Genomic DNA, 144,179 nt, shown 5'->3' on the forward strand with positions numbered 1-144,179 from the left:
CATACCAGCCAGATATATTCTCAGATATCTTTTGTGTGTATGGGGGGGTGGGGTGGAGAGGAGCACTGTACCATTCCGAGCCTTTGAGAAAATAATTTGCCCTAGCCACTTCCTGTGTTTAAAGAATTGTCATGTATTAATATCTGACAAGAGCCCATTTGAGATCAAGACATGAGGACAACAGGATGTACTTTTTTTTTTTTTTTTTTTTTTTTGTCAAGGTAGCACTCTCATGCCTGGCTAATCAACTAGAAAGTTTGGTTTTTGCACAGGAAGAAACGGTCCTGGGTGGTTAGGGGGGTTGCATTCTCTAGTGTTTACTTACCCAGGCTGGGTCCCTACCTGCAAATTGAAGTACCTCTGCTGGGTGCTTTGGCTTTCAACCACCTTCACTGTCATGTTTATCAAAATTAGATGAAAACTTGAAGCCATATGTGTGTTTTGGTTACCGCTGCAGCTCATATACTCAGTGACATGAAAGACTGCCAGGTTTGTGTGGGGCTTCATGCTGGAAAGTGCTCTGCAGCAGGTCCAGGCTGAGGTATGAGCAGCTGTCACTTGGGCTATATGATCCTGCAGACCCCATGGTGTTGGGGGTATCAGCAGTAGAAAAAGATGCTGTGTGGATTTTGTGGCAAGCCGCAGTGGGAGAATCACTATTCAGGGCCTTGGGAAATGGGAGTAAGGCCATGCTATCTGCAGTAGAGAATCACATGCCTTTGAAAAACCACCCCTGCCATGCTATAAGTCTCTGGTAGAGACAGAAAGCCTATCAGTGTCACAAGTGACCATGCAGTGAAACATCTCATCATGAGCTGGGGCATATCCACCAAGTCATAAGATAACAGGAATCAGCAGCAATCCATCATAAAACGAAGGTGCTACATACAGGCTTGAGCATAAGCAAGACCAGAGGGCACAAGTAAGCTGTATGAGCACTAGCCCAGAGCCCCTCCACCCCCACCATGGTACCTACCACTGTTGCCCTAGTGCCCCTCCTCAGCTCACACCCATGGCTGTATGGGGGATTCTGTGTGACCAACTGAAGGAGGAGAAAAGAGTATGAGTTTGCTCTGAGATGGGTCCACCCTGTATGTGAAAGCAAGCTGGAAATGGACAGTAGCTTCTCTACAGTCCCCTCAGAAGTGGCCTCGAAAGACAATGGTAAGAGAAAATCTTCCCAGTGGGTAGAGCTTTGAGTGGTGCACTGGTCATCCATTTTGTGTGGAAAGAGAAGTAGCCTGAGGTTAGAATATATACAAACTCATGGGCAGTGGCAAATGGCCTGGCCAGTTGGCCAGGGCCCTGGAAAGAAAAGATTAGAAGGTTACAGACAAGAAGGTCTGGGGTAGGGGCATGTGGATGGACATAGAGCAGTGGGCATGAGTGATTCAAATGTTAACTTCTACAGAAATGGCACTAAACAACCAAGCAGACAAAATGACCTGGCCAGTTGACTGACAGCGGGCCCCTGTCATCAGCCACCCCAGTGCTGGCATGATAGACACATGAATCAAGTGGCCATAGTAGTGGTGGTGGAGACATGCAGGGAACAAACATATTGATTCCCACTTACCAAGACAAATGTCCAATTGCCAGCAACAGAAACTAGGGAAGAAGTTGACAATACTGGGTCTCTTTTATCCTGGAAGGGCCAGCAGTTCATTCTCAGGAATAGAACATGTTCTGAGTACGGGTTTGCCTTTTCCTGCCTTCTGAGCCTCAGCCAGAACCACTCTCTGAGGGCTTACACAATGTTTAATTCAGGGGCCGGCCCAGTGGCGTAGTGGTTAAATTCACACACTCCGCTTCAGTGACCCAGGGTTCGCGGGGTGGGATCCCAGGCGCGGACCTACACACCGCTCATCAAGCCATGCTGTGGCAGCATCCCACATACAAAAATAGAGGAAGACTGGCATAGATCTTAGCTCAGCAACAATCTTCCTCAAGTAAAAAGAGGAAGATTGGCAACACCTGTTATCTCCGGGCCAATCTTCCTCACCAAAAAAAAAAATAAATAAAGTGTTTAATTCACTGGTTTGGAATCCTACATAACTTTATATCAGATCAGGGACTCACTTTACAGCAAAGGATATCTGGGAGTGGGTCCATGACCTTCGTTCTGTCACATACTGTGCCATCGAGAAGCTGCCATGCTGAGGGAGTGTTTGAACTGCCAGCTGAAGGCAGAGCTTGAGGACAAGCTCAGAGTCAATACTCTGAGAGGATAGCCTACGCTAGGATTCTCCCTGGGACTTGCTGTAAACTCTACAGCATATCTCTGACACCACAGAGTCTGACAGATCACACAGCTTGGTGGCAGGGCTGCTAGCACCACAACTTGGATTCGATGCAGAGCTTTTTCCTGCTCTGGGCCTCACTCAAGGCTGGCGGCCTTTTGTGTCACCCAGTATGTGGGCCAAAGCCATACCTCTGGGTGTGGAATGTGTTGCCTTCAGAACCCAAAGAGGCCCAGCAAGAATTGTGCTTCCTTCTTCATGGTAGGACATGCAAAAATGCAATAATTAATCTTTTACTTTGGAAGGATATCCTTGCATCCCCCTTACTACTGGACCCTTTGAAATTGTATAGATATGGCAAGCCTTGAATATTCACAAGGTTTCTCTCTCCCCCTCTGGAGCACATGTATCTTACCAAGGCCTCCAATGTGCTCACCATTTCTTGCTCACCCATTCCAGCCAACACAATGTCACCAGTGTAATGGATCACTGTGGTGTTCTGTGGGTCGTCCAGATGGTACAGATCTTTTTGGATTATATTGTGACAGAAGGAAAGAAAGTTAATATACCCTGGGGGAGAATTGCAAATGTATATTGTTGTCTATTACATGTGAATTCAAACTGTTTCTGGTCCTTCTTTTCTGATTGGGATAGAAAAGAACACATTTGCAAAATTAATTGAGATAGAAAAGAACATACTTACAAAATCAAAATCAATTTCTGAATTGCCATTCTCCCAGCCATCGAAAAAGTTTACAGTAATTTATATAGAAATATTTTCAAAGTGCCTAAGAATAGTGATTGTCCTCTGGGACATGTACAGATGGCCTATACAATGTATGTACAGGTGCTATACAGTATAGCACAAGTTTCATTGCTGGAGTATAGCTTTCTAGGAAAAGTACATGTTTGGCCAGGAGTGGCAATGCTGTCCAAAGTTCAAGGGGTACAGAATCTTCGTAACCACATCCAAAGCTAAAGCAGAACGTGGACAGAAATATTTACAAAAGTAGTATAAAAATGGTCAAGTACACAAGCGAGACCCATGCAAAGATATCTTGAAATTTTTCCAAACTAGAGGAAGAAAGACTTCAGCTGCTGGTTTGGTTACCATTCTGAATTGGGGTATTATCGGTTTAGACCTCAAAGGTCGAGACTTGTCTCAGAAGTCAAGCTAGATCATTGTCTGTGCTTACAACTGATAGCTGGGTACACGTGTCCACCAGAAGCACTGTGTCTACTAATGTCTATTGACAGGTCCTCTTCAGTCTGTAGGCCTGAGGCCATATTAATCTCCTCTATCGAAGATACCACATCTGGCCTGGCAGCTGTGATTAGGCTACAACTTGGTTGAGTTTCCAGTAGTCTACAATCATCCTACCAGATCCATAACACAGGTTCCAGACTGGTGAGTTAATGGAGATAGATGGGGACCACAATCTGCAAATTCTTTAGACTCGAGGATACAATATTGTTTGTTTCTTAATGAGGAGGTATGGGCTACATCTGCAGCCTCAGAAGGTTCAAAGAAATCTAGGAAATCAAAATCTTTGCGGGTGTCTGCCCAGATGTCCCATCCTATATGTCATAATCCCTAGTTCCCCAAACAGGGCCCCAACTTTAGCATAACAGAGCTTCCTTGGTTAGGCTTTTAATCATCTTTGAAGTTCAACCATTCTATTAAGACCATGCAGGAGATGAGAACTTCTTTGTATGCAACCAAAGAGGCCCTCTGCCTTTCATACCTGGCTTTCAATTCCCTGTTTCTTACCCTCAGCTATTCTTCATCTTTCTGTTGTACATCAGTGGTACTTAGCAATAGACATCTAATACTATTATACTTATAGCTACTATTTCCTCCATAGGTCTTAGATGTCTGATTCATCACACCTGCTGGTGCATTCCCTTCAGGTCCACCTTCTCAATTCACCACCAGTGAAAGTTTATGACAGAGATTGTCTGTGCTTCAGTGATGGAGTCCTTATCACCAATCTGGGAAGTGAGTGAGTGATCCAGCTCCAAACCCTATCTTATCAGCTGCTCTCTCAGACCACTCTTGGTATAGTCCAGATTCTCCAGAAGCAGATGCTGAGACAGAGTTTGGGTTGCAAGATATGTGTTAGGGGTCAACACTTTTGTAATGAAGGGGAAGCCGAGAGAGAAGACTGAAGGGATTCAGAATAGGCCTCCCCAAGATATACCACTTTGGCATGTGGAATATTTTGAGCTAAAAGCAATCAAGACTCTGCAGGCTCAAGAGAATCTTTAACCTCTCCCTTAAAAAATTTAAATCAGAGGTCTTGCCCATAATAAGAGTTATTACCAGGAATAAATTTTTATGACTTATGTGTTTGACAGGGCAAACCTCTAATTACTGAAGATCTGCTCTTCTTATTATCCTGTGAATTACCCTCCTCCCCTCTGAAGCCTTAGGGACGTATCCCATTCCTTAGCTCAGGATGGCATATATACCTCATTTTACCTTTTTTGTCTCTGAAACTTTCACGTACGTGGGAATCTCTGACCCTCTCATGTATGTGGGGTTCCCATACATATGAAATTAAGTTTGATTTTCTCCCGTTAATCTATCTCATGCCAATTTAATTCTTAGATCAGCCAAAAGAACCTAAAAGGTAAATGAAAGTCTTTTCCTCCTCCATAAGTCGATCTATGATGCAGGCCTGACGAAGTTTTCACCAACTTGGCTGGCAGCATTAGAGTGAATTTGTCTGTCATAGTTCTCCATCATTGGGCCACAATGGCTAGGCCTTTATATCTGTCTTCTATCAGTCACCAGATGCAAGCTCCCCTGAGAGCCATCTTAGATGAGGTGACTCTGCAGCTAAGGGAGACCATGAAAGAACTGAAAGTTGGAGGATGTCTGCTGATTGCAAGCCTTGAAGGAAGATGTGGACAGTACATCTCGGTCTGCTACACACACTTACCTTTCTTCATGCACTGCCGCAAACCCCCTAAAGTATTCAGGCTCCCACCCCCTCTCTCCCATTTACCTGTTCTCTTTTCTTCTCTGTTCATCCCCACTCTGCAACTTCCTAGCCCCCAACCAATCCTGCCCTCCAACCAACCATTTCCAGGGCTGAGTGCAAGAGATTAATGGTAGAACCATTTCTTCGTTCTGTCATCTCCCTTCTTTTAGTGACTGCCAGGTCTGAGCTGGGTTAAGATTGAACTGGAAGAAACAAGGCTTTAATAATAATTAATTATATTTGCATATGGTTCACAAAACTCTTTCAAATACATTTTTGAATTTTAATTTTCATAACTGCTCTGTGAAGAAGCTAACGCTATTTTTCATCTTACAAATGAAGAATCTGAGGTCTAGAGTGGTTACATGACTTACCCAATCTGTATAGGTCATGAGTGTCAGACTCAGGACTTGACCCAGGTCTTCTGATCCTAAGTCCAGGACTTTGGCTGCTATGTCCTAGCTACTGCACCAACCTTGCAATGGGAAGACTGAGGAAAAGACAAGCAATTGTGTGCATAAAGAAGATAAGAGTTAATAATATTCTGGTAATAATTCTGATGTGGCAGCGGGGGGTCCCATACACCACCAAGCAAATCTTGGACACCAGCTGGGTGTCCTACAATTCAACTCAATTCTGACACTATCTACCTGGAGATAGCATCAGATTCCACAGGTTAAAGGCTCAGTCCTACAAGACTGCTCCCTCTCCCCCACTTCAGTCACAAGCCCATGTTGTCACCTGTGCTTCCAAAAACCTCCTCCTTGGGTTGGATTAATTTGCTAGAGTGGCTCAAAGAACTCAGAGAAACATTTTATTTACTAGGTTACTGGTTTATTATAACACGGGAATGGCCAGATAGAAGAAATGCATAGGGCAAGGTATGGGGAAAGCGTGAGGAGCTTCCATCACTCTCTGAACGCCATCCTTGTGGGTTTTCATGGAGGCTTAAATATATAGGCATGATTGATTAAATCAATGACCACTGAGAACTGATTCAACCCCTAATCCCTCTCCCCTCCCTGAGGTCATGGAGTGGACTGAAAATTCCAACTCTCTAATCACATGGTTGGTTCTCCTGGCAACCAGCCCTATCCTTAGGTGCTTTCCACAAGTCACCTCATTGATACAACAAAAGACACCTTTGTTGCTCTCACCACTTGGAAAATTCCGAGGGTTTTAGGAGTTCTGTGCCAGGAACATTGGAGGAAGACCAAATATATATTTCTTATCATGTATCACAATATCACAGCTAACATTTGCTGACTGGTTTCCAGGACCCACCATCTAGATGCTGGTGACACATTGGGTTGAATGGATGGGTCTAAAGGATGCAGTTTGATCCTGATAATTTTTGATCTATGTTCTCTTTCCAGAGCCACCAAAAATCACTGTTTACCATGTAGAAATGGAAAATAAGCATTCTCTGTCCTCTTTTCTGCTTTCACTCTCATCCTTCTCCTGTCGCTTTTCCACATAGCAGCTGGAGTGACCTAAAATATAAGTCAGATCATGATACTGCCCTCCTGAAAACCTTCCAGTGGCTTCTCACAACTCTTAGAAGACAATTCAAGTCCCTCCCACGGCCTCTAAACCTCTACAAGGTTTGACTCCAGGATACCTCCCAGACTGCCCACCATTCTCTCCCTTGCCCAGCTCCCTCCAACCACAGTGGCCTCCTAGCTGTTTCTCAAACACATGGAACACATTCCCTCTTCGGGGCCTTTGCATTTTCTGTTCTGTTTTCCTGGAAAACTCTTTCCCCAGATACTTGCATGGCTCGCTCTTTCACTCCATTCTGGCATCTGCTCAAGTGTCTCTCAGCCAGGCCTTCCCTAACTGCCCTCTGTCATACAACTCCCCATTGCTCTCGTTCTTTCCCCTGCTGTATTTTTCTTTCTGGCACTGATTAAAATGTGACTTTGTATCATATAATTGTTTGTTTACTTGTTTATTGTCTCCCTCCCCCACCTCAACAAGAAAGCGAGTTCCACGTGGCAGGCACTTCATCTATTTTGTTCTTTGTTATGTCTCCAGCTCCTGGAACAAGGCCTGCCATATAGTGGGAATTCAATATAGATGTGTTGAATAAATAAATGCATTCTCAGTTTTCTTTCTTTCTTTTTTTGTAAGGGATCATGGACTCTTGTCCTTAATTCACCACTTAGGACTGTGGTGAGTTACTTATGCTGAAAGGCACCGTTTTAACTCAAAGTATTTACCAGAAAAATATATTATCTTCCAGCTTCCTCCTTCCTAATTTTAAGTGCCCAGTTGCTTCAGCTACATTCAAGGTAGCCAAGATCGCCTATGTCAATTAGAAATGCCTGGGTTTGACCTGCAAAATGTCTATGGTCAATTCCGCCTGTCGTTACCAGCTCCACTCATCTCCTGCTACAACTTAGCTCAGGAATTCTCAACGTGGCGTTGGTGAATCTCAATGAAATTAATGGATGGGATTCTGGAGGCTCAAGAATCTCTTGAAGTTGAGCCAAAATTCTGTGTGCATTTTTCTGGATTTTAAAGGGGACACAATACCTCCTATAGAAGTTGATAACTCCTGAAACAGTGGTGGTCGTCACCATTCACCATGTCTTCATCCACTCTTTGTTGCCAAGATAGGACTACTGATTGGGCAGAGGTTTGAGGAATAGCAGTGGCCTGAAGTTCTCCCTTCTCTTCCTTAAGATGGTGTAATAGCACGAAAAAAATATGGTTACTATGAAAATTGGCTGTTAATACTAAAAGATGAGAACTAGGATCAATCTAGCTGTTTATCTCCCGTTCAAGCCACCTCGAGTTCTGTATGGAATGATATGCCATGCACATTTATACATATTTAAGCCCATCCATGTACGCATTCTTCTGCTCATCCATCCAAAAAACTCCCTACAGCATGCCATTTTCAAATGAGTGAGACACATTCTTTTTTCTTTTCAGACTCTAACTCCAGTGACATAATTCCATTTTCAAATACACTGTTGGTATGGCTTTCTTCCCTGTGATCTTTAATGCAATTTTGAACTTGGACATTAAGAATAATTCTTCTAGTAACAATTTCATAACGTTGTTCAACACACTTTTGGGGGTGGTTAATATTCACCAGTGAAAGTGGAAATGAAAAAAAGATACTCGCTTCTTCTTGCAATGAAAATAACTTTTTCTTGTTTAATGAAGTGATAGTTGATATAAAAATTCACACTTTACTAGAGATAAAAAAAGTCAGTTGAAATCAATTCTAGTCTTGCCTAAAGGCCATCACTAGTGATATTTTGATGTATTTATTTCCAGACTTTTTTCATCTCCCACACATATCTCTACACATATACCTTTACAAAAATGGGATTATACTATACATGATATTTTAGTCTTTGCTTTTCCCTTTCATATATGATGGGCATCTTTCATTAAATATACACTTGCATTATTATTTAATGGCTACAAAGAATCTAATGTAGTGACAAAACAATTTTTAAAAACAACCTACCATTGATGTATATTGAGATCATTTCCTTTTTCCCGATTAGTATAAACAGTGCTGGGTGAACATCCTTGTATAAACACCCATGTGTACTTGTCTGATTATTTCTGTAGGAGATGGTCTGGGTCTTGGTCTCTTTTTCTTTAAAACAAGTAGTTGAACTGAATGCTCTCTAAGGTTCCTTCTAAGAATCCAATTTCTGGAAGATATCTTAAGTTATAATTTGATTTTCTTGCTTTTGCATAAACATATCTTACACATCCCAGATAGGGAAATATTTATGCTACTTTAAAAAGTAAAAAAAATAAAAATTAAATTAAAAGAAAAAAACCCCAAAGTTTTAGAGATCGCTGGAGATTCCCTTAGTAATATGTTTTAGTGCTAAATTATTATAGTCGCCAGTTATCTTTTTGCCTAGTTTAAACCTAATATTGTCATGTAAATTTACTCAACAATTTCATTCACCAGTGGAGCCTCTCTCAACCTTCTCTCGGAGAATAACGCTCTTTATATATACTTTCAAAGTTTAACAGTTAAATTTTTCTATTCTTCTATAAATGTAATTCTAACCTTTCTTGGAGAAGAGAGAGGTTGAATTGATAAATCCTTGGAATTATAGTTAAAGAGAGTTATTAGTTTTTCTACCTAAATTAAGGGAGATTATGCAAAACAACTGGCATGTACTCTTCATTGTTGAAGTCGTGAAAGACAGAGAAAAGTTAAGGGACTGTTCTAGATTAAGAGAGAGTAAAGAGACATGACAACAAAATGCAATGCACAATCCTGGGTTGGATCCTGAATTCCTGATTTGGGGGGACATTCTATAAACGACATTGTTGAGCCAATTAGCAAAGTCTGAAAATGGACTGTGTATGCTAAAATTTCTGAATTTGATAATTATGCTGTTGTTATTTTTAAAAAGTACCTGTTTGGGATGGCCCAGTGGTGCAGCGGTTAAGTGCTCGAACTCCGCTTCCCTAGGTGGCCCCGGGTTCGCATGTTGGGATCCCCTACTCGCCCCTACGTACCACTTGTCAAGCCATGCTGTGGTGGCGTCCTGTATAAAGTAGAAGAAGATGGGCACGGATGTTAGCCCAGGTCCAGTCTTCCTCAGCAAAAAAGATGAGGATTGGCATTGGATGTTAGCTCAGGGCTGATCTTTCTCACAAAAAAAAAAAAAGAAAAGCAAAAAACAAACCAAAAGCGTCTTAGACCATCATTTTCTTTTCTTTTCTGAGAAATATTTTCACATTCTACGCATTGGGGTCCCATTAGTAATCTGGAGTGGTGTGGGGTGAGATGTGATCAAAGACAATTACAGCTGTAAAATTTCAGTCAAATGTGAGATCAGGTCTTGTCCATTTACATCTCACACCAAATTTTCTTTATGCCAAAACAGAGTCAAGGAAAAGATAAAAATACAAAAAGTAAAAAAGACAAAGACATTCAAGTGTGAAAGGAAGAATGAGTCACTGTTTTCCTCAGTAGTTTTTCTATAACTTTTTATTAGGAAAAATTTAAACCTACGGAAAAATAGAATAGTACAATAAACACTGATATATCCATAACCTAGAGTTAACAATTGTCAACATATTGTCACATATGCATTTATTATTTTTTGCTAACGTATTTTAAAGTAAAAATGTCATGACATTTCACCCCTAATACGTCAGTAGGAAGCTCTAAAAATAAGAAAATTTTTCTTTATAACTACAACACCATTACCACACCCAATAAGATTAACAATAATTCCTCAATGTCATCTATTTCCTACCCCATATTCAGATTTTCCCATTTGATGCCAAATATGTTTTTTACTGATTGGTTCAAATCAGAATCCAGTCAAGGCTCACACACTGCAGCTGGTTATTGTGTATTTTAAGTTCCTTTTAATCTCATACTGTCCTTGCTTTAATCTAAATCTCCTTGCTCTGGGCTGTAACTTTTCCTATTGTGACCAGCAAGTAATCTGTGGGGCAGGTGAATAGGGAGTTTGAATAAGGCTGACTCTATACATAACATGGGCTAATCATGCACAAGCATTCAACTTAAAAACCGGGAGTGTTTTTATTTCTTAGAGACAAACTATTTGAATACTGTTTTGAGTATTTACAATCTCCTGGAATCTCACTTTGCCAACTGTATAACGGGCATAACCATCACTGTCCTCTCTACTCCACAGATGTGTTATGAGGTTTGACACTCAGAGTTTGTGAAAGCGTCCTGTTCACTGATATGCACATGTAAGTCAGCATTATTTTATTATTTTTTTCCAGTAGAATGACTTTTGTGTGTGTGTGTGTGTGAGGAGGTCAGCCCTGTGCTAACATCTGCCAATCCTCCTCTTTTTTTGCTGAGGAAGACTGGCCCTGGGCTAACATCCGTGCCCATCTGCCTCCACTTTATATGGGACGCCGCTACAGCATGGCCTGACAAGCCCTGCGTCTGTGCGCGCCCGGGGTCCCAAACCCGGGAACCCGGGGCTGCCACAGCGGAGCGCGCGCAGCGACCGGACGGCCCCTCCAGCAGAATGACTTTTAATTTAATAGTTAGCTTGAGACGTTAAATCTAAATGCTGCTAATAGCAGAGGGGAACAATGGAAGAAAAGTCCTGTTATGACCTATGAATCTTCTTGTTCCCCTCTTTCCCCAAAAAATCCAAACCCTAAACTTAAATCCACAGTCATAACTTTTAAAACCAAAGTTTCAAATATGTCATGTGGGTTCCCAGAGCTCCCCTCCAAACACCCTGAGCCTTGGATAAGCAGCTGCCAGACGTGGCCCAGGGCAGAGAGGTGAGAGATGCAGCGGGCAGAGCTTCAGGACCAGCTGGAACGTGCTGGAGCAAACAGCCCTGCTCTCCCACCCACGCCCTTTCCGCCCTCCGTGCGTCAGCGCCCCCAGCAAACGCGAAGCCCCGGTGCTGCTGAGTGTGTTATTTCCTGTGTGAATGAAGGTGCAAAAGGATGGACGGATGACTGGTCGTCCTGTCACACTGGTGACACCTAGGGTCTGGCTTTAGGAAGCGTCTCTGGTTGGCCGTCCTGCTTGGTAAGGCCAGGGTTTTGAGTGGTGCGTTCCCGGCGCGCGGGAGATGCAGGTGTGGGCATCTATTGCTTCCGTGCTTCCCGTTTTAAACGTGTCTTTTCTGTCTGTCATTGTTGAATCTCTTTAGCTCGTCACACCATACTGAGATTATGGGCCCATGGGATCTCTGTGCTGGAGGGAATGTCCAGGTCATCAGCACCAGCACGCTGCCAATAATAGTCAAATGTCCTTCACACTATTGCTTATATGCAGTTAGTGAAGTGGCTAAGAGCAAAACGCCCTGGGTTCAAATTTCTGGCACCTACTAGCTGTGTAATCTCACACTGATTACTTAGCTGCTCTGTCTTAGTTCCCTCAACTGTAAAATGTGGATAATAGTAGTATTTACCTTATGGGGTTGTGGTGAGGATCAGTAGAATTAATCTGTATCTATATCTGTAGCTATATCTATATCTATATCTATATCTATATCTGTATCTGTATCTGTATCTATATCTATATCTATATCTATATCTATATCTGTATCTGTATCTGTATCTATATCTGTATCTGTATCTGTATCTGTATCTGTATCTATATCTATATCTATATCTATATCTATCTATATCTATATCTGTATCTGTATCTGTATCTGTATCTGTATCTGTATCTGTATCTGTATCTATATCTATATCTATCTATATCTATATCTGTATCTGTATCTGTATCTGTATCTGTATCTGTATCTGTATCTGTATCTATATCTATATCTGTATCTGTATCTGTATCTGTATCTATAGCTATATCTGTATCTGTATCTGTATCTGTATCTGTATCTATATCTATCTATATCTATATCTATATCTATATCTGTATCTGTATCTGTATCTGTATCTGTATCTGTATCTGTATCTATATCTATATCTATATCTATCTGTATCTGTATCTGTATCTGTATCTGTATCTGTATCTGTATCTATATCTGTATCTGTATCTGTATCTGTATCTGTATCTGTATCTGTATCTATATCTATATCTGTATCTGTATCTGTATCTGTATCTGTATCTGTATCTGTATCTGTATCTGTATCTGTATCTATATCTGTATCTGTATCTATATCTGTATCTATATCTATATCTGTATCTGTATCTATATCTGTATCTATATCTATATCTATATCTGTATCTGTATCTATATCTATATCTATATCTGTATCTGTATCTGTATCTATATCTATATCTGTATCTATATCTATATCTGTATCTATATCTGTATCTATATCTATATCTGTATCTGTATCTATATCTGTATCTGTATCTATATCTGTATCTGTATCTATATCTATATCTGTATCTGTATCTATATCTATATCTGTATCTATATCTATATCTGTATCTATATCTATATCTGTATCTGTATCTATATCTGTATCTATATCTATTTCTCTGTAAAACACGAAGCAGTTCCTGGCTCATAGTAAGCATTATATAAGAGTTGTTATTTGCATGTAGTTGTCCAGCGTCTGCATACACACCTCCACGATGGAGAACTCCCTAGCCTGTGCAGCAAGCCATTTAATCTTTGGTCATTCCCACTATCATATGCAGCTCCTTATATTGTGCGGACTCGGGGGAGGAAGGGAAAGGTAGTGCCAAAAATATACTGGGTCCTGTGGTAGATTTTTCTCATGTAGTGGGTTGTAAACCTGTGGAATTATTTGTCCTCATTTTATTGATTTACATGTGACAAAACTGAAGCACCGAGGATTTGGGAAACTTGCTAGAGTCAAACAATGGTTAAATGGTCCAGTTGGAACTTGAACTTGGGCCTCTTAGGCTCCAATATCTTCAATTGAGATGTTGGTTTCTCACAGTGGTTGGCACGTAGTAAATTCTCAAATGATAGGGATTATTGTCAATTTCTATTAATACTTTATATGTTGCCAATGCCCTTTCGAACCATCCTTTCCCTCTTTCTTTTTTCCCGCTGCTGAGGCGGGCTGCTTACAATATTCTTCTTTACTTGATTTAAACTGTATAAAATATCAGAAGAGTGGTCTTGCCTCTGGACACCTGTGTCCCACCGAAACAATGACTCACCAGATAGAGAGCATTTGACAAGAGTCCCTTTTGAAGTTATATTCTCCGGTAGTACAGAAAGTTTTAAAGTCAGTATTCAGCCCCTTAGTGGTTCTGAAAGGAACTTCTCTTACTGCTTTTACTAGGATCATTTTTCTTCTTGAAGACTCAGAATAATTAAATGTCGATAGGCACCTATTCTAACCCTCCATCAGATACTTAGCTGTAGCCTCATCTTACATGTGGCTGGGGTGGAGTGCTCCTGAGGTAGCCTGTTCCATTTTGGAAAGCTCTTAGTATTTACTTACTTATTCAACAAATATTTATTGAGAGCTGTTGCCAAACACTGAGCCAGGGACTGGGGATACAATGGAAAGTAAAAACAACAAGCTCTTCAGAAGACTGAACTGAAGTCTGTGTCCCTTGGTTTTCTAAGTGTTGGTATCACTTCTGCTGTCTGGAGCAACAGAGCGAAGTTAATTTCTAGCTCTCACAATAACCCTTCATATACTGGAAGATGGTTTTCCAGTTGCCTGTGTAACTAAAATTTTTTTTCTCCAAGCTTTCCTTGTAAAGATATTACTTTCTTTAATACTGACAGATGACCTAAGGGTGATGAAAAAAGTGGGTCCTATTTACTTTCTCTGAGCCTCTACTTACTTATCTGTGAAATGAAGATAATTATACACAATAAATGACTGAAAATTTGAGACATTGTTACTTTCTGAAATAGAGTATGAGTGTCTATTAATAACATTAAATAACTTTAACTGTATGTATATATGTACCAGGTACTCTTCTAAATGCTTCACATTTATTAACTCATTTACTGTCTATAACAGCTCTGTGGGGTGGGTGCTACGATTATTCTCATTTTACGTATAAGGAAACAGAGGCACAGAGAATTTTAAGTAACTTGTTCAAAGTCACACAGCTGGAAGTGGTATTGCTGACTTGATCTGAAACAGTGTGGCTCCAGAGCCCTTGCTTATGCATGGCTAGTTGGTAGCCATTAGTATATTAGGAGGGGCTGGGAAAGGGAGGGGAGTCCAATGGTTGAGAAGGTAGAGGGGAGCTTAGAGGCTGAACTTAGAGCCTGATCTTTGACCTTTGGTATCATCCACTGTTGTAAATAATTGCCTACAGTTTGAAATTCAGTATCTCGGGTTCACAGTCTGGCCCCAAAGGGCGCTTCCTGCTGCCCTGACTGCAGTACCCAGTCCCTTCAGCCTCCTGCTCACGTGTGCTGGTTTTCTGTATACCTCATTGTGCGGTTCTTGGCAGCAAATACTAGTTTTCTTTCCTCAACACATCATTTGTTAGTTTCCTACACTGGTTCAAGTTGCAACTTACAAACATATTTTTTCACTTAAGTGTGCTTTTCTTGGTATAGTTTGATTTCTAGCTATTTACCACTCTAAATCAGTCTGCTAAACTCAATCATAGTTTCAACTCAAATCACAAACAAAGGAATAATTTCCTTAATACATATAGAGCTTTCATAAATCAATGAGAATAAGAACAACAGACCAGTAGAAAAATGGGCAAAGGCTATGAACAGACAAGTCACAGAAAAGAAAATGGTTTTCGTATATGTGAAAAGACACTCATCCTTGATTATTCTTAGAGAAATATGTGTTAGAGTTATGATATTTTTTCCTATGGCAAAGATAGTTGCATATCCATATCTATGTCTATATTTGTATCTACATATCTATGTATCTGGTGATGAGTGCTGCTGGTGAGGTGATAGGTATTCTTGTATATTGCTCTTGGGAAAGTACATTGGCATAGCCTCTACGGAATACCGTTCGACAATTACCTATCAAAATATTAAATATGTCAGAGTTTCACAAGCTGGGCACTGTTGACATTTTGGGTCAGATTATTTTTTGTCCTGTGCATTGCAGGATGTTTAGTAGCACGACTGGCATCTATCCACTTGATGCCAGTAGTCCCCATACCCACAGTATGACAACCCAAATGGCTTCTAGACATTGCCAAATATCCCTTGGGGGACAAAATCGCCTCCAGTGAAGAACCACTGGTTGAGGTTATATTGCTGCATAACATCCACCCCAAACTTAGTGGCTTGAATAAACAACTATTTCATTTGCTCATGATTCTGGAATCTGGATTGGGCTCAGCTGGGCAGTTCCTCTGCTGTTCTTGCTAGTGGTCACTCATATGCCTGCATTTATTGGGTGAGGGAGGTGGGACTGAACTCAGCTGGGATACTGAGATGGCTGGGTCTTCTCTCTCTCTACAATGTCTCCAGTCCTCTTTCCTGAACACGGTCTCTCAGTATAATGAGAAAATAAGGCACAACCCTCTCTCCGTGTGGTTCCTCCAGCTGGGTAGCCGGATTGTTACATGGCAACTCAGGGCTTCCAAGAACACAAAAGTGAAAGCTGCCTGGCCTTCTTGAAACTGTTGCTGATTTTCAGCAAAGCAATTTTTCCACATTTCTATGTAAAGCGAGGAATCTGTCCAGAAAATTCTTAAACCTGTATGACTTCTTCTTTTGATTTATTTGGTATCTGGATAAGGCCAGTCCAAGCAGAAATTATGCAAAGAGTTTGCCAGTGGCCTTTCCTGGGTTCACAATATTCAAAGCACGGATTCCCTTGTCCTCAGGGCTTAATCTGCTCTGGTCCTTCTTTTTCACGATCATAACATAGAGGATGGTCTCAGGGTTAACATCCTTTAGAGCTTAGCTTAACTGTCACTTCCTTGGAGTTGTACTTCCTGGCCACATTATCTTAAATATCCCTTCTCTCACCCACCCTCGATTCTTTGTGCAAGAGTTTTTGAAGTCTCTGCTTACATCACTTTCCCTTTGTTGCATTGGTCAAAGCAAGTCACAGGGCCAAGTCCAGAGTCAGTGTGGGACAGGACTTTATAAGAACATGAACATTGGGAGGTGTGGTTCATTGAGCGCCATCGATGTAACTTCTATCCCACTCATTGTTTTATTTTTTATACTATATATTAAAGTTACTATATTTAATATATTAAAATTATTATATTATTTTATAACTTTGTTTCCTTTGAAGAGTTATTCACAATCTGATTATCATTTGTTTATTGGTTTCCTTGTCAGTTTCCTTCTGCTAGAGAGAGGACCCCCTACTGAAGTGCACTGCCTTTGTTACTGCCCAAGGGTGGCGAGTGGGTGGTGGTGTCGTCTGCCCACCGCAAGACATGCCGATAGTCAAGAGGCAAGGAGGTAGGAGAGAAAGGACTTTATCACAGCTTCCTAGCAAGGGGGAAGATGGCCAACTAATGTCCGAAAGAACCATCTTACAGAAGAAAGACTACAGGCCAGTTATATAGGGGGCTGGTCTCTTGGTAGGGGAGGCATCTGCTGTCTGGGTGGGGGCATCCATCTGATCTCCGGGTGAGGGCAGACATCTGGTCTTAGTTCCTGATAATCTTTTGTTTTACTGGATATGCGTCAGGGATCGGAGCAACGTCCTATACCCTGATCTTTCAGTTGTCATTGATGATGGCTATCAGTACGGACTCTCGGCCCAAGGGTCACCACTTCCTAGGGAAATCAAAAGAACAAAGTTATTGACTTATCGCAGCTGAAAGGGGCCATAAAATCTACAGAGCATATATATCTCCTGGAGGGTGCATATCCAGCTAGGCAGTTAATCAGGTCATTCAAAGTTACAGTATAGTTCCTTTTCTACAATATGGCTTCCCTTATGTCAACCTTGAGTTGAGCTGGTATCACCTTTGCTGTTTTATTCGCCCTCCAGAATCTATCAGTGTTTGACACACAGGCCAGCAATAAGTATTTGTTAAATAAATAACTAAGCTGTGAGTTTTCTAAATTGTGTTCAGCTCATCTACAAAAGACCTTGTGTTGATGTGACCATGGAGTTAATTGAAATTCTTCCTCCGTTCCTAAGCACCTTGTACGTTTTAACAAGGTGGTTTTCTGAAAACAATGCCTCAGTTTAAAGGTAATTTCTTATATCCAAATGGAATATAAAATTAGGTTTTTCTTTACTTTTGACACTTTTTCATTGTATTCTAAGAAACTTGGGAAATATTTGATGACTTTTGTTAGTTTGTTTATACTAGGTCAAGGAATCTTGATGATCTTTCAAAATAGACTCATTTTCATTTCTTTAGAGAAAAATGTAGAAGTGTTACAAAAGGGATTTGTGGAATTGAGCTAGACCGATGTTAACTTCTGGCAAGTTGTTAACTGTGGATTTTCAAATCAATGGACCTAAAGCTTCCTGGAGAGCTCTTTTGTCATCTAGATGGGCCTGAGATGGTAGGGATTTATTTTTTCTTTTGCTTTACTTAGTTTTTAATAATAACTATGGAAAGTGCAGGGAGCTTTTATGCTTTGAGTATGCTTTGAGGAATTTGATGGCTATGAATTTATGCAGGTAAGGTGCCCCTAATCTTGTGTTTCCTTTCTAATTATGCTTCTTTGAAGAGTACACAGGATTCTTAATCTTTTGAAATAGAGTGGGTTTATGCTTCTTTGCTGGTTGCCTGGAAGGGAGGAACAGGAAGGAAGGGATAAAACCCAGGAGATAATGCATGATTTCAGGATATTAGTACTATTTCAAATTAAAATCTATATACATAACCAACTTTCTCAATTCTTATACGAATTTACTGTTTAAAATCTTTCAGTATACATCTATATGTGAATATAATGAAAAGATGCTACATTTCTCATGTGTGTCTCCTCAGTTTACATATATCATGCAGTCTTCAATACCTCAAACATAAGATAGTGGTGGCAATACTGCATATATCTTAGGCATCATGTAAGAAAATCTTAATGCAAAATAAGTTACAGTAGCAACTTTGTTCTAGCTAAATGGCCTCAGGCTACTCATTTCCCTCCTCCAGCATAGTGTCCTCAACTGTGAAATGAGATGATTGGGGAAATGTCCCTTCTAGTTCTTGGGTGTGGGTGCCAGCATCAGAGCAAAACCACTTATATAAAGATGCCTGTATAGGCTCTTAAAATAGAAAAATACTAAGAGCATATAACCTAAGAGGGTTTTGTGCTAACTTTGAAGGTGTTAGATAAGAATCAAGATGGGATATTACTGTTTTCAGGGTAAAAGGTCATGTTTTTGAATGTGAAAAAGAAAAGGGCTTTGATTCCTACTTACCTAACAGAGTTTAGAGGCTTAAAATAAAATAAATTTTTCCTTTCTCTGAAATGACTGTGTCAGAATTTTAGCTGTATCAGAATTGCTTACATCATAATTTAAGTGAGTATCCAGAGTTTAACTGGAAATATAGTCTTCATAACAAGCCGATGCAGTGTGAGAATGAGGTTAGTTGGATGGAAGCACATAAAGAGAGAAAAGATGGTTTTGTAGACAGTCAACCGTACCACAGCAGAGAAAGGTCACACTAACATTCCGTAATGTTATTGCACCAGGTCAATGGGGGAAAAATTCTTCTCCAACTTTTAATTGAGATGAGGATTGCAAACAGCACATCAACACCTTCCTAGTAAGGCATTAGTCACCTGGAGAATCATTTCCACACCCATACACCATGTAACAGGGAACAAGTGTGAACAGAAAAACATGATTTAAAAACGATCTGTTCAGACCCTCATAGAATGAAACACTGTTTGTAGGAATTAGTTTCTGCAGCCTGGGGGAAAACAGAAAGGAGAAGAGTAAGTGACAGTCAAGTGAGGTTCTGTCTTAAAAGAGTCTGGAGCTGGAAAATGCAAAACAAGCAGAGACACTAAAGTGCTAAATGCAGGCACACAAACTCTTTCCAATCTTGGTATTTGGTCCTCTCTCCTCTCCCAGAGAGCTCTGCAAATTCCTTTGTCATCCACTCAGTAAGCAGTGTTGCTCTGCAAACACTGTGTGAAGCCCTATGGATTTATAAATGAATGAGATTTCATGTTGAGTCTCTGAGTCTTCAGGGGTCCAGTCTACCAGCTGTGAGAGAGTGGGCAGGATGGGACTGGCTAGGGGGTAAGACCCATTTAATAATCATGGCACAGTGTTGTAGCATTGTAGCAGATGTGTGTACAGAACCATCAGAGCTGAGGGGAGGCCCTGACTGACCCTAGAATGTTCACAGAGAGGGTGACATTTAATATAGTTCTCAGGAGATGAAAAAGACAGTGGCAAGTGTGGGAAAGGGTTGGGACAATCAGGGTACAGAATGGGGGAACTGGTGTAGGGAAAGAAGAAATACTCCTCTACCCTCTAGGTTCTTCTGGCTGGTCTAAGAATTAAATTGACATGAGACCAAATAACAGGAGAAAAATCAAACAAAGTTTAATAACATGTGTAGGTGGACAAAACCCAGGAAAACTGAGTATCTCACCAAAATGGCCGAAGCCACCACATTAAATACCATCTTTAGTTAAAGACAAAGGAGGATGTTGGGCAGGGGGGTGGGGGGGAGGTTGGTTTGGGACTTCAAAGGGGAGGAAGGCAATTTACATGGAAATGGAAAAGCAAATGTTTGGTAAACAAATGTTTGCTGGGCCATCTGTAGACAATGAGACCTGAGAGAGAACTTGGATAAAAATAGGCTTAGCAAGGATCCTCCCAGCTTATGTAACCCAGAGTTATCTATGGTGATAGACTGTCCTAGGACAGGCCTTCTGTCTTAAATTCTTCTAGGCAGTTAGGGAGAAAGTCAAAGTTTCTTTCAGAGTCTTTTGTACTTAAAAATAATCAAGCCAAAGAGACACATTTTGGGTTGACAAATTCTGATCCCCCACACTGGCATTCCAGAGTGATGGGAAAGGGAAGCATATACAGAGCCCGAGAGGTTTTAAGGAATAAGCCATGTTTGGAGTGTGGCTGCTATTTCTCAGCATTAAAAAGAAAGTTCCAGCTTCTGTAAGGTGATGCTCATTATGTGATTCTTATGGCCTTCACCTCTGACCTGGATCCCAAGAGCACTCCGTTTCCTATCTCCACCAAAAAAGTTATTGGAGTGTAACCTGACATAGATTCCAATTTAGCCAATCACGGAGGGCCAAAGAAGGGGTGACCAGATGCACCAATAACACAATTTGCTGAGTACTTGTGAGGTGTGAGCTAAGCCCCTTACAGTGATACCATGTTTAATTCTCATAACGACTCCATGAGCTAGGTACTATTATTGTTTCCATTTTTAAATGAAGAAACTTGAGGCACAGGGAGGCTGGGCATCTTGTCCAAAGTTATACAGCTAGTAGGTTCTAATCCAGGCAATCTGACCAAAGGGCCTCAACCCTCAGCCAGTGTGCTATCCTGCCTCAAAACTGAGCACTGCCACCAGCAGAAAAAAACAAAAACAAAAACCCCACATCGTAAGAGCATCCCATTCATCCTGGGGCTTCTCTCCTCATCTAGAAAGGATGGCATAATGGTGAGGGTGTCACATACTGTATGAGTGGGTGACCTGGAGATGGTCGGACCAGATCGGCCCTCAAAGGAGGACACGCTGGGAGCTCAGAGTGCTGTCAACAGCTGGCCTTCTCGGGGACTGCCTGAGCTGCTGAGTCACGTTCCCCAAGGTCATTCCACTTCCCATCATAGACTACATCCAGTGACTGATTCAGGAAGCTATATAAAGGTCTAGCCATCTATACCTAGTAATCCTAAAGGGCCATGCCAGCTCCAGGGCCTCGGGTCGGTGGCGGAGGGGAGGGCCGGCTACGCCTGTTGTTGGGTCTGCATTGAAACTCAGCTTCTCCTTCTGCCCCACCCTGCTTCCTCTGTCTCCCTCCACAGGTGTCAACCCCCTGGGCATTCCTTAATGAACATCCTGCCACTCTGTGTCAGAGCCTACTTCCCTGGGAACCCAATTGTTGACAACATCAATTCCATTGACAAGAGAGGTTTGTGGCTTCTCATTCTGTTCTGTCCCTTTGTAACTTCCTTTCACATTAGTTTCCTTTCATTTTTCATGTTCCAGATAAATATCTAAGAACAAGAGTTTATAAAATTCTCAAAGGTAGACTACACAAAGATTCAATCCCCCCACTTTTTTGTTAATACACTTTATTTAGAGCGGTTTTAGGTTCATAGCAAAATGAAACAGAAGGTGCAGAGAGTTCCCCCAAATCCCTGCCCCCACACGTGCACAGTCTCCCCCCACTATCAACATCCGTTTCCCTTGGTTTTGGCAATAGATATAGTTTATGGAGGTAAGACCTCTTTTAAACCAGAACTTTCATTAAAATAGTTTACGGTTATGTGTCACTTAACAATGGGGATACATTCTGAGAAATTTGTTGTTAGGTGATTTCATCATTGTGTGAACGTCACAGAGCGTACCGAAGGGGAGCAAAATCTGCCACTCCAAAATGTGTCTCTTTAAGATGAGGATTATCTTAGAGTGATTATTTTTAAGAAACAAAAGACTCAGAAAGTTTTTCTTGTTACCTCCCTCTTAACTGCCTAAAAGAATCCAGATAAAAAAATCCTGTTTCAGGAAGGGAGCTATCACCTTAGCATAACATGAACTAGGTGGTAGACAGGGAAGAACCTAGAAAAGCCTATTTGTTGGGCTCCCCTCTGTGTTCTTCTGTTTCTGTGTGGCCAAACACTTGTTTTCTAAACATTTGCTCCTTTCCACCTACCTGTGAATTGCCTTCCTTCCCTTTGAAGTCCTTGACTCTCCCCTCCCCCAATATCTTCCTTTGTCTTTAGCTGACAATGGTATTTAAGGTGAGGGCTTTGGTCATTTTGGCAACTTACTTGATTTTCCTGGGTTCCTTCCATGTACCCATGTTATTAAACTTTTGTTTGTTTTTCTCCTGTTAATCTGTCTCATGTTGATTTCTTAGATGAGCCAAAGAATCTAGAAGGGTAGAGGAAAATTATTTCCTCCTCTACAGTGCTTACACAAACCTAGATGGTATTTTTACTACACATTTAGGCTATATGTTACTACTCTTATGGTCTCTACTATATGTTACTACTCTTATGGTCATCATTGCCTGAGATGTAGTTATGTGGCACATGACTGCATATGAATTTTTAATTGTTATTTTTAATGTTTGAGTGGTTGGCAGACTTGATTCCTCTGCTGTGTGACCTTGGACAGGCTCCTTAAACTTTCCTAGTCTCACTGTCCTCATCTCTAAAGTTGGAGTAATAATTATTGAGAGGATTAAATTAGATAATATATTCTAACTCCAAGCAAAGTTTCTGGAACTTAATAAAAATTCAGAAAATGGGCATTTTTGTGTAAAGTTGGCTCTGCACAGGCCACGGAGTATATTTGTTTCCCATGGCTTCTGTAACACATTACCAGAAACTTGGGGGCTGAAAACAACAGAAAGTTATTCTCTCACACTCTTGGAGGTCAGAAGTCCAAAATCAGTTTCAGTGAGTGGAATCAAGGTGTGGGCAGGACTGCTTGCCCTCTGGATGCTCTAGGGGACAATCCTTCCTTGCTCTTCCAGCTTCTAGTGGCTGCTGGCATTCCTTGACTTGTGGCTGCATCACTCCAATCTCTGCATCCATGGTTACACTGCCTTTTCTTCATCTGTGTGTGTCAGATATCCTCTCTGCATTCCTCTTATAAGGATACACATGATTGCAGCTGAGCCCACCCTGATAATCCAGGATAATCTCCACAACTCAAGATCCTTAATTTTATCTGTAAAGGCTTTGTTTCCACATAAGGGAACATTTCCAGGTTCTAGTAATTAGGATCTGATATCTTTGAGGGGCTATTTTTCAGCCTATCACACAGGGTGACACAGTTCCTGCCCTGTCTTTATAAGGCATGGTCCTAAACATTTCACCTTTACACCACTAAAATAATCCTTTTTCTCTTCAGTTTGTCATTCAAAACCATCTGCCTTACAAAGCAAGCCTCAATGAATTTAAGAAGATTGAAATCGTATCAAGCATCTTTTCCAATCACAATGGTGTGAAACTAGAAACCAACTATAAGAGAAAAGCTGGAGGAGTCACAAATCTATGGAGACTAAACAACACACTACTGAACAACCACTGGATCAATGAAGAAATCAAAGGAGAAATCAAAAAATACCTGGAGACAAATAAAAATGAAAATACAACATACCAATGCTTATGGGATGCAGCAAAAGCAGTACTAAGAGGGAAATTTGTAGCAAAACAGGCCTACCTCAACAAACAAGAAAAATCTCAAATAAGCAATCTTACATGATACCTAAAAGTACTAGAAAAAGAGGAACAAACAAAGCCTAAAGTCAGTAGAAGGAAGGAAACAATAAAAATCAGAGCAGAAATAAACAAAATAGAGACTGAGAAAACAATAGAAAGGATCAATGAAAGTAAGAGCTGGTTCTTTGAGAAGATAAACAAAATTGACAAACCCTTAGCCAGACTCACTAAGGAAAAGGGAGAAAAGACTCAAATAAATAAAATCAGAAATGAAAGAAGAGAAATTACAATGGACACCACAGAAATACAAAGGATTATAAGAGAATACTATGCAAAGCTATATGCCAACAAATTGGATAACCTAGATGAAGTGCATAAATTCTTAGAATCATACAATCTCCCAAAACTGAATCAAAAAGAAACAGAGAATCTGAACAGACCAATCATAAGCAAAGAGATTGAAACAGTAATCAAAATCCTCCCAAAAAACAAAAGTCCGGAACCAGATGGCTTCTCTCATGAATTCTACCAAACATTCAAAGAAGGTTTAATACCTATCCTTCTCAAACTATCCCAAAATATTGAAAAGAATGGGACACTTCTCACTCATTTTATGAGCCAACGTTACCCTGATACCAAGGACAACACAAAAAAGGAAAATTACAGGCCAGTATAGCTGATGAACATAGATACAAAAATCCTCAACAAAATATTAGCAAATTGGATACAACACTACATTAAAAGGATCATACACCATGATCAAGTGGGATTTATTCCAGAAATGCAAGGATGGTTCAACATACAAAAATCAATCAATGTGATATACCACATTAACAAAACGAAGAAGAAAAATCACATGATCATCTGAATAGATGCAGAGAAAGCATTTGACAAGATCCAACATCCATGTATGAGAAAAACTCAATAAAATGGGTATAGAAGGAAAGTACCTCAACATAATAAAGGCCATCTATGACAAACCTATAGCCAACATCATACTCAATCTTGAAAAACTGAAAGTTATTCCTCGGAGAACAAGAACAAGACAAGGATGCCCACTCTCACCAGTCTTATTCAACGTAGTATTGGAAGTTTTGGCCAGAGCAATTAGGCAAGAAAAAGAAATGAAACGGATACAAATTGGAAAAGAAGAAGTAAAACTCTCACTATGTGCAGATGACATGATTCTACGTATAGAAAACCCTAAATAATCCACCGAAAAACTATTAGAAATAATCAACAAATACAGCAAAGTTGCAGGGTACAAAATCAACTTACAAAAATCAGTTGCATTTCTATACACTAACAATGAAATAGTGGAAAGAGAAATCAAGACTACAATCCCATTTACAATCACGATAAAAAGAATAAAATACTGAGGAATGAATTTAACCAAGGAGGTGAAAGACCTATACACTGAAAACTACAAGACATTATTTAAAGAGACTGAAAAAAACATAAAGAAATGGAAAGATATTCCATGCTCATGGATTGGAAGAATAAACATAGTTAAAATGTCCATACCACCTAAAGCAATCTACAGATTCGATGCAATCCCAATCAGAATCCCAATGACATTCTTCACAGAAATAGAACAAAGAATCCTAAAATTTATATGGAACAACAAAAGACTCCAAATAACCAAAGCAATCCTGAGAAAAAAGAACAAAGCTGGAGGTATCACACTCCGTGATTTCAAAATATACTGTAAAGCTGTAGTAATCAAAACAGCCTGGTACTGGCCCAAAAACAGACACACAGATCATTGAAACAGAATTGAAAGCCCAGAAATAAAAGCACACATCTACGGACAGCTAATCTTCAACAAAGGAGCCAAGAACATACAATGGAGAAAAGAAAGTCCCTTCAATAAGTGGTGTTGGGGAAACTGGACAGCCATGTGTAAAAGAATGAAAGTAGACCATTATCTTACACCATACACAAAAATTAAGACAAAATGATTAAAGACTTGAATGTAAGACCTGAAACCATAATATTGCTGGAAGAAAACATGGGCAGTACATTCTTCGATATCAGTCTTAGCAGCATCTTTTTGAATACCATGTCTACTCAGGGAAGGGAAACAAAAGAAAAAACAAACAAATGGGACTACATCAAACTAAAAATCTTCTGCACAGTAAAGGAAACCATGAACAAAATGAAAAGACAATCCACCAACTGGGAGAAAATATTTGCAAATCACATATCCGAGAAGCGGTTAATCTCCAAAATATATAAAGAATTCATACAACTCAACAACAAAAAAACAAACAACCCGATCAAAAAATGGGCAGAGGATATGAACAGACATTTTCCCAAAGAAGATACACAGATGGCCAACAGGCACATGAAAAGATGTTCAACATCACTAATTATTAGTGAAATGCAAATCAAAACTACAATGAGATATTACCTTGCACTTGTCAGAATGGCTATTATTAACAAGACAAGAAATAAGTGTTGGAGAGGTTGTGGAAAAAAGGGAACCCTCATACACTGCTGGTGGGAATGCAAACTGGTGCAGCCACCATGTAAAACAGTATGTAGATTTCTCAGAAAATTAATAACAGAAATTCCATATGATCCAGCTATTCCACTACTGGGTATTTACCCAAAGAACATGAAATCAATAATTCAAAAAGATATATGCACTCCTATGGTCTTTGCAGCATATTCACAATAGCCAAGATGTAAGAAGACGTGTGTATATATATACACACACACACACACACACACACACACACACAATGGAATACTACTCAGCCATAAAAAAGATAAAATTGTGCCATTTGTGACAACATGGATGGACCTTGAGGATATTATGCTGAGGGAAGTAAGTCAAAGACAAATACCATATGATTTCACTTATATGTGGAAAAGAAACAAGCACACAGATAAGGAGAATAGATTAGTGGTTACCAGAGGAGAGGGGGTGGGGGGGAGGGAGAAAGGGGTAAAGGGGGACGTATGTACCCTGAGAAATAAAAACCAGACTGGTGATGGTGCATGAACATGATGCAGTTCATACAGAAACTGAACTATAGTGATGTACATCTGAAATTTACACAATGTTGTAAGCCAATATGACCCAATAAAATAATTTTTTTAAAAAAACACCATCTGCCTTATTTTAAGAACCTTCCTCCCTCTCCCAGAGGGATGGTGGCTCCCAAAGCTGTGTAAGGTTTTTTAAGTTCTCAGCACTTAGACCGTGTTTCTATTTTGGAGGCATCTTTTCAAGGTTTTAATTAATTCGAGGATGCACTCTCGCCCTGTTTCGCAAACTTATATATTCCTGGCACCTCTAATTCAGTGGGTTGTGCGAGGTCTGGCAATCCAAGTTTTTTCAAAGTGCCCCAGGGGATTCTTATCATCACCAAGACTTGGAAACATTAAATTTTACAAAACCCTGAACCAAAACCCTCGAAACAGGGAATTCCCCTTCTCGCCTGCTGGGTGTGTCATGGTTACAGGACTGAGTTTTTATTAAAAGGGTGGGGAAAAAAAAGCAACCCTGAAAACTGAACAATCCTATCTGTACAGTATTCACTGAAAGAGTTCCCTAGCGGGAAAACTTCCAACTCCGAATTAAATAGAGGATGATGACGACCAGGATTTGGCAGTCCTGCTGCTGTCACTAGCTCGGGACCTCGTGGGTCTGACTGATCAAGCGCGGGTCGCGCCTTCAGCCGGAGCCAAAACTTTTCCAGGGTGAGAGCAGTTCCAGCGAGGGGGCGGCGACCGGGCTACTCCAGCCCAGTTGCGGACATCCATAGAGAGGTACTTCGCCTTTGGGGTGGGCGGGGGAGTGGCTTTGAGCGCCACTCCTGCAAGCGGCAGCCACTCCAGAGTGGCGTGGGCAGGGGGCGTGGGGAGCCGTGGGTATATTTATTCTGGCATGAGAGCGGAGTGTTGGGGCCGCTCAGAGCTGCCAGAGGAGCTGTCCTGAGTCCGAAAGCAGGCTGGTTCTTCGGAAAGGGCGAAGAACCCAGCGCCCGTGGTTGGCCAGGTGGGGGCGGCCGTGGTGCGGCGGTCGGGAGTTGTGGAAGTCCCTTTGGGGATGGTGGGGCGCAGAGTCAGGCTCAGCCGGGAGCGATGAAGGTCCAGTGTCCAGCTCAGCCGTGGGGTGAAGGGGCCGCAGTGTCAGATTCTGCTGGGGGTGATGAGGACACCAGAGTCCAGCTCAGCCGGAGGTAGTGTGGGCGCAGAGTCAGGCTCAGCTGCGGGGGGCTGGGGTACAGTCAGGCTTGGCCAGGGGGTGGTGGTGGGGCGCAGGCTCAGATTCAGCCCGGAGGTGATGGGGCGCAGGCTCAGGTTCAGCCCGGAGGTGATGGGGGCGCAGGCTCAGGTTCAGCCCGGAGGTGACGGTGGGGCGCAGCCTCAGGGTGCATCTAGGCCGGATGCGCGCGGCGCGCACGGGTAGCACTTGGCAGCCGCAGCTGGGGGCGCTGGTGGGGGGCCCTGCCCCAGCCGCGGTGCGCTCGGGCGCTGTTCCCGGGCGCCGCAGCGAGAGGCGCTGAGTGCCGGCGGCCGCAGCTCGCGCGCAGCGGGGCGGCGGGAGGAGCCCTGCGCGGCCGCCGCCTCCGCCGGCCGCAGGCTCCTCCTCTCCCTCCGCCTCCTTCGTCTCGCCCGCCCGCCCAATCCGCAGCCCTCGGCCCAGCAGAGCCGGGCAGCTTGTCTGGCCGGCGGAGGCTGAGCGCGACACTAGCGAGCCGCGGCGCCCGCCGACCAGGGACAAGCGCGACTCCCGGGACCCCGCTCTGCCGCCTCCTCTCCATTGTCGCGGGGACGCTCCGGCCCGCGCCCTCCTCCTCCTTTTCCTCCTCCTCTTCCTTCTGGAGGGGAAGGAGCGGAGAAAGCCGAGCGTCTGCTCCGGGAGAGAGCGAGCCGAGGCCCCTGTTCCCGAGGCTCGGGGCTGGAGGAGGCGGAGGCGGAGGCGGAGGGAAGTGCGCGTCACTCCCGGGAGGAGAGTGTTTCACCTCCAGGCAGAGGCTGCGGCTGCCACTTGCGTAAAAGCAGCGGCGGCGGCGGCGGGCGCCGGGGCTCGAGGGGCTCCTGGGCCATGGAGGGACGATCCGGACCCGGGGACGCCAGGAGCTCGGCTCCGTCTCTTTGGACCGCTGTGTAGGCACCTGAATTAGCCGACGCTAAGCGGGGGAGGGGAAGGTAAGAAGCGACGGGGCCACCCGCCTTCCGCCCTGCCTCTCTTGTTGCCCGTTCGGGGCCACTGCGAGGACGCGGACAGCGGTCCCCCCGCACTTACCCGGCTCCTGGTGGCCTAGCATTTGGGCATTTTTGCCGAAACGGAAAACATCCTCCCGCCCCCCGCAGCACCCTCTGCCCTCCCCCCGCGCGCCGCCTTTCTCTCTTTGGATTAGGAGTAACGAGACTCCCCCGGAGTTAAGTCCTCTCCGTAAGAAAGGGTCTTTGGGAACCACGTCTTGATTTCTCTCTCCCTCTCTCTTTTCATTACGTTTACGGGGAAGGAAACAATGGACCTTTGAAAGTCGGTGTGAACAGCCTTAAACTTTCTGGAGAGGGCTGGGGTGGGGGAATAAACCCCACAGGAAGCCGACTACAGTGAAAGGTTGATGGAATGTGCATTGCAGAGTCTGGACTTCACTGCGCGCGCGCATACGCGTTCTGGGTGATCTTTGTCTCTTTACTATTCCCCTGGGTTGGGGGGCCCTTCGCCCCCCCAACCCGGCTTTCTGTTAAGGAAAGGCGAGGCTTTAACATCGCGTGCAGCTTTGTTGAAAGCTGGGGAAAGCATTAGCACTGGACCCCACTCCCAGCTTTCCTGTGCAGAGTTGGGAGGTCTTGGCGAAGTGCTGCAATTAATGCTAGTTGCTACATCCCTTGCGATAAAACCAAGGTCCTGACGTCCCTGGATGCTCTCTGCTGAGGGTTGATGTGACATGTCACCAGACCACGCCATGGAGCGGAAACTACTCAAATTCTTCGCATAAAGTTAGGAAAACAGACTTTGATATATGTCTGCTTTCATCAGCAGTAGGGGTTAAGGAGAGAGTGCTTAATTTTAAGAACTTTCCTTCCGCACAGGAGCCTCTCATTGGCTTGTGTTCACTCTCCTTGTTTCAGTGTGACAGTGTGATGCGATCTTGCATAATTGCACGTGTGGAGGGTGTGCAGATGTCTCCGTGAGAAGAAGGTACGAAGTGAGAAGAATTTAGAGGAAGGGGGATGGAGAGAGGTTTCACCTGATCTGAGGGAGGCCCCTGTGCCTTTGGTTAGCTATGCAAAGGGCTCTTTTGAGTTTGCATTTCTGGGCAAAGCAGAAGAAAGTGCAGTAGGCACTTCCTCTGCTTAGTAAACATTGGGTAGCACCTTACCGCATTTTATCATTTACATTGAAATCACTCCCCTCAGCGCTCGCTGGACCTGCACTGCAGAGTCAGTGTGTGTGAGTGGGACTGGAGGTCTGTCTTCTGGCTTTCAGTTCAGTCCGCCTGGTGCTGTTTTAGCTAATGAATCTGTGTTTACAGGCTTAGAAAATTAAGGTTAGAAGTGAAGTCTGTGTCATCACCTGTTCTACTTTAACGGTCTGAATGAGCAAGCAAGCCAGCCGAGGACTGGTCATGGTGTGTGTGGACAGGGAAGTGGAATCAGTAAATTCTTACACGCTGCTTGTTTAGAGTTCCTTTGTCATGGCTCCTTGTTTGAGTAAGGTCTCCTTTCTTGATCTAACCTGTAACCCACAAATTTTCAGAAGTCTCAGATTTCACAACAGGAAAACAGAATGGGACAACGCCTCGTCCACGCTCTAATAGACCGATTCAAATTCAAGCCTGTTCTAAAACAGCTATCTTGGAAATGAAGACAAAGAGAGTAAGGTAGTCTTGTGGGCCATTTCTGAAGTTGAAAGGTTACGACTTACTAGCTCTGCACCTCTGGGCAAGTTTCTGGACTTAAGGATGATGAACCACACTTCAGAAAGAAAATTTAAATGAACACTATCAAATTCACAGTTTTAGACTCACATGGGATGCCATATGTAAATGTGGACCTTGTAAAGTGCTGTAAAATATTTATGAGTATTGCATTGTCCACTCACCCACCATCCATTCAGCTAACAATTATTAATCACTTATTGTGTGTCAGGCCCTCTGGAAGCAATCTGAATGCCTGCTAGCTTTGTGGAGTGTTCTAGTTGGATGGGAGAGAGAGTTGAGTGGAGTGGTTGAAGCTTGGGAGGTCACAGGGAATGAAGATTAATCTGCATGTTGGCTTTCATCTATAAAGAAAGATAAGACTATCTTTGCTGTTGAAGAAATGAGTCTAGCCAGGGAGAAAAGGAAGTGAACAATTAGGAGGCCTAGTAAGTGTGTAAGTGTTTGGAGAATTCTGCATAGAAAGCTTTAAGAACCCAGAGGAGGAGCAGATTTGGGTTGTGGGGGGAAGCAATTTTGTGAAAAACAAAATTTACTAAATCAAACGAAATAGTAGGGACTAAAAACTGGTGTCAGAGGTACCATTTTGAAATATAAAGATTGGAGGACTTGAAGTCAGGTTGAGTTTAAAACAAGGCCCTCACAGTTGCTAACCATTTGCTATTGGGCAAATCCCCTAATTCTTCATATGTTGTTTCGTCATCTGTGAAATAAGTTAAAAAATACTTGATGGAATTCTTTGAGGATTAACGTTGATTTAACTTGCTATGTATATGATAAAGTACCATACAAGCTAGTGCTGTTTGTTATCAAATGGTACTTTCAAAATACGTTCCTTTTAAAGCTATGAATAGATACAGATCGTAACTTTGTCCACCTGGTCTCGGTCACAGATTTTTATCTTATTGGCCCTTTCCAGAGTGTTCTGAATGCCATCTTGAGTGCAAGTCTGCAGGCTTTAGGTTAGCTATTGTCATATGGCATTCCACACTTGTTCAGGCATCTTCCCATCCCAGCCACAGGAAATCTTTTCGCTGCGTTCGGGTTGTGAGCACTAATTAGCGGGATGGGCTGTCTGGTTCAGGACATCAATTGAGGGCGGCTTGTCTGGGTCTGTGCTGTAACTTCCGCACTCTTTTCTCTGCCTCTCAAGTCAAGCTAGCCCTTGTGCTTTCCTCTATCCTAACAAGAGGAATATAGAAAAGGAAAAAGAATGGAAAAGAAAAGCTGTGCATCTGAGTTTTTGAGACCATGAAATTCACCCTTACTAATTTTCTCCATTTGTGAAGAGGTGTAATTTTCAATTACCCTGTTAAAGAGAGGCTGTTCTCTCAGAAGCAGCAGCTGCTGTCTAGGTGAAACTTGAATCTGTAAGCAATACTTGCTTTAATAGACTTGCCTTAATTCTCCACTAGAAGTGGACTTAAGCTCATCTGACATTTTAATAAATTGCCTTTGATAGAAATCCATACTCAGATATTTAAAGCTGCGATGTAAAATGTGACTTTTTTGGGGGGGAGGGCAGTATGAACGTAAATCAGTTTTCAGGACAGTGCTACACATGCTGAATCTTAGCATGTAGTTTGAAAGGGCCTTAAAAATAATACTAAAACGTGGAAGTTGAGACCCAGAGAGGCTAACTAATTAGATAAGGTCGTATAGTAAATTAATGGCTAAGCAAGGACGAGAGTCCCTCTGTCCCTATTTTCAGGCAGCACTTTTTTCCCTCCAATATTCTCTCATTTGTTCCTGTTTGGTTTTGTTAGCAATTTAGTTATTTTAATGTTTTAATGGTGAAATAATTTGCATTTGGGCTTAGAAGCCCATTGCACCCAAGTTTAACGACGCTATACCTTCTTTTTCGTCTGGGAGAGTTGACGCGTGATAGGGCGCACATAGTGGGGTGATGTTACTTGTGATAAATTTCTGTCAAATGAGGAACTAAGTGTAAAAATAACGTTAGCTTTAGTTGCATTTTCTATATAAGTAGCACCCAATTTAAAATATTGTAGAAGTACACATTTTTTAAAGGGAGTAAGTTCCTGGAAACGTTATTCAGATTTGTGTTGTGAATCATATTAGAAATACGTTTGCGGGTTCTTTGTTTCCCCTGCACTCGCTTTGGGAAGGCTTTAATGTTGGTTGTCAGGAACTGGGTTCAGCAAATATTTTATTGCATTCCCAAGATAGGCAAGGCAGCGTGCGGGGTGCTGTGAGCAATACAAACATGAATGAGACTTAGAGTCTTTATTAAAATGTCTCTTTAAAGTGAAACAGACTGGGAAGCTTAAAATACAGAATTATTATCTCCCAACCGGTCAGTCCTTTGATCTAGCAGGCAATTCTGCTTTGAAATTGTTATTATTAGACTAACCTTGTAACCAGATTTCTAACAGGACATTTATTTTCATTACAAGGTAGCAAGTGATAAACCTTTTACATTAATTTTATCAGGGTTCCATCTTTGTTTGGACAATAAGTAAAAATTTGGCAACATTTGATAAGATTTTGTAGTATCAAAAGTTTGTCTAGGAGAGCTTGTGGCAATCTTAGCTTTACTATATTAAGAAAATGGCTGTAACACTGCATAGAACTGTGATTGGAACATTGTTGTTGCCTGAAAGGGTTGAAATTTAAGACAATCCGAATTGAGCCACTGAGAAAAGAACTGTCATCATTGACTCTGAGTTTGATGTATCTTAAAACGTATGACTATCTACCACAAACTAGATGGCCCTGTCATGTCTGATGTCTGACTCTCTCCGAAGAGTGAAATTGTTACTGATTTGGGGGCTCTTGCCCAATTATTGGCTTGTGCTTGGAGACTGCAAGCCTTCTGTTGTCATACTGGCCTCCACTGGTGGTGACTCACCTCCCTGAAGAATGAATAGCTTTTTACATACAACGAGATTGGAAAATTAATTATTACATTTTAGGCATTGGAAAGATTAAGTTGAACACAAGGACAAATGCCTGATTCCGGTTTCAGAAGGAATGAGAAAAATGAGTCATTTTTTTTTTTAATTATGGTAAAAAAAAAAAAAACCCACATACATAACATTGTTTCTTTTTCTGTTTTTGGCTTATAATTTTCTTCCAGTTTTATTGAGATATAATTGACATATAACATTGTTAAAGTACAAACATTGTTTAATACCACCAGTGCTGCTACTATAAAATCAACTTTATTTGAGGATTTTAAAAATATTATACTTCATTAATGAAAAAGATGTGGCTTTAATGGTTCAATAGGTGGTTGGTGATAGCCATCCCCTAGCCATCCTGTGTTACACTCAGACAGAAACAAGGTGCTAGTCGTGTTGGGGAGCTAGCAGTTTGATAGAAAGTAGGCTGTATATGGAGGTATAGTTGAGAAGGCCAAATGAGAGATGAGTCATCTTTTCAGCATGGTTAATGATATCTTTTGATTAATGTGAATTGCTTTCCCAAGTGCCTGTGCGTATTTAGACACCGCCTGTCCTTACCAGACGGCTACCGTTCACACTGTCTGGTCAGCTCATTGATGACTTTCCCCAGCTGCCTGGTTACCATGTCGTCAGAGCTCAGCTTTAACCTTAAAGTATGTCTTCCTGCTCCCTGTTTGGGCTTGTGGCACTTGAGCTCATCACGCAGCCCGTTGCCTGTCCTGCTGCTGCTGGCCATATTCTGTCCCTGTTCCGCTGTGCAAAGTCCAGCCGCCGCTCTAGTGCTGAGTAATTGCTCATTCACTGGGGGTCCTGCCTCTTGACTCTCTGACACGCTGGAGTTTTGATGAACATCATGGAGACTTTTGAGGCACTATAATATGGTCCCTTTGGTAGGCTAGGTTTCTCGTGCCCTGGGAGGACAGGGTCTGTGACTGATTTGTATTTTGGCCAGAAACTCACCTGCAGTTGACACCCTCCCTGTGACAGCCTTCCAGAGGATATGAAGATTGCATGAGTTTGTTGTTTTCCCCCCATATTGGTCATTGTTGGACAGTGGGTTGCCATTTTAGTGGCAGAGTTCAGTGCTAGATTTCAGTTTATACACACAAAGGAAGCTAGCAGTAGTAGTCTGATGGTATACATTTGGGTGAGTAAGTTTGCCAGAACCCTTAAAAATTTAAACTCTGTTCCATTCACAGGGATTTAATAAACTCAGGCGGTCAGCTCTTCAGACCCCCCAGCACAGTGTCTTTGCCCCAGTGTGCATGGTGATTACTTGTTGACTTGTGTCGTCTCCCAACCCCCTCAACACTGGGCTTTGAGCTCTTTGAAACTAGAGATGGTGTATATTTTTTTGCACCACTGGGTCCCCATCATCTAGCAGGGTCCTCATCTCATAAAGGATGCTCAAACCTGAACGTGTTCCCTGTTTGGCAAGGCTTTTCTTTCAGTGGTTATAGTTGTATTAAAAATAGCTTATGTATTGTAGGTAAAAGAAATAGTACATTTGGATTCTGGTCCTAGCCCGGCCATTAATAGAAACTTTGCTTTGATGCTGGCTTGAGTAGCCCTGGATCATTCCACTCTGGGCATCTCATTATTCATCTGGAATATTTCTTAGCTTGAAAGGCATGTCAAAACATAGTCGTTAAATATTTCCTACTGTCGTTGCATTTTGATATCTGTATATCACTAGATCATGAACTTTTGGTACGCCTGTGCTTATTTATCAAACACGTCTCTGTTGACTTTTCTTTTTCCCACCTTTCAACATAACTTTCTTGGATCTCTCTTCTTGAGGAGTATTTTAAAGCTTCATCCCTGGCACTCGGCAGAGAATGTAGCCCACGGGCAGCTCTGCCCTTTGCTGGAGGCTTAATTAAATCAGCCTCCCTTAGGTCAGCCTTTGGTTTTGGTTCTTTCTTTCGAAGGCCAGCTGCAAGGCTGATGACATGCCTGCGCCTGCCGTTGTAAGCCTCTGCACAGCCATCCGTCACTGTCAGCGGGTCGGGAGCCTCTCTGCTGTGTCCTCCCCGCCGCTGGGGAACAAGGGCGAAGGGGGATGGCTAAGGAGCATTGAGAGGGAGGGGAGAAAAGAGAACAGCTTTTCAGTAGAAAGAATTGAGGAGAAAAAAGAATCTGAGGAATAATAATCGGAAACCAGGAAACAGAAGTGAAGAGCAGAAGACTGGTAGGTAAAATGACCCTCTCCTTCTTTCTCCAATTTTCCAGGTTGAAGAGCAATCTTCCTCCAGTTTTGAGTATCCTTTAGGTCTTTGCTTCCATCCAGAGACCTGTGTACTTTGCTCTTTTCTTATTTTACTTTTGATTGGGCAAAGAGTGTTAGATATTCTTCATTGTCCCTTTCTCCCCTGTTGGTCTGTAAATCTGTATGTTTTTCCCCTTTTGCATCTCCTTTGTTGCCTATGATAATGTCCTCCGGCCTTTTTGCCATATCAGCCATCTTGGCTTGAGGGTCAAGCACAGCTTTCCATGGACCTGCTTAACAGATTTGAAAAAGACAGGATTAATGAGTATATTTGGTGGCAGAAAAATCAGACACCTGCCTCCTGTATCTTGCATAAGTGAGAGGAATATAAGAGTGAATTAAAAATGTTTCTTAAAAGTCACTTATTTAACTTTAAAATGGGAAAGTGTTAACTTGATTTTCTTTGGACATTAGATATTATAAATAGACTCTTTGTTTTGAGGGACCCATATTTTAACAGGAGATTCAGTATTTGTGGAGGATATATCCACTTTAATGAAATTGTAGCTAATTTGCTAATCTGAATTCCTTAAACACAGACCCATAAGCTTTTATTGTTTCATTGTTTTCAACATAAGCGAACTCTTAGTATTTTCAGTTAATTTTTGTTTTCCAGGGAGGTACTATTTTCTGACTGTAGTTTTCTAGCAAAGAGGATGTAGCTTAACTGAAAAGTGAATTTCTAAGGAGGAAAAAAACTATCTTCTAACTTTAAATAATACTCCAATTTAAATGCTTAGTGGCAAAAAAAATAATTTTTAGTAAATTTAGTTTTTTTTGGATTATATATTTGAAATGTCCTTTATAATTTCTCTATACGCTATAATTTTAATAGCGTTAATATATATTGGGAGAGTTATATCCTTTTGAGGAGGAGATAATGTGAACAATACATGGTACCAAACTAGAAGTCTGATATATGCGGTGTTTATGTATAATAGTAGCTTGACTTTTGGGAATATCATTTATCATGTGTGTCTAAATTGACCAAGTGGATAAAAAAGGTAGGAGAATAGATTTGAAGTTTCTCAGTCCCTTATCCTTTCACTTCATAGGGAAAGGTTTATAATTAAGGGTTCGTGCATTCCCTTCTACCTCTAAACATTGGCCTGGGTATGCTCAGCTTAGTAAGAGTGAACCAAGGATCAATGCAAGTAAACTAACTGTGCAAAGTGTCTTATTTCTTGGGAACGTGCCAGACAATTGCAGGTGCTGGTGACTCATCTTGATTTTGAGAGTGGGAGGAAAAGAAGAAGTGAAAGGTAATAATGGAGAACGTGTCTTATGCAACAGTATGAAGGCTCTGTCCTGTTGGGAGGTTTCAGGGTATTCGATTCCTTGGGAGTATGCTTCCACAAAACCAAGCAGATCTCTGAATGAAAAGGAACTTAATTTTTTCCCACCACCTGTCTGTTTTCTCCCAAATAGCCATATGTAGAGAGAATTAGCGATTATGCTGAATTCCTTTGCAGTCGTGGTTGTAGAAAAATATATTTTATCCTGTATGCTGTGGGAATAGAATATGTAATAAAATATGTTCCTCTAAACTATATGTAAAAAGATTTTTCCCGTAGAAACTAAGTTTCAACCTCTGTTTTTGAAACTCTTTATAATACGTATTTAAATATACAATCTTCATGGGAATATTGATCACGCTTAAATATTTGTTTGACCAATTGTGAAATTAAAGGGCCTAAAAGTCAACTTTGCTAATAAGTTTATTTCTTACTGAATAGCTTTGTATGATTGAGGTAGTGAGCTCACTGTTTATCAGCTATAGGCATAATCTGAATCTAAAACAAAACTAAATGAAATACCCTACCACCCCTCCCCTGAAAAAAAACCCCAAACCTGAAAATCACCTTAATGTTACTCTGTTGTCTTTCTCCTAAAAATAGGATGATAGAAGTTGGAACCATTAACTGAAAGTTCAAGACCATTAGGAGATGGTTAAAAATTTTATTAGGTCATAATTACTAACAATTATCAACGTCTATGATTTGTTTTCATAATAATTCATGAACACTTCTCTTTCCTGGCGTGTTTTACTTTTTGCTGTGACTGAGCATACCAGTCAATGTGTCATAAAAACCTACGCAGATCTTAACAAAAGGAAAAGTTTCCTCAGCCAGATTTTGGCCAGTTGTACTGAAACTCTTGGAAAGCAAAGACTGTAACTTGTAGAATTGACCTTTAAGTTGGATGCTGTTTCAAGAATTATGTCCTTGATCAGTAGAAACTTGATGAGATCATGCCAGCTTCTTGACTGTTCCTACAAGCTGAATTTTCCATTCAAAAATAAGTTCTCATAACAAGTGCAGGTGGGAATTAAAAGAGCTTACATGAATCAAAAGTATTGCATTTTCATTAGGTGTTCAATATGATGGGGCCAATATGCATGGCCAGCCGTGGGACCCGTTCTGCACTGGGTTGGAGGGGCTGGACGATTTTGAGGACTGAGCATATGGTTTACAGGGAAAGTGTCCTCCACCACTGTGCACGTGTGGGAGGCATTTGTCTTCCATATTAGCATCTCAGCAGTAGAAAGAACATGAACACTTAGCCCTTTTAAAGAGCTCTTATTAGTTTTGAATTACTTTCCCTTTGATCACAGCATTTATTGGCTGTCAGCATAACAGTATAGAGTGGAGTGGAACATTTTTCTTTTTCCTATATGCCTACTGCATTTCAGAGTGTGTTAAAACTGTTACAAAATATTATACAAGGTTGAGCTTGTCGAGAGGTTTGCTGCTCTTTATCTTTAGAATTCCTGTTTGCAGTATTAATAATACCTTTTAGTCACCCACTAGATTGCATACTAGGATTGCATTTTGTAAAAACTAATGCGTTGACTTTTTTTGCTTTAAATGGTAAAAGTTCTTAGTTTTTCCCAAATCAGGGCAGCTGATATAGAGAGATTAGACAAATTTCCCGGAGCCTCAAGGATGTTGAAGAGGGATTAATGGGAAATTCCAATCTGTGTGTGTGTGTGATATACAGAGGAATACTGTGATCTAAGTTCAACAAGCATTATGAGTACCTACTGTGTGTATGGTCCTGTGAGAATACCAAGATGAGTAAGACGTCATCCCTGCTCTCAAGAGGCTTATAGTCAACTGCAGTAGATGGACAACTGCATGCATTGACTGAAACATAAGGCAGAAAGCAAGACCATCCATTAAGAGTTTTAAACAGTACAGGGAAGAACAGGAAGAGAACTTCTTGTGGAATCCTGGGAAGGCCTCATGGATGAGATAGCATAGTGTTTGAAACTTTAAATGACAATATCTCAATTTTCTTAAAATCGTGTCCCTTTTTGTAGATCAAAAAAATTGAACCACCATGATCTCCTTCAATGTTATTGAAATTTCAAAATAAATTACTTTCTATGATTACTATTGTAATTTATTACCAAATAATTGAATGCTCTTACCAATGGCACTAGCCCCTCCTACTTTGAGCTACTGTTTGAGGTTATACAACGTTTTTATCCAAGAGAAGAATTTTATTTAAAGTGACAGCAAGTTTTTAAGGTGGTTTTTTTGTTTTTGGTGAAGGCAGCTAGGAATTAGACAAAAGTACTAGGTTTTGAATGATTCCCTTTTTTTTAAGCATTTGCATTTGTATCTTTTAAGTTGATGTGCTGGTTTCATATTCTTAGTGATTTCTTTCATTTTCTATTTTAAATGTTTGCCTAAATTCCCTGTGCAATTTTTTTTTTTTTGATGAGAAAGATCAGCTGAGCTAACGTCCAATACCAATCCTCCTCTTTTTGCTGAGGAAGATTGGCCCTGGGCTAACATCTGTGCCCGTCTTCCTCTACTTTATATGGGACGCCACCACAGCATGGCTTGACAAGTGGTGCGTCGGTCTGCTCCTGGGATCTGAACCTGTGAACCCTGGGCCGCCAAAGCGGAGAGTGGGAACTTAACTGCTATGCTACCAGGCTGGCTTTCCTGTGCAAATTTTTAAATGCATAATTTTTTAAATTACCAGCCTTTTGGGCTACCACTTTATATCATCCAGTAAATAAACACTCCCAAGATAATTCTCTCAAGGACCATCTAAATATCAAAAATTATGCTTCAAAAACATTGTGGAGTGCATTTCCAAGTTCAGTATGAATGACTTGGTCTGTCCCTCATTTTAGATTATCTGTTTTTAGGGACACAGGCTGTAAGAGCCCTTAAAATATATCATAAAGTACTGATGTGCTTGTTCTGCATAGTATGTGCTTTCCACCAGAAATACAGCCTTTTAAAAAATGACATGTAATACAGACAAATTAACGGTGTATTAAGTAAAAATGTTGGTTTGTAGTAAAAACTTTTAAATGGCAGCTAATCTTCGCCTTGAAGCCTTGAGAACCAGAGGAAAGTCTTCATCCTCCTTCCTCTGTTAAGTCCCTCCTTTGTTCTTAAGACCCCAAACTCAAACTAATGCTACAAGTACTAACAACCTTATGGATTAACCAGCCATTGTTGGGATAGCTTGGGAATCTGACCACCATTTTTACAGTATTTCCTTGGTCAATTTCAGTCTGCCTTCAAGCAAGTGATTTAAAATTGAATTTAGGAATTCTATTTCTTAGAGATGCTGCAAATCTTTTGCCTGTCCCCCATAATTCCTATCGCAATCCTCTAATGACTGCAAGACATCACAACTGCTTATTGAATGAGGGAAAGGTCATTTTTTTGTCAATGAATAATTTAAATCTATAGCTAGCCATCAATATATTTTTAAGTAACTGATTCATACTACTACTCCTAAAGTAAACTCATAAATGTAAAGTGAAACCCTAAAGCAATGTATTTGGATTTTATATCTTTGAAAATTTTAGTAAATTCAGAGGGAAATCTGTATAAAATATGACTTTTTTATTATAATTTTATTCTGAGATATGGTTGCAGCAATGTATTACTTCTTAGGAAAAGAATGATTGTATTTGCTGCTTATGCATTTACATGTTTTTCAGTAAAATATAGCTAATGGGTTCAGAATATACATATATATGTATATATACATGTGTATATATGTACACAATTGTATATATATATATATTTTTGTAAGGAAGATCAGCCCTGAGCTAACATCCGTGCCAATCCTCTTTTTTCGCTGAGGAAGACTGGCTCTGGGCTAACATCTCTGCCCATCTTCCTCTACTTTATATGGGACGCCGCCACAGCATGGCCTGACAAGCTGTGCATCGATGCGCGCTCGGGATCCGAACCTGGGCCGCCAGCAGCGGAGCGCATGCACTTAACCACTATGCCACGGGGCCGGACCCCTGTATATATGAGTAGTGTGTATATATATACATATATACATATATATACACACAAAACTATATATAGTTTTGCAGAATAATTATGGGGAAAAAACAGCCATGGTTCTTTTTGACTTATTGACCATTTTAGTTTGTGGCAGACACCATCTGAATTCTCATGTTAAGATAGCATTTTGTGAACGTGAAGACACCAGTTATTCCCAGTGGGATGGTGACTTCATTTGGCCTCTCACTGCCTGTTGTTTTATTGTGGGTACATCGAGAGAGACATTATCTCCCACAAAAGGGTCCGCCAGCCTTTTAAGTAATAACAACCTTTCTCAGCCTGAAATAATTAAGGATCAGATGATTGCAGCCTCAGACAAAAGATTCCCACTCACTTTTCAGAGCAGATTATAGTCATGATTCCCCCCACCCTGGTGAGCCTGGCACTCAAGAATATCTAGTTTAGTCCTTTCTTTGTTAATAGACGGTCATAAAGGGGTCTTTGTTGTACCACTCATTTGTTCCAGCAGGATGTATCCATTATTTCGTTCTGCTGCTTGGTACATGCAGCAGTTTCTTCAATAGTATCTTGAATTGTGTTGTTTTCCTTTTGTCATGAAGCTTAAGCTTCATCTAAATAATTACTTTTGTTCAGAAATTAAACCCCACAAACCAAATGTTTTTACAGACACATTGACTCTGAGAATGTTCTTTGCCCCATGTAAAATCAGCCTCAATTCCTGATTAGATTCCTTTTCTGTCCCCATTAATTTCTAGGTTGTTTGGGTCCTGGGAACACTCGTTTGTGGCTTATCTAATGACCACATTTTGTGTTTAATGGATTTGCTGCCGTTTAGAGCAATTTGGAGATACCCTTATGACTAGGATCTTATTCATTGTTTTGGCAGAAGATGATGGGGATTAATTACAAGGGTACTGAATGAAGTCAGGTGACTCTGAGATGCTCTAGTTTCTAAGCAAGGGAAGTAATGGGAGAAGTTGAACATCATGTTTCTGAAACCATTGAGCACATCTGATTTATTCACAGTCATTGCAATCAGAACATTATATGACATAACTCACTCTTTCTCTCTCTTTGACTTGGAAAGTAACAGAGTAAGGTTTCATTCAAAACTTATTCTTTCATTCAAAATCTTAGAAGTGCTTACTATAAAGAATATAAAACATAAAAGACATTTTTTTGGTGTGTCAACTTCTCTTAGATAAGAATCATGTATAGTCTAGTGAATTTCTACACGGAGAATTCCTGAGAAGGTTAATGAGCCTTTTCAGACTCAGCACGATTCTAGTTACACCCTTGTAAAATAGATTCTTTGATATTATTGCCTCTCAGTTGTTTTGAAAGACACAGTAGTGTAACTATTAAGAGCCTAAACCTAGAGTCAGAATACCTAGAGTTTGTGTCCTGGTTCTCCTGTTAACTAGCTAATTAACTTTTTTAGGCCTCAGTTTTTCTCATGTGTAAAATGGGGATAATGGCGTCTACTTATAGATTTGTTATAGTAAATGTATTAAATGAGTTAATACACATAAGGTGTTTAGAACAGCGCCTGGCAGTGAGTGCTCTATGAGTGTTAGCTGTATTTTTTTTTATCATCTTAAACATAACGTTTGAATGCCTATGGATTTTTTTAAATTTGTGGATTTAAAGAGATAATCTAGACTTAAAGCTTTCTCACTAAGTGAATTCACAGTCTATAGTGATAACACAGGTAGATATATTTAAGTTACTTCACCACGAGATAAATCTAGTGAGGAAATTAAACACTCAGCATGAATTCTTGTCTGTTGGAACTTGTTAGGGCCACCTTGTGGTCCTCGTATGACACATGGACTTTAACTTAAATTCGAAGAGCTTAGAATAATGATACTCGAAGTGTCACCACCTGCTGCAGTGTCACCAAGGTGGGTTTTATTTATTTATTTTTTAAATTTTTTTTGTGAGGAAGATCAGCCCTGAGGTAACGTCCATGCCAATCCTTCTCTTTTTGCTGAGGAAGACCGGCTCTGAGCTAACATCTATTGCCAATCCTCCTCCTTTTTTTCCTTTTTCTCCCCAAAGCCCCAGTAGATAGTTGTATGTCATAATTGCACATCCTTCTAGTTGCTGTATGTGGGACGCGGCCTCAGCATGGCCGGATAAGCGGTGCGTCGGTGCGCGCCCGGGATCCGAACCCGGGCCGCCAGTAGCGGAGCGCGAGCACTTAACTGCTAAAGCCATGGGGCCAGCCCCCAAGGTGGGTTTTAAAAATGTAAAATCCAGGGCCCTCTTTGCACAGACTGAGCCAGAATCACTGGGCGAGGAGCCCAGGAATCTACATTTTTAACAGGCTTCCCTGATGGTTCTTCTACACACTGAAAATTGAGAGCAGTTGCTATAGAACAGGGGCTCTCAACCCAGGTGCTCACTAGACTCTCTTGGGGAGCATTTAAAAGACACAGGTGCTTGGATCCCAGGCTCAGAGAGTCTGACTTAATTGTTCTGCAGTGTGGCACTGGGCATTAGTGTTAGCGGGCGATTATAATGTGCAGCCAGCGTGGAGAAGCAGTGGCATTAGGAGATGAGTAGTGAAGGTGATGTTGACAGAGTTTACTATATCAGGGATGTAAGCTGACTTGGTGTTTTCAAAAAGTCATTACAGTGGTTACCAGGAACAGGGGGAAATGGGGAATTATTGCTTAATGACCACAGAGTTTCTGTTTGGGATGATGAAAAAGTTCTGGAAATGGATGGTGGTGATAGTTGTGCAACATTGTGAATGTACTTAATGCCTCTGAACTGTGCGCTTAAAAATGGTTAAGATGGTAAGTTTTATATTATGTATATTTTACCACAATAAAAAAAATAGTAGAAAAAAGCCATAAGGTCACATCTCTGGACCTTAATTTTTTTCTTTTCACAGTGACAGTGTATCATGCGTGCCACTAATTCCAGGGGACACTCCCCTGCTTTCCTGCAACCTCAGAATGGAAACAGCCATCGCTCGTCTGGCTATGTTCCGGGGAAGGTTGTCCCACTGCGTCCCCCTCCTCCTCCAAAGAGCCAAGCTTCAGCCAAATTGACCTCCATCAGACAAGAACCCCGGGCCACCTTTGCATTCTCACCTGAAGAACGGCAAGCCCAGAGAGAGAGCCGAAAGCAGAAGAGGCACAAAAATACTTTCATTTGCTTTGCTATTACTAGCTTCTCATTTTTTGTTGCACTGGCAATCATTTTAGGAATATCCTCAAAATATGCTCCAGATGGTAAGTGCATAAGTGTGTGTGTGCACGTAGAACATATTCTAGGAGAAGAAAGGAGGGGAGGAAAGAGTAGAATAAACATTTTTAAAATCTTTTATTGTCTCAAGTTGGGTCTAGCTAACTCATACTACCATTAGGTAATGTGAGGTCTAACTTCTTATTTAGAGAACAATTGTTAAAGGAATCCACTGGAAATGATACCATTAAAAGATTGCTCTTGCTTTCCATTTTGCCACTTTGTCTCAGTGCTCAAGACATTCTTGGAGCATTTCTTTTCAAAATACCAATTTTAAAAGTCTTTCCTTAATTCTTGTGCTAGCACCATTTCATCCCTTGTGGGAGGTATGATTTTCAGACCGCCCAAAGTTTTTTTGGTCATTAAGGTAGTGATAAACTACATTTGATTTTTAAAAAAATAAGTGAAAATAATAAGATTTGAGTTCTGGGTTTGAAACTGGCTGGGGAGGCAGTTCCAAAAGAGAAGCTTCAAATATTTTTGAGGAACAATGTATATTCTTTTTTTTGTGTGTGAGGAAGATGAGCCCTGAGCTAACATCTATACCAATCCTCCTCTTCTTGCTGAGGAAGACTGGCCCTGGGCTAACATCTGTGCCCATCTTCCTCTACTTTATATGGGACGCCGCTACAGCATGGCCTGACAAGCAGTGAATTGGTGTGCACCCGGGATCTGAACCCCGGGGCGCCAGCAGCAGAGGGCGCGCACTTAACTGCTACGCCACCGGGCCAGCCCCAGCAATGTATTTTTTCTTAAAGGAAAACATCCATTAGGGGGTATAAGTTCTGATGTATTCGTCTACAAATCACTCATTACTTCATAGTTAAACATCATGTAGGGAGGTTTCAATTTCTTAAATGGCCTTTGCTTTTCAAGTTGGTAGTATGTCAATACTTGAGTGATTTTGAAGAAGTTTGTTGTCAGCCTCAATATAATACCAACAAAGAATGGCCTCATAACAGAATCCTATCCATCCTTCTGAAAATCAGAGGGCTCAGCGCTTTGGAAGGAGAAGCAGACCATAACAACCTGGATTGAGCACCATGGTTATCTGCATTTTTTTACAGTGTACAACAGATTTTTGTCGAATTAAATGCCTCCGTAAATGGATATAACATTTGAGAAGTACCATTTATAAGACTTGTAAATATTATTTTATTTAGGTTTCATGGGTGCTTTAGGGATTTTACAAACTTTAAGGTCCTGGAGGAGGTAGTGTCAATATTTCTAAGAGAGTAGACCTGAAGTAAGAGAGATGTTCATATCAGCATCTTTGTTGACCATGCCAATAGACCAGATTATGAACTTTTAACTTTGCTTTCCATTGCACATAGCTTTGACTTTCTCTCCCCTTTTCTCCAGAAGAATAACCAAGTTCACTGCTGTTGATTCATTCTTTCCAAGTAATCTGCAATAAAGGAATTCTAGATTAGTGGAAACCAGAGCTGAAATCTGTAGCTTTACTTGATGTTTTCATATTCCTTCTAAGACATTCGATTGCTGATGTGGTTCCTTGAATCAACATTCTTTAGTTTCACATTTTGGCAGCATAAGTGCAGAATATCAGTGGAAAGATCTGGTATGCTGAAATATTTCAGGGTCAGCTTCACTGTGGTTATTGCTGTTACGTAACTTCGATAATGCACCCACTGCTCAACAAGTGGGTAGCTGGGAACATGGGGCTGGCTGAGCTATTTTTCAGTGCTTTCTGTAGACCACACATTTTCTCATTAAATGTACTTTACTGGAAGGAAACAGCCTGGAATTTTTGGTGATGGTTCTAAGGAAGCATGTTCTCCTGGGAAATAATTATAAACAATTGAGGGGGATTATATAACTGTTAGTAGGCTCTAGATCTCAAAAGACTGGATTTTCTTCTCCATGGCTGGGTACAGTGCTTGTTACATGGGGCATACATTTGCTTGTGATACAACATGATGGAGAAGTCCAGCTAGATGTTTTATGGGAAGAGAGGGGAGTAGAAGAAAAGTTCAAGAAATCCTCAGTATTAATTCAGAAGAAATTCAAGAGATTTCTTATCTCTTCGATGGCAAGAAAAGTTTAAGGATTATTCTTAGTATAATATAATCACTGATTTAAAAGAAAAACTAAATATCAATGATTATGAAACTGCTGTGAGAAAAATCAATTCCATGGATAATAGCCAAGGACTTAACTAGCGAGACTAGTTTTACCTGTAGTAGTTACTGTCACACCTCAAAGAGAAAGTATAAGCCTAGGGCAACATGAGTGCTTAGAAATAAGATGTTTGCATGAATGTTATGCAAATTCAAAATGAGGCATGAGAATTTTCTTTCTGTATAGAATACTGTCTTTGTGCTGCACCCAGTCTCTCTGCCTTTACTCATATTATTCCTAAACACGTACCTTCCACCTTAATGACTCCCAAGCATATCCTGCCTATTCCTACCTTTGCTTAGTTTAAATTTAGGTTACACCTTGCTATTCTAGCTGAGTGACCACCTGGACTTGGAGAGCAAGGGATTCTTTGCATCGCTAGTGTTCTTATCTTCCCCTCATACTCCTCTTAGTTAAATACGATGCATCCTCTGGGTGTCTAGGTCTAGTGTCACCTGTTCCCTTGAAGCTGCCTCAGTTACTGCAGCCCCACCCCTCCCTTCTCTGAGCTCTTTTGCACCTAAAGTACCTACCACATTGTTCAGTATTCAGTTAATTTCATATATGGTGGCTTTTTCCCCCAAGCTAGATTATAAGCTCTGAGGGCTGTGAGCTCGTTTTATGCTTTATACATTTTATAGTATCTGGTACAGAGTGGACAAATTGATCCTCAATAAATACTTGGTCATTAGTTGATCAAAACTGATGTGTTTTTTGCCCCCTCTTCCAAAGTAGAGCCGAAACTAAAGGTCTCCTGCGTTAAATAGCTGTGACAATGTGGCATACTTTATGTTTTCATCATCACCTTTTCAGGAGGCAAATTGCAATTCCAGTGAAGGAACACTGCAAGTAAAGTAAACCTCATTTCTCAAAGGGGAACTTCCGTATCACTCAACTTGCTGAGTAATCTTGGGTTTGGCTTCTCTAATCTGTAGTTTCCTCGTCTCTGAAAATGAGAAGTCATATCTTTGGCTCTTTGCCTCTTACAGTTTTGTTGGGAAACTGTTCATGTCTGAAGATAGTGATATTTGTCAGATGCTGCCTTTGGAATGAAAGAAGTGCTATTCCCGCCTGCTTTATGATTCACTGTGCAAGGGAGAAACCTGGGCAGACCTAATATATATATTGCTTAGCAATTTCCATTTTTTATTTACCAGTTTGTTGTGAACATATTTTCTTTTCTAAAACAGCTTTCTAGTGTGAGTTCAAGGACAATTCACACTTTTGCCTCTTACTGTTGATTTATTTCCAGAGGAGATGATTCAGGGAACTCCATTTTTACCTTGTGGAGATTGACCCAAACTAGATGATTGACAGCCACTTAGTTTTGTGATGAACCCGTTTTTATGTGTTGAGGAAGTCAAGAATTTGACATATCTCTGCTGGCTGGGGTGGGATGGGATTTCCATCTTAATGGCAGGAAATTAAAATGTCAGCCCATTACATGCAGATTGCTTGGATTTGGATGAAGGTATTCTTGCATTTTGTTGGGTTGATGGGATATTGATGTTGCATTGTTTTATAGAGAATTGCCCAGATCAAAACCCCCGTCTCAGGAACTGGGATCCAGGACAAGATTCTGCAAAGCAAGTTGTTATCAAGGAGGGTGATATGTTCCGTCTGACCTCAGATGCCACAGTAAATTCTGTAGTCATTCAGGATGGAGGTACGTAATGGTCCCTGTCTGTGGGAAGTGCAAGGTTGCTCTTTACAATGGAGGAACATTTGATGTTCTTTATGTAGATGACTATCCTTAGCTTTTAGGATGTGGTGTCAGGCCAGCCACCGAAACATGAGAAGTTCCTAAGGTAGAACTGTAGAATTCAAAAGCTATAAGGGCCTTACAAATTACTCAAGTCAAGACTCTTGATTTATAGAAAACGAAACAGTTCCAGAAGGTGATCTCTCTTAGCTAAATCTTTGTTACAACTATGGAAGCATAATGAGAGAATAACATGGGTTAACGTGTAAAAATGAGATTCAGATTTGTAGGCTCTTAGATATATATATATTTTTTTGGTGAGGAAGATTGGCCCTGAGCTAACATCTGTGCCAGTCTTCTTCTATTTTGTATGTGGGACACTGCCACAGCATGGCTTGAGGAGTGGCGCATGGGTCCGTGCCCAGGATCCGAACCCGCGAATCCTGGGCTGCTGAAGTGGAGCACACGAACCCAACCACCATGCCACCGGGCTGGTCCTAAATATTTTTCTGGAAATGACTTACCTCTAAAGTGAATAGATCGAAATTCATACACATGGGCATTTTTAGTGTGTTGAGATGTGAACTCTTCATTTCTTCCTTTACTATGTTTTGAAAACATTTAATTTTCTAAGCAGATGCCTAGTAAATTCTTTTTCCCAACTTAATTGCGGCAGTGTCTATTTTCCCTCTTAAGGTGAAATCTATTTCTCTGTATCTCAGAAAGGTGTTGCAGAAGTTGGCTTATGCTAGTGTTGTTCCCTGCAGGACTGCTTGTATTTGGGGACAATAAAGAGGGATCCAGAAATATTACTTTGAGGACTCGTTACATCCTGATCAAGGATGGTGGGGCGCTTCACATTGGAGCAGAAAAATGCCGCTATAAATCCAAAGCGACAATTGCCTTGTATGGCAAGTCAGATGAAGGTGAAAGTACGCCAACATTTGGCAAAAAATTTATTGGTGTGGAAGCTGGCGGCACACTGGAGATCCATGGGGCACAGAAGGCATCGTGGACGTTGTTGACGAGAACTCTGCATTCCTCAGGCTTGACCTTTGGGTCTTATGCCTTTGAAAAGGACTTTTCCAGGGGCCTCAATGTGAGGGTCATTGACCAAGACATGGCCACAGTTTTGGAAAGTGCGAGATTTGATACCCACGAATACCACAACGAGAGTAGGCGACTTCAGGAATTTCTGCGAGTCCAGGATCCGGGACGGATTGTCGCTATAGCTGTCGGAGATTCAGCTGCCAAAAGCCTCTTACCAGGAACCATACAAATGATCCAGGACCGGTTGGGAAGTAAGCTGATCCAAGGACTGGGCTACAGGTGGGAGGACCTTTTTACTTTCCTTCCCAGCTATGTATCGGGGTCTGTGTCTGTGTGAGAGGAGAGGGAGGGTGGAGAAAGAAACACAACACACCACAGCCTGACTTCAGGTGTCAGAACAGCCACCACCATTGGGAGGTCTGGTTGCCTCTTGCTTTGAAACATGGGACTGGAGGACAAGACGCTGGTTACAGAAGCTCTTGTCTTGGTTTTGGTTTAGGAAGCACTTTGTGAACTGTAGCATCAGGCTTGTGAAAAGTTAAGAACAGAAAATGTGGTACTGAGAAACAGGCAGTTTAAGGACAATTCACTTCCCTCTTTCATTAGCTTCTGAATGAAGATCATAGGAAACTCAGGCTAATTGAGGCAACTTAAGGCTAATTGAGTTGAAAGGTTAGGGTCCAGTTCCGTGCGAAGGTGTAAAAATTGTCTTAAAAGCCTGAGGGAGTGGAACATGCACAGTTTTCTTTTTCTTTCTTTTTTGGAATCCTTTGCGGGCTAATCTGAATGTGCTTGTTTGATTGCGGCGCGTCTATGGAGGGAGAACCAAGTTGGAGCGCTAGGTAATCAGATAGTAGCATTCATTTCTGTATTTATGGTTCTTGTGCCATATTCTAGTTAACCATGATTTCCTATTAGAGCCCTGAGTCTGAGGAAGGAGCTGGCTCAACACTTAATTGAAAAAACAGAAGTTTTAATTCTGCTTACTGTTCTTAGTAAAGTCGAGAAATTATCTGCAGTGAAAAGTGAGAGGACTTCAAAACTCACATGTTGAAATGATCTCATTATTTTTTCCTTTGATGGTAGAATGATCTAATTATTTTTTCCTTTGGTCGGTTGTTGGAATGGAATATTATCTGTAGGAATTCTAGAGAAAGTTAAGAAGACAAAAATTAGTGAAGAAAAAGGATCCGTAATGTTTTAAAAATGCTTTTATTCACCCAGGGAATATTTAGGAGATGCTACGTGCTTGGTACCCATGGATGCTTAGATGAAAGGGCACCATCTCAGAGCCCTCGTTTAATCTCGTGGATACACCGAGACCTAAATAGATGAGGACCATACAATGAAACGTTTGCTGCAGCTACAGGCTGTAATGAGAGTGTGAATAGAAGGGGCCCTCAAATCAGCAGGGGGATCAGTGGAGGCTTCCCAAAGAGGAGAGGCCTGAAGGATGTTTAGGAGTGTGCTGTGTAGGCAGTAGAGAAAGAAGGCTTTCCAGACAGAGGGAGTAGCATGTGCAAAACCTCAGAGGTGGTTTTTGTTTTTTTTTATTAAGTGTAATACACATACAGAAAAGTGCTAAAGACAAGAATGTAGAGTTTCATGAATTATCACAACGTGATACTTGGGTAGCTACCACCCAGGTCAAGAAATAGAACATTGCCAGAGCCCAGAAGCCCTGCTCCTGTCGCCTCCTATTCACTGATCACTCCCTCCGCTCACCAAAGGTAACTCGCTGAATTTGTGGAGAGCACTAACGTTTAGGTTTGCCTGTTTTTGAACTTCATGTAAATGGAAGCAGACAATATATCACATTTGTGTCTGGCTTCTTTGCTCCACTCTGTTACTGAGTGTGGTTTACATTGCTGCATGTAGTGCTGGCTTATTTCATTGCTGTCATCTTCTATTGTGTGACTATGCCACATTTTATTTACTGCTGGGCATCTGGCTGGTTTTCCAGGTGGGGCTTCTATTATAAAAAGAGCTTCTCTGGGGCTTGCCCGGTGGTGTAGTGGTTAAGTTTGCATGCTCCACTTCGGTGGCCCGGGGTTCGCAGGTTCAGATCCCAGGTGCAGACCTATGCATAGCTTATCAGGCCATGCTGTGGCAGGTGTCCCACATTTAAGGTAGAGGAAGATAGGCAGGGACGTTAGCCCAGGACCAATCTTCCTCAGCAAAAAGAGAGGGATTGGCAACGGATGTTAGCTTAAGGCTAACTTTCCTCACAAAAGAAAAAAAAAAAAAATCTTCTCCGAATGTTCTTTTACGCGTCTCTTGATGCACCCGTGCACATATTTTTATACTTTATAAACCTGGAAGTGGAAGCTTGGTCTTTTCAAAGTTGAACACCTACCTTGTTTTATTATCCAGTAATGCCAGGAATTACAACTTTTGTCTTTTTATGCCATTATTTTTCTAGATTTGTGCGATCACTAGCCACGAATATTTTGTTTGACTTTTTTTGATTCTTCTCCCTACTGGTTTCTAAATTCCCTTTAAAATATTGCTGCTGATTTGATGGAGGAATTAAGAGTTGTGATCCTTTGCCAACGTTTCATTGCATTGACATTATCTCCAATGTGCATAAACATACCCCTTTGAAGATAATGTTCTGGTGCGTTGAAATTTTCCTCAAGTGGAGGAGGGAAGTAGGAGTGTTTTGGAGATAAAGTCATTAGAATAGAACATTGTTTTATAGTTGCTGAGGCAGTTCTGGTAAATAAAGGACGCCTCTGATATTTTTCCTCTCCTTCCCTCTCAAATGGGAGATAATAAATTGAGACATTCTTTGATTCTTTCTGCTGTATCAAGGAATATAAATAGAGCTATAAACCATTGTCAGCCAAAGAGCAGCTAATCCACGCAGGAGTGGGTGTGGAATTTATAAGGATATAGGCGCTCGGGTAGCTTGTATCTGTGAATATGCAGCCATCTGTCTGGCATAGATAACATTTGGTTTTTTTTTTCCTAGGGTAGGAAGTTGACATTTTTATTTTCATGTTTTAAACCAGGAGTCTTAAGGCAAATTTTCTGGCATTTTGTCTTTGTTTTTCTTTTTCTTTTTTTTTATTTTGTCCACAAGCTTGAGCAAGTCCCTGGGATGTTTAGTATCACAGAAATAAAATGGCATTTTCAAACACATTGCTTTCAACAAATAGACATATAGCATGTAAAATTTAAAATCTGTTGGATAGTGATTCTACAGTATTGATTTAAGAATGTTAGGAAACCAGTGACCCGGTGGTTCTCAGCCTTGCTTGCACACCTGAGAATTTTAAAAATCCCATGTGCAGGGCCCATCCTCGATTATTTATGTCAGGATCTCTGAAGACTAGGACCCCCAGGCAATTGATGTGCAGTCAAGGTTGATAACTACTGCTCTGACCTCTGACCTCTAACTCTGGGGTTCTCAAAGTGTGGTGGTTAGACCAGAAGCATCAGCATCACCTGGGAACTTGTTATAAATGCAAATTCTCTGGCCCCACCTCAAACAATCAGAGTGGGGCCAGCAATCTGATTTAACAAGCCCTCCAGGTGATTCTGATGCCTACTAAAGTCTGAGAACTGCTACTCTAATTCAGTGGTTCTAAAATCTGGCTGCATGTTCAAATCACCCGGGGAAATTTAAAAACATACTCAGGCCAGGCTCCACCTGTAGACCTGGTGATTGCATCGGTCTGGGCTGGGTCTGAGCATCAACATCTTCCTAAAACTTGCTGTGTGATTCTATGATGCAGCTAGATTGGAGAACATTACAGAGAGGAGAGTTGAAAAGAGAGCAGATGATGATCGTTTTAAAAGAAGGAAAATAAATGGGCTTGTGGCCAGAATGATAGTGAATGAAATGGGTGTGTATTGAGGAAGGAAGTCAATGATTAATTGAAGTCACAGTCATTGGTGTCTCACCTGTTAGAGCTGGACAAACAAGGATTTAAAATCCAGGTGCATTTCCTTCTGTGACATCGGTTATTTCAGTCAAAGTTTAGACTTGCAACCTCATGTGGAAGAAGAGGTGGAGGGATTGACAAAAATGGAATATGAGAATTAAACAGCACCTGACATAACATCTGTGTCAGGGACTTGGGTCAGTACCGTGATAAATCATCAAATGCACGTGCTCTTTTTCCTTCTAGGCAAGCTTGGGCTTTGGTTGGTGTCATTGATGGTGGAAGTACTTCTTGCAATGAATCTGTGAGAAACTATGAAAATCATAGCAGTGGAGGGAAGGCTCTTGCCCAAAGAGAATTTTATACTGTGGATGGTCAGAAGTTCGCTGTGACAGCTTATAGTGAATGGATTGAAGGTAGGCAAGTACAGTTTATATTCTTGTAAGACATTGGTAAGTATCGTGATGGGTTTTTTTTTTCTTAATATGGTATTGTATTCAAATGACAGTCTGGTTAGATTTCTCACCTGGTTGAAGATTAAACCTATAGTTAGTTTCTGTACTTGATCTTTTAGACTCAAGAGTTCTTTCTGGACTAGAGCATGATCTGTTCTAGTTTGGGCACCCCCAACTGAACTTTGTTCTTGATTCTTGAGTCATATAGTGTGATTAACTAGTAGAAATGGATTTGTTTCCTGGATTTGATACCAGTTGAACCAATCTGGATGTGGTAGGGTGAGCTGTCTTTGGTTATGCTCCATGACTGTGAACATGATCTTGTACTTTGGATCTTCTCTTTATGAAGATATGTCAGCAAATATTACCTTTGAACACATACTATGTGAACAAACTTCTCATTTTCTTAGCAGTTTTTCCCTGATGATCCAGCTAATACATTTATCTTACGACAAATTGGAAAACACAGAAAGTACAAAGTAAAAATTAATCTTTGACCCTATCATCCAAAGATAATTATTTTGGTGCAAATAATCTAGTATTTTTTATCATGTTCCCTCCCCTAGTGTTCATTTTGTTTTAACCTGTTTTCCTCTCTTTAAGTAACATATTGTAAAGTTATCCTATGTCTTTACAGTTTCTTCAACATAATTTTAGTCCATCTTTCAGAAGAACTATAATTTGTTTGAATAATGTCAGCATTATTGCACTGGGTATTTAGGGTGCTTCTAACATTTTTCTCTTAAGGATGTTCACTGTAGAATTTTTTTACTTACCTCCTTTGCTGCTAGATTTTTTGGCTTCAGGTATAGATTGGCAGCTCCTGTCTGTGCTTGCCCACCACCTTTCCTTTCCAACCAAATATTATACCAAAATTAGTGTGAAATGAGTAATTAAAAGGTGCTTTATTATATCTGCAATTGCCCAGAAAGGCTTATTTTAGACTGAGCTCATACCTCTGTTTTTAGCAGCAATGTAGCAAAGTGTTTACTAAAATGGATTTCTGGAGACAGAATGCCCGGGTTCATATCCCAGCTCTTTCACTTACTGTATGATGGTGGGCGTGTGACTTTAGGAAAACGAGGGTTAGGAAGTTAATCTGAGAAATGGGGATAATGACTGAAACTACCACGTAGAGCTGCTGTGAGTATCAAATATGAAGAATATGAAGTTTTTAGCACAGCGTGTATAGTAAGCACTCAAATGTTAGCTCTACTAATGATGATGCAAACATGACTTGGGTTATAATGGTGTATTTTTTATCATTGTAATTAAAGAGAGAAAGTCTTTTGCCTTAAAACAAACAGATAGATTTCCTACTATGTAACAAGGACTTGCACATGTTGCCTCTAAGCAACCTTCTGGGTTTGAGGTGAGGAGATAGTATGTGTTATGGATGAGGAAGCTGGAATCAAGCCTCAGTTTCCCTGCCTCCAAGACTACTGCTCTTTCTACCACATCGTGATTAAAAAGCATAGATGGGTGAGAAGCATTTCTCAGCAGGAATTTGGACCTTCATGAAGAATTTAGTGCAACTGTCTCGAGTAAGATTCCAGGCAGAGGATAATTACTGACAAACCTCAAGTCAACATTTCCTTTGTGGAGAATTTTGTTTTCATTTCCGCATTACCCACGACTACTCATTTTTGGAAGCGGGTACATGCTAGCTATCTTTCGTAGGATATTGTTTATGCCCCATGTTCTCAATGACTCTTACTTTCTGCAAGAGGTGGAAATTCTCTCCAGGAAGCAGGGAGGATGAATTTATTTCCTTTCCTACTTCCAATTCAGTAGTGCTGACAGGAGATAATCTTAGGCAGGATTTTCTTTTAAAACCAGAAAAAATTAAGGAATTATTGAATAATTCAGATCTTCCCCATCTAGCCTTGGGCTTCATTTTTAAAAACAGAAACAAATTCTAATGACCTTTTAAGTTGGAACTTATTTATCTAGTGGTCATCTTTTTTTTAAGCATTATTGAAATTTTATATGAAAAAATTAATGTTTCTTAGTTGCCCTTTTTTAGATAAATTTTTTTTTGGTAAAAATCTGAAATTTGGGGTGGTGATTACTGTTGCTGCCATGAGGTTTTTGATTATCTTTGTTGTTAACCTGCCTGTTTTTGATTCTTGGGAAGGCAGAATAATATAGAGGTTAGGAAATTGGGCTCTGGAATTAGATTAGCATCCACTTATGGGCTCTACCATTTTTAGGCTGTAATTCAAACTCCCTGAACTTTAACTTCTTCATCTCTAATGCATATAATAGTTCCTCTCTCTCAAAATTGTTTTGATGAAAGGTTATTAGGCATATGAAGTTCTAATAGCTGTTAATTACTGCTATTATTGTTAGAGTTATTATTATTATTTGGACAAAATCCCATTATAGGTTTTAGTATCTGGATGCAAGGAATATATATATATTTATTAAAAAAAAAAAACACTTTACATTTATTAGGTACCTTTTTTTGGTGCTTTGTAGATGCAAAAAAAAAAAACACAAAAACTAAACAGCAGAGTCTGAAGGAACAGCATCCATGACTTGCTCAGGTTAGGTTTCATCAGGATAGTTAGCTCAAATCCATAAGAATACCTATATTACTCCTTGTGCCATGCCTGAATTTGCCTCCTTTTGATTCTGTTAAGTAAATGTGTTTTTTCGCTCCTATCATTGTCCCTGAGAGTCATTATCTTAAAGGAACACCGGATCAGTATGCCAGTTAATTAGAAGGATGATAGAGAAGTATAGATATTTAGTAAAAAGATATCTTTGGAATGTGGTGTTTTTCCTTCTCCACCAATTTTGTGAAGTAGCTTCTGTCTATTCCATATACATTTCCATTAAGTCAGCTTTCGGCTTACAACAGATCATACCACGGATGTTTGAGAAGCAGGAAATGCTTCTACACTTGGTTGCATGTAAAAGAGTATAAGGAATGGAGAAGCTGGATCAGCTTTTCAGTTTTTGTCTGCCTAGTTAATGGGGAACCAATTTTGAGTTTTGAAAGGAGGTATCAGGAGAGATCGTAGTTGGTCATCCCTGGATTGCACAGTTGATCTTATCCCAGGAGAGGAGCTGACTTGAACAGGGGCACTATCACATGGCCTTTGGGTCACATTGCAGATCATAGTGGGAATGCTTATCCATTCAACAGACATCTACGAGTCTGCACTATGAACAAAAAACACAGATGGACACCCTTTGCTGCCTTCACTGATATAAATTCTGAGGAGGTGAGCTATCTTCCCATTGGAAAGGTATGAATAATACCAGAATGGGGATGCTGGAGAGAGAAGTTGCTTCCAGCAAGGATGTTTGGGAGGTCTTTAAAGATTCTCCTGAACTTTATAAGGAAGATAGTATCTTGGTTGGTGAATAAGAGTGGAAGGACATTGTAGGTAAAGAATAAAGCATGCGCAAAGGCACAGAAATGAGAGATTGCCTAAGATAAGCTTTTATTCTTGATATTAAGATTGTGTGAATGCTGACATCCTATCCTTGTCCTGTGCACGGATTAAATCGAAGCGTTGGGTATTTATTACAGACCTATTCTGTGTTTGGCAGCTTCTGCCTGAATGTGATATGTTCTTATTACACTTTAAGGTGGTTTGGGAGCAGGATTACGGTTTTAGCACTGAGTTGAAGTACAGCAAGGGATTTGGGGATTGAGAGCCTTCTTCAAAATTATAAAAGAAGAGTTTACCAAAGTGACATCTTATACACCATCATGGTTAGTGGTTCATGGGACTCTCTCCCCTTGAGTGTGGGGATCTGTATTTTCATCTTTTAATCATAGTGTCTGCAGAGTGACTGGTGCATGGTTAGCATTAGTAAAAATTAGCTGACTTGTATTTATCTTAACTTTTGATTTGTGAATCATGAGGGGGTTGATTTTAGAAAAAAAGAATTCCTACTAACGCGTCACTGTCTTTGTTGCTTTTTGGTTTAGGCGTTTCTCTTTCAGGTTTCCGGGTAGAGGTCGTGGATGGAGTGAAGCTTCATCTGCTGGATGATGTTCGTAGCTGGAAACCTGGAGACCAGATTGTGGTCGCAAGCACAGACTACTCTATGTACCAAGCGGAGGAGTTCACTCTTCTCCCCTGTCCTGAGTGCAGCCCTTTCCAGGTCAAAGTCAAAGGTATCAAACTGCTCAGAATGCTTCTTAGGAAACACTCTTTTCTTGGGATTTGATTCCTGGAGTTATTTTTCTCCCCAGTCATCATCACCACCATTATCATCATCACAGTTATTATTATCATTATTATCATCATCATTATCAAAGGTCTTAGCAGTGGGGTAGATTGAACACTAGATCCCAGAGGATGTTAGATAAAAGTCGTTATTGAGCAGTAGTGTTGATGTTAATAATATGTAGCAGGCAAATCAGTGTTTCATGCCTGTTTCTTTGTTTAAAAAAAAAAAAGATGCAGACTAGATGGATTGTTTTTTCCAGGGTCCTTTCCAACTGCTTTGTTATTAATTTTCCACTATCAAATAACAGTAAACCCAACCATTCAACTCAATCCATTTTTTCCTAGAAGCCTGTCTGTTTTCTTAATTAAAAAAAAAAAAATCCCATGGTTTTTGAGTGCCCACTCCCTTGGCAAACAGTAGATCTCACTAATATTTAAAATGGAACCGAAAAGTACTTCATAAGACTATATTTCCTATCATAATCTTGAAATATATTTTTGGAGGGAGAGCAATGCATTTTGAGACTCTGACTGTAAGCTGTGTTTAGAAAGAATGGCTGCCATTTACCAGGTACTTATTCTGAGCCTGGTCATGGGCAAAGCGTCTTTGTACATTGTCTCAGTTATGGAATTCATTGCACATTTCACTTATTGTATTGCTTTACTTGCTTCTGTACTCAAGATTATACATTTATGGTACAAAACAAAAGAGTTTATAGTAACTGTTTAATAAGTACTCACTCAGTGGGTAATTTAGAGCTTTGAAGTTTAAGGGAAAATTTTTGCTTTCAAAAAAAATAAGATGATTAGCTCACTTGGCATTTTTTGTCTGTACATCATTAGTGTTGTACTTTTCCTTCTTGATAGTACAAGGCCTAAGCAAAAAACAAACCCCAATAAACTATGGTACCATCTGGCATTAATTTTATTTGGAAATTCCCACTCTTGTTAACAAGTCTACATGATAATGAATCTCCATGGTCTCAACTCCCTGATCGATTTGTATTTTTCCTTCCTGAGTTTGTATAGTAAAGACATCAGAGAAAAGCTCATTATTAAAGTGTTTCTAAACTTCCAATAAAGGTGGAGATTTAAAAGAGTACATAATATTATTAAAATAAGAAGGAGGACAGAAAAGATAGTAATTTCTGTACTATTAATGTGCCAATGCGGATTACTTTAGCTTTGAAGTAGAAGCAAAAAACTTGACACCCTGTTATCAACATCTACAAAGCCATTCGTTTTTCTAGACTCACCATGTATTTGGTTCTTCATGTGCCCTCAGGGGAGCAGAACAAGAGCATGTGGACAGTAACCAGAGAGAGAGTATGGATTCTTAGATAGATTCCAGATTATTGGTGATGTTCAAGAGAGAATTGAGCTAGTTCAGGGAGGAGCAAGCTCTCTGTTTGTGCGTGGGTTTGGCCGTTGGTAGTGAGGATTCAGGCACTGTGTGGGTGGTTAGACTAGATAATCTTTAAAATCCTTGCTTCCTGGGATTCTGTGATTCTGAGGTATTAAAGAATGGAAACAGATAATAAATTGTGCTAATGTCTTGGAGTTACAGAATAAAGAGGACTGTCTGTGATGATAAGTTTCATGTTTTCTTTGTCCTGATACTATTTTTCTTTTGCCCACATCCACCAGAAACCCCTCAGTTCCTGCACATGGGTGAGATCATAGATGGTGTAGACATGAGAGCTGAGGTTGGAATTCTCACCCGGAATGTTGTGATCCGAGGAGAAATGGAAGACTCATGCTACGCTGAAAACCAGTGCCAATTCTTTGATTATGATACCTTTGGGGGACATGTCATGGTAGGCAAAAGGATTTAATGAGTTCTTTGAAACTCTGGTTGCCAAATACATGTTTAAAAAAACTTTCAACTTTTGGAATGAGATCTATATGGATATTAAAAAGAAATCAGGGGCCGGCCCCGTAGCCTAGCGGTTAAGTGCGCGCGCTCCGCTGCTGGTGGCCTGGGTTCAGATCCCTGGCGTGCACCGACGCACCGCTTGTCAGGCCATGCTGTGGCGGCGTCCCACATAAAGTGGAGGAAGATAGGCACAGATGTTAGCCCAAGGCCAGTCTTCCTCAGCAAAAAGAGGAGGATTGGCATGGATGTTAGCTCAGGGCTCATCTTCCTCACAAAAAAAAAAAAAAAAAAATCATATTTTATTTCTCTATTCAATGACAATGTGGAGATTTTAGATAGATAAAAGAGAAAGTTATATCTTTATTTAGTTGATCTGGACCTGTAGTTAAACCATTTAAGAACCATCCGATGAAGAATTAAATCTATTTACATTGGGAAGAACCGATTATACAGAGACAAAAAAACAAATAGTCTTGGTATCCATCCATGCAATCTCTGAAAGAATCCATTGGTTCTTTTTAAAACATGCTATCATGAAAGAGTAAGCAGTAGTAAAATACACATACAAAATCTGCTTCTGTAAACATATTTTTTGTATGCAGATTTTTATTCTATAAAATTATTGAGCACTTCCTATGTGGTAAGCCTCGCTCTGTGTACTAACTTATTGGACTTCTTGGCTGAATTTTGGCTACATGTGTTTTAAGAATCAGTTTTTGTGCATTGAGTAGACTATGGTTAGCAACATTCCTGTGACCATGATTTCTGAAATGTTGGTCAGCGTTATTCCTTTGTTTTTAGTCGTATGATTGAAAATCCAGTGGTTCAAAATATTGAGCGTGCTCCAATTTTGGATCAGAGGAATTTTTTAAAAACTGAAGTAAACAATATTATGTGCTAACGAAAACATTGAGGGACGATTTAGAAATAACTGTTTATCAAACTACAGCGGAAGTTATGGAAATGAAAGAACAAGATGAGCCTGAAACTGACCTAAATATTTGACCAAATCAAAACACATATACAAGAATCATTTCTGCAACTTTTCTGGTTACATTTCCTTTTATTCCTAATAAAAGGCTATTTCTATAGCTCTTTAAAGTATTCACTGTGTAAAGGAGCATTTGCTGAATTATTAACTGTGGGTCTGGGAAAACAGGATGCAAAAGAAAATATATGTTTTAATATGTATTCTCCTTCAGACATTTTCTAAGACAATTATTGTCTGCTACTTTCCTATGGTGAAATGTATCCATTTGATTTCGGTTACCTTGTCTTGTAGATAAAGAAAAATTTTACTTCAGTCCATCTTTCTTACGTGGAATTGAAACACATGGGTCAGCAGCATATGGGGCGGTATCCTGTTCATTTTCACCTGTGTGGGGACGTGGATTATAAAGGAGGGTACAGATATGGGACATTTGTGGACGGCCTGTCTATTCATCACAGCTTCTCCAGGTGCATCACTGTGCATGGGACCAATGGCTTGCTGGTAAGTAGCCTCACATTATATTGATGCATATTATTGAAGCAGTTAACTCTCCTTAATTCTCATGACTTCTCAATTTCATATAAGGAAGCTGCTGCACCAGATGCCTTGCTCTAGCCTGCTGTTGCTGAGAATTGTGCTATTTTTCTGTGTTAAGGAAGCCTACTTATTTAGCTACCCAAATTATTCTCTTAAGCAATCAATAAAACCTGACATTTGACTTTGCCCCTTCAGCTAAGATAAAAACTTCTTTTTGCATTTGTCCTGAGCATGCTACACTGAATAGCACTTGTTACTTAAACCACTATCAATCTTGTTACCAATGACATTATACACTTATATTTCTGCAGATAAAAGACACCATTGGATTTGACACACTGGGTCATTGTTTCTTTTTGGAAGATGGTGTTGAACAGAGAAATACTTTGTTCCACAATCTGGGACTCCTCACCAAGCCGGGCACCCTCCTCCCCACTGACAGGAATAACTCCATGTGCACCACCATGCGAGAAAAAGTGTTTGGAAATTACATCCCTGTACCTGCCACTGACTGTATGTGAGTAATTGGCAGAGAGCAAAACTCATGTGTGATAGTCAAGGCCTTTGATTTTCGGGGAAGACGTTTTGGGGGAAGATTTAGTGGGCAGGATTTTTCATGATGAATGTTTAAATCACCTTAAAAAATGCCTTGCAGGGCTGTTTCAACTTTCTGGATTGCTCATCCCTACAATAATCTGATTAATAATGCAGCTGCAGGCTCACAGGTAAATAATATTGAAGTGCTCTCAGTTTTTTTGTATTCATGTTTATAAATATACTCATTTATGTTGATGTAATGTAATGTGTGGCAATCTAACGCCAGCATGACATTGTTTTCTGGTGCTGCTTGTTTAGTTGAGAGCAGGATGCGGTTGAGATGGTTCTTCTATTTCTTCTAAATCATTGATGCCAGATAGTATCTATGAGTACAGTAAGACAAATGCCAAATGGAGGGAAAGAGGTAGGCTAATCTCTAGGGTTATCATGTCATCTCCAGAGTATATTTTTAGAGTATTATGTACAATCTTTCTGGCTTCTCATATTTAAGTCACGTTTGGCCAAGTAACTGATCATTTCAGTTTTCAGTGTTGATGAACAAAGAAAGCCTCACCATTTCTGAAATTAAGGGAATGGATTATTCTGTAGAATACTATGACAACTGTCACTCTGGTCAAGGGGCACATCTTTTTGTTAAGTGCAGGGATCACGTACACTTGGGGATTTCATCTCCTTGGCAAAGCAGCTAAACTCAACTGTGTGCCTTAAATTAACTGTGTGCCATGAATTGTTTCACAAACACAAGAATAACTTAAGAGAATAAATGAACTATTTTTGGATGGCAGAAATGTCCCCTGGATAAGCTTGGAGAAATTTACGTTTATAATTGAGTGTGATTTAAAACTGCTAATTTATAATAGAAAAATGAATCTTTAAGACATTATACTATTATAGTTATCATATGAGCTTTGTAGCAATACCTAAATATTCATATTTATACATCATGGCTATTAAGATTTTAAAAAAGGAAGAAATAGCTGGCATTGTTTTCCAGGATGAAGTAAAAGATCAGTGGAAGGGAGTAGTTCTTTGAGTTAACTAGAGTACATGCACCACTCGGTGATGGTGGAATTCATATCCATGAGTTTCCTTAAAAACATAAAACATAAAATTCTTATTTGACAGGGCAGAGACCTGGACATTTAATCATTTCAGGTTTCCATTCATTTGTTTTTCATCAAATATTTGTTGAGTCATATGGGGTTTGTGTTGAGAGTTTCTAACTGGAAGATGAGTTTTTGGGTAAAGTTGATTGAGAGTTTGATATGCAGTCTTACCCCAGGATCATCTTCGATCTATATTACATTACAAATGGACAGCCAGAGCAGAGATTCCTTTCAGCTGTTTTCAGAAGTCATGGGTTTAAGATCAAAGCAAATTACAAATAGTCCGTGAAACATGTAAGGTGAGGTTGCCAGAAACCCTTACTGGGGCTCATGTGAGAAAAGAAGAAAGCAAGTCTATCCTTTCCACCTCATGTACGTTCTTCTTCCTTTTCATTCTGTGAGTTCTTTCTTTTCTCTCTAGAAAAACTGTTCCAGTAAAGCTCATGTTTTGGCAAGAGTTTTGCTCCCAAAGTAAATCAAACCCTTTCTTCTTGTACCTTTCCACTGCCTTTTACAAAGCTCCCTTTACCTGTTTTGACACCACAGTATTTAACAGGAACCAGCTGCTACCAACTCCTCCATTCTCCATCCCCAACCCCGTTGCATCCTGGGAGGGTTCACTCTGCCGTCAGCTTGTAGGACTATGGTATGGAGCCTTCTCCACAACCCTACAAGTTGTCTTCTGTTGTCTGTTTTGTGCCCAAAAGAATAGATGTGGCAAACACATCTTTCAGAGTAGTTTCTTTTATTAAGACCCATCCGTAAACTTTTATCATGGAAAAATGTTAAATATTGCATTCATTTTGGTGTGTAGATATATATGCTTTCCACAATTCATCTCTCTAATGCTCCTAAAGGACTTCGTTACGGCTAGTATAGTACTTACTACATATATTTTATTTCTCTCTGTATTTCCCATTAGACTGAATTCTTTGAGAATAGCCTGACTGTACACCAGGCACGCAGTGGGCACTAAATGTTTGCCAAATTTGAATCAACACCATACTTTTGGACTATATGTTTAACAATCTGTTTTATCAAAGTTCTGTATTGTGAAGTTGTCCTTGGGCAGGTTTTGAATTAAATTGTAAAATAAAAGATTGTCACGGGGATTAAGAACGTTTAGTTTCAATTTTTATATCTCATTTTGAGTGTCAAAAATTTTTAAACTGTTCTGCCGCGCCCGTTAAGGTCAATAATACTGAAATTGAACAGACAGGATCCAGACTGAGACAGCATCCTGATTCATGCGTGTGGTGGTTTTTTTTCTTTGGCAAAAACTTGCCTCGGGACAGGAAGGGCATTGGAGTTGTTTGAAAGAAGGCAGTGAGCTCTGCATGTTGGTGGATAGTTGTTTAATAGGTGTGACTCATCTATTGATCAGATTTGGAGGTAAACAGAAAAAAAACCATATTACTAAAAGGCTGTGCTGTCCTGGTCACATGGAAGGAAGGAAGGAAGGCTTGTTTGCTTCTAATTCTGCATAACTTTTTAAAGTAGATAATGATGAGAAAGTTATTTTGAAAATAAATTTTGGTATCAGCCAATTATTTCTATCTTTTGTCCAATCCTGCAAGCAAGATTAAACTTGCCTTTTTTTTTTTTAAAGCATGATATAACTGCTTTGAAGGTACTAGATGAGTTCACAACTTTTTATAGTCAATTCTGAACCTGAAACAATGAATAATTACTCTTAAAAAGATTAAACTGGCTTGAGAAGAGCTTAGTTTATGAAGGTGTTTCATAGAGTGGCTTTATAAAAGGAGGCTTTTAATGATCTTGCCCTTTTAATTGTAGGATGCTGGAATATGGTATTTATTCCACAAGGAACCTACTGGGGAATCCAGTGGATTGCAGCTCTTAGCAAAACCAGAACTCACTCCATTGGGTATATTTTATAACAACAGAGTCCATTCAAGTTTTAAGGTAGGTTCCTGAGTTTTAACATTTGGTACATATGATTTACAGGGTAAAGGATGGACTCCTGTGATTACAACTGAGAAATGTCAGTTTTAGGTAGAACTTGGCATCAGAGAAAGTAATTTATGATTAAAAAAGCAGCCTTCTAACCCTTCCACATTCAAGATGTATATACAGCTTTCTATTTATACACTGAAATATACGCTAACACACACATGTGCGTTTGATCTGAATAAATGTAATAATGGACTTGACCCATGAGTCCTCATCTTTTCTCTTCCTCCCTCTCACCTTCTTTCCAATCTTTAATATCATTACATGTTTCTAGGGATGTACACATTAGATAATGTGCTTCTGGGGGTTAAAAAGCATATTTTCTCTCTTCTCTCAGTGCTGATAGAGTGTCCTATTGGGCATTTAATACTAATTGTGTTAATTAGTTAATTAAATATTGTTAAACAATATTTCACCTAATTAAAAATGATCAGGTCAAGTAAACTAAAGGCCATTTAGGAGTTCCAATTTCCATGACAGTCGGGACACACCCGCCAGCCCCCAGTGATCAATTCACCTGGTTCATTGTGTGCTCACAAGGTACTCTGATGTTTTCATTGTATGACGTGATGCCCAGATTCTTTACCCAGATGTGATCCACTTAAAAGTTCAATTAATACTTTCTGTTTATGATTCTCAGAGGATCCTTTAAAAACTTAAGTGTATTATAATTTGAAGAGCTTAGAATCACTTGATGAAGACTTGAGAGAGCAAAACACTTTATACAGAATTATGATTTTTGTGAGCTGAATAGTTGATTAAGGCTAATAATTGTTAAAAATTGGCCTTTCAAAGTGGAAATGCTTAAAATTTTCTAATTAGATGGTATAAAAATCCTCATTTTAATGAATGTTTTTAATGTCATATACCATGAGGACATGTAGTAATCTACTCTATTAATTATAAGCATATTAGATCTAAATAATGAGTGGATGATTAGGTTTTAAGGTTTTTTTTTTTGTTAAGTTTGGGAGTGACTATCCAGAATGATACTTTGTAGCCCAAGTCCTCGGAGTCCTCAGAGAGTAACCTGTCGTTTTTGGATCAATCATAAATACAGAAATACGACCCCTATGGCTTTGTGCCTCCCAAACCTGTATCTAGTCCAGGTCAGTCACATCTGTCTGACTGCCTGCTGGGTACCATTTTGATGTCTCAGGAACACATAAATAAAATGTGTTCAAACTAAAATCCTTTTTTTTTTTCTGACTTTCCAGTTTGGTTTATTTATCTTTTCTCAGGAGATTGTTACACCCTTCCTCCCAATTGTGACAGTTTTATTAAAGAGAGGGCTTACCTTTGTAGCAAATCTGTATTCTATGGATTGGCAAAAATGAGCGTAAATCAGTTACCTGGTAGCAACATCCTGGTTTATGCTGGTTGGTGGAAAACTTCAAATTTGTTAGGATTCTGGAAGTAGAAAATGCACATAGCAGGATCCAGGAGCTATGCTGTAAAAAAAAAAAAAAAAAAAAAAAAAAAAAACCAAGAAAAGCTCTGGATAGAAGAATAGAGTCCCCAGTTAGAGCAGAGAAAGCAGAAAGGAGAAAACATTATATAATAATCATGATGAAAAGAATAAAGACCAAAATGCGCTCCCAAAGCCGAGAGAATGAAGGTGCTCTCTGTGGCATTTGTGCAGAGTCTGAGGCTATGCTGGTGGATGAAGGAGCCGGAATGAGGTTGGAAATGGTTTTAGTTGAACTGCCCCAAGCGCGTGGTCCAGTTTGGGCCACGTGGTTGTGCGTGAGGTCAGCCTTTCATGAGCTCTCCTGCACATCTGCATCGGGAATGGGCCTCGCACACAGTCTTCTCACCTGGGCAGAGTCTAGACGGTGCAGGGTAGAAATGGCAAGGACTTAGAAGAAAAGCACCATCTGTGAGTTCTCTGGAATCCTTTGGAAAAGCCCTCTCCCACCCCTCAGCTTTTCTGCGGTCCCTCTCGCAGCGCTGGGCTCCCTCTACATCTGGCTACCTCCCTCCGGCCCTCTACTTGTCCCCTAAAATCCTTATTTTTGTCATCAGCCCCATTCCTGTATCTCTGTTTCAGTGAATGAAACCACTAGCCCCCTAATTGCCCAAACTAGAAATATATGAACCTTTATTACTCTCTCTCTCACCCTTAGACATTTTATTAATTATTAAATGGTAATTTACCTAGTAAAGAATTCTCACTGTATCCACTTTTCCCTGTTACTACTGCCACAAGTCTAGGTCATCTTTATTTCTCTTCTGGTTTACTGCAGTCTCCTCCTGCCTTATGTCCTATCTCTCTTTTTGTCTCTTTCCAATCTATTATCCGTCTCGTAGCTAGAGTATTCTTTCTTAAAATATGGTTGATTACGTTACCTTTATTAAAAGTCCCATTGTCTTGATTCTTCAGTATATCAACTCTGCATCATCTGGCCTTCCTTCTCTTTAGTCTTCTTCCTTACCTTTCCTTCCTCTGTACATTTCCTGTTGGTCCATCTAAGATTTTTTGTTTTCACATGTGCCGTGCTCTCTCTCATCTCCAAACTTTTTGTACAAACAGTTTCCTTGAGTACTTTCCTCTGGGTTCTTCAGCTGCGTCCCACCCAGTCCCTGCCTTTGTTCCCAACCCATTCTTTTGTGTGGGTAATTCCTCCCCATCCGTCAAGTTTCAGCTGTAGGAGGGCACTTTTAGGAGACAGTCCCTGAATCCTCTCACTCCCACCTTTGCGAAAGTTCTCATCTTTGTACCTTTCTTATGTGCTGCCAAAGCATCCTCTGCTTCCATTATCATATTGGATTGTAGTTGTTTATTTAACATGTCGCACATAGTCTTGTGTGCATGTCTTTGTTGCCTGTCTTCCTGCTAGTTTGTGTGTCAGTAACAGCAAAGACCATGGTTTTCTTGTTAGTGTATAATGCATGGTACCTGCCACTAGATAGGCACTGAATAAATATTTCCCGAATGACCAAATTAATAACACTATAAAAATATCCAGGAAAGTAGTTGTTTTCATAATTTCTTTGCTTTGCTGTTTATTCCGTCTCTCTCTTTTTTTTTGTAGACTAAAACTTATTTTTGTGAATCATTGTATACGTTGATATAACTTGGGATTCATATTCATTTCAGTCCATTATTATATTTTCCAGGCTGGCTTGTTTATTGACAAAGGTGTCAAAACAACCAACGCTAGTGCTGCTGACCCAAGGGAATACCTGTGTTTGGATAACAGTGCAAGGTAGAGCTGGTCCTTTTAAATCACGCTCAAGCCATATCTTGCCAAAGCAAAACTTTCTAGATTAAGCCATTATGCTCTTTTCTCCAGTAACACATTTAACTGAAGTTTTCAAAGTTTGTAGGAGGGTTTTGGAAAAACATTTATTCTGCAGTTCTCGGTCCTGTAGCTGGGCTTTTTGTCTTATGGAGATGCCAAAGAAGTTGATGTTTTTCCCAGTTGTAAATTGATGTTAGAGTTGCAGAAAGAGAAAGAAAGAGCGAGATGTTGAAAAAAGGTCCAAATTTGGCCTAAAGTAGAATATGATTCATTGAAAAACAAGTTAAGCTAAGATGTTTTAGTGTAATCCCTGAAAACCAAGGCATATAGAATTTATTGTTAGTGGTCAAAATGGAACATTGCATTACATCTGTTTCAAAGGGAAAGGTTTCCAACTTGATCATCAAGCTGGTTCTGGTTCAGTTGTTTGTAGTCTCAGATTCACATCATAGCTGAGCTCTGTGTTACTCTCCTTTATAACCACAAAATGTGGTTGGGATATGGATCAGCATTTCAACAAAGTTCTTTCACATGCTGTATGTGAGCCAAAATAAATAAAGTGTCCCCACTGGAAATAAAATTTTTTGGAAAAGATGGCAACTTAAAAGTCACGTTCAGTAGAAACTGTGTACGTGTTATTTTTCTATAGTTAAGTTGATGGACCAACTTATGGATTTTAAAGGGTGCTAGATTTAATAGGCTTTGTTGGTAGACATTTCAGAAAAGGATATCAGACCCTGTTGTTCACCAGGGAATAAAATAGGAGCCACATTGTAGGTCAGTGAGTTGGTTTAAGTGTAAGGCAGGATCCTGGCAACACAGTAATAAGGCATGAGGTCAGGGGAAAACTGGGGAAAGTATAGTTAGTAAAAATACTCATCGGGATTCCTTAAAGGTCAAGTTGGGCCTGAAATATTTTAAAGCAGTGATCAGATAGCACTTGAGAGGCTGAGAAACTGTAGGCATTTTTTTAAATAAAACACAAGGTACTGGACACCTAATAGCTGAGCAAGATATGAATTGGAAAAATAGAGGAGATAAACTTAGGAAAAAGGAGCATATAGATGATAACAAATTATGAACCGAGAAGAGAATATTAGCTGACAAAACAAAGAAATCTTGCTAGAAGGTCGCTGCTGCTTTTTAAAAGAGTTTATTGTAACTGGTAGAATTAGTCCTGTGTACTTTGCTAAGTTAGTATTAACTGAAAAATCCTTAAACACAACACAATTGACTCTCGTCCCTGCCTTAAAAAATTGTGTGTGTGTATGAATGGGTGGATAAGAAAATATATTTCAGAATCTATTGATATTTTAATTAGACTTGACAATAAAACAATTTATCCATAATGGCCTAAGAAGTTCTTTACCGGATGTGTTTATATAATATTATGATAATGGTAATTTTTACTCTGCTCTCCATGATTTTCTGGTTTATAAACGCACACATATTGGCAAGGAATTAGACTCCATTTGGAAGTTGTTATTGAAAACAACTGATTGTAGAAGAAGAGTAATAAAACATTTGGCAGCTGGTGTATACATTTAATTTTGTATAAACTAATGTATAGAATATGCCCATATGCATTCATGCAGTCCAGACATGAGTAAAAATGATAAAATTCTAACACAAAAGAGTAATACGCCAACCCATGAATTAAATATCAGGCTCATAGGATCCAGAAGATATTAAGTCTCTTCAGCAAAGGGGAAGTTGACTCAGCGGTTAATCAGATGAGCCTTTCCTTGTGTCCTCAACATGTGCAATTATAGGAATCCAGAAATAGGAAATTTTAACTCAAGAAAGCACTCAGTTTGAGACTGGGAAGTTTCATCCAAAAGAGCAAAAGGGCGTGCGAACCCACTAGTACATTTAAAGCAGAGGACAGTTAAGGGAGGGTTAGGAAGTGTGCTGAAAGCTCATAAATGAGGATGATGAAAAATTGGGAAAGTTAACTGTATTTTCTACAGCTAGAAAGAGGGAAGTGGGAAAGAGGGGAGAAGATAAAGGATATCCAAGCAAGTGGTCAATGATTGATTTATATGGATAGGAATTTGAGAAAAGTGAGATGGCTACGGCAGAAGATTAGATGTTTCTTTATGGTACTCTTTTTTCCTTTGGCTTTTTCTGGCTTTTTTTTTAAGAACGTCGTGTAGTTTCCTTTCCAGAACTCTTCCGTCTGCTTGATATTATGTAATGACTGCAGAGCTGTTTGGCAGCTGCTACAATGCCAGAAGAGTGGGTGATTGCTCAGAGTCAGACTTTTTACCCCTCAGGTCTGAGCTATCTAGTGTAAGGGTCATATGCACAGTCCGAGGGTAGATATGACGCCTTCCAGACTGACCTCCTTGTAGTCCATTCTCTACAATGCTTTCCTCAAGTAGTAGCTAGAGACCAGTTAAAAAAAAAAAAAGAAATCTGATCATATCACTTCCCTGATTCCGTGTTTCCAGTGACTGTTCATCACACATTTGTTTATCTGTCTACCCACTTTATTCAGGTATGAATAACATGTAAAAAGCTGTGCGTATTTAATGTATGCCAGTCGATGAATTTGAGGATACATGCACACCCATGAAACCATCACCACTATCAAGGCCATAGACATACCCATCACCTCCCAGAGTTTCCCCCATCTCCTTTACTGTTATTATTTTTTAATTTTAAAATTTTTAATTTTTTGTGGTAAGAACACTTACCATAAGATCTACTCTCTTAGCAAATTTTAAGTATACAATACAGTTTTGTTAGCTATAGGCACTATGCTGTATAGTAGATCTCCAGAATTTATCTGTCTTGCATAACTACAACTTTGTACCATTTGACCATCACCTCTCCATTTCCCCCTCTCCCCCAGCCCCTGGCAACCACCATTCTATTCTCTGCCTTTCACATTGCATTTAGAATAAAGAATCACATCCTTGCCCATGCTCGTGGCGCATGCCCACCTCTCTATCCTCTCCCCCTTACTTCTTACTCTCCAGCCAACTTGCTTATTGTTCCTTGAAAGTGCCAAGCTCACTCATGCCTGACCTTTGCACCTGCAGTTCTCCGTGCATAGTTTCTTCTCCCATCGTACACATCTAGTGAGCCCCTACTGTGTGCCAGCAACTGTGGTAGTATCGTTTGTGCCAATGATATTTCCTGACCATATGATTGAAAGTCAACCTACTGAATTGGTTTTTGAAAAGCTGTCTAGTTTTGTTTCCCCCTTCCCCCTCCCCCCCAGCTTGGTAAGATGAAGATAGAAATGATCTTTTTTTAAAATAGATGACCTTATGGAATTATTTATTTGAGTTATAGTGGACGGTTATAGTGGATAGTTTTTGACACCAATTTTTTTGACCTTTTCATTAAGATCCTTGTAAGTATTTTAGAAGGAAGAGAAAGAAAAGGTAAAATTTAGTCTTTATAATTTATAAGTCAATTAAATACAATCTATTCTAAATTTAGGCATTTTTAAGACATCGAATTCAGTTTTGTTTCTATATCTCAAACATTTCACCAACACAACTCAAATAATACTCCAGTTCACATATATCTATATGTTGAAATATATGATTAATTTATTCAGCAAGTTTATATTAGTATCATGTTGCTTAAGAATTTGTGAAAACATGCCAGATTTCCTGGTCTCAGGTTTCTTTTGCTGTTTTTGAAATGATTTTAGTGCTTAGAATGTTCTGCGGCGTTGATTCTGTAAGTTGATTTAAAAAAGTAAGTAAGAAGATATGAAAGTCATTGTCTGGAAACTTGATAAACAAATGTGATTTTTTTTTTCCTGGTATTTGAAATACACATAATCAAGTTGTGTCTTAAGATTTTTTTTGTTTGTTTTTGTTTGGGTCAAATTTAAATCCTGCTTTTTGACACTTAAGCTTATAGGTATAAATAGCTGATTTCCATTGCCTTTTCATTACTTTTTTTAAAAGTCCTGTTTTTTTTTTTTTTTTTTGGAACCCCAAGGTTTCGACCTCATCAGGATGCTGACCCTGAAAAGCCACGTGTTGCTGCTTTAATTGACAGGCTCGTTGCTTTTAAAAATAATGACAACGGAGCCTGGGTCAGAGGGGGAGACATTGTCGTTCAGAACTCAGCGTGGGTATTCTCTACAAGTTGTTGTCTGATGACACTGTTGTATGTATTTTTTAAGGCTGTTTTTCAAAACCCAGTAGACTGAAAGTACAGTGGTGGATTCTGGAGTCATGTTATTACGACTAGTAGACAGGACAAGCTCCGAGGAAGTATGCTAGTGTTAACAGACTGCAAATGTTTGGAATCGTCTCATTCTGCTGCTTTGGTTGGAACTGAACTTGTCTGGTGACATGAGAGTTTTTTGATGAGATTGAACAGAAACTGGGAATTTAACTTTATATAACAAACAGGGTCTATGTCAGAGAGCTAAATAAAGATTTTGAAACTACCTGGATTTTTTTTTCCTTCCTCTTGGAAACTCGAAGTTATTTTGATACTCTTCCACTGCCATTCAAAGCAGAAGTTGTGAATTCCACCTTAATAAGTCTGTTGATTTCTGTCTTAACATGACTTGTGGCAGTAAGCATCTCACTTTTTTCCATGTGTATGATTTTAGGAGAAGTCTGATGTATCTTGAGCTAAGATTGCATGTTCTAGAGTCTAGAAAACATGTTTTTTCTGGCTGATCCTGACATCAGCTTCTTGGCATTTTATCATCATCTCTGACTTTTTTTTTTGGTGAGGAAGACCAGCTCTGAGCTAACATCTAATGCCAATCCTCCTCTTTTTTTTTTGCTGAGGAAGATTGGCCATGGGCTAACATCTGTGCCCATCTTCCTCTACGTTATATGGGACGCCGCCACAGCATGGCTTGACAAGTGGTGCATCAGTGCGTGCCCGGGATCCGGACCTGCGAAGCTTGGGCTGCCGAAGCAGAGAGCACGTACTTAACTGCTAGACCACTGGGCCAGCCCCCATCTCTGACTTTTATCATGCAAAAAAACTGATATTGTATTAAATTTGTAGAATTAGCTTGGGTATTAATGTTGAAGAGTTTTGAAGAGAATACCATGATCTAATTGTTTTTTATTATTAATTATTTATTTATTTTATATTTTAATTTTTTGCTGAGGAAGATTCTCCCTGAGCTGACATCCACTGCCAATCTTCCTCTTTTTATATGTGAGCCGCTGCCATAGCATGGCCACTGACAGACGGGCGGTGTAGATCTGCACCCAGGAACCAAACCGGGTGCGAGCAGAGCATGCCGAACTTAACCACTAGGCCACCGGGGCTGGCCCTAATTGTTTTTAAAAATAATTATAAAAATAATAATTATAGCTAGCACTTCTATGCTGCTGACTATGTGCCAGGCACTAAATGGTTGAAATTAATTGGTATGTTTACTGCTCTCAAGTATCCTATAAGGAAGGTTATATTATTATTTCAACTAATAGGTGAGAAAACTGAGGAAGAGACAGATTGAGTGACTTGCCCAAGGTCACACAGCTAGTAATTGGCCAAGCTGAGAGTTGAACCAGGTGCCTTCACTGTGGAGTCTGTGCTTTTAGTTACTGGGAAGTGAAACTTTTTTTGTGCTCTTGGAGAGTAAACATTATTGGAACCTTCTGGATTTCATGACAATTAAATATCGAGAGAATTACCTCTTCTTACATGATGTGATAAATTAAAATGTTCCCTCATTCTCTTTTCTCTTACAGATTTGCAGATAATGGAATAGGGCTGACCTTTGCTAGGTTTGTAATTACTTTACAAATGTTTATCTGATTATAAGCCTGTAAGGTCAAATAACCCTTGATTATTTAATTAATTTATTTATTTTTGGATAATACACAGGAATGTTATATCACTTATTAGCATTAAAAAAATATTAACACCTGCTTCCTGATACCACTAGAGGGTCAAAAACACATTTTTATTGATTAATTGAATTCATACCAAAGTAGTAGATTAACATAGCTGGAATTCCACAGAAGGGTAGGCCCGTCGTAATTTTTTCCTTAGAAGAAAACACTTGAGCTTTAGACTAAGATTTTAAAAAGTAGAGGAGAGAGGAAGGGAGTAAAAATTGGGAGCAGGTTAAGTGTTTTCTTTTTTAGAAGCTAGACTAGGGCCGGCCCTGTGGCTTAGCGGTTAAGTGCGCGCGCTCCACTGCTGGCGGCCCGGGTTCGGATCCCGGGCGTGCACTGACACACTGCTTCTCCGGCCGTGCTGAGGCCGAGTCCCACATACAGCAACTAGAAGGATGTGCAACTATGACATACAACTATCTACTGGGGCTTTGGGGAAAAAAAGGAGGAGGATTGGCAATAGATGTTAGCTCAGAGCCAGTCTTCCTCAGCAAAAAAAGGGGAGGATTAGCGTGGATGTTAGCTCAGGGCTGACCTTCCTCACACACACACACACAAAAAGAAGCTAGACTAGTTCTTCAGTGGTCTTTAAGAATGGAACTTTTTTTGTGTGTGAGTGAGGAAGATCAGCCCTGAGCTAACATCCACGCTAACCCTTTTTTTTTTACTGAGGAAGACTGGCCCTGGGCTAACATCCGTGCCCATCTTCCTCCACTTTATATGGGACGCTGCCACAGCATGGCCTGACAAGCAGTGCATTGGTGCGCGCCCCGGATCTGAACCCAGGCCTCCGGCAGTGGAGTGCGCACACTTAACTGCTGCACCATGGGGTCGGCCCCAAGAATGGAACTTTCTATGTTACATATTTTTCTCCAGATAACAGTTATTCTTGTTGCTATCTTAAATATGCTTATCACTAATTGTTCCTTTCAGGGCAAGTTCTTTCTCCTCGTTTGCAATATTGTTGCTTGAGACTAAAACAGTTGTTGCTGCTAAATTAAATTTTATTTATTTCTAATTTGCAAACCACATATTAATTTATAAGCAAGTATGTTCACAGTTTAGAAGCACTTTTTGATGACTTGATACTACCTATCAGGAAAAACTACTGGCTGCTTTGAAAATGTTTAGTTTTTTAAGTTATAGCCTGCTTTCATTTGAAGGTCCATTTAAATTTTCTAGAGATGTGTGGTTAATGATTATTATTCTCATTTTAACAGTGATGGAAGCTTCCCAAGTGATGAAGGTTCCAGCCAGGAGGTTTCTGAATCTCTCTTTGTTGGGGAGAGCAGGAATTATGGCTTTCAAGGTGGTCAGAACAAGTATGTAGGCACTGGAGGAATAGACCAGAAGCCTCGGACACTACCCAGGAACCGGTAAGCATTGCTTTAGCAGTGGAGTATTAAATTTAAATAATAAATGAAAACCTAACCCTTATGGAAGTTTCTGTAATAATCCTGGATGAATTGGTTTCTACTGTGACACTTTTCCCACCTTATCTTATTACTATTATTATTGTTGTTGTTGTTGTATGTCTCATCCTCTGGAATTCTGGAATATTAATTCTTAAACATTTCCTGGATTTCATTATCGATTTTATAACAAAGGAACCTATCTTGTTTCTCATTCCATGAATAAGGTCTTATGTAAGCTGGTGATTTTTTTTTTTTTTTTTTTTGTTTCTTTCTTTCTTGAGCCACAGAAAGTTGCCAAACCATAAACTATGACATGAGGTCAGTTTTCCCTCAATTTGTGATGTTGGTTTTCAGAAATAGCCACTGGAAAAAGGATAATACCTATTGAAAGAGTCCTACAAAATAAGAGTTGATAGATGCCAAAGCTGACTTGACACCTAACCACGGCTATATAATGAACAGTGTTTTAGATGTTGAAGGGGTATGGGGGTAGACCTTTGGCATGTTTTCTGCCAAAAGAATCACAGAGTCATTAAAATAGTGCTTAGCACTAGAAAGACTATTCAGAGTATTTAGGGAACTATTAACTAATTAATCCATACCTCAGTTCTGAGGCACAGCCTGGAGTTGTCCTCATTTTACTTGTGAGAAAACCAGGAGGAGAAAAATTTGTGTTCTAAAGGCGTTACATCAGAGCTGGTGTCAGAATTCATCAAGCATCAATTCCCTTAAAGTTATATGCTGTATCTGGACGTTGGGCTAGGACAGGTCAGGTAGAATGGGGCAAATGGACTGTTAGCCTTGGGGACAAGGGGCGAGGGTTGAGGAAACGGCTTTACTAGCTTCTGGCAAAGAGTTACCCATGCTCGGCTCCTCTCCCTTGTGCTTGTCGTTGGGAAATGTTGAGTGTCATTATATGCTGTGCTCTCTGTAGAACTCCTGTTAGACCATGGAAGGCACTAGGAAAGGAACTTCATGGTTATCATGTGTCAGCCCCTGTTCTAAAATCCTTTATTATTCACTTAATGCTCGCAAAATCCAAAGATGTAGGTACTGTCATCATCCCGCTTTATAAATGAGTAACTTGCTAAAGGTAGCTGAAGTGGGATTCAAACCCTGATAGTTTGGCTTCAGTGCTATGCTCTTAACCATTAGGCCATCACTGCCTCTTCTAATGTGCAGATTAGAAAAAGAAAAAAATAGCTGTATTGGTTGGGGTATGGGCTACAGTATTATGGTGGCCAATTCAATTCCATTCTTTTTATTTTGTGTTGGCCTCCCGTTTTACTTCAAAATGCTTATTCCTTCTTTGCTAAGGAGGTTTTTCCAAAACAAAGATTCCTTGTTGGTCAATGGATCCAGTTTTTATTTTCTGTATCTTTACAACCTTTTCTATGGGAGAGAAGCATTTTGGAATATATCCTCAGAAATACTCAAGATGCATGGATTTTTAACCAGGCTATTTGATTTTCTTGCTAGCATATATGCTTTTATTGTAGAACACTGCCAAGTTGTAAACTAATTAGTTGCTATAGAAATTCTCTGCAATGCCTTTAAAGAATTTAATGGGAGAAATCTAAGGGATCCAGATTATTATGGGTTTTGTCCATTAATTATGGTTAATGATATATGATTAGTAGATTAAGGAGTTTGTTGAACAGAAAGGAGGAAAATGAATAAAATGAATTTCTCAATCTAGCTACCCCTTTGACATAGTAAGCCTTGAGGACTTACACTTTTATACTTCTGAGTATATCATTTCACCCTATTACTATCATTTAGTGACTTGAAAGGAAGTTCTCTCTATTTAAGCACAGATTTGTCTTTTGTTCTCATGCTAGAGATTTTGGAACCAAAACTAAAGTATTTGAGTTACCAAATAAAGGGTCTTAACTGAGTTGATTCAAGGAAGCAAAAGTCACCTTTTCAGAGAGGCCTCCATTCTGTCCAAAATAGCATCTCTCTCCTACCCAACTAATTGTATTATTATGTCTTATTGTCTCCATAGCACTTATTATCTGAAAGTATCCTTTGTTTTTCTCACTACGGTATATGTTTTATTTGATCAGGGATCTTGTCTTGGTTACCACTGTTTCCTAGAATTATGCTTGGTGCATATGGGATATTCAACAGTACTTATAAAACAAATATGTAAATGAAGTGCTGTTAAGGGCATGGGCCCAAGTGCATTAAACAAAATCTTGTATTTCAACAGGACATTCCCAATTAGAGGCTTTCAGATTTACGATGGGCCCATTCATCTCACCAGGTGCACTTTCAAAAAATATGTGCCGACTCCAGATAGGTATACCAGCGCTATTGGCTTCCTCATGAAGAACTCCTGGCAGATAACCCCCAGGAATAACATCTCTCTCGTGAAGTTTGGTCCACATGTAAGTATATTCTTGTGGTTCCTCCATAGTGACTGTGGTGTGAGAAGGAGGGATAGCACATTCCCAAAGACAAAAACACAAACACAAACAAAGGATTCGTACTTAGTCTCTATGACTGGGAGGAGCAACATATGCAAAAGCAATTCCTAATTCTTTGCGCTCTGTCCCGGTGAGTTCAAGGTGAGAACAGAAGTCCCATGTCACCTGGGGTATTTTTGATATTCAAGTGATATCTCTAAAGGAAAAATGACTTAAAGTGATGACATAGGGATGGGGATCGTAGAGTTTCATAGGAACAAGAGGACATAGGATTTTGGGAAATGCAGTGTAGTAATCCGTGACGAAATTTGTGTTCTACCTGGTATTTTACTTATCTGGGGCTAATTCTTCTGGGACACTAGAGGATAGAAGGTTGGGAAAGAAGGGGAATACTGGGGTGGTGTGAAAAAACATTGGGTTATTTCTGATATAAACTGTTGGAAGGTTTTTATGAAGATTGCAAAGAAGACTTAGAAATAATTGTTTACAGTGCAGTAGCCCACAGAAGTAGTTTTTGTAGTGGTTTCATCAGTCACCTTTTACCCTGGATACACAGGACAATCTGATCACATTCCCCCAGCCTCCTCCCGTCCTTCTGGTTCAAAGTTGACAGTGGCATAGAGAGCTTGAGGCTCTGACCGTCTCACTGCCTGCTCTCATAGGGAGCCGCAACTGGCAAGTGGCTCATAGTTCTCTCATTCACGTCCATAGGCAAACTCTGTGGACCCAATTTAAAAGAGGACTTGGGGTAGTTTACCAAAGACTCTGTCTGGTTTTCTAGAATAGCTGAGGCATGGAGCAGAGGCGCAGGTGCAAATGGGGATGTCAGCTTGGTTGGCTGGTTCTCTTTCAGGTCACATGACTCCAGGGAAGAGGAAGAGCTCTACTGTAAATAGCTTCCCACATGAATGAATAGGGTGGGTCTTGACGTCAGCTCTGCAGCACGAGGCTGGCTGTTTGCATACTGCCCACACGGACTTCCTCATGCATACAGTTTAGTGACCACAGACATGGTCATACTGAAACAGTTTGTTAGATGTTACATGTGTTGTGGAGTTCTAGAATTCTAACAGCCTAAGAGAATCCATGCTGTTTAAGTCTAGTGGTTCATCAGCCTGGACTTCTTGATCTGGGAACAGTTCATAAAGAGAACGATTTGCCAAATGTGTTCTACCCCAAAAGGTGGAAAATATGCCCTAAACTTCTCTTGGATTTAACCATAGGAGGTATAAGGAAAAGAGAAAAAAGCCTAGAACTAAGAATCTAGAGCCACTTGTCCCAGCCATCACTGATTTTACATTGAGTTGCTTATCATTTAGATGTTCAGTTGATTTTAAAACTTCCTAGGGTGACAAGTGCAAAAAAGCGTTTTAGAGGTGTGTCTGCGTGGGTTGATTAACAGTAGTAAATTGACCACTAAGCAGAAGCAGCGAAAGACTATAAACGTGTCACCTGCAGCCTGCTTTGCAGCTGTGTACTGTGTGTTCAATAAAGGCTTTATATTAACTCTACCACTGGGTTGCGCTTGGTCTGTGTTGCGGAGAGAGAAAGTTAACTTTCACTTTTCAGCAGGTTCTAGTGAGTTCAGGGGTCACCCAGCCATACTAAGGCAACGCTTCGACTGTGTGTCAGTTTTCAACTGTACTTATTTTTTGGTGAGGGAAGTCATATGAAATAACTAAAGCATTTGGAATAAAATAAAATGCTTAGCTCTTAAGTTAGAACTAGTAATATATTTTTATTTAATTGAGGTATAATTTGCATAGAGGGAAATGCACAGATCTTAAGTGTACACTTTATAATTTTTAACAAATATGTGTGAGTACATAGTCCCCCTTCCCACAACTGTTCTGATTTCTCTTACCACAGATTAGTTTTTTTCTGGAGAGCAGGTAATAGTTTTTAAGTGGAAACAAAGGAAAACACCAAAGATGAAATTTAACATTTGCTACTTGAACTTCGCTAGGCTTTGGGAATTTTTTTTCTCCCCAAACATATCATAATTAATGGAAAACTTTGATTGATTGGGTGCTGTAGAGATAACTATGAACTGTGACTTTGATTGATTGGGTGCTGTAGAGATAACTATGAACTGTGACTCAGAATGCTTTCACCTTAAAACAGTTGTAATGGGTATGCAGTTGGATCCTTGCAGGGGATGCTGGGTAAGATGGTAGGAGCCCTCATTTTGCAATGTCATTGTTTGTCACTGCTGCCAGGTCTCTCTGAATGTCTTCTTTGGAAAGCCTGGCCCCTGGTTTGAAGATTGTGAGCTGGATGGTGATAAGAACTCCATATTCCACGATGTTGATGGTTCAGTGACAGGATACAAGGACGCTTATGTGGGAAGAATTGACAACTACCTGATCCGCCATCCAAGCTGTGTAAACGTGACCAAATGGAACGCAGTGATCTGCAGTGGGAACTATGCCCAGGTAGGCCAGCATGCAGTGGGATGCCCGATTCCTCACCAGCTCCTCACGGCACTGCTTCTGTGAGGAGTACTCTTCAGCTCTTCAGTATGATTGATACTTTCCAAAGCATGATTTTTCTTTAGGAAAAAAAAAGAAAGAAAAAATTCATTAGGAATCATGGACTCATAGAATTTTATTTAAAGCTCCCTCACTCCAGACCAATTTAAGAAGTGGAAAAGTGGGTTCAAGAGAGATGAGATGATTTGCCATTGGTTAAATATGGTTGGGAGGTAGTTGGGGTGAGAACCCATATTTCCTGAGTCTTAGGCCAGGTTTTCTTGCCATGCTATAGCTGTGTCTCCTGAGAGGGAGTTTTATTCTTTGCTTTCAGGGTCATTATCTCTACTAAATTAAGGAATATGACTTTTAAGGCAGAATATCAATAGGTCACATGGAAAGTGAGATGTTCCAGGAGACAGAGGTAGGAATTGGAAATGATTGGACAGGGGAAGAATCCAAGGAAATTCTTCAAAATATATTATGATATAATATTGATGAAAATATGAAAGGGATGATATGGATTGGGAAAACTTCTTTGGAAACATTAAGCTAGTGTGCGTTTATTAACTGGATGCCCAGTGTAAGAGGATGGACGAATTTGGGAGGTTGTATGTTAAGAGCACAGATGCTGGAGCCAGACCACCTGGGTTTGAGTCCTGGCTTCACTATTTCCTTAAATATGAGTTGGGTAAGTTAATTAACTGCTCTATGCCCGTGCACAATGAGGATAATACTGGTTCCTCTATACGAGGCTGTTGTGAAGGTAGAATGCATGAATTTATGTAAAGCATTTAGCTTATGGGCTGGCCCATAGTGAAGTGCTTGCTGCAATTAGTATTATTTGAGGAGCAGGACTCTAGGTAGCAAAGATGATTTTAATAGTGATATTTGGATGAATGGAGGAGATTATAGAACGCAGGTACCAGTTGCCCAGAATTTTGAAGGGAGCAAAATTTTATTTCATTATTTTAGACAATTAAATGATAGGATTTAATAATAGACATCAAGGGAGATAAAAGAATAAAGGAAAAGGATAATTAGAGCATAGAGAGGAGAATTAGAGGAAGAGCAGAGATCTTCCAAGGGGATTGGGCTCTGATTGTCCCAAAGGCAGGAAGATTTGCTGCTAAATGCTCTTATTTGTAGGGTGGGTTCTTCTGGGGAAGGCGAGTTCTCTGATGTAGCCCCTCCACTGAGCTCTGGCTACTTTGCCTGTCAAGGGTGTGTGCGTGGGCTCCTGCTTTTCCACTTGTTCAGCCTCCTGAGTTGTGTGTGGTTTCTACCACCTAAGCCTTCTATAGTTGGAGCTTCTTGGAGCAGAATTCTTCATTGCTCCTCTGACTTTGAATCATGACTGTTAAAGAATGCTATGATTCTTAAATTAAAAAAAAACTTCAAAAAGATTCTTGTCTATAGACAAGACAAAGGGCTTAAGAGGGATACAGATTGGAGAGATTTTTTTGGTTTATGTTAGTGGAGTATTCTTTGTTGTGAGATTTCTCATTCCTATGAGCAAAAAAATAAAAAAGTATCGTACTTACTTAAGTTCTGGGAGGGACAAGAAAGGATGGAGAATTAACTATAGTAAAATAAAGAAGGAAAAAAAGTGGTTTAAAACGTGATTTCTTTTTCCCATTCATTTTATTTTTAATCAGAATTTGTCCCCTAAAATTAAGTTCACCTATCAATACCTAGGAAGCTATAGAAATTCTAGAATTAAAATAAAACAAAAACAAAAGCAAAAAGCTTGTAGTCCTTTTGTAGCTACAGTTTTAGTTAAATTTCTTGCTAGCCATGTGTATTCAGTGGTGTGTGTGTGTCTGTGTTAAAGTGGTGTGTTCTCATATAAATGAAATTTATATTTTTAAATTTTATGTAAAATTTACATTTAAAATTATTATGTGTGTCTATAAACTCTTTGGCTTTCTAATGTATGTGAGAATGTGAATCTGATCTTTCTATCTTACAAAATAGAGTAGTAATTCTATTTTTATTTGGAGATGAAGAAAGAAATAAGTCATTTAATACTTCCCAGGAGATTCTGGAATGGGAAGACCATAGGTCAGAAGTTTTCTCCTGAGAAGTTGGAGTTTGGGCTGGGAGCCCAGATCTGCAGCTATTTGTTGTTAATTAGATAATGTATAAAACTATAGATAATGAATAACACATTATCTTAGATAATATATAACATACTTAGAGAATATATAATAATATATATAACTTAAATAATGTATAATACATCTTTATGCAAAAGACAGAAGCAACTGGATCTCAAGATAGAATAATCATTATTTAGCTATTTGTAAATATATTTTAATGGAATGTCTGCTCTCCGCTGACCCAAGGGATAAAGGTGCTCAGGAAGAAAGGTGGTAACATAATGAGAATTAAGGTTACGTGTGCCATCTCAAATCCTTCTTGGATTTGGAAGAAGGCAGGATATATATTATTATTGTATTATATAATTATATGTATATATATGTTTAATTAATTAATTATATGTGTTATATGATGCATAACCCATTATGTATTATATATAACCTATATTTTATATGTAACTTATATTTGTATATAACTGTATACTATAATAATATAGTATATATTTTATTAATTTATATAATTATAGGTTAAATATAAACATTCCAATAATAAATATTAAATAATATATGCAATATATATTAATATATATATTCAACATATATTTAAATGAAGACGAGGAGTCTCAAAATATACATTTCCTATCTCTTTATTTTAAATCTTTAAGTGTCGGTAATACTCTTTAAGAGAAGAGTATTACATCGAAGTAGTCAAATGTAAATGAGAGTTAAGAAGATTTTATGGCTCAAAGGATGTGTGATTGAGGAATCAATATGGAAGAAACTGTAGAAATGACAGAAAGAAAAATAGAGAAGTATTATGGATTAAATGTAATATTTTGCAAATGTTTTAATACTCCTAGAGACTTGAGCTACAGGACATGGATTTGTTTTAAGAAATCATTCTGAGGTTTGTTCTTTGGAGGATGCGTTTAGGGAAGGTTTTGTTTTGGCACAGCAAGGGGCTCAAATGCCACTGGAATAAATACAGGACTTTTCAAATTTGTCTCAGTTTAATGTTTTTCCAGTTTTTGCAGAAGGCTTTATAAACCCTTTTTTTTTTTTTTTGAGTGGGTGAAAAATGACTTCTTGGGCTGATGTAGGTCATGGAAAATTGGAAGCCAAAGCTCTAAGATATTTAAATTTTCCATCTCTTATTTTAGAGGCAAGTCTCTCAGATTTGTCTAGAAGGTATCAGTTTTCACATTAATTTACCAATTTTTTGTATATATGTTGTTTAGATTGAGGAATTTCTCTGACAAGCAATATAAGCCACAAAGGTTTCATATTCTGATGAATTCACTGGCCGGTTGTGGTGGAAGAGATGATGAAGGTCTTGGCTAGCTGAAGGCATGGTCTGTTTTTACCATTTCAGTTAAAGCAGGCTTCATTATAAGGGTAGCTTAGGATGAAGTTGGCTACTACTCATTTAGTCTGGCACAGATCTCAGAATCTCTCTTTTGCAAGTACAGACACTTGACTTTGTGCTGGAAATGTTTATTTAGCTATTTAAACTTTCATTCTCTTCCCTTTAATTCTTAATTATTTTTTGAAGGTCTACGTGCAGACGTGGAGCACTCAGAATCTGACTATGACCATCGCACGAGATGAGTATCCATCCAACCCCATGGTGCTCCGGGGCATTAACCAGAAGGCTGCCTTTCCTCAGTACCAGCCTGTGATCATGCTGGAGAAGGGCTACACCATCCACTGGAATGGCCCGGCACCAAGGACTGCTTTTCTATACCTCATAAACTTCAACAAGTATGTTTCTATTACTGTTATTTCAAATAGTTGAGCAAGTAGTAATTTCGTGGAGAAAAATAATAACATAATCTCCTTTGTAAACAAGTAAAGAATGCCAATTTCATGTACTTTGCTCCTCTTGTGGGGAGGCTGTATATTTTATGTTGATGGAATTAAGAGATTATACAAATTGACTCCTGTCATTTTAAAAGCATTTCTTTTTCTCTATGATCGAGGTATTGTGTGCTGAAAGCCATTTAACAATAGGTTTTAATACAGTCGGTTGAATACTTTAATTCCCCATTGCCGGGATGGGAAGAAGTTTTATCTAGTGTTCCAACTGAGTACTTGGTTACCTGGGAAATTATAAGATTTTTGAGGCCAAGTTTAGACTTGACAAAAGAGAGTGGTGTGATTGATTAGTAATGTCTGCTATGGGTGAGAGGCAGAAGAGTTGTGGCACGAATGCCAGGTATTTGCCACCCCTGCCTGAAAGCATCTTGCTGTCTCTCCTTGATTTCTCAGTTGTCTATCCTAATAATATCACTTTCAATTAAAGAGTCTATTTTTACCTTAATTTATTCAAGCATTTACTGTGTGCCAGTAAAGATGATATAAAGATGAATGGGAAAAGTACTTGCCCTCCAGGAGGAGTTCATGGTATACAGACAGAAAAAAACTCAAGAAATCAATAAACGCAAGTAAATCAAAAAGGCTTGTTCACCTGACTGTCATAAAGCTCTGACTTTTCAGAATGCTCTTAAAGCACCCACTTGAAATTAACAGAGGTGGACTTAAAACATGTAGGAATTTAGCTTTAAGTAGGTTACTTCTAAGGATGGATGAACATCATGGTGGATGGTGCCCTTATTCTGAGATGGTTAGGCCTTTGGCACATGCTCTATACTGAACCGTTGCTGTTTTCCCGTCGCACTTGCTGCTGCTTCTCTGTGTCCTTGCTGGAGAATCGTACCCCCACCTACTAAGTCAACCAAGACAAAAATCCCAAAAGTCCAAAAATCAAGGACTCATCCTTGACGCTTCCTTTTCTCTCGTCTCTCCATCCCATTAGTGACCAAACTCTGCTGGTTATATCTCCTTAATGTCATTCACATCTCGCCACTTGTTTCCACCTCCACTGCTTGTGATTGAGTTCAGGCCATCATCCTCTCTTTCCTGGATCCCTGCAGTAGCCTCCTCAGTCTCCCCACCTCCAGTCTTTAGTCCACATTGTGTCTAGGGTGAGGTTTTTAAAAGCCCAATCTGGTATTATCACTCTCACCAATGAGCTGCGGAGAAGTCAACGAAAGAAGCAAATGATTATATGGACCGAGGAGAAATGTCACAGAGTGAGTGATAATCCCAAAAGTTATATCTGGCAGGTTATGAATCTGAGGTGAGGTATTACAATCAGGTGGTATGCAGGCTTCTGTAAGTACTGCACATAACTTTTGAACAAATATTGAGCAAGTGAAAACATTTTAAAGTGAAGAAAAGCTGAGCCCAAAAGTTTCAAAAATTCATATGGGCTGGAAGTTCAGTCAAACTTTCCTTGTTTTAAAAATTACATCATAGGCAGAGGCAAGAGGAAGAGATGGACAATTTTTTTCCCCAAATTTAATATAATTACAGAGAGGTCATAGATTTTGTCATAGTGCCACTTCTGAAAATAACACTTTAGAAGTTATAAAAGCTGTACTTATTCATTAAAAAACAAAATAAGGAAAATACAGGAAAACGTAAAGAAAATTGAAATAACCTATAATTCTTCTAATCACAGTGAGGCATTATGAATATTTATAGTATTCTCCTCTCTCCTCACCCTCCAGTGTTTTCTGAGCACCTAGATACACAAGAATTTATTGAACTACTCCCTCCCCCATGAACATTTAGGTTGTTTTTCTTCTGCCCACCTCCACCCGCTTTTTGCTATTATATATGATACTGCATAGAACATCTTTTCTTATACATATTTGGTCTGCATTTCTAATTATTATTTAGTGGGATTACTGGATGAAACCTGTGTGAACAATGTTAAGGCCTTGTTACATATTGTTTAAAAATTCTTTAGATTGATTAAAAAGTTCTGGAACTGGATGATGGAGATGGTTGCATAACCTTGTGAATGTACTTAATGCCACTGAACTATAGAGTTACAAATGGCTAAAATGGTAAATTTTTTGTTATGTATATTTTACCACAACTTAAAAAATGCCAAAAATAAAAAAGGGGAAATTGGGGCCAGCCCTGGTGGCCTAGTGGTTAAATTCGGTGCACTCCGCTTTGGCGGCCTAGGTTTGGATCCTGGGCGTGGACCTACACCACTCATCTGTTAGTAGTCATGCTGTGGCTGCAGCTCACATAAAAGAAAAAAAGAGGAAGATTGGCAACGGATGTTAGCTCAGGGTGAATCTTCCTCAGGAAAAAAAAAGGAGGGGAGGGAAATATTTTTAGCGGTTTCCAGAAAGTATTTTATATGTAAGGACATTAGGTAAGAAAAAACACTTTGGCAATTTGGTAATATGCATCAAAAGCTTTAAAAATACATATACCTTTATATCCAGCAATTTTACCACTAGGTATTTATCCTAATGTAATAATGAAAGATAAAAATAAATTTATGAACAACATAATTCTTTGGAAAGATTTTACCAGTGTACACTTCCGTTATCAGACTGTTGTGTTTCTTCCATCTTAGTACACCCATACCCAACCATGTTTCTTAGTTTTATTATCTGCTTGCAGTGTCTAAGTACATTTTATCCAACTTCTATTCACATTCCCTGAAGTCCTGTTGAAACCAAGAAATTTTTGTAAGCCATATTATTGTAAATAGATTGATAAGGGAAATTTAAGTCATATATAAAGGGGGATGATTTGTTAGTATGTCAGAGTTCAGGACTTCCGTTGTTAGTGGCTCAATACAAAGCAGAAATTTGAGGAGAATATCAAGGCTAGTGTTTACATATGCTGTAATACTCAAAATACATTGGCTCAAACGTGAATTCATTTTTTAATTGTCTCTTCTTTATAGGAACGACTGGATTCGAGTTGGCCTCTGCTATCCATCCAACACAAGTTTTCAGGTTACCTTTGGCTTTTTACAGCGGCATAATGGCTCATTATCCAAAATGGAAGAATATGAGCCTGTGCATTCACTGGAAGAATTGCAGAGGAAGCAGTCTGAGAGGAAATTCTATTTTGACTCCAGCACGGGGTAATTCGGTGCAACTAGTGAATGAGAATTATTGCTATTTTTCTTTATTGGTGAAATTACTAGTTCTTCAGCGTAACTAAGAATAGGCTGTGATGTGACAGCTGTTTAGAAAAGCAGCTGATGTGGGTAATTCTCTGCTCATCGCTATTAGAGGTTTCGAAGAGAACTAGAATGATTCGTAATTATAGTTGGCAGTAGGAATTGAGTGAAGATGTTTGCTGTATACCTATTAAGGCAATTTAGGGAGAGAAATTATCCTTGTCAGTGAAGAACCAGTAGGCCCAATTGAAAATTAAAAAAATTTTTTTCCATAACAACTCTTAACATGATTATTTATATATGATATAGTTCATATTTCCGTGAAAGCTCATTTCTCTCTTCCTTTAAGGCTCTCTCTCAAGTTGACCTTGAATTTTTAAAAATCACTGTATAACCATGGCATGTTTGCTTTCAACTTTCTCTAGGCTGCATCTTTCCACTTTTTAATTCTAATCCTGTTCACCTGGGGTCCTGTTGGCTTTGTCTGCTTTTATCCAGTTACAGTCTCTCAGCCTTTGGGTTATGGTAGGCTTGATCTCCTGTACTCTTCCAGCAAGTAGCATGCTCCTTCAATATCTGTTCCTTAAGCTGACATTCCTACTAGATGCCATTGTTTAGGTACCGTAAAGATACTGATGTAGGTAAGACGCATTTCTTCTGCGAATTCACAGTCCATTGAAGGTTGTGGGCATGTAAAGCAAGTAATTAGAGAGCGAAAGATTTAAGTGTTGTAAGTCCTATAGTGGGATATTCAGTGTGCCTTTTGAGGTAACCCAGAAGTTCAGCCTAGGGTGACCAGTGACATCCCAAGAGGGTGACACTGGGGCTGTCTCTTGAGGAATGTGTAGGAGGAGATGGAAAAAGAGATGAGTAAGGTGTCCCAAGAACAGCGTGGATAAGTGCATGGAGGCATGCAAGAACGTGGCATGGCATGTCTGGGGAAAGATGAAAGTTCAAACTGGGGAGAAGGGTGGCAAGTTTAATTGGGGGAATGAGGTTTGAGGTTCTGTCAAGTGCCTTGTTAGCCTTTGAATAAGGTGTAACTCATTCGCCCTCCAGGGCCCCTCCAGCAGCCGGTGTGATCAGCTTAAATCTTTTCTTATCATAATTGTCTCTGATTTCAATTTCTAATTAGACTTAAACAGGCTACTTGGACTTTTATTCTATAGATGACAGAAGTTCCACATTCCCAGTTGACTTTCCATAAAAATAAATGGAACACCCAAATTTGTAAGGACAATCTGGTGATCACAAATTTATGATTAAATGTATAACAAGATGGGAAATATTTCTTCATTTGGCTATTTCTAGAATCCCTCAGCCTTCGAGGTTCTAAATCTTTTTAATTCTGTTCATTTTGATGATTTTAATTATATATCAAGAGGCCCATGCCTAGTCAGGTCCTGGTCATTCCTTATGTATAAATGTTAAAATTTCTGGATATTGGAACAATGGTTGATTTTTACCTCATAATTGCAACTTTGCATTGTTCATTGACCTCATATTAAAATGTGAATTCTTGATCTCCAGTAATCAATCACATTTGATCAAGTCCTTTAGAATCTTGACTTCCTTGGTTTAGAAGGACTAGGTTTGCTGACAGACGTTGGACTGCTGCCTGGAAGTTACCTTTGCATTCATCTTGGCAGTAGGAGGATAATTCAGAGTGGGTGGGACTGTTCATTTCACTTGATTTTGGCCAAAATACAGACAGAAGGACCCCAGGCCCATCTGCTCTTAGTAAGCATCACAAGAATTGATTTGAGACCGTATCTTGGCCTTAGCCAACAAGTCACAGTTGCCGTTTTTATATTCCAATTCTGTACCTTAAACCAAAATGATTTATAAACCAAAAAAATAATAAATAAAAAAAATAAACCACACTAATTTACTGAATCCTAAACTTAATACAAGTATAAAGTTTTCCAAGGAATTTTTGAGCCAAGCCAAATTCCGTCCTCCCAAATTACCTATTGAACTAATTCAAACCAGAAATCAACTTTGATATCTTCCAGAATGACCGAATCAGGTTATCAAAATATTTTCTAAAGCAGTATTGCATTTGACTCAGGACCCTAGGAGGATAGAAAGGAAAGAGAAACAACTTTATTAGTTTTGTAATTTATTTTTCTCTTAAGGAAAAGTTACTTTATTGGAGAAATGTTCTTTTTGGCCATGAGTCAATTTGAGGAATTTTTGTAAGTTTTTGAGAGTCAGTCTAACATCCAGTGGATTGGTTTCTGTTTTGTGCAGGTTGCTATTTTTGTATCTCAAAGCCAAAAGCCACAGGGATGGCCACAGTTACTGTTCATCTCAGGGATGCGAACGAGTCAAGATCCAGGCAGCAACAGACTCAAAAGACATCAGTAACTGCATGGTCAAGGCGTATCCCCAGTATTACAGGAAGCCATCAGCACTCAAGCGGATGCCATCCACGCTCAAGGGACTCTGTCAAGGCTGTGGGACCCGTCAGGTAAACAAAGAAGAAAAGTGGGCTATGGCCAGGGAGAAAAAATCAAAAGATTTCTTTGCAATAAGTGCATTTTTCTTTGAAACATCTATATTGCCAGTTTTTAAGTATCATACGATTTCTCCTGAATTTTGGCCCATTCTAGAATGTGATGCTCATAAGAAGTACACTAGTCCAAATTTGTAATAACAATACCTTCCCCCTGTGATACATCAATTTACCCTGGATGATTGTGGATTTGTTGGTTGTCATCTTTTCTTTCTCAGATGTGATTCTGTTACAATGTTGCTATTGGGTTGACATGTCAGTGATGTCGAAACGTACTTTGTTATATTGGCAGTGTAAAATTTCTCTTCAGAAAATGCAACTCATATGAAAATTGTTTCCTTTTTTTAAAGTGGAAAGCCACTCTTAATTTTGAGTATGTGCTATTTTGTTTACCAGTAATTAGAAGTACAAACTGACTTTGGCTAGAAGTGAAATGCTTCTCCTCACATATTCTTAATTAGATGGTCTCCTGGATCTTGAGAAAACATCACAATGAAAGTAAATCCAAAATATGAGCTAAAATCGGGTGTGGGATTTCCAAAGGAAGTTAGACTGATTCCAAGTGAGAAAGACATATAGAGTTAATACTGCCCTAGTTAATAGTTAACATTTACACAAACAAATATAGGTTAACGGAAATGGTTCTCAGAGTGTGGTCCCCAGACCAGCAGCATCAGCATCACTTGGGAACTTGTGAGAAATCTGAATTCTTGGTCGTCGTCCCCCCCCCCCCCCCCCCCCCCCCCCCCCCGCAGACCTACTGAATCAGAAACCCCAGGGGCCCAGCTGTCTGCTTTAACAAGCCCTGCGGGTGATTCTGACATATGTTCACGTTTGAGAGTCGCTGGGCTAGAGGATTTTTTTAAAAGCCAGAATTACCACAGAAATGATCCTGCCTATTAATATGGAGAAAACCTTTAAGTCTTTCTTTTCGTTTCTTATCATTCTAAGTGATTTAACAAAAGAAAAATTCTTCTTCCACTGCATAAGTACTTTATTTCTAATTTTTCTTGTTTCTGTCCATTGGTGGCAGTAAGAGCAGGGAGAGGGAGCTGGATTAATGCTTCCTGTCATGATATAGGCTAAGTGTTTTTTCAATGGCAACTGACTCTCACAGTCTTGGTTTCTCATACCTCTGAGCCATCTCTGTTCTCCGATTCAACTAAAACCAAAAAACTAACAAACCAAGTACATGAAGTTTATGTGGATCCTTCCTGTCCCATGTAATGTTTTGACTGTTAAAGTGACATTTTTAGATAATCTTTGTGGGGAAGTAAATTCTTCAGCCTGATTCTCAACCTGAATTTGTGAAGAAAGTCCTTCATTACTGAAAAGACTTTATATAATTTATGATAACAGTTATAATTCATAAAATAATTTAATCGTCACTGGAAATATTCTAGGCCTATCTTGTTAAGCGGTTCCATGCATGAATGTTTAGCATTCTTTATTCTTTTTGCTTGAAACATTGATTAGAATTCATCTTTTTAAAATGTACTGATTACTGACTTTGTGCAGTTGCAAAGGATTTGAAGCATCTGGGAGCATCACTTTTACATGGAAATTTGAGGGGAAATTTTGTTTTGAATATCAAACACAAACACATGTATATCAGGAGTAAGTCGGAAAATGCACATGAGTTTTTGACCCCAGATCTGAGATATCAAAGAAATGTGCAGCTTCTGAATGCTTAGTGTCATGATGATTATTTGCTCTTGTGATGAAGTTGTTGACATCTATTTATAACGGCATGTACTTTAAGTGCTAAATTGTGTGAGAATTAAGAGTGCTTTTGAATGAGAAGAGAGCCTTTAGGGAGGAGGGAGGGGGTGGGATTTGGAGATGGTGTGATTTGGAGGTGTAGAAGGAAACAGGGAAGGGCATTCTTGGGGAGGGGACAGCGTCTGCGAAGGCAGGATGGCAGGAAGGCAGAGTGTGGGAAAGTGAGGGAACTGCCCTGCCTGCTGAATGTGACAGAACAGTGGGAAATAGGGGCTGTGCATCAGGTGTGGCTCAATTTATGGGACACTTTGCCGGTCAGGGAGAGGAATTTAGACCTGGTGATGCACAAGGTACTAAAAGTTTTTAAAGAGGATGGTCCTTGACATCTACACTTCTTTCCTCAGTCCTGGAGTGACTGAGTGCCAATTCAGGATAACTGGTCCAAAAAGGACGTTTAAAAAAATTTGTGACTGTTTTTGCATGAAATGTTTACAAAGATTTAAATATAAAGCACTTTTATTTAGTCATTTGTAACAAGATTACAATTATTGGAAACTAATTGTTCCCGAAAATGAGGAACGTATACTTCTCATATTAAGCCTATATCAAAAGATGGACTTCAGCTTGTGAAATATGTATAAAAAGTTTAGGGAAAAAAAAACACCTAATGGCTTTGGTATAACTGAGTTTATTTATTTTATTTTATTTTGGTGAGGAAGGTTAGCCCTGAGCTAACATCTGTTTCCAATCCTTCTCTTTTTGCTGAGGAGGATTGGCCCTGGGCTAACATCTGTGCCCACCTTCCTCCCTTTACATGTGGGACGTCTGCCACAGCATGGCTTAATAAGCAGTGCATAGGTCCTCGCCCGGATCCGGGTCTGTGAACCCTGGGCTGCCGAAGCGGAGCATGTGAACTTAACCACTACACCACCGGGCTGGCCTCCATAATTGAGTTTATTTTGAGGGACCCTTTTGGAGGAAGGTGCAGTTGACATGGATGTGGAACTTCTTCCCTGTCTAGGTGGTGTTCACTAGTGATCCTCATAAGAGCTACCTCCCCGTGCAGTTCCAGTCACCCAGCAAAGCAGAGACTCAGCGCGGAGACCCGTCTGTTATCTCTGTGAGTACCATCTGGCGTGTTCACTGCTTCTGCTTCTTGCTTTTCCATTTCTTCCTGGTGACATGAGTTATCTCTGGCACCAGTCACTTGTTTGTAATCAAATTTTGATTTTTGGTGGCAAGCAATACGGTAGAGGTATAAATACCTCCTAAACATTTGCGTTTTTAGATAAATTATTTTTATTAAATTTTTTTTTTCCTCAGTAGATTGTGTCTACTGATTACTTTTAGGCTAATGTTAAAATTTGTTCACAGTACTTTTCACTCACTAATAGCGTTACAGGTGACCCAGATTTTATTTTTGTAGGACAAAAGGCATCTTGGGCTAAAAAATAATTGCCATAGGCAATCGACATGTAGAAAACTGTGTTTAACCGTGGTTTTTGAAGCTTAAAAGAAGATCTCCAGTTGTTTGTTTAAGATATGGGAAATGAAAGTTTTTAAATCTCTTTGGCCTTTAATTTTGGGTTTGCCAGGCCCTCATTTTTTCAGATGAGGAAAGTGAAGATACATCTAAATGGGTTAATGGAAGACTAGACCTGAACCTCAGTCAACACTAGCATTTGCGTTTAGAGCCAAGCTAGCCAGTGGTAAGCAGCTCTCGGCTTGTGGCTTGTCCAAAATTGGGTTGACCTGGGTGCCACCACATAAAGAGCTCTTTGGGTATCAGGTGTCTAGCCAGCCAGCTGATATGCAGCCAGGGTCGGGGCCGTGGCTCATGTGCTCCTAGGAGCTCACTTTGTTTTTTTTTTTTGGTGAGGAAGATCAGCCCTGAGCTAACATCCATGCTAATCCTCCTCTTTTTGCTGAGGAAGACCGGCTCTGAGCTAACATCTATTGCCAATCCTCCTCCTTCTTTTTCCCCCCAAAGCCCCAGTAGATAGTTGTATGTCATAGTTGCACATCCTTCTAGTTGCTGTACGTGGGATGCGGCCTCAGCATGGCTGGAGAAGCGGTGCGTCAGTGTGCGCCCGGGATCCGAACCTGGGCTGCCAGTAGTGGAGCATGCACGCTTAACCACTAAGCCATGGGGCCAGCCCAAGCTCACTTTTTTTAAGTGATGGGCAACACAATCACAAATCTACATTATGTCAACATAATTAAATCTTACTCTTTTTTTTCTTTCCCAATTTTTTTTTATTGTGTTAAAATACACATAACATAAAATTCACCATATTGGCCATTTTTAAGTGTATAGTTCAGTGGTATGAGGTACATTCATATTGTTGTGCAATTATCACCACTCTCCATCTTCAGAACTTAAATTTGACTTTTTTAGCAACTCTGAATTAGGAATATCCCTATTCGGGGCGGGGGATGAAATGGGAGTTATTAATCAACAGGCATAAAGTTTCAGTTAAGTAAAATGCATAAGCTCTCAAGATCTGCTGTATGACATTGTCCCTACAGTCGACAATAATGTATTGTGCCCTTAAAATTTGTTAGGAGGATGGGTCTCATGTTAAGTGTTCTTATCACAATAAAAAAAAAATTAAAAAATAAATAAAGAGAATATCCCTACTTAAATGTAGCTCAAAGATTTCTCAAGCATATATTTATACCTATTGCCCTTTGTTAACGATTGTTCAATTTGTAGTGTGTTCATGATGTAATTTTATTGGCATGAAATTTGTTAGCTCAACATCTTAATGCAGTCAGAGGCATGAAGAGCCTGGTCACAGCCTGCTAGCTTGGTATCTGGTGGGCATCAGTTGCATAAGGGAAGCAAGTAGACGCTGAGTGCTACAGCTCTACTAGCTCCCTAGATAGTTCAAGAGGATATCATTTTGTCCAAAAAATCTCAGGCAGGCTACACCCCAGGGTCTGAAGACATTTGACTCCATTGCTGCACGTTGGGTGCCTGGGACCCTAGAAAAGTCATAGAACACTGTGTTTTGTCATAATTACCCCCAGTACTTTTCACATGCCTTACCTAAAGAGTCTTTGCTTGGACGTGACATCGCTTTAGTTTTTATGGAAAGTTTTGTGTTTCCTTTAAGCGACAGGTTTTGGGGGATGCTTTTCAGGAGGACAGTGTGAGTGTGTTGAGGATCATTATATATTTTTTCCTAAAATGTATCTTAATTTTAAGTATTCAGATTTTTAAAAATAAGAGAATCACTTTTAGTCTTTTCATATATAAGATGGCACTTTACCTCAGGCACTTCTAGAATTATTCTCTGGGTAGAGCAATTTAAACATAGCTAAATAGCCATTTTGATTCCTGTGAGATCAGTAGTGATTAGAAATAAAATTTAAATATAATTTCCCCAAGCAAAGACAGGAGTAGTGCTGAGAGCATTTCTCCTTTGGCAGCTTTTGGCTTAGTTTAGAATGTCACACATTTTAAACAGAAACAGTGCCTATGGCTTACATTAGTGTTGAATCATTTTTCAGCCCAGTAAGTTTTTTTCCTTCCCTTTTGGCTGAGGAATTAATGATGTTTGGGTGTGTTGGGAGTTCCTTTTTCTTGAAAAGGTCTCAAACCATTAAAGAGGACGACTGGAAATTTCACATCACAATAATTGTGAACAAAATATGGTAATACCTTGTGGCTTAAATCCTGGAAAAATTACCATTTTTCCTTTTTTTTTTTTGAGGAAGATCAGCCCTGAGCTAACATCTGCTGCCATTCCTCCTCTTTTTTTGCTAAGGAAGATTGGCCCTGGCTAACATCTGGCCCCATCTTCCTCTACTTTATATGGGACACCGCCACAGCATGGCTTGACAAGCGGTGCTTAGGTCCGTGCGCAGGATCCGAACCTGCGAACCCTGGGCCGCTGAAGCAGAGCACGCGAACTTAACTGCTACGCCATTGGGCCGGCCCTTCCACTTTTCCATTTTGATTTAAAAGGAGAGCTCTATTTGGAACAAAGGTGATGAGGCAATCTGGCTCCTCCGATATTCCAAACCTAAACCCTAACGGGAGGTGTATGTGGCTTAAGGCATGATACATATATATATTTTTGGAAGCAATGTGACAATAGTGAGCTCTCTGAGCTGCAGTGTAGAGGCTGCCATCTGATTACAGAATTAGAAAGCTTTGACCCGGATGAAAGAGCATGTGTGTAAGAATGAAGGCCTTAAACCTGCAGAGAGTGTTACCCTGCTCAGCTGGGTGTAGCTGCCATGCTTTCCTCAGAGCATCTTATCCAGTCAGTTGTAGGGGAGGAACAATACTCCTCTACCCTCTAGATTCTTCTGGCTGGTCTAAGAATTAAATTGAAATGAGACAGAATAACAGGAGAAAATCAAGCAAAGTTTAATATTATGCACACATAGGAGAGACTCAGGAAAACTTAATAACTCGCTAAAATGGCCACAGCACCAGCTTAAATACCATCTTCAGCTAAAGGCAAAGGAGGATGTTGAGGGTAGTGGTTTGGGACTGCAAAGGGGCCAAAGGCAGTTCTCATGGAGATGGAAAAGCAAATGTTTGGTAAACAGATGTTTGCCATCCCTTGCAAAAATAGTGGCACATGGGGAACACTGATTAGAGGAGCCTTACTAGGTTCCTCCCTGCCTACCACACCTAGTTTATGTTATGCTATAGTTATCTATGGTATTAGCTCTTTCCTAGAACAGGCCTTCTATCTTAAATTCTTTTAAGCAGTTAGGGGGAAGGTCCAAGTTTCTTTCTGAGTCTTTTGTTCTTAAAAATAATCATGCCAGAGAGACACATTTTGGGGTGGCCAATGCTGATCCTCCACATAGTAAAGACCCGTCAAGGCAAAGTTTCTGAGAACACAGGCACAATTTCAAATGTTGGCAGAGGAAGAGTAAATAGAATATGCAATTTGAATCCTGGAAATATCATGTGATTCATGGGTTTAGAAGACAAAGGGATGGGGCTGGAAAGACGAGTCATTCTGGGTACTGAAATGGTGGTGACCGCAGAAGATGTTTTTGTATTCTCAGGTCAACGGCACCGACTTTACCTTCCGCAGTGCGGGGGTCCTTCTCCTCATCGTGGATGCTTGCAGTGTCCCCTTCCGGTTGACGGAGAAGAAATTTTTCTCTCTTGCCGATGTCAGTCGTGTGGAAGAGTATTTAAAAGCAGGCATCCCTCTAAGGTAGGTGGAGCTTGCTCTGTAGGAGAGACAAGCCATCATAAAGGGGACACCTGGTCAACTCTGAGCTTTGGTTTATCTTCCTGCCTTTACTCTGCGGGCATTTAGGACTCTTGAAAGGTATTCATTCCTTCCCCATCTCAGATTAATGCCCGTGTGGTCTAAGCTATTATCATAGATAAGCGAGAGCTTGGATGTTAGAAGAGTTTGCAAGTGGTAGGAAGACTCTTAGAAGCAGAAAATTTCAATACTTTGGAGCATTATTATCCCACTTTTTAGTGTTAAGTTGTTCTACATTGTACCCAACTCACTCATAAGGCTCATTACCATTTTAAAGCAATTCCATAGACAGTTTTACCTTTGCAGCCACCTGTCCCACTGATGAACCTCAGACAGCATTGTGCTGTGACTGTGGTATATCAGGACATCACCTGGTCACTTGGAAGTGACTGGAAAGAGATAAATGGATTTTTAAGTTGATAAGTGTGTGGTTTCTCTTTTAAGAGCCCTAGTCTGATTAGTTGTTCTGTGTTAGTCTCTGAAGAAAGGTGCACAGGAGAGAAACTTTTCTTTTTCAGTGTTGGTCAGACCCTGCCTGGAGGCAAGGAGATAAATTCAGCCTCCTTTCTACCCCCTTGGCTTTGTTGCAGATGTTTATTTATACATGGGCCTTCCTTTAGTGAAGCCATTAAGGGAGGGACATAAGCTTCCCAGGGAGCAAAGGCTTTTAAATCAAGTTCAGTTCATCTGATCACTTATGCTCTTTATACATTACAGAACCAGATCTCAAAAAGTCCCATAAAATCATTGGATTATTTGAGTGTAATAGTCAATGTATTCATATAGCTCTGTCTTCTGGTTTAAGACACTTGTGGGGAATTCCTTTCAAGGTCTCAGTTTTCTTTAAGAATTTAAAGACTTTTTCCTAATGTTGGAAACACATGCACTCTACCTAAAACAATCCAGAACATAAATTTCACCACAAATATTTAGGGCAACATGGGAGTCCTGCAAGGTATCCTGTAGATTTAAGAGTTAAAAGCAACTTATTAAAAAGTCACAAGGTTATTTCTAGAAAGGGGACTCAAGGAAGACTTTCGAGATACTGGTAGTGGTCTGTTTCTTGATCTGGGTGCTGGTTATACAAGTATGTTTAGTTTGCAAAAATTTAATGTGCTGTACACTTAGGAATACTGTTCTGTATGTACGTTGTATCTTAATAAAATGTTAAGAAGTTGTGGGGCAACTGGCAGTGACTTCTAGGGAGACTGCGCATGTCAGGGTGTGGGTGGGCAAGGGGGAACCTTGTGGTAATCTCGTGGGACTAGTCTGAGTAATTGTGACCCATTGAAGAAAGTCAGGCCTACAGGGTTGCTACGGTCTGCCCTCTGGTCTTGCTCTGCATTTAGTCACTACTGCTTTAGAAAGACTTCGACAAAGAACCCACACCAACCTAAACTTAGGAATCTTAATAAGAAATGTCAAGATGCACATTAAGAAAATAAATACTTTACTAAAGGATATACAACAAAAGTTGAATAGAAGGAGAGGCTCTCCCTGTTTCTGGATGGAAAATTAATATTGCAAAGGTGTTACTCTACCTAAATTAAAATATAAATTTAACACATTTCCATCAGTGTCCCAATAAGTTACTTTTCGATTGTACTTGACAGTTGATACTGACGTTCATCTGGAAGAATAAATGTGGGCGAGTAATAAAATATTTTTAAACAAATTATAATAATACAAGGGGCTTATTTTATCAGATATTAAAATAAACCGTGAAGCCATAGTAATTGAGCTGGCATAGTATTGGCAGAGAAGAGAGAGATCAGGAGAAGAGAGAATCCACAAACAGATTGGAGTATGTGTGTTGATGTACTTCATAATAAAGATGGCGATTTAAACCATGGGGAACAGATTTTATTTCTTTTTAGAATTGTTTTTTTTTCTGTTTATTTAATAAATAGATAATAGAACATAAAGAGATAAATAGAGCATCAGAAACAAACAAAACCCACCTCCCCTGTTACAATAGTTTAATCCATAAAAGAGCTATGTCCCAAGCCGTCCACTAGGTCAACTGACCTCAATGACTTGTTGTCCCTACATTTAGAGACCCCTTGTAATAGTAACATAAGTTCTAGGTGGGGCAGGGAGATGGGAACTGGTAACAGCAGGAATGAAAAAGCATGTTTTTTCTCAAGTTCTGCTTTTATCTAGTATTTCTATACTGTCTTCAGTTCAGAAAGGCACTCAATAAGTACATGCTGAGTATTGAAATTTGCTCTGATTTTCTAAATTTTACATACAGGTCAATTGTTCTGTTGAGCACAAGAGGAGAAATAAAACAGTTAAATATCTCACATTCGTTAGTACCTCTGGGATTAGCCAAACCAGCTCATCTTTATAACAAAGGTTTGTATTTGCCTTATTCTGTGAAGTTCTTATGAGGCTAGCAACATGTGCATTTTGATGGTGGAATTTAGCCACCAGCTCATTTTCACCAGATTGTTTTGCTGGGGTGAGTATCAGGAAGATAATTCCTAAATAAGGAGGCTGTGTTAGAGGAAGTGTGTTGGGATGTGGTTTGTTATTTGGGCCAAGAGGTGGGTGGTAAGAGTTCATTTGCTGATGTAAGCAAGTGTAGTTTTTCTTTTTTGTTTTTTGCTTTATAGCTGTCTTTGTTTTGCTCACCTCCGACTCAACTCCTATGTTATCTTGCCTGGAACGAGTAGATATACAAATTGAATTCTTTTTTTTTTTTTTAGGGAGTACCGTTTTTTTGGGATTCAGCGGAAACTTTAAACCATCATGGACTCAGCTATTTAGCAGCCCTGCTGGACAGGGCCTCGGGCTGCTTGAACAATTCATACCTTTGCAGCTGGACGAATATGGTTGTCACAGAGCCGGCGCTGTCCACAGAAAAGACCTGGAGCTCTTAAAGCAACTTCAAAAGCACATTAGAGACTAACTGTAACTTAAGTGCTAGGGGAAAAAAAATGTGAACTAACTTATTTAATTTATGGCATTTTAAAATGACACTGTTAACCCAATGGAACCATTTTCCTGTTTGATACAGAAAGGGGAGAAAAGAAAGCGTTTAAAGGAATTGCTGGAATACTGGCTCACGCACCTTCTAGTTGTACAAAATGTTAGAGAATTTATTTGTATTTGTTAGGCTGGTATCTTCAGAGAGCAGTTCTCTTCTTCCTCGCCTTCCACCCCGGTGTTTTCTCCTGACCACAGGCAGTGCTTCACCTTTTGTATAATGGGAGGTCGTGCAGTGGGGTGGGGGTTCTGAGAGTCAGCCTGAGTCCTGGGGAGGACCAGCTCTTGTAGCACCTTGGATACTTGAAGTCTAATGCTCAGTGTGTCGTTGACTTTGGTCAGCAGTTGACTTGGGTGGCTGGCGTGCTCAGTGATGCCTTGGGCCCTGGTTCCGGGCAGCCTTTGAGAATTTTATAGGCTAGTGAATGATAGCGTTTTAAGTGGCAACTCAGGCTCAGCTCATGCCCTTTTTGCCTGGACATGTGCTATTTTTATTCATTTGTATATTGCTTCCTTCTAAGAGTTCCACTTTCAAACAGGAAGCATATTGGGACAAAAGGGCTTTTAGGGGTTAGACATCCCTTTAATCTGTGACCATTGGGCAAAAATTGGACCTCCACCAAGGTCTGAGGTTGTTGGGACCATTTTTGCAGCTTTAATCCTTAGCCTGTTTCGACTGTATATTTGTGTTTAAAACACAGAGCTGAGCTGAATATTTACATTATTTTTAAAAGAAGCAGGCCGTTTTCCTGAACTGTAAACTTGGGTCATTTCAACTTGCACAAAGGAAGTCTGTTCTTGGGGTGGCTCCTGCACCCGGGTTTTGTGTTGTTGTTTTTGTGTGTGGATTTTTTTTTTTAAGCGTTTCTGCTCAGCATCCTGCCAGGAAAATTGCGGAAAGCTTAAATAATACCCGAAAATATTGTACTCAGGGGGAGAAAAAAGGGAGAGCCTTTTAAGGGCCAGAATCATGGAGTGAATATTCAGAAACAAAACTCTTTATAGCCTTAGAGGTGTCGGTCACTTAATTAATTAAATTGTTAGAGCCAATTAAAAAAAGGTGCCATGACGCCCTATTTCCCTTCCCACTGGGAGCATGCATCTCCTGCCAGTGAGGATTGCATGTGGCAGAAAGAGACTGGATCCACAGCCTGGGATGTCACCACATCAAGAGGAAAGAAGCATCAAGATGCCTTTACCTTTTCCTAAACCCACAATGCATCAAGTGTGTGGAGGGACGGCCACGGCAAGATGGTAGGAAGTGTGTTCATGCTGACTTGGGCAGTGAGTACAGACAAATTCACTTTCCTCTCCTAGGAGCAATGGCTGATGACCTGTCCCCCGTGTCCAGGAGAAACTGCAGAGCAGCTCTGTGACTTCTGTTACTTTACAAAATATGCTACCTCAAAGTACTACCAATAAACCTTTCTAACTGTAAGTGCTCTTGCTGAGGGCACACCTCTTAATCAAAGTTTAGGGTTTGGGGGTTTTTTTTGTATATTGATGAATGAGATCTTACCTATTAAATATATTATTGGATCATGGTTCCTGAAGGTGATTAAAGTTTGTGTGTTTTTTATGACTTAAATATCTTTTATGTGTGTTTTTTAGAGTTTGGCTCTTTAAAGATTTGGAGAGGATATGTAAGTTCCAAGGCACCCAGTTTTTCTGATTTGCATGCTAATAGTCAGGGCCCAAGTTAAATAAATAAAAATATGTGTGCATGTATTTTTTATATATGTGTGTGACTCTGTCTATCAATCAATCTTTTTTTATTCCAGATTCTAGCTGTAAAGGTTATTGGCAGAAAGGAGGAGGGGAAATGGTTCAGCAAATAGATTTTGGGAGACTAAGCTTCAATGAGCAGCGATCATATTCTCCAGTGCAGAGGTTCTCAACCTTGGCTGCTCGTGGGAATCACCTGGGGAGCTTTAAAAAATATAGAGGCCTGGGCCCCATCCCCCAACCCCTACATTCGGATTTAATTGCTGTGGGGTGCAGCCTGGGCATTGGAATTTTTTTTAAAGCTCCCTGGGTAATTCTATCCCAGCCAGGTTTGGAAACCACTGCAGTAATATAATAGGCCCACTATTTAACTTCAGTCTATTATTTTTTGTGACCAAAACAAAATTTCACTTATCTATTTTTATTTGCAATTCCTATATTACTTACAAAACTCCCAACCTTAAAGTATTTCACGATTGTCTCCTTTTAATAGAACTTTTTAATACAGTTTTTGTCCTTAATCCTCTCCAATTGTTAAGCTGGTCTCTAATATGATATACACATTTCAGGCAACTGGGAGCCAGCAATCTGTTTTATTTCTACCGAGAAAATATATTCAAAGGTGATTTGTAAGTTCATAAGCATTTTCCATCAGATGAGGCAGTTGGTTGAGCTCCAGAAATATGGCCATCCACCAATCAGCCAGCTGATGAGAAACACAGGGCCTTCTCATCTGTCGGCAGGCTAGGGTTTTAGTTCTTTGCTGTGAGATTCGTGCCTCTCCACCTGAGCCAGCCTGCCATATATTATCTTCAGAGGCTGGAAGAGACTGCTTGTGAGAAGATGAAAGGCAGACACACAGACTCATAGAATATGACTCCAAAGCAGCCGCTAAGCTGATGTTTAGATGCAGGAGTGGGGAGGGGGATTTATGACTCCTCTAGCTTCACCAGAAGAGAACACATCCTCATACCATTAAATGGATTACTTTGGTTTGAGGAGGGGCGGGCAACAAGGTGATGGATAGAGGCTCGAACACTTCAGATAACTGGTCTTCATTCCTTAAGAGATGAGGTAATGTTTGGATAAGCCCAGTTGAAAGGCATTTCAGTAAGCAGGAATGCATTTAGTTAATTCAAATGTTTCTTTCAGTTGATCCTTAGTAAGTACTTCGATTCCATTGTGACAATGTTTGTTGATTTTGTGATGCAGGATTGGAGTTTCTTCAGAATTCCTGTTTGGCTTTCAGATACTTATGAAACCAGGTTTAATAACTTGAGAAATTCCCTTAGAGGTGAAGACGGTGAATGGGAGTCATTGGGTGACAGATTTGTATCATATTTATCAAGTCTGAACTTGGTAAAAAAGCAATCTACTAGAAATGGAAGCAGACACTGGGCTGGAGCTCATTTTCAACAAAAGGTCAGGGAGGAAAAATTCAAGGAAAGACATCCCCGGTCCTTCGCTCACACATAACAAAATGCTGTTCACATCTTGCTGAACCATTGGAATCATCTTCAATATGAGAAAAAAGCTGAAAAAAGAATGCCTAATTAGGCCCCAGTGTTTGGGGGAAGGGCACACTATTTTTATGTGATAAGATTAGAGAATGACTGATTGAGCTATGAATATTTCTAAATGAGGAACTCTGCCCCACCGGGCATCCAAAAATATCAACCATAGCAAGCTATGAAAATACAACAAATAGTGGGTCAGAAAACAACTTCATACATTCATTTTTTTTAATTTTCCTAAGATGGAAAATGTGAGTAGTCTGGATATGAAAAGCGGTAGCGCATTTAAAGTTCATCCTCAGAGAAGCTTAGACTTTATGATCACAATTGATTCATCAGGGGTTGGCAAACTGACTTGTAGGCTAAACTTATCCCTTTGACTGTTTTCGTACCAATTATGAGCCAAGAATGGTTTTTACATCTTTAAATATAACATGTTGGGAAAAGTCAAAAGAAGAGTAATATTTTATGATGTGAAAGTTACATGAAATTTAAATTTCAGTGTCCATAAATGAAGTCTTATTGGAAAACAGCCACACTCATTTGCTTCCATATTGCAATGGCCGGGTTGAGTAGTTGCCACAAAAACTGAAACTGCAGAGCTGAAAATATTTACTGTGTTCCTTTACTAAACAAGTTCACTGACCCTTGATCTCAGTGAAGGGTATACTGGTGTTCATTGTACTGTTCTTAGAACTTTCTTAAGGTCTGAGAATTTTTTAAATGGAAAATTAAGGAAAACACCTGCATCTGAATCACCTGAGGTCTTGACGAAAATGCAGAATCCCAAGCCCAAGCTCAGACTGGAGAATTGGCGTCTCTGGGAGCTGGAGCTGGGAATATAGTTGTTAACAAACTCCCCAGGTGTTTTTTATGAACACTAAAGTTTGAGAACCCCATAGCATGTAGTGAGCCCCTGTTATTTCTCTCCTTTTTCTTCAATAGAGAACACATCTGAACAAATCTGAATGTTGTGTTTTTTTAACCCTGATGGCTCCATCTGCACTGTCTACCCCAGGACTTATTGTGGCAAATGCAGAGCAGATCTGATGCACAGCAGAGTATGTGGCTATTGCTGGGGCAAAGGTTTGGGGCCCATGATAAAGTCCTTTCTCCACTGACTGAAATTCTTACTGTTAGAATGATTCATTAGGCTGCAGTTATTCCTACAATGAAATCCCAGCTATCCCTTGTTTTCTGGAAGTTCTTTATTATATTAAGCAGTTGAAAGGAAAATGTACCTTTAGCCACAATCAGGCTGCACAGACTGACAAAAAGATAAGTTTCTTTGCTTTTAGGTGGAACCGTATCCATCCTAGTTTCCTGTTTATTGAAGCACTGATTGGTAATTGCAGATGTATTTATTTTCAGGTAGAATGAATTATTTCATACAAGCAGTCGGCTCTGTAAGCAAAAGCCCTTTAATACATGAACCTCATGGAGGAAGCGGAAGGTAGTTGTTGGGTGGACTTGGGGGATAACGAAATTGGTCCTTACCAGGAAAGAGGGTGGGATACTCTGGGAGGGCGTGGCAGGTTTGCCTTCTCCCACCTCTCCCACCAGTCTATATTGATCATAAACAACCAGTTCCTGAGGGAGGAAGGCCTGGGTCAGATAGGTTTCGGATGTAGGAGAATGTAGGATCTACAAATCTCAGGATGCAAAGAGCATCTTTAGCTCTTAGCATGGGTGGGAGTAGGAGAGAGTTCTGACGTGAAAGAAAGATCATGCCAAAACTTGATGCCTCCTTCTAAAATGTGCATGTGATCAGTCTTCTCCTAAGGAAAGTGGCTCTTAGTGAGTAGTTAGTGGATTTGAGACAGAGTGATGTGCCTGATAAACTTCATTGCTGTAGATATGGTGGATGTTTTGGTGACTAACCTAGGTTTGATGCCAGCTAAGGCTCTTTACTAGCAGTGTTACTTTGAACAGGTTCCTACTCCCTCTGAGCCTCAGCTTTCTCATCTATGAAATGGGACTACTAATACTTTTGTAAAATAACAAATGGGATTAAAGGAGAATAGCCATGGTTCCCAAACACAGCTGGTCATCAACAATACCTTGGTGGTTTGTTTATAAAAAAGTCAGGTTTCCAGACACCTGTGAATTCTAATTTAGTAGGTTTACGAGGACTAAGGATCAGGGAGTCTGTATTTTTTTGAACAAACTTATGAGATAATGCCAGATTAGGGAACCACTGAGAATGCCCTATGAAATGCCCTAGTTTTTTTTTCCCAAAGGTTTTTTGTGTGTGTGTGTGTGAGGAAGATCAGCCCTGAGCTAACATCTGTTGCCAATCCTCCTCTTTTTACTGAGGAAGACTGGCCCTGGGCTAAAGTCTGTGCCCATCTTCCTCCACTTTATATGGGACACCGCCACAGCATGGCTTGACAAGCGGTGCGTCGTTGTGCGCTCGGGATCCAAACCCAGGGCCACTACAGTGGAGCACATGCACTTAACCACTATGCCACTGGGCCGGCCCCCCCAAAGGATTTTTTTTTCTTTTATTGAGGTTATAATAGTTTATGATATTGTGTAATTTCAATTGTACATTATTATTTGTCCGTCACCATATAAATGTGCCCCTTTACCCCTTATGAACACCCCCAACCCTTTTCCCCTTTGGTAACCACTAATCTGTTCTCTCTGTCTGTGTGTTAGTTTATCTTCCACATTTGAGTGAAATCATACAGTGTTTGTCTTTGTCTGGCTTATTTCACTTCACTTAATACCCTCAAGGTCCATCCATATTGTTGCAAATGGGACAACTTTGTCTTTTTTTATGGCTGAGTAGTATTCCCTTATATATATACCACATCTTCTTTATCCATTCATCAGTCTATGGGCACTTGTGTTGCTTCCATGTCTTGGCTATTGTGAATAATGCTGCAATGAACATAGGGGTGCATAAGTCTCTTTGAATTGTTGATTTCAAGTTCTTTGGATGAACACTCAGTAGTGGGATAGCTGGATTGTATGGTACTTCTATTTTTAATTTTTTGAGAAATCTCCATACTGTTTTCCATAGTGGCTGCACCAATTCGCATTCCCACCAGCAGTGTATGAGGGTTCCCTTTTCTCCACATTGTCTCCAGCATTTGTTATTTTTTGTATTGGTGATTATAGCCATTCTAATGGGTATAAGGTGATATCTCAATGTAGTTTTGGTTTGCATTTCCCTGATGATTAGCAATGTTGAACATCTTTTCATGTGCCTGTTGGCCATCTGTATATCTTCTTTGGAAAAATGTCTGTTCATATCCTCTGCTCATTTTTTGATTGGGTTGTTTATTTTTTTGTTGTTGAGTTGTGTGAGTTCTTTATATATTTTGGAGATTAACCCCTTGTCGGATATATGATTTGCAAATATTTTCTCCCAGTGGATTGTCTTTTCATTTCTTCCTGGTTTCTTTTTCCTTGCAGAAGCTCTTTAGTCTGATGAAGTCCTGGTTGTTTATTTTTTCTTTTGTTTTCTTGCCACAGTAGACCTGGCATTTGAAAGAACCTTCTAAGACCAATGTCAAAGAGTGCCCTGCCTATGTTTTCTTCTAGGAGTTTAATGGTTTCACGTCTTATCTTCAAGTCTTTAATCCATTTTGAGTTAATTTCTGTGTATGGCAAAAGATAATGGTCTACTTTCATTCTTTTGCAGTTTTCCCAGCACTATTTCTTGAAGAGACTTTCCTTTCTCCATTGTATGTTCTTAGCTCCCTTGTCAAAGATTAGCTGTCCATAGATGTGTGGTTTAATTTCTGGGCTTTCAATTCTGTTCCATGGATCTGTGTGTCTGTTTTTGTACTGGTATCATGCTGTTTTGATTACTATAGCTTTGTAGTATATATATATATTTTCTTTTTGTGAGGAAGATCAGCCCTGAGCTAACAACCAATGCCAATCATCCTCTTTTTGCTGAGGAAGATCGGCCCTGGGCTAACACCCATGCCCATCTTCCTCTACTTTATATGGGAGACCGCCACAGCATGGCTTGACAAGCAGTGCCTCGGTGGGCACCCGGGATCAGAACCTGAGAACCCCAGGCCACAGAAGCGGAGCACGTGCACTTAACTTCTGTGCCACCATGCCAGGCCCCATGGTATATTTTGAAGTCAGGGATTGTGATGCCTCCAGCTTTGTTCTTTTTTCTCAGGATTGCTTTAGCTATTCGGGGTCTTTTGTTGCCCCATATGAATTTTAGGATTCTTTGTTGTACTTCCGTGAAGAATGTCATTGGGATTCTGACTGGGATTGCATTGAATCTGTAGATTGCTTTAGGTAGTATGGACATTTTAACTATGTTTATTCTTCCAGTCCATGTGCATGGGATATCTTTCCATTTCTTTATGTCATCATCGATTTCTTTCAATAGTGTCTTATAGTTTTCATTGTATAGGTCTTTCACCTCCTTGGTTAAATTTATTCCTAGATATTATATCCTTTTTGTTGTGATTGAAATGCCCTAGTTTTAACACACTTCCGACACTCAGTTCTTTGTATCTAGAAAACAGGATCTCAGGCCAGGTAGTACTTATTTAGTGAATTGGTTTGAGCATCCTCACGAGGTTTGCATTTAGGCCCCAGTTGCTTTAGTGCTGTAACTCAGCAGACCAGCAGTGTGCAGAACAGAGCTGTGACATGTGGAAAGACAACTATGAAATGAAAACATGTGGCTGCACGCTGCTCTGCAGCTGGTGTGTGCAGTTCTCTGCTGTCCATTCTTGTGAGGGGAAATCTCAGTTCAGCTCATCGTTTGTCTCCTCCAATCCCTTTTACCATAAACTAGCATGGAATAAAAACCACTCATTTCTAATTACCTCTCAGCGCTTTAATCACCCACATTTTCACTCTTCCCTCTTATCAAGTAAGAAAAATGCTAACAGGGGCCGGCCCTGTGGCATAGCGGTTAAGTGCGCGCGCTCCGCTGCTGGTGGCCGGGGTTCGCGGGTTTGGATCCCGGGCGCGCACTGATGCACTGCTTGTCAGGCAATGCTGTGGCAGCGTTCCATATAAAGTGGAGGAAGATGAGCACAGATGTTAGCCCAGAGCCAGTCTTCCTCAGCAAAAAAAAAGGAGGATTGGCATGGTTGTTAGCTCAGGGCTGATCTTCCTCACAAAAAAAAAAAAAAAGAGAGAGAAAAATGCTAACATGCAGTAAAATGGTTCAAAGCTAAGATTTATATGACAAGTTGAAGCTGAGGTAGAGGACATGGAAAATGAGCGACTTTGGCACCAAACCTTCCCATGTTTTTGTACCCCATTTCTTCCTAGTCACACCTCCACCTCTTCCCTACTGCCCAGGGTCGACTGTTGCAGCCTTGTCGTACTGGGCAAGACCACATTCCCAGACCTCTTTGTACCTTTCACTCCCATCCCTGCTCATATATTCCGTGTCCAACCCTCAGGATCCTCAGTCCTTGCTAAAGTAATTTGAAATTAGTTTGGTCCTCAAGTCTAAAACAAATTCCCTCTTAGGCAACAATGCCATTTTAATATCTGCCCACAGTGCCTATAATGCTAAAAGTAATGTGTTGCTGGAAGTTTTGTTTATCTGATTTGGTTGGTTTATTTTATTTTTTTTTATTCTTTGATTATTTTTGTGTGTGTGTGTGAGGAAGATCAGCCTTGAGCTAACATCCATGCCAATCCTCCTCTTTTTGCTGAGGAAGACTTGCCCTGGGCTAACATCTGTGCCCATCTTCCTCCACTTTTTACATGTGACGCCACCACAGCATGGCTTGACAAGCGGTGTGTCGGTGTGCTCCCGGGATTGGAACCCAGGCTGCCAGCAGCAGGGCATGCGCACTTAACCCCTGTGCCACAGGGCCGGCCCTGATTGGTTTATTTTTAAAGCAATTTTGCCCTCCTGCATAATTCACCTACATATGAGTCTGATGCCATCGAAGCCTAGAGGAAGTTACAAATCTGGAAAATCCACAAACCAGGTAATCAGTCACTGGGTAATGAATGGGGTCAATACTATCTATAGGATAGGAGCACTTGTATTTGAATGGAGTCCCTTCTGATCATCTTCAGGAAGGTTATGGATAGTACTATGATCTTCCTCCTACTAAGTAATCTTCTCAGAACACAGAAACTGGATGAGTAACCCTACCTGGCCCTGAAACATATAATCCATTTGGATTCCAGGCCCAGGGTCTTGGCCACAAGAAAGTGTATTTATCCCAACATCTTCCTGGAAGCTGTGCTCTGTGAGTACTGGAAAATCCTCTTTGTTTGTAGTGTCTTGCGTTTCTGTAAAGCACCTTATTTCAATAGCCGAAAGGAAGAGATTTGGTAATTATAGCTTTCCTTTGTTGCAGCTTTATATTGAAAACAAATCAGCAAGGTTAAGTAAGGACCCGAGTGGATAGATGATATATAAACAAGATTAGGAATCACAAGGATTAGGGGCTTCCTGTACAGTTTTATCCAGAGAAAAAAGGTCAATTACAAACAGGAAATTATTTTTTTGGTGAAGGCGGGGTGATTTTATTGTATTGATGATCTATATTATATAGCTGTTTCCAATTTCTTAAAATAAGTTAATTTGTTGATTTCAGTTATAAATTTTTAATGTACTATTATCTACAATAATTGGATTCAAAAATCTATTGACAAGTATAATTGTTGGCTATTTTGGATAGTCAACTTCTAAATTATTAATACCTATATTGCTGCTACATATTTGGTTGAAATAACATGAGAGGTTCTTTTAATATTTCTTGGTCCACTATTTTATCTGCTTATAGAAGATGAATAATTAATATGAAGCATAAGGGTAACCAATGAAAGACTTAAAGAATAGTAACATTGGAAGTAAAGGATGAGGAGGAAGAAGAATGAGTCTACTCTGGTTTTCTTGAACTTTTTCCATTATCTATTTCTACACTTAAGCTAGCAAGTCAGAGCCAGTGGAATCTGTCTAGTCATTGAATTGCTGAGTCTGCTTAGTGAGAGACTACCATTTTCAACAAATCCTGCTCTCCTTGTTACTTTGCGTGTGTGTCTCTCAGGCTCTCATATGTCGGAGGGTTTATTTGCTGTACCCATATTATCACTACAACCCTGAATTTAAAGTCTTCATCACTATGACCTTGACTTTGACTTTAGTCTTCAGTGCTACCAACCTTGAATTTAATTTAAAATCTTCAACATAAAAACATTGAATTGAAAGTCTTCAACACTATGACCTTTACCATATTGTTCACAGATGCATCATTTTTGAAATGTAGTCTGTAAAAGTATGTATTCAGTTGTTTATTAAAATGTCTCATTCAGTTTAAATTTGTAATATGCTTCTGTTTTGTTTCTCCTTTATATACTTGACTGTCTACCTTTGTGATAAGTAACATGAATTTTATGTTAAGATTAAATATGTTTCCCTGAAACATGGATTTTTAAAAATTATATAATTGAGAGTTTGGAATGAAATCCTCCAAGTGTCCACATTTTAAAAACAAACTTTGGTTTCAATCCTGTGGGGGGAAAAAAATCTTAGTGAGAGCTACATAGGAAATATTATACTGGTGTGTGGTGTTAAAAAAATATTCAGGGTGCCCGCCCAGTGGCATAGTGGTTAAGTTTGCACGCTCTGCTTTGGTAGCCCAGGGTTCACAGGTTCAGATCCCAGGCTCGGACATAAGCACCACTCATTAAGCCAAGCTGTGGCAGGCGTCCTACATATAAAGTAGAGGAAGATGGGCACGGATATTTGCCCAGGGCCAGTCTTCCTCAGTAAAAAGAGGAGGATTGGCAACAGATGTTACCTCAAGGCTAATCTTCCTCACAAAAAAAAAAAAAAATTCAGGACACTTGTTAAAGATTATTGAAGGGAGCTATTACAAGGGAGTTTTGTACCATGAGAGAGAGGTCAACTCTGAAGACAACAAGGACAAATGGACATTTATAGCCGAAGTGCAGGGTGGGAATTGGTGGATGGAAGATGACTAAGGGGAAACATCAGGGGTAGGGGGATTCTGGCTTGACAGGTTTTTTGCTGAAGGCAGGTCAGGTGATAAGATACCAAGGGTAGACACGAGGAATTTGATCAGATATCAAGGATAGGGCATTTTCCCTAAATTGACCCAGCAGAATTCTTGCTAAAACCGGACTAAATGAGGGGCCAGCCATGTGGTGTAGCGGTTTAGTGCACGCGCTCCGCTGCTGGCGGCACGGGTTCAGATCCCGGGAGCTCACTAACACACCGCTTGTCAGGCCATGCTGAGGCGACATCCCATATAAAGTGGAGGAAGATGGGCACGGATGTTAGCTCAGGGCCAGTCTTCCTCAGCAAAAAGAGGAGGATTGGCATGGATGTTAGCTCAGGGCTGATCTTCCTCACGAAACAAACAAACAAACAAACAAACAAAAACCTGGAAAACCTGGACTAAATGGGCCAAGGACAGAGCCCAAGGTCAGAGGCCTGGTCAGAAAGAGGGCTCAGAGGAGCCTGACTCGTGTTTGGTCAAGGAGAGAGTCTTTGTCAGCGGTAGGTAGAGTCCTGCTTCAAGGGTGAAGTTAAGTCTACTGCTAATTACCAGGGGGAGGTTAGCTATTTAGATGAACCCATACCAGCTTGGTATGAGTTTCTAAGTTGAGAGAGAAAGAGAGTTTAGCCTTTCTCTCTGATTAGACTTCTGTGAGTCTAATTGCCTTGAAATGGGCTGTTAACAGTGAATGTTAAGGAGAGAGAACAGGTTATGAAGGGGGAGGAATCCTTGTTATGGAATATTATCTTCTGGGCTCCGCCATTCTCTAGTGTTTTCCAAAGTCCAGGATTATCCTTTTTAAAGTGCAGTTTATGGGCCATTTCCATCAGAACCATGGGCTTTACTGTTAAAACTGCAGACTCATGGGCTCCCTTTTAGATTGATTGAATTAGAATTTTTGGTTGAAACCCAGAAATCTGCATTTAAATAAGCTACCTAAACGGTGGAATGAATCACAGTATCCAGAAATAGATTTATAACAAAGACAGCATTACAATCAGTGGGTAAAGGATACATCATTCAATAAATAAACTGAGAATAATTGGTTTCCACTTGAAAAAAAATGCAGTTAGATCCCTACTTCATGCCATGAAAAAAAACGAACTCCATGTGGATTAAATATTTAAGTGTGAAAAGTGGAACTATAAAACTTTTAGAGAAAATATAGCATATATTTTGAGATTGGAATAGAGAGGGGTATCTAAAATATATAAAAAATGGAAAAATTCTACTAGAATACAATTTAGTAATTTTGTATGACAAAATATAGCATAAGCAAAGTCAAGAGACACACCACAAACTTGGATAAGATATTTGTAACAAGTATAACCAGAAAAAAAAAATTAGTATCAAAAATGTATAAAGAACATACCTAAGTCATTAAGAAAAATAAAAGCAAACCAAGGGAAAAATGAGCAAATGTTAATTATATTCAACTCAGAACAAGAAATCTGAGAGGCAGGCCCGGTGGCACAGTGGTTAAGTGCACGTGCTCTGCTTTGGTGGCCTGGGGTTCACAGGTTCGGAACCCTGGGCACGCACCAATGCACCGCTTCTCAAGTAATGCTGTGGTGGCGTCCCATATAAAGTAGAGGAAGTTGGGCATGGATGTTAGCCTAGGGTCAATCTTCCTCAGCAAAAAAAAAGAGGAGGATTGGCATTGGATGTTAGCTCATGGCTGATCGTCCTCAAAAAAAAAAAAAAAATCCTAGAGGCAAACACATATATGAAAAGATGTCTAACTATATTGTAGTTAGTATACCAACTAATACTATATTGGTATTTAGGGAAGATGCAATTAAAAAGTGAGATATCATTCAAAGGGTTTGTGATAGTACAGGGAGCTCCCATATACCGAACACCTAATTTCCACTGTTATTAACACCTGACATTAGTTGGTACGTTTGCTACAATTAATGAATTAATATTGATATGTTAAATAAGGTTTATATTTTATTCACATTATCCTAGTTTTTAATTAGTGTCCTTTTCTCTGTTCTAGAATCCCATTAGGATACTATATAAATTTATTAGTCATGTCTCCTTAGGATCTTCTAAGCCATAGTGGTGTCTCAGACTTTCTTTTCTTTTTTTTTTGATGACTTGGACAGTTTTGAGTTATATTGCTCAGGCATTTTGTAGAATGTCCTTCATTGGAGTTTGTTTGACATTTTTCTCATAATTACACTGGGTTTTGGAGAAGAAGATCACAGAGGCAAAGTACTATTCTCATCACATTGTATCAAGTGTGCATGTTATTAACACAACTTATCACCTCTGATGTTAACCTTGATCACCTGGTAGAGGTAGCATTTGTGAGGTTTCTCAACTGGGCGGTTACTCTTTTCTCCCTCCTTCCCCCACTGTGCTCTTTGGAAGGAAGTCACTTTGTACAGCCCACACCAATCTCTCTCTCTTTTTTTTTTTTTGGTGAGGAAGATTAGCCCTGAGCTAACATCCATGCCAATCCTACTCTTTTTGCTGAGGAAGATTGGCCCTGGGCTAACATCTGTGCCCATCTTTCTCTACTTTATATGTGGGACTTCTGCCACAGCATGGCTTGATGAGTGGTCTCTAGGTCAGCGCCCAGGATCCGAACCTGCGAACTCGGGGCCGCCAAAGCAGAGAGCGCCAACTTAACCACTACACCACTAGGCCGACCCCACCAATCTCCTTTTAAAAAAGAGAAATAGTGACTCAGAATTATAAAGTAATTTGCCCTAGGTCATAGGGTTAATCATACCTAGTCCAAGGTATGATTTGAGCCACAGTAAGAGGATTTCTTAATGTATAGTAATTTAATTTTACTTTAAAATTAATCAACGTGATTCAATTAATGTTATTTCACCTAAATCTTACATTTAATTTACATGTAAAATTAAGGTTTAGGAGGTGGTAGTAAATATAAAATCTAGCTTCTCTTCTCTTCAACAACTCTTCTACTCAAACATATAGAATTATTAGGTAACATATTTTTCATATGCACACACACAGCTGAGCTCAAAGTGAATAACGCAAATGTATACATGTTGGAGACTAGGAAGGAACTAGTATCAAGGAGCAGGAGCCAAAGTTCCAATGGGGACCAGAACCTATACTAAAAGCCTGCCTCTAACATTTGCCATCTGGACAGGAGATTCCAGGGTCCTGAATCTTTGGAAGATGGTCCAGAAGAGGACAGAAGATGCATGCCCAGGTGGATGCATCTTCTTGGGCTCACAGGTTCCTTGGCTCTTGAAGATGGGTCTGTGGATGGAGGGCCAGAGAGACCCTCTAAAGTGTTAGGTCACACACATCAGGGCCCCAGATACACAGGGTTGAGGGTGGTACTCTAGACAGCCATGGGAACTACACTTCAGGAAGAAGAAAATTGATTGCAGAGTGAAGCTATGGGGTGCAAGAAATAATGAGGAACAAAGGAAGCAGTAAAACACAGAACACAATATTAAAAAGTACTTTCCATAAAATAAAAAGCATAATAGTATTTGTGCTTGTGTTTAAAAATAAGCTGGAAATAAAATACTCAATAATAATGTCGGGGAAGAAGGAGAATCCTCCTCTGCCCTTTCCCTTAAGGTTCTTCTGGCTGACCAAATAATTGAATGACAGGTTAGCAGGAGAAAATAATACCAAGTTTAACAACATGTATACATGGAAGAAACCAGGGAAACTGAATTTCTCAACACAATAGCAGAGATTCTTGCCTTAAATACTATCTTCAGCTAAAGACAAAGGAGGATGGTGGGGGTGAGAGGTTCGGGATTTCAGAGGGGAAGAAGACTATTCACATGAAGAGGGAAATGTAAATGTTTGTCAGACAATGCTTTGCAGGGCCACCTATAGAGAATGTGGCCGGAGAGACAGAAATCACAGTAATCAAGAGTATGTTGATTTAAGTCCTCTTCTTCCGTCCTGATAAGTTTCCAGAGATAAGGTCATTCTCCCGTCTTTCCAGCACAAGAAGGAGACACCTTTACAAACATAAATGTTTGGTAAACAGAACTTTGTTAAGAATGGGCTTAGTGAGGACCCTGTCAGTCTGTCCGGAGCCAGAGTTAAATTTCTTTCTTTCTTTTTTTTTTTTTGGTGAGGAGATCAGCCCTGTGTTAACATCTGCCAATCCTCCTCTTTTTTTGCTGAGGAAGACTGGCCCTGGGCTAACATCCATGCCCATCTTCCTCCACTTTATATGGGACGCTGCCAGAGCATGGTTTGACAAGCAGTGTGTTGGTGCGCGCCCGGATCCGAACCAGCAAACCCGGGGCCGCCGCAGCAGAGCTCGAGCACTTAACCGCTTGCGCCACCGTGCCAGCCCCAGAAGTATGCATTCTTATTTTAAGAGAGTGCATTCTGTACTTTAATGGTTAAGCAGATGTACAACATACATTTGATAGGACGTAAATCAGGATTTTTAGTTCAAGCCGAATCAGTTTTGAACCCGAATAGTTACCCCATGTACCTCAATATGTGAGAATCTCTTGTCACCCTCCACCTCCAGAGGCAGTGAGCTGAAGGGGCTCAACAGGTACCTATGCTTCCTTGCTCCTGAGGGCTGTGGGAGGATCTCCTTCAGTTCTCTCTTCTGACATCAAAAATTTTAAAAGATAAACTGAGGCATGTTAAAATTTTTGAGAGTTTATTTGAACAAGAATCAATTCAATCGGGCAGCACCAAGCCTCAAGTGGTTAGGAGTGCTCCACCAACAGGAGCTTGGAGAGGCTGTTATAGAGAAAAGGCGGAAGCAAAGTCAGGAAATTACTGATTGGCTACAGCTTAAAGCCTAGTTGGCTGTTTGTGGTGGGTTGTCTTACCGTTTTGATTTCCTAACCTTGAGACATAAAAGGCTTAGATTTTGGTTTGCTTGCATAGCCACCACAGCATTAGAGCCACATCAGTCTAGCGGCCAACTTGTTTAGTTAATTTAACAGAAGGCATGGTTCCAAATGCTGGTCAGGTGTTCTTTACTGTCTATTAAGCCTTCCTAAGAACACTCTCCCCTGTCTCTATAGTCTGCCTTGCCTCAGTCACTCCTATCTCTTGTCATTTCATTTTGCTTTGCTTTGTCCCTTGTTGGGTCACGGTTGGTTTGTTCTGTGGAAGTAACAAATGCCTGATTTCCCAGAGTTTTAAAGCTCTGTGGTGGGTTAAGTCTACAGATGTTTGTGAGTGGTGACAGTCCCCGTTGGTGGATGCAGTAGCAATACTTTTGCTTGGGAACCAACTATACTGTGTGATGCCAGCTGACAGGGAATTCCCAGGAATTTGCTTTCATGTAGATCAGACCTGTGAACCTGTTGAAGAACGGCCCCCACTTTTTCTAGTTCTTCTAAGCCCTTCCAAGGCCCAAATTTTGCTGTGCAATCTGAGAACATTTTTTGTTTTCCTTTGGTGGGGCTGGGGGTGGGGAGTGGAAGACAATTGTTCAAAAGGAAGCTCTTTGTTCATCCTGACTCTCTAATCTGTTTCATAGGAAAATTTCCATAGGAATTCTAAGAAGAGAAACAAGTGGCTTAGGCATAGAGCAACATTTGCTCTATTGAACATTCCAGTGGCTGGGTCTGTGGCCAGCAAGGCAGCCAGACGTAAGGAATTCTAAGGAACACAGCACTTTTAAAATTGGAGGCCTATGTCTGGCCATAATGTTAATTGTTTCACATCAGTGACTAGATATGCAGTGCTGTGGGGACTTCAGTGGGGTTTTTTTTTGTGTCAGAAACAGGCTAACTCCCAGCGCTCATTCAAAAAGGTTACAATTAGAAAAGATAGTGTAGGGGAAGAGGGAGAATCCCCCTCTGCCCTTTCCCTTGAGGTTCTTCTGGCTGGCCAAATAATTAAAAAGACAGGTTAGCAGGAGAAAATAATACCAAGTTTAATAACATGTATACATGGGAGAAACCAGGGAAACTGAGTTTCTCAACACAATAGCAGAGATTCTCGTCTTAAATACCATCTTCAGCAAAAGACAAAGGAGGATGGGGGTGGGGGGAGTCAGTTACGGGAGATTACCAGAAAAGCACAGTAAACAAGAGTAAGGTTATTATGCAGATTTAAGGCCTCACCTTCCACATTGATAAGTTTTTAGAGATGAGGTCATCCCCCCCCCTCCAGTCCTCCCAGCACAGAGAGGGAGATACCTTTACAAACGGAGATTTCTCTTATAAATGTAAATGTTTGTCTGGAAACTCCCAGCAGGGCCACCCAGAGAATGTGGCTGAGAAGAGACGGAATTTTGATAAGAGGGGCTTGGTGCCTTTCCTATTGTAACGTCTATTTTACATTATATTACAGCCATCATGATAGTAACTCCTTCCTGAAACAGATCTTTTATGTTAAGTTCTTTAGGCAGTTTGGGAGGGGAAACTCAAATGTTCTTCCTGAGTTCTCTGAGTCTTTATTGTCTTCAGCTCGAAATAATCCACATACCAGAGTGGTACGTCTTGGGGTGGCCTGCCCTGAGCACCATCAATAGTGAAACAGAACTTGAGAGAGTAATCATGGGCACCAATCTCTCCTTTCATTGTAAATCACTTCCTCTCTCTTCTTTTGTAATCGTCAAATGCTAAATGCTTGAACCTTCTTGGGGTACTCTTTTCCTAGGGAAGGACATAGTGTCGCCAGGGGCAGCAGATATCTGAGTGCTGAAGTCTAAACAGATGGGCATGGGAAGCAAGCATGGGAGTGGAGGCTGGTGGTGATTTGAACAAAGCCCGAACATGTCTGGGGTTAATTTGATTTACAAGAATCAACAGAACCTGGAAAAGAACCAAGCCATGAAGCCTTTGTTTGGAAAGTTTTGCAGGCTAGCCAGACCTAAATAAAGCTTTTCCATCAGGATTTCAAAACAAAACATTGGAAGAAACAGAGGGTGCTGCTATCTTTCCTTGCTACTGGCCAGGTTTTGAGTTCAGTGAGAGGACTAGAGAGTTGGATTGGGAAAAAGAAGAAATTAGTCTCTTTGAGTACTATCCTAACCTGGAACATTTAACACTGCAGGGTTGCATTTATTTCCATTGCTTAAGGCAAAAGCTAACTAGTTAATCTTTCCTGATGGTTGTATTGTGGTTCAATATTTGTAGGACTCACACTATGAGTTGCCGGCAACGTCAAGTTGACATAGAAAGTATAAGGGACTTAGAAATGCCATCCTGAGTGTGTGCCCATGCACCTACCATTCCTAAATGTTATCTCTGGCATGGCCACCAAAGGAAGTTCGAATCTCAGTGTCTCCACTGTGCCTTGGCGATACTAAAAATACTGATTAAAAAAAAAATCAAGTGAAAAACCGTATGTAAGTGTAAACTATGAAGGTTCCAGGAATTTGTACTCTGTCTGTGCCCTAAATCTTATGGCCTCCCTGACACACATAGATTCATCTATTCGTGCATCCAATATTTATGGAGCCAGAACACACATAGCAGGCACTCAATTAATATTTGTTGAATGAAAGAATGTTTTGTGGGTAAAGCATCATCATTATCCTCTATGGCAGGGGTTGGCAAACTATAGCCCACAGGTCTCTTTTCCTAAATAAAGTTTTTTTGGAACACAGCTACACCCAGAGTTGACTATGGTGGCTTTTTCGTTACCACAGTAGAGGTGAGTAGTTGTGACAGAGACTGTCTGACCTGCAAAGCCCCAATAATTTGCTATCTAGCTTTTTACAGAGAAAATTTGCCAACCCCTACTCTACCTCCAAACTTCTCTACCTTCCTCTAGACAGTGTATCCATGAATGTTTCTAGAGCCATGTTTCTCAAAGTATGTTCCAGGGAACACTTGTTCTATGTGCTACTCTTTCCTGGTTTAGGAAGTCTACAAAATAAAAATTTATAACATGTATTGGTAAGTCTGACAGTTTTAAAAAAATCTGTATAATTTTGATTCAGTATTTTCAAATTCGTTTGACCCTAGTATCTTTTTTTCTTTTTTGGTGAGGAAGATTGACCACAAGCTAACATCTGTACCCATCTTCCTCCATTTTTGTATATGGGACGCCAGCACAGCATGGCTTGCTGAGCAGTACATAGGTCCATGGCCTGGATCCAAACCTGTGAACCCCGGGCCATGGAAGTGGAGCGCGCAAACTCAACCACTACTCCACTGAGCCGGCCCCTTTTTCTTTCTTTTTTTTTTAACCAATTAATGTTTTATAGGAGGAAGCTGCCACAGAAATACCTTAGGAAATATTGATAAACAGAATTCATTTTGCATGCTAACTCCAGTAAATTGGAAGTGACTGCCCAGTGCATTTCACTGTGAAAGGGTCATAAGGTACTGCCAAGGCACAGTGGAAAAGAATACAGTAATTAATTACCTAGATCAACCATGGTATGTGTGCAAGCATTTGCCAACACTAGTTTAGAGCTTACTCAAACTACTTGAGGGACCTGCCCCATGGCGTAGTGGTTAAATGCACGTGCTCCGCTGCTGGCGGCCCGTGTTCGGATCCCAGGCGTGCACTGATGCACCGCTTATCAGGCCATGCTGTGGCAGTGTCCCATATAAAAGTAGAGGAAGATGGGCATGGATGTTAGCCCAGGGCCAGTCTTCCTCAGCAAAAAGAGGATGATTGGCAGATGTTAGCTCAGGGCTGATCTTCCTCACACACACAAAGAAAAAACAAAAACTACTTGACAGTGATGGTCTGTAGAGTCTCTACATTGATCCCTACTAAGTATAAGGTGTGACTTTGAAGATGCCTTTTCTTGTGTGGCTTATAACCTAGCTATGAAGAAATTTTGCAAAGAAATATGGTGAGAGTAATTGTCTTATCTTCCAAGAGAACCACTTAGAAGATGAAATTTAACTGGTCATATAGATGCAAACGATTATTATACATCATTCTGCTTTTGATATTCCCATTACACTTATGTTACACCTTTTGTAATTGTTTCACAGTCCTTGGATGTTCTGTTTATTTTTTTTTTTTTTCAGTCTTTGTTCTCTTTGCTTTTCAGAGTTTGAAGTTCCTATTGACATATGCTCAAGCTTAGAGATTCTGTCCTCAACCATGTCCAGTCTACTAATGACCCCATTGAAGGTATTCTTCATTTCTATTAGTGTTTTTGATCGCTAGCATTTCTTTTTGATTCTTTCTTAGAATTTCCATCTCTCTGCTTACATTACCCATCTGTTCTCGCATGTTGTCAATTTTTTCCATTAGAGCCCTTAGCATATTAATCATAGTTGTTTTAAATGTCCGGTCTCCTAATAATAGGTCTAATAATAGGTCTCATCTCTGTCCTATCTGAGTCTGGTTCTGATGCTTGCTCTATCTCTTCAAACTGTTTTTTGCCTTTGAGTATGCCTTGTATTTTTTCGTTGAAAGCCAGACATGATGTACTAGGTAAAAGAAACCTTAGTAAAAAGGCCTTTAGTGATGTGGTGATAAGGTGTGGGGAGGAGAAGTGTTCTATAGTCCTATGATTAGGTCTAGTCTTTTAGTGAGCCTGTGCCTCTGAACTGTGAACTTTACAAGTGTTTCTCAGTCCCCCACCCCTCCCCCTTAGGCAGGACAAGAGGGCCAGAGTGGGCCGGAGTTGAGTATTTCCCTTCCCCCATATGGAAGGTTACAAAGAACTAGAATTGGATATTTCCCTTCCCCCTAACTTAGTTAGGCTCTGATAAAATCCTATTGGGTTAGGCTCTGGTAAAATAGTTTCTCTTGAGGGCAGGCCTTGTTAAGAAGAACAGAATTCTCCAGAAAATTTCAAAATGATTCCTTTACCCTCCCCCTACTGGAAGCATGAAGGGATTTTTCTCCAATCTTCGCTGTCTACTTGTCCGCACTGAGCCTCCAGCAATTTGTCAATTACAGTTTACATTTTCTTTCACTGGTACTCTCTGTGGAGGTTTCTGCTGTGGTAAGTTATTATTCTCTGTATCCACTTGTCTGTCTCTCCAATCTGCGGGGCACTGATTTGCCCTGTGACCTCACTTCTCTGATGAATCTAAGAGGAGTTGTTAATTTTTAGTTTGTTCAGCTTTTAACCTGTTGTTAGGATAGGATGTCAGCTTCCAAGATCTTTACATGCTGGACCGGAAATTGGAAGTCCACATCATTCTGTACACCTTCCTAGGTATACAAAGCAGACTCCTTGTCAGACTTGTGTGTCAAAGAGGCATTATAAATTTATTTTTTGAAGCTCCTCCTTTGCTCCAAACACACAGCAGTATAAAAATAGAAAATGAAAGTAATAGATATATTAATAAAAAAGAATAACCTCTCTACGTACCAGAAACACAACAAAAGACAAAGCTGTGGTTGGAGGTTGGTGCTGGGCCCCACTGGGCTGCATATCTGAAAGCAGGCAGAAGCTTCTTGAAACTAGGCCCTTCAGTAGGCTCCCCTGTTTAAAAAAGGAGGCTGGAATTATTCATAATAGCCAAGACCTGGAAGCAACCCAAGTGCTCATCAACAGATGAATGCTTTATCAACAGATAAAGAAGATGTGGTATAGGGCCAGCCCAGTGGGGTAGTGGTTAAGTTCACGTGCTCCACTTTGGCGGCCCGGGGTTTGCAGGTTCAGATCCTGGGTGCCGACCTAAGCGCCACTTGTCAAGCCATGCTGTGGCAGGTGTCCCACTTACAAAGTAGAAGAAGATGGGCATGGATGTTAGCCCAGGGCCAATCTTCCTCGGCAAAAAAGAGGAGGATTGGCAACAGATGTTAACTCAGGGCTACTTTTCCTCACCAAAAGAAAAAAAAAAAAAAGACCATATAAAGGCTGTTTCAAACTTGCATTAGGAAAATTTACCACTTCAGATCATCAATGAAAAAACTTTCAATTCTTTCAACGAAAGAACCTAGCAGATATTGAAAGATCAAGATACAAAAAAAGAGAAACTAATATTCTCAAAATGCTGTTATGTTTAATTAACCATTGACACTATTGACACACACACACACACACACACTCACATACCCTCAAAATCCTAGATAAGAATACCAAGGAAGAGAGTGGAGGCAGAAGTGGGAGTCAAGGTCTTTTCATTTGGTAGGAAAAGAAGATTGGTTGTTTAGGAGGTGGATAGAGATGTTAAGCAATTCTAGGCCAGTGTTTCTCAAACTTTGGCGGGCATCAGAATCACTTGGAAAGCAAGGTTTTAGACTCCACCCTCAGAGTTTCTGATTCATTAGTTCTGTGGTAGGACCTGCAAGTTTGCATTTCTAACAATTACCAGGTGATTCTGATGCTATTGGTCTGCGGTCCACACTTTGAGAACCACTCCTCCAGACTTTATCAGAAAAATACTGTAGCTATCTCTGTAGGTCAAAAATTAAGAGTCGGGCCAGCCAGTGGCTTAGCGATTAAGTGCACGTGCTCCGCTGCTGGCGGCCCAGGTTTGGACCCCGGGCGCACACCGACGCACTGCTTGTCTGGCCATGCTGAGGCCACGTCCCACATGCAGCAACTAGAAGGATGTGCAACAATGACATACAACTATCTACTGGGGCTTTGGGGGAAAAAAAAGAGGAGGATTGGCAATAGATGTTAGCTCAGGGCCGGTCTTCCTCAGCAAAAAGAGGAGAATTAGCACAGATGTTAGCTCAGGGCTGATCTTCCTTACAAAAAATAAATAAATAAATAAATAAAACAAAAATTAAGAGTGACTATTAAAGAATAGAAACTAGGTACAGCTTTAAAACCACAGAGGAGAAAAAAGAATGTATATAAAAATGTTCTAAGTACAACAGAAGCCAAGAGAGGAGAAAACATAAGAGAAGGAGGAGGAAAAAGAGAATGGTTAACATACATTAAGATGGTAGAACTAAATCCACAGGCTGAAAGACAGTTTTTGAAACACATAAAACTGAAAAAGAATTTGTATCCAGAATATATTAAGAATGCTTACAAACCTTTCAAGAAAAGACAAAACCTTTGTAAAATTTGCAAAGGATATGATCAGACAATTCAAAAAAAAAAAAAAAGAAAAGGAAAACAGTGTGGCCAATAAGCATATGAAAAATGTTTGGTCTCACCAGTAACCAGGGAAATGCAGATTAAGACATGGATTCATACTCAAAGATGGGTGAAAACTTAAAGACTGATAACTCTAAATGTGAGTGGGGGCATGGAGAAACAAGACAGAAGTCTCACACACAGGTGGTGAGAGAAGGCACTGATGTAACTCCAAGAACAATTTGACAATATCTAGCAAGGACATGATGCTTATATGATATCAAAGTAAAGATGTACATTCTCTGTGACCCAACAGTTCTGCTTATGGGAACCTAGAGAAACTCTTGCATGTGTGCACAGAGGTGTGTGCAAGAACCTTCTTGCGGCATTGCTTGTGATAATGAAAAACTGGAAATAACCTAATTCTTTCATGAGAGAATGGATAAAAATGTAGGATCTTCATAAAATGGATACTACAAAAGATTCAAATGAATTGGTGCTATGTGGATATAGATTTTACCCATAGATTCTTTAATTTTCTATATTATATGACATTATTAACCCCAAATACTTTAATCAACCTCAGTTAAAATTGTAGTTGAAACTATAAACTACACGTTTCAGTGATAAATAAGAAACTTCAGTGAAGTTATTGGCATAAGTTCTTTTGAGAATCCAGAACACTGGGTTAGCCATTATTCTTTCTTTAGATTAGAAAGATAACACCAAGGTCGGAGAATATTTACATGCCAGTAACTAGGATTTTTAAATTAATCTATGCTTCTTTTGTATTTTGTTATCATAAAATTGTCTCTATGTAAGTCTGTTTACTTAAAAAGTGAAGACATTTCCCATAATATACTATTAAACGGTTTGTTTAATAGTAACTGTCCAAAGACTGTTGACTTGTAAACTTGAGACACTGTCTGTTTGTTTTAAGGAATTATGTTTGTTAAAATATTGGTAATAGAGAATTGTGTTTTTTAATTAAAGAAATAAACTATGTTAGTCATTCTGTTCTCGTTTTAATTGATACAATCAGTATATAAAAACTGCTCATTTAAATTAGGAAAGTGTAACTAATACCTTCCTCCCTGAAAAAGATTTTCTTTCAAGTAAAATAAATTAGTGCTTCTAACATGAACTTAAAACTATACTACTAAATCTGACTTTTCAGTTACATGTATTAACATGGTAAATCTCAAAAACAAAAAGTAGAGTGAAAAAAGCAAATTGTTGAAAATGTACAGTAAGATGACACTTATTTAAACATTAAAACATTCAAAACAATTCTATATGTATTCCATATAATATTCCTTTACCAGAAACTATAGTGTCAAGTAAATATCAGTATTGCTTATAAACAACATACCTTGGTGATAAATTATGAAAACATGGAAAGTAGTCAAAGAATCTAGTGATTTCTAGGGAGAGAGGAAGGGAGAGGTACTAAGAGACTTCAACCATAACTGTTATGTTTCTTTCTTTCTTTTTTTTTTGAGCTTTATTGAGATATGATGGACATATAACATTGTAGAAGTTTAAGGTGTCCGTGTGTTGATTTGATACACTTATGTACTGCAAAATCATTACCACCATAGCATTAGCTAACACCTGCATCCTGTTACATCATTACTGTTTCTTTTTTGTGGTGAGAACATTTAAGATCTACTCTCTTAGCAATTTTCAAGTATATAACATAGTATTATTAGCTATATTCACACTCGGTACATTAGATCGCAGAATTTGTTAATCTGATAACTGGAAGTTTCTACCCTTTGACCAATATCTCTCCATTACCCCCAACCGTCAGCCCCTGGTAATCATCACTGTCATGTTTATTTCTTAAAACAAATGATGAAAATAAGCCAAAAATAACTTTTGTTGAATATAGGTGGTAAGTAATCAGATAATTGGGTACTCAATTCTAGAAGGATGAGCCATCATATATTTTTATTTAGATTATAGAGCATGGATAAAAAATATGTGAAAAATGTGTTCTTTTCCTTATATATGTAGTTCTTATAAACTAGCTACACATAGCAGATCCTTCCCCATTCCCCGTCCCTCCAAAATCGACTCTTTTATTCATATAGATGCTGTGCAAACACGTGTAACTCCAGTGACAGCAGCCTCAGAGACTGTAGCCAGCTGTTAGCAGCATCAAGCCAGCGGTATGTTTGACATTGCTCCAGTAATGTTTCTGCACATTTCTAGTTAGCAACCTGTTGCTTGTCCGCAACACCTACACAGACTTTCACCAGTCTCCTAAAGTTTTCTCAGCAGTGCCCCAGACTCTCAGCAGATGATGCCGTCCTGGATTTAATCAAAGAAATAGAGGTCAGTAGGCATTCCTCCGTGAACTTCTCCCACCTTTTCCTCCTGATCCACAGATCTGAATCTGAAGCCTTTATTCCCTCCATTCCCCTCAGTTTCTGTGAGGACAATGCCTTCATTCTACATAATTCATCCATCTGTGTTCTGGATCCCCTTTCATTTTATTTGCTCAGAATATCACTTTGTCAATGATGCCTCTGGCTCCTGTGTCTTCATTCTCTCCTTTGTGTTTTTATTTCCCTTTGGTAAATAATTATGCTTAATTATCTTCCAACTTAAAAAAAAATCTCCCTTGATTCTCTATCATGCTCCCATTTCCACACCTATTTATTCCTCTCTTAAAAATGTTAATTCATTTCTGAAAACTTTGTTGCTAACTGAAGAGCCATTATGGTGAAAATCCTCTCCTGACCAGCTACTCCATGAGGTAACATAATCCTTCACTGTCAAACTTCTTGAAAGAGAAATCTACTTTTACTTTCTCCGCTGTCTCAATCCACTTCCACGGTTGTCTGGTTTCTGCTTCTTAGTCCACTAAGTTCGCTTGCCAAGAACTTTGCCAATTCACTGTCTTGTTTGTAAGTACAATGTTTTGACTTGGCTTCTTGGAAGAAGTTCATAGAGTTGATTATTTCCTCTTATTTGAATGTCTTTCTTCCATTGATTTCAATTTTGTTGAACAAACATTGATTGATGGACCAGATACAATGTTCCAGAAACCATCCTAGGTGCTAGAGATGTGGAGATGGGTAAGATGTGGACCCTCACCTTGAGAGCTTTAGAGGCTGAGCTTGGGGGTGGAGAGGAGCATATTTGGTATTTTCACCATAAGCATCTTTGCAATAGACATCTTTGTCACAAGCCTTTTTGCCACAAACATTTTCCCTGCATAGCTAATTGGCTGTAAGACAATTTTGTCATAAAAGATAAAATAACTGGTTAATAGTTTGGTTTGACAGTTTGGTTTCAACCAGTTGACAGCCTGATTTCATTTCTCCATTGACGCAGAACTCCCATTTTTATATTACATAAATCTTAGCCCTCAGAATGGTGTCTACAGTGCCATGAAGACTTGAAGGTCTTAAAATACTGGATGATAACTACGTATATTGACTTGATAGTCAATATGGTGATGAAACTTCCTGAGAGTGTGAAATAAGAGTGTAAAGCCCGATTTCGAGCTATGCTAGAAAATGATAACATAGTTAGCAAATCCTTCAGTGAGCAGTCATCCCTCTTAGCCATCAAAACCAAAAGTTTGCCAAGCTATGACGAATATAAAAGAGGCTACTAGTCATTCACAACAGTCTTCGAGAGCATTAATTATGGATTCTTTAGCTTATTTAGATACAACAGCTTCTTCTCTAATGCCATCTTTACCAAATTTATCCTGAAATTTTAGAAGTTAGAGGCAAAAGAAGACTCAAGCTCCTCCTCTCACCCCCTCCTCCTCTCACCCACCCCCCGTCAAAAAAGAAATGGCTACGTGATTCCTGATGAGTATAAGTTTCTTAAAAATGGTGAAAATTTTTTGCTGTTTGATAGCGGAGAACATGATGTGAACAGAATTTTGGTATTTGGCACAGAATCTGGCTTAGATCTGATGAAATATAAGGACTGGGTATGTGATGGAACATTTAAATGTAGTCCAGATACTACCTGTTTCGTTACGTCCTTTCTAATGTCCCTCTTTTATTTTTCGTTATTTTATCTTTTACGGCAGAATTGACTTACGGCAAATTAGTTATGCGGCAAAAACGCTTGCGGCAAAGATGTCTGCGGCAAAGATGCTTACGGCGGAAGTACCTAGAATGGGAAGACAGGTAAATGCTGCTCCAGTAGAATGTCATGGGTGCTGGGCTATGACTATGCTTAAGAGCAAAAAGGAAAAGCAGTGAGTGTCGTGATGTGGGAAAGACCTAGAAAGGCTTTTCTGGGGAAGGTGGTACTTGAACTGAGTTCAAACTTGAGTATTAATATGGTTTCCAATTCTTCTCGTTTCTATTCTCTCTCTTTAGCTTTTTCTTTTCACCTCTCTTCTTTTTTTGGTGTTTATGTTCCCCCATCTTTCCTCCTTGACCCTTTATTCTCTTCGCATTCTACTCACTCTCTGCGTATTTCTATGGCCTTGACTACCAGCTGTATCCTGCCTAGATCAATCTTAAACTCCAAACTAGATACATTGCACCGCTCTTTTTCTCCTCAGCTTTATTGAGATATAATTGACTTATAACATTGTGTAAGTTTAAGGTGTACAGTGTGATGATTTGATAGACGTACATATTGCAAAATGTTTACTGCTCTGTTCTTAAACACTTCTGTCTGGTCTGGGCATTTATAGGCAATTCAACCTAAGATACCTAAAATGGATAATTATTTAACCCCTTAAATCTGTCCTTCCTCCTGTGCTTCCTGTCAGTGAAGCCCAACATAATCTATCCAGATGCCTAAGCCAAGCATTTAAGAGTTATCCTTGACCCTTTTTTTCCTTTGTCTATCATGTCTATTTGGTTGCCAAGAGTTATTTATTGATTTTGCTACTTCGTGTCTCTGATGGCCATCTACTTCTCTGAATTCCACTGCTGCTGCCTTAGTGTAGACCTTCCTCGTTCTCTACCTGTTGTATTCACCTACTAACTAGCCTCTCCGTCTTCAGGCTTTGTCCTCTTTAAGTCTTTTCCATATCACTACCACAATGACCTCTCAAAGCACAAATCTGGTCTCTTCACTCCTCTGATTAAGGGCCTTTGATCATTCCCTGTTGACATCAGGATGTAATATAAACTGGTTGACCTGGCTCATAAGGCCTCATCTCTGGAACCTCTCTTCCTTGTTCCTAATTTCCAACAAATCAAACTACATATGGCTCCCTGAGTGGGACCAGTCTCTCTCGTGTTTTCATGCTTATGCATTTGCTCTTCCCTCTGCCTGGGACTTCCTTGTCCCGTTTGTTAACTGAGTATAATTCAGTCACTCAGTTTTCACTTCCAAACTACAAAAATTCTTCTCTGCTCCTCCTTTCCCAATTTAGCTTACCGTGACCCACAGGCTCAGTAGCATCATAGAAATTCTTGTATCTAGCATTTATCACATCATACATTTATTATGAGTTGACCTGTCTATATCTTTTATTTAGTCTCTGGGATCCTTGAGGCCAGAGACTGTGTTTTTGTTCTCCGTGGTCTCAGCTCCTAGAGTAGTGTCTTCTCTGTGGTCTCAGCCTGGCGCATAGGCATGTGACATGTACTCAACAGATGCGTGTGGAATGAATAAATGGATCCAGCCTTTCCTAAGGACTCTCCCCATGGTCATCAACCTGGCCCCGTTTCCTTCTCAGTCCACATTATAGAAATAAAGAAAAAAGGGAAATAATAGGAATAAGATAAAAAGATTTCTCAAAAAAGTTCTAAATGAATGTTGAACAAATGAATCTTGAGTAAGGTTTTTAAAACAGTTAAAACTGACCTCTAAAGCAAAACCACATAGAAAAATTCATATCAGGCAAAGTGGCATAAAGGGTCACAAAAGATTTTTGGGAGTAAATTAAAAAGTAGCAACACAGGGAAACAAGTCCTGAAAAAGTGAGTTTGAGATTTACTTAAGGCCACATGTTTTAGGAAAGTCATAAGTGAAGCTTCTCAAAGACTGAAAAGATATCCTTAGTAATAAGCAGATATACTTAATAATAATTTTAGCTAACATTTATGAGCAAATTCTATGTGCCAGCCACTATACTATGTTACATACATAATCTCAATTAATATTTATGTAACACTATGAAGTATATATAATTATTAGGCCCAGGTTACTGATGAGAAAACCAAGGCCTTTATATAAGCCAGGTCAGCTGGATCCAAAGCTAGTGCTTTCTGCCATCCAATAATGAGGTTTTTCCTTGGGGGACAGAGCTTGGCTCTCCAGGCGGTACACAGGCAGGACTATGTCCTCCATGAGGCCACACCAGCCAAGGCACATTTCCCTCTTGTCCTCATGGTTGCCTTTTGCAGATTTCCCTATTTGAGAGTCTTTGAGGAGAGGGATTCGCAAGGTCACGTATAGTAATGGACCAGAGGCTATGGAGGGAGGTAAAGGTGTTGACTTAATTCCACCTACCATGGCAAATTTCCCTGTGAGGTCTGTGGGTGTGAATGCTGAGAATGAGCTTCCTCTTCCAAATGAGGACGTGGTAGGGCCAAGTGCCAGAATAACTTGTCAGAAGTCCCTGAGGAGGTCGAGACTAAAGCAAGAGGCTGAGTTTTCACCACTGGGAATATTTTTAGGTGAATAGCACTCACAATTTGGTGATGTGAATTTCATACAGGATATTAAGAAAATCTCTGAAGAAATAGAAGAGCTTATGTTTTTAAGGTTGCTGAGAGCCCCAGCAGAGCTCTCCCCCTTCTCCTTGCACCACAGACTATATAACAGTGAATCGAATACAATTCACTCTTTAACTGTAGCTCAGAGGAGAAAAAGATACAGTCTCAGATGAGCTGGGAAGGATGTCAGTGAGAACTGACTTGCATTCTATCAGAGCAAACAGAAGTTTTCTTAGACCTGTCCACTTTAAGCTTGTGTAAAAAACCCCAGCCTTGGTGCTAGATAGATTGAGAACAGAGAGGGAGGGGGGGAGGGAGGAAGGAAGGAAGGGAGGGAGGGAGGGAGGGAGGGAGGAAGGAAGGAAGGAAGGAAGGAAGGAAGGAAAGAAGGAAGGGAGAGAAGGGAAGGAGATGGTGAAGGAGGGGGAACATACTGGGCGAAATACAGATAAATAGTTCAGTCCATATTTCCATGGCTGTTTTGGGTCATGAACAGGAATATAAAAAGTAAGAATTCAAGGATAGAATGGTAAAAACAACAGCATGAAATGCAAAAAGAGATTTCAGAGCTAAGGAAACAAATTAAGAACCCAAACAATGTCATTACAAAACTTATATGTAAATTACAATGAAGAACAGAGTGCACACAGCTGAAAACCAAATTATTAACACAGAGAAAAAGCTGAAGATAATCATAGTGAATACAGAGGAAAAATGCAAGAGTTGAAAGCAATTAGAACAAAGATTCTCACCACCACTGGTCCTCTGGCTCACTCTCATGTCCACACCCTACCAATTCTTCTACTTTATTGGGATCCCCCGTCCGTTGATCCTACCACTTTTCATTATTCATCAAGGTTTCTAGCCTCACTCCCTCTGTATCCAGCTTAGATGTACTTAAAAATACACTCCTTGAAAATCTGGATAATATTTTTTATTTTGTTTTATTTTGATTTTTGGCAAATTCCCCCTGCAACGATAGCTTTTCTAGTATGGCTGGTGCTTGGTTTAGAGCAAGAGATTTCCCATTTGGAAGGCTTTGATTCTATGGGAATCAACCCTTGGGAAAGCAGGAGTTTAAGTTAACTCCCTTGCTTCCCTCTCTCCCTTCATTAAATTGCTTGGCAAAACAAACAAACAAACAAAAAATAAAAACAGAACCCCAAACAAAAAACCTTCCATGATTAAACCCAACTTTCTGCTACTTTGAGCACCTGAATGGGGTTGGAGTAACTAATACAAATGGATTGACTAGTCCCACTTTAAGTTTATGCCCATAATTTTCAAAAGAGCACTTGATACAATCTGGCTTTCTTTGTGTGTTTTCTTTACTCTTTAATTTTTCAAAATGGCATTTACATATTTTCCTCTCTCTCCTCCAACCTTTAGTATCACTCTGTTTCTACACTCTCTTAGCTGATGCTTTCTATTTACATGACAGATAAAACAAAAGCAAACAGATGGTAACTTGACTTCCTCCTCCACATTTACTTGGTCCTCATCTTTCTCAACATGTCAACAGCAGAATGGCCTTTCCATCCTCATGAAGCACTTTCTTCTCTTGGCTTCTAGGACTTTCCTAGTTCTCCACCTTCCTCCCTGGCTACTTCTCAGTCTTCTTTACTGGATTCTTCTCTTTCCAACCTCTGAATATGAGTGTATCCAAAGGCTTAGTCCTCAGTCCACTTCTCTATCTACATTGTTGCTACATCCCATCCTCACATACGCTGGTTTTTTGAGAGGTAGAGAACTGGGCACAAGTATTTCTTAAAGCTTCTCAAGTGAGTTTATTGTGCACTGAGGACTAGGACCACGACCTACCCAAGGTGATTTTCCCTTGGCATTAATTCCATCCATATGTCGATCACTCCCACCTTTCTCTCTCTACTGAACTCTACACTAGACATAGATACCACTGTCTACTGGATTTCTAATAGATATTTCAAATTGACATTCCTGGACCCGTGTTCCTGATCCAACCTATTACTTCTCCAGCCTTTCCCCTCTCAATAAGTGGCACTAATTTTAACTCAGTTGCTCAAGTAAAACAAAACCAAGGAACCAAATGCTAAAATTTGTCCTTGGTTCCATTTTTCTCATTCCTCCACCTCTGCTCCATCCACTCTAGGAAGTCCCATCCATTCTACTCATACTGTATAGCTCAAATATGCTACTCTTCTATACCTTCATGTTATCACTCTAGTCCAAGCCACCATCATCTCTTGCCTGGATTACTACAGTAATTTCCTAACTGGACTTCCTACTTCTGCTTTTTCACTCCATCTCCTCTTTCAATTCATTCTCTACCTAGGAGTCAAATTGGTTTTCTGAAAAGGTAAATCAGTTCATATCCCTCTCTCCTCCTCTTGCTTACACCTTGTAAAGTCTTCACATTGCATTTTGAATGAAGTCCCAACTTCATATGCTGGCCTAAAATTCCCTGTGTGAAATGACTTCTGCCTACCTCTCCAACCACATACTCTCCTCTCCTGCACTCCCCCTAAACTCTAGCCACAGTACATACATTTAAATAGATAGCTAGGGCTGAATACTTTGAGGACTATAATTACAAAACAGATTTAAAATATTAAAAATCTTGACAAAGTAAAAATCACAGTAGAACTCAAAACTAAGAATGTGAAAGAGTTATAAAAGGCTAATCTCCTTATTGTTCCAAATAGGGAGTCAGTCTTTTTATTTCATTTTCTAAACTTTTCTTCTGCTAAATTCAAGAACAATTAAATTTTACTTTAAAAAACAGCAGATAGAATACAATTCCATTTTACATTTTCCCCCCTACCTATCCATCATCTTATTGGTATATATTAGTAGGAAAAAAATGTTATAAAGAGAAAAAGAGATGATTATTTTTGGGGTGTGAGAGTTCTGGTGATTTTTTTTTTTTTTTTTTTTTTTTGCTTTCTTCTTTCATTTTTTTTCCCCTATTGCTTAAATTAAAAAAAAAAAATCATGTATCAACGAAGTCATTCTGAAAAATAGTGAATGGAAGATGAAAGCCTACAGACTGCATGTGTAGAGAACACACTCTTCCAAGACACGAACTGTGAAGGAGAGAATTGAAATAGGGATCAAACTGGAAAGGTTTTCTCTAAAACTTTGCTAGTATGCTTCTTGTTTAAGAAGGGGGGTACTAGAATACATCTGAATGCAGATGAAATGGATTCAGAAGCAAGGATGTGTGCCTGTTTTTTAGAGAAGAGTGATGATCTATGGAGCAAGGTCCCTTCCAGAGAAAAAGAGAGTGAATGAGTTTCACAGGGTCCATTCTGAACTATCCTTTGTTAGGAGGTGGACAACTTATTTATTGTGAAAGGGGGGAAAAGGAGAAGATGGATGCAGATAGATGCAGGATGGTGTGTAGATTTAGGATCAGTGGTGGTAAGTTGAGAGCTTTGATAGCTAATTACTTTTATTATCTCAGTGAAGTTGGAGACAAGTCATTACTTGACAATGAGTGTGGGAAGTTTGAGGAAATTGGAAAAGGTATTAAGATGGAAAAGCCACTACTAGAGAAAAATAGTAAGATGAATGGACACTGTAGAGGGCTCAGTTGAGGTTGCTGATTATAATTGTAAAGTGATAGCAATATGTTCAATTAAGTGATTTTTCTCCAGCTTTGCTCACCTGTTTGGGTGCAGGAATGAGGAAAGTGGGTAGTTGAGTTCACTCAAGGTGGGTGCTTTGAGAAAAGGGTCCAAGGAGAGTTGAGGAATTTGCAGAGGAGGATTGTAGTGGAATCCAAGATGGATGAGGAGAGAGTGAGGAGGCTCTGATGGATAAGGAGAAATTGGTTTGGCCTGTGGGTTGAAAAATGATGTGAGTTTGAAGGAATGTTGTCCCTGGGGCTTTGGAGCTGTACATCTTCCTTTCATATGCAGTGAAAGTAGACTAGCTGGAGCATTCATATTTAGGTTCTAGTGCTAGCTACTCTGATGTATAGCTTTGGGGTTTGGCACAAGCTACTTGCTTGAGACTCAGTTTCTTCATCAGTAAATAAAAGGATTAAACTAGATCAACATATCTCAAACTTTAGCATGCACATGAATTACTTGACTATCTTGTTCAAATGCAGATTCTGATTTAGTAGGTCTTGGGTGGGGTCTGAGATTTTGCATTTGTAATAAGCAATCATATGATTCTGATGCTGCAGGTCCATGGATCACACTTTGAGTAGCAAGGAACAGATGAATTCTATAGTCTTCAAAATTCTGATAATAAAATCTTTCACCTTGAAATATATTTCCTCCTCCTTCTCGTCTTCCTTTTCTGAGTTTTGCCAATTCATCTTGAAACCAAGTCTTTGGATACTTCTGTAGTTTTCTCTTAACTGATCAGGAAGTCAATAGAGAAAGATGCAAACCCTGCAGAATAACCAACACCCAGCAACGGAAACGGAGAGGTTCTGATGACGTCTCACAGCTAGTGCCTGCCTGGGTGGGTTAAGTGATACTGCCTTTTCCCAGGCATGGCGTGTTCAAACAGGAACGTACTATCATGCAGGAAATGGCTCCAATACAAACAGGGACACCAGAGATCAGGGTTGAATGAGAGACTGATCACAGCAAATGGCACGTGATGGCCAGACACTCAGATAAATTTCCTTCCTTTGTTGTGTCAAAAAGTTTCACTGTGTCAAGCTTCCTTTCCTTAAAAAACATATGTTCCTGATCTAATACATACACAAAACCGACCACCACAAGTCTTCCTTTACTCAGCCAACTTTAGGTTTCATTTTGTCTGAAGGCTAAAGGCCACTGGAAGATCATCTGGCACCGACTTAGAGAAACCCACTTAAACTGTTCCCATATTGTATATTTCCCGTATGTAACTTTCCCATTTCAAAAGGTCCCAACTACAGGGATATGTTTTTCTGGACTGAATATGTTTTTTCACAGGCAATCAATTGACATTTCAATTATTAGAAAAATAATAAGTGCTATAGCAGATTGAATCTGATATATTAGATCCAAAGGGAAAATTTTTTATAAGGAGAAATAGCTGAAAGAAAGGAACATAAAATTTTTGTAACAGCCGTAAATGTTTTAGGACCGTTTTCACTTAACAAGATGGGTGTTAGTGATGGTAAGAAATGCTGAATATGAGTAATTGAGGGAAGAGTCAGAGTCAACGTTTCCTTTCAGGATCTGCTTCAATGGAGGAGGAAATCATTCCGAGAAGTACTCATTGGCTTATATTGCACAAGAAACGGCCCATAGGCCAAGTTTAGAAAGGATTGGGAAAGACACAGTCAGGATCTAAATGTTAGCTTCCAGTTTTTCATCCTGTGGGGCAGTCTGCCACCCCTGAGACTGAAAAGGGGGCTGATGTTATCTAATGGCTCTTTCTTGACCCCATATTTGAGGGTGGCAAAAAATAAAAGAGCAAGACCCGTCTTATCTAAGGTCTGTCTGTTAGGTTTTCTTTAAATATCCTGACTTCATTCAAGAAATGTTTTGGAATAAGTTTTACCTTGTGCTGAAAACTAAGCCATCTTTATTTCCAGGAAATGGTAGTTGGGTCTCACAAATGAGTGTAAGGGTGTTTATTGATAGCAGCCGTTTGCAATGGAGTAAGCAATCTAATGAACTATGAAAAGAGCAATCACACCAGCCCATTTCCACAGGAAAAGAACATTGTACCCAAGAAACAAATGAACTCCCTGCTGCCTCTCCTCCCCCTACCTCTTACCATGCCTTCATACATGCTGTTGAATCCACAGGCCGTGGAATAGATGACAGCATTGCCTAATGAAGCTGAAGTATCGCAAGAGGTCACTTTAATTATAAAGCCAGAGCTCATCAATGGATTGAAATGAGGAAGAAGAAACTGGAATAACCTTGCTTGAATTGCGTTAAGTTACCATTTTGCAAAGCCAAGAAATTCCAAATGTTTTCGCAATAGGCATTGTGGAGATTTTTTTTCAAAGGGCTGGGTGGGGAGTGTGAGTGGATTATAAGAGACTGCAAATTACTTTGAATAAAGAAGAGATTTTTTTATGGAAGGAGTTTCTACGACATGTAGCAAATTAAATTCCAGATGTCCATTGCTACAAAATCTCTACCAGATGTCTAAACTCACGGTGGCTGGGGATGTTTACTGCAAGTAAGGCATTCAGCACCTGTCCAAAGAGAGCTTCCTCTTACATTTTCCTATGTACTAGCACGTTAGTCATGCAGGAGTGATGAAATATTTAGCCTCACTCCATAATTAAAGAGACTAGGAAAATTTCTAACACTGTTAATTATTTTAATGGAAATGCCAGTTAAGTAAATGATTACAGTATTCTCCTGGGACATTTTTGAAGATTTATTAATCATACTTTCAAAATATGGGATCCATTTTGAAAAGTTAATTCAGTGTGGTAAAAAGGACTTCAGATCAAATAATCCAACCCAAAGGAAAGTTACTGATATTTAGCAGCCCCAATTGCTGCTTTAATGTCACTCATTTGCTAAAGAGTCACTTATTGTAGAACCTCCACTTGTACAAGCCATAGCATTGCCTCTGTCTTTTCTATTATGTAGACCAGATGAACACTGTGTCCTCAGCACATTACCAATCATCTGGGCTAGGCACACTCAGGCTGTTGGAGGTGAGTCCTAAAGCAAGTCACTTCCTCCTTTGCTGTCACACTTTAGTCTGAATGTCAGTTTGAGTTCTACAGTTTGGGATATATGTTAAAAATAATAGTTAAGACTACAATCATTGCTACTTTGGAGTGAATGCTTCAATTTCTACTAAATCAATCAGAATTGAAACCAAATGTAATGATGGTCATTGTCTCTGGGGCTTGCTGCTTGGTAGGGAGGTTGGGCAAGAGGAAAGAAACAAGGTGGCTTTCTTTGAAGCTCACACCACCATCCAGTCCATCACACACACATCCTCTCTTCCTGTCTACAGCCCCTTTAGATGACAAGACAAGTTACCTGTTTATGATCTTCTTTTGCCTTCCGAGGCCTGCCCTATGTTGAATTTAGCCTGAATTAATCTTTTTCTCTTTTTAAATAGACTCTATTTTTAGAGCAGTTTTAGGTTCCCAACAAAATTGAGCAGAAAGTACAGAATTCTCATAATAACCCCTCTTCCCCTGCCATGTAGCCTCCCTCACAACTATCAACATCCCGCACCAGAGGAGTACATTTGTCACAATGGAAGAACCTACACTGACACACTGTTATCACCCAAAGTCCATAGTTTACATTAGAGTTCACTCTTGGTGTTATACATTCTATGGATTTGGATAAATGTATAATGACATGTATCCATCATTATAGTTTCATACAGAGTAGTTTCCCTGCACTAAAAATCCTCTATGCTCTGCCTATTCATTCCTCCCTCCTTCCTAACCCTTGGCAACCACTGGTCTTTTTTATTGTTTTCATGGTTTTGCCTTTTCCAGAATGTCGTACAATTGGATCATACAGTATGTAGCCTTTTCAGATTGGCTTCTTTCACTTAGTAATATGCAGTTAAGTTTCCTCCACGTCTTTCATGGCTGAATTTCTTTTTATCCACATAAAATGTTGGAATTAGGAGAATGACAACACCTGGTAGCTTGCCAAGAGTTGGGGCTCTAGTGTTGAGGTCATTCTATGAACAGGCCCTGGGCTAACCCGCCCTGGATTTGAATAGCCCACCAATCAACCTGGAAAGTTTTTATATGTTGGTTAGCCTAAGTCTGTTTTGCCATTGTGGTGTTCACATCTGTTTGATGTTCCTTGGTCCTCCTTTATTGCCTCCCAACCCAATAAACATAAGAATCCAGTGAGGCTCAAGGTGGATTATTGTTATGAGAGGAAGGTATTTATTCATTTCTACACATAACAGTGTATAGAGAGTGTGTTTCTGTAGAGACAAACTCAGAATAGTTTGTCTTCTAATTCTAACTTCCTGTTTCAGTAGAGGGCACTCTGAGCTTACCTAGAGCCCAGTGTTTTTTCATATGACCAGTTTTGGAAAGTAGCTGGCTTATCATATCCATCCTTCAGTTTAACAGGCAGTAGTGAGCATATCGTCAAAGTAGAAACCAGATGCATCAAACTAGGGCTCAGTCATATCCTGTGTGATCCCTGAGTTCTTGTTCATCTCTCCCTAAACCTCCTACTGTCTTCTAATGTAACTCATGCATTTACATGTATCCCTTCTGGACAGTCTGTGAACAACTTGGGGCTAGGAACTGTATATTTCATTCTTAGGGTATAGCACAATGCCTGGCACAGACTGCACACTCAATAAATATCTATTGAATAAATGAAAAAAAAAGAGGTAGAATCTGGCCAGACTGTAACAAACAAAGTGAATGAAGACTGTGCACGTATTTGATGTTTCTCCAGAAGCCACCATTTTGCCTTGTGGATTCAGTAGTGTTCTTGTTTGAGGTCATACCCATGCTCCATATTGCTATATGTCAAGAGCCAAATTGGCATCTGCCTTAGATCTAGACAGGAAGAGCCTGCTGTGTTATCCCGTTCAGCATAGCATTATGTTTGATGCTCATAATGGCCTGGTCATGGCAAGTCATGAGGGTAAGTAAATGCTAGTTCTCTCAGCAAAATTTGGGCTGGCAAAAGCCCAAGACAAATCCAGCTTGCTAATTTTCATGTACACTTCCCCGATCCTAAAATGGTCCCCTCTTCATCTCTGAATCTCAAAATCCTACCAAACATTCAGTCACCAGTTCAAATGCCACCTCGTTCATAAAGCTCTTCTTCAGGCCACCAGTAACCTCTTTGGCCCCTGTAGAGATCAGACCTAAACAACACTCATGGCACTTAGCAAGTTCTCTCCTGTCCTATAATTGTTCATGTGTGTGTCTTATCCTTTCTTCTGGAGTTTTAGCTTAGTTTAGTAAGGAACTTGACATTTTTTGAGTGCCTACTGCATGTATTATTTCATTTAATCCTTACGACATTTCAGTAGTGGACATGACCATTTTCATCTTGCTGATGAAAAGACTGGAGCTCAGATAAATGAAATATTTTGCCTGTTATCACCCAGCTACCACACGATGGAACCAGATTTTAAAACCAGTTTGTTCTGATGCCAAAGTCCCTGTTCTTTCCATTACATTATGCTGCTTGAGAACAGGAACCAATGTGCCCCCAAGAGGGTTGAGCCCTTAGCAAGTTGGGGGAGGTAGAACCCTTTACTTTGCCCTGTTTGTAGGCCTCATTGTCATTATGGTTTTCTTGTTTAACTACTCATGACAATCTGCTCACAGAAGAGAATCTGTGGACCTGTCATTCTATATTTTTAAATTTTAAAAATTGATATATAGTCTACATGTAATAAAATACAAAAATCTTAAATGTACAGCTTGGTGAAGTTTTACATATTGCGCAGAAAAGAGTTAACATTGCAGGCCTGATGGCTGTCCTTAGAAAGGGCTGCTTGCAAGGTTGGCCCTTGACTGGCATCTAGGAACTTGAATTTCAGGAGGTTTTGTGTTGTTTTCCTGCTAAGAATGGCTCGTTGTGTGTTTATATGAACAATGTAGTTTATGCTGAACACTTGCTTTCCTTCTGAGAGTCTGAAATTTTGGTATATGCTAGACAGAAGCTGCTTATGTGACTAGCTCCCGATAAAAACTCTGTCACTGTGTCTCTGATGGGTTTCCCTGGGAGACAACACTTCACACATATCACAATTCATTGCTGAAGGAATTAACGATATCCTGCATGACTTCACTGGGAGAACTCTAGGAACCTTGCTTCTAGTTTACTTTGAACTTTGTCCCTTGTGTCTTTTCTCTTTGCTAATTTCATTTTGCATCTTTTTTTCTGTAATAAAGCATTGCTGTGAGTATGACTGTGTGCCGACTCCTGTGAATCCCCCTGGCAAATCATTGAACTTGGCAGTGGTCTTGTGGACCCCCAACTCACATTTGTATACAAGATACAGAACATTTCCATCATTCCAGAAAGTGCCTTCATGCTTCTTTCTAGTAAAAACCCTTACTTCCCAAAAGAGGTAACCGTTATTCTGACTTGTATTGCCAATAGAATGTTTTTGCCTATTTTTGAATTTCAAATCAATAGAATCATAACAGTATGTACTCTAGTGTCTGACTTGTGTCTGACTTCTTTCACTCAAGATAATGTTTTTTGAGATTTATCCAAAAATATTCAATATAATATCCAATATATCCAAAATATCCAATATAGTATTTAATATATCAAAAATATCTAGTACAATATCCATTGCAGTGTATATCAGCAGTTCATATATATATTCATACCACAATTTATTCTTTCTTCTGTTGATGGGTGTTTGTGTTGTTTCCAGATTTTGGTTATTATGAATTACAGCTGTGATGAGCATTCTTGTATAAATCTTTGTGAGAACATATGCACTCGTTTCTCGTGGGAAATATCTAGGCCAAATTGTTGGATCATAGGGCACATGCATTTTTACCTGTATTACAAACTGCCAGTTTTCTAAAGCAGCTGTGCTATTTTACATTCCTACCAGCAGTGTATAGGAGTTCCATTTGATCCACATCCTTGCTAGCACTTGGTATTATCAGTTTTTTCAATTTTAGCCATTCTAATGGATGTGTAGTGACATCTTGTGGTTTAAATTTGCCTTTCTGATGACTCGTGACATTGAACACTTTTTCACATTCTTATTGGTCATTTAGATATCTTCATTTGTGATGTGATTTGTGCTACATTTTGAAATGATTTTTAAAAATTTTTTCTTATTTTTGTCCTTGGTTCTATCACCTCACTTCTGAGTTTTTCTAATTCTGATTTATGTTGTTCTTTCATATGATTTATCATTTCAAAATTTTCCATTAGTTCATTTAAAAAATATTGTTAGAGTTTTCATCTATTTTTGTGGACATTTCTCTGGAGTGCTTTCATTATCTATAGGGATATTTTCCTGTGCCTAATTTTCTATTTTCTTAAAAAACATTGTATAAGATTCAACTGTGATCCTTTTTTTGCTCATTTTTACATGAGATTAGTTTTCCTCAATTTTTAGGAGGAAGGGATGGGTCAGGATAGCTTTTCTAGCTCCATTGCTGTAGAGTTCTCTCTTCCTGTTGTTTCATTATTATTGTTCAAAAATACGGCCTCATACTCTTGGAGATCTCTTAGTTTTGTTCCTCATCCCCCCTTTATCTGGACCTTCTCTTTTATTTCTCCCTCTTGGTCAATTTAGGTTCTTTTCCGAGCGGTCTTGTGGAGCTTTGTTCCGGAAGAGCACTTTGGCAAATTTGTTTCTACAGTTCCTGAGTCCCAGATTGATCCAGCCTCTTAAAATCTTACTGCCATCCCATTGCACTCACCTGCAAAAAAAAAACCCTCTGATTCAGCTGCAGCCCTCAAATTGGCTGCCCCCACTTTCCAGTCAATATATGTTGGCAATTTTGGAGTTAACTTCTTTTCAGATCCATAGATGCCCCCTTGCTTCCCTTGGCTTCCTCCACTTCTTTTCAGATCCACAGATGCCCCCTTGCTTCCCTTGGCTTCCTCCGTATAGATGCCTATACTATATGGATCTTGCTGATTTGTCCCCACTCGCTCCTATTCTGGAATTCACGAGGATCACTTATTACTTAATGTTATAGATGTTGTCTGTGGCTTTTTGGTTTGGCTCTGTCTGTTTTTATGGGATGATTTAAGGAGATTAAAGAAATATACACCTCCACCACCATCGTCCTATATTATATTTTGAATTTAAGCGATTGTGTTTTTTTTTCTCAGGGTATTTATATTTTAGGTGTTATCTCGGATTATGGAACAGGAAGACACATCTTCAGTTAAAGAACTCTCAGGGAACAAATATTGAGTTTTCAACCCCTTGAAATCATACCGTGGTAAATTGATGTGTACTGGGCCCTTGTATCAGGCTCTGTTGAGAGAAGGGGCTTGGGAAGAATATTTAATTCTATGTTTGGCTCTTTTTCTTTTTTTAAACAACTCTTCTACTTCCTCCACTTCTTTTCCTTTCCTTGATTTGAATTCCTGGGAGTACATTTCACTGGTTTCTTATGTAAGGGTGGCTTCTTAAACTCTTTCCCCACTTCCCAAAGCAACTATTGACAAAGGTATGGATTTCAATCCAAACATACAATAGAACTCATGGGACTGTTTAGAATCTTTGCATAATGAAATTTCTCCGTGGGATCCTTGCTTTCTTTCCTATCTCATTAGGACTCTTCCTACACTGAATTCAGATAATGAGCCTTCTGGTTAGGGATTTTTTTTTTTTCCTTATTCTATGGTTAGTGACCAATTTTAGAATACTACAAATTGGGGTAACCACATAATCCAGTGGTTCTCTAACTTTGTCTACATAAGAATCACCGGGGACTTTTGGATCCCACAAACTGGAGATTCAGGTACAATATTATATGGTGGTCTGGGAATCTGTACAGGATATACATCCCAGATGATGCTGATGCAGCTCGTCGGTCCAGGGATGTCAGTTTGAAAAACAATTAGCATAAGCCAAAACTATTTGCAGAGACCAAAACAAAACTATTGTCTAAAATAGGGAGTGTGGTTTCAGAAAGAAATGCTCTTTGTGGACATTCATTCATTTATTATTTCAGTTAACGTCTTAAATGCTCACTATGTGTCAGGGTCTATGCTCTTTCATTCTGAAATGAATGAGAGATGGATCTAGACTTTATGGCTAATGTGAGACAAATATGCAAAGGAATAATTCCAACATAATGTTAAAAGGGCAAAAGCATTGATCCTTGACATTCTCAAGGGAGATATCTGTGGCTTTCCAAATTTGCCATGTAATTTCTCCCCCAGAATATGCCTGTAATCAAAAATGAAGAACGACAATTTCAGTGAGATGTAGAGTCTGGGCTGTTACAAAGATTCTTTTCGCGAAACGACCTCCACAGGATTCTGTTCCAATTTTGTTTAGGAAAAGGATAAATCCATGTCATGAACCTTTTGGTCTGTCAAGAATATTAAATCCATAATTGCCAAAGGGTGTCTGAGATTAAACTATTTTAGAATAGTGCCTCTTAAATTCAAGCAACTTGTTAAAATCCAGATTCCCAGGCCCTACTCCCAGATATAATGATTCAGTAGGTCAGAAGTAGGGCCTATGAATGTTCAGTTTTAATAACCTCCCAAGGGATGCTGCTGTTGCTGGTTTAAGGACTAAATTTTGAATAGCACAGTTTTAGCAAAGCTGTTGGTAGCACATAGGAACTAGTAATTAATATCCTAGATTGGGGAGTGGCAGAACATGGAGATGAGGAGGCTCTTCACAAGGACCAGGTGTTAGAGGTTCAATAGGAGTTCTTAATGTGGGAAAGGGTGAATAATAAGTAAAGAGAAGATTTCCAGGCAGATGGCCCAGTATGTGCAAAGGCACGGAAGCACAAAACAGCACAAAGCATACAGGGACCTGTCTTAGACGTCTCTCTACAGTCTAAAGTCCATAATGACTCTGGAGACAATGGAAAACTCTAAGCTTCCACTTGAGCAGGAGAGGAAATTAAAGCAGTGGAAAAGCTAAGCTTCTATTTGAGCAGTAGAGGAAATGAAGACAATAGTATTTGAGCCTCAAGGAAGCAAATTGTGCCAAGAGATAGCAGGATGCACCGGTGTATGATGTCCCTTTGAGATATTTTTGAGAAAAGAGTGGATTTGCTTCCAGGAATGAGTTAAGTAGAGTTCTGCCTATGTGTGGGGCAGATAATGTTTAGAGCCTCCATCCAAATCTCAGAATCTGTGATATTGAAACTGTATTTAAAATTTGGGGGCATGAAGAGGAAAAATACTTTATGTGTATTTCTATTTGATTAGACTTGAAACATGCGAAAAAATAGAAAGCAAGGGGGCCAGCCTGGTGGTGTAGTAGTTAAGTTCCTGAGCTCTGCTTCGGTGGCCCAGGGTTCACAGGTTCAGAGCCCAAGCGTGGACCTACACACCACTCATGAAGCAGTGCTGTGGTGCCCTCTCACATACGAAATAGAGGAAGATTGGCACAGATTTTAGCTCAGGGACGATCTTCCTCAAGCAAAAAGAGGAAGATTGGCAACAGATGTTAGCTCACAGCCAATCTTCCTCACCAAAAACAAAAAAAGTAGAAAACCAGCTTCTGTCAGAGGGGAAAAACTGTCCAGAGGTCTCTTCACAATACCTCTGAACACATGCGTTTCTAGCTACAAGTTCAACTCAGACTGTAACTTTTCAACTGTTTTCCTGGGTGAAGAATCCCACAATAAGCCAGTTTCTCATTAGAATGAGCTGCCAGAGAATGTTGTGTTATTGGGCAGCAAAGAGCACTGCCCCTGGTCAATAGATGTAACAATTGGGCATTCTCATTAGTGGCATCTGGAGTTT

General features: G+C 39.8%; 1 protein-coding gene across 7 annotated transcripts; it reads left to right on the forward strand.

Annotated features, from left to right (window-relative positions):
• Positions 1-27,690: 27,690 nt before the first annotated feature.
• Positions 27,691-101,789, forward strand: CEMIP2 (cell migration inducing hyaluronidase 2). Of its 7 annotated transcripts, none has more exons than XM_058565661.1 (24): positions 27,691-27,712; positions 44,236-44,578; positions 48,256-48,396; positions 49,200-49,761; positions 53,619-53,788; positions 57,777-57,965; positions 59,668-59,837; positions 61,179-61,388; positions 61,736-61,941; positions 62,080-62,149; positions 64,886-65,014; positions 68,183-68,271; positions 72,274-72,405; positions 74,004-74,039; positions 75,374-75,529; positions 77,784-77,961; positions 80,220-80,435; positions 84,126-84,334; positions 87,351-87,533; positions 89,826-90,045; positions 92,834-92,932; positions 96,850-97,004; positions 99,316-99,419; positions 99,773-101,789. In XM_058565661.1, the coding sequence occupies exons 2-24, from the start codon at positions 44,248-44,250 to the stop codon at positions 99,973-99,975; spliced, it is 4,158 nt and encodes a 1,385-aa protein (XP_058421644.1). In that variant the 5' UTR covers positions 27,691-27,712; positions 44,236-44,247; the 3' UTR covers positions 99,976-101,789. The 7 variants fall into 7 exon arrangements, with proteins under 7 accessions (XP_058421644.1, XP_058421643.1, XP_058421639.1 ...); XM_058565660.1 differs by lacking the exon at positions 27,691-27,712 and adding an exon at positions 27,904-27,941; XM_058565656.1 differs by lacking the exon at positions 27,691-27,712 and adding an exon at positions 28,625-29,098.
• The last annotated feature ends 42,390 nt before the right edge of the window (positions 101,790-144,179 follow it).

Source organism: Diceros bicornis, chromosome 22, assembly GCF_020826845.1.
Source record: "Diceros bicornis minor isolate mBicDic1 chromosome 22, mDicBic1.mat.cur, whole genome shotgun sequence".
NCBI lineage: Eukaryota > Metazoa > Chordata > Mammalia > Perissodactyla > Rhinocerotidae > Diceros > Diceros bicornis.

Bases quoted from the DNA above. Each gene is read 5' to 3' on its own strand.
- CEMIP2 (XM_058565661.1), top strand. From the start codon at position 44,248: ATGCGTGCCACTAATTCCAGGGGACACTCCCCTGCTTTCCTGCAACCT. The intron at 61,389-61,735 runs GTAAGTAGCCTC...ATATTTCTGCAG, and splicing joins ATGGGACCAATGGCTTGCTG to ATAAAAGACACCATTGGATT. The intron at 80,436-84,125 runs GTAGGCCAGCAT...TATTTTTTGAAG, and splicing joins GCAGTGGGAACTATGCCCAG to GTCTACGTGCAGACGTGGAG.